This window comes from Helianthus annuus, chromosome 9, assembly GCF_002127325.2.
Source record: "Helianthus annuus cultivar XRQ/B chromosome 9, HanXRQr2.0-SUNRISE, whole genome shotgun sequence".
Taxonomy (NCBI): domain Eukaryota; kingdom Viridiplantae; phylum Streptophyta; class Magnoliopsida; order Asterales; family Asteraceae; genus Helianthus; species Helianthus annuus.
This window is the reverse complement of record NC_035441.2, coordinates 137356964-137501142: the sequence shown is the minus strand read 5'-3', so window position 1 is coordinate 137501142 and position 144179 is coordinate 137356964. Positions and strand designations below refer to the sequence as shown.

The 144179-nt window shown below is 39.1% G+C and overlaps 7 protein-coding genes, 3 long non-coding RNA genes and 1 other non-coding gene across 13 annotated transcripts; 3 read left to right on the top strand and 8 right to left on the bottom strand.

The window, feature by feature from the left end:
* Positions 1-22784: 22784 nt before the first annotated feature.
* On the bottom strand, positions 22785-38682 carry LOC110878855 (salicylate carboxymethyltransferase). Its single transcript, XM_022127235.2, has 5 exons — positions 38586-38682; positions 24716-24736; positions 24047-24460; positions 23715-23969; positions 22785-23252 (listed from the first exon to the last, which is right to left on the bottom strand). Exons 1-5 carry the CDS (start codon positions 38637-38639, stop codon positions 22893-22895), a joined length of 1104 nt encoding a protein of 367 aa, XP_021982927.2. The 5' UTR covers positions 38640-38682; the 3' UTR covers positions 22785-22892.
* A 1815-nt stretch (positions 38683-40497) lies between these two features.
* On the bottom strand, positions 40498-40944 carry LOC110874721. Its single transcript, XR_002556165.1, has 2 exons — positions 40769-40944; positions 40498-40657 (listed from the first exon to the last, which is right to left on the bottom strand). It is a non-coding gene; the product is annotated as an uncharacterized LOC110874721 (long non-coding RNA).
* Positions 40945-41065: 121 nt separating this feature from the next.
* LOC110876444 (ATP-dependent DNA helicase PIF1-like) lies at positions 41066-42045 on the bottom strand. The gene is made up of 2 exons (XM_022124619.1): positions 41174-42045; positions 41066-41123 (listed from the first exon to the last, which is right to left on the bottom strand). The coding sequence occupies exons 1-2, from the start codon at positions 42043-42045 to the stop codon at positions 41066-41068; spliced, it is 930 nt and encodes a 309-aa protein (XP_021980311.1).
* Positions 42046-63479: 21434 nt separating this feature from the next.
* LOC110874722 lies at positions 63480-64479 on the bottom strand. The gene is made up of 4 exons (XR_002556166.2): positions 64364-64479; positions 64042-64262; positions 63827-63919; positions 63480-63538 (listed from the first exon to the last, which is right to left on the bottom strand). It is a non-coding gene; the product is annotated as an uncharacterized LOC110874722 (long non-coding RNA).
* Positions 64480-66890: 2411 nt separating this feature from the next.
* LOC110878856 (salicylate carboxymethyltransferase) lies at positions 66891-68924 on the bottom strand. Its single transcript, XM_022127236.2, has 4 exons — positions 68776-68924; positions 68120-68533; positions 67788-68042; positions 66891-67367 (listed from the first exon to the last, which is right to left on the bottom strand). Exons 1-4 carry the CDS (start codon positions 68848-68850, stop codon positions 67008-67010), a joined length of 1104 nt encoding a protein of 367 aa, XP_021982928.1. The 5' UTR covers positions 68851-68924; the 3' UTR covers positions 66891-67007.
* Positions 68925-70310: 1386 nt separating this feature from the next.
* LOC110876445 lies at positions 70311-70921 on the bottom strand. The gene is made up of 2 exons (XM_022124620.1): positions 70444-70921; positions 70311-70369 (listed from the first exon to the last, which is right to left on the bottom strand). Exons 1-2 carry the CDS (start codon positions 70919-70921, stop codon positions 70311-70313), a joined length of 537 nt encoding a protein of 178 aa, XP_021980312.1.
* Positions 70922-84611: 13690 nt separating this feature from the next.
* LOC110874723 lies at positions 84612-86741 on the bottom strand. Its single transcript, XR_002556167.2, has 3 exons — positions 86594-86741; positions 86021-86088; positions 84612-84901 (listed from the first exon to the last, which is right to left on the bottom strand). It is a non-coding gene; the product is annotated as an uncharacterized LOC110874723 (long non-coding RNA).
* A 20599-nt stretch (positions 86742-107340) lies between these two features.
* LOC110878857 (toMV susceptible protein tm-1(GCR26)) lies at positions 107341-111615 on the top strand. The gene is made up of 7 exons (XM_022127237.2): positions 107341-107699; positions 108519-109178; positions 109270-109692; positions 109771-109966; positions 110056-110303; positions 110378-110556; positions 111074-111615. The coding sequence occupies exons 1-7, from the start codon at positions 107565-107567 to the stop codon at positions 111477-111479; spliced, it is 2247 nt and encodes a 748-aa protein (XP_021982929.1). The 5' UTR covers positions 107341-107564; the 3' UTR covers positions 111480-111615.
* A 16515-nt stretch (positions 111616-128130) lies between these two features.
* On the top strand, positions 128131-130164 carry LOC110878859 (thioredoxin domain-containing protein PLP3A). Of its 3 annotated transcripts, none has more exons than XM_022127239.2 (9): positions 128131-128268; positions 128417-128515; positions 128764-128838; positions 128920-128967; positions 129094-129236; positions 129377-129449; positions 129533-129594; positions 129671-129768; positions 129846-130164. In XM_022127239.2, the coding sequence occupies exons 2-9, from the start codon at positions 128432-128434 to the stop codon at positions 129950-129952; spliced, it is 690 nt and encodes a 229-aa protein (XP_021982931.1). In that variant the 5' UTR covers positions 128131-128268; positions 128417-128431; the 3' UTR covers positions 129953-130164. The 3 variants fall into 3 exon arrangements, with proteins under 3 accessions (XP_021982931.1, XP_021982930.1, XP_035833508.1); XM_022127238.2 differs by having other exon boundaries at positions 128157-128268; positions 128406-128515; XM_035977615.1 differs by lacking the exon at positions 128131-128268 and adding an exon at positions 128284-128302.
* Positions 130165-130549: 385 nt separating this feature from the next.
* TRNAH-GUG lies at positions 130550-130621 on the top strand. Its single transcript has one exon. It is a non-coding gene; the product is annotated as a tRNA-His (tRNA).
* Positions 130622-130686: 65 nt separating this feature from the next.
* Positions 130687-132083, bottom strand: LOC110878860 (peroxidase 72). The gene is made up of 3 exons (XM_022127240.2): positions 131808-132083; positions 131516-131713; positions 130687-131415 (listed from the first exon to the last, which is right to left on the bottom strand). The coding sequence occupies exons 1-3, from the start codon at positions 132033-132035 to the stop codon at positions 130849-130851; spliced, it is 993 nt and encodes a 330-aa protein (XP_021982932.1). The 5' UTR covers positions 132036-132083; the 3' UTR covers positions 130687-130848.
* Positions 132084-144179: the final 12096 nt, after the last annotated feature.

The following is a 144179-nucleotide window of genomic DNA, read 5'->3' as shown; positions in this document are numbered from 1 at the left end:
TGGATGGAAATCCTAAATGAGTACAACTGTGATATCCAGTATCACGAAGAAAAGCAAATGTAGTTGCAGATGCCTTAAGTCATAAGTATCATGAAAAGCAAGAGTGAGTCCATACTCTTAGATTAAGATCTACGGTTAGATTTAATGAAGCAACTAAAGAAAGTTCAAGAAACAGCAATCGAAGACGATGATGAAAGAATGAAAGGACAAGCCAAAGAATTAAAACAAAGAAGTGACAGAATTTGAAGATTCCCTAAGAAAACAATTGGATACCTAAGCAGGGTAAATTAAGAAATAAGATTCTAGATAGATCTAGGTATACCATGTACCCAGGTAACAATCAGATATACCAAGATTTAAGAAATAACTTTTGGTAGATAGGAATAAAAATGGACATAGCCAGTCATATATCTAAGTGTCTCACCTGTTCATAAGTTAAGGCAGAGCACTAGAAACCTTTAGGATTACTCCAACAATTAGAAATGCCTATATGGAAATAGAAACTCTTAACAATAGATTTTGTTACTAAGTTACCCAAAATCGGAAAAGGTAATAAAACGATTTGAGTAATCATGGATCGATTTACCCAAATCAGCTCATCTTCTAAACTATGAAAGAAACCTTTAGCATAGAAAGGTTAACCCAGTTGTACATAGATAAAACAGTATCCTTACATAGAGTTCCACTCTCCGTTGTATCGGACAGAGATAGTCGTTTCACTTTTCATTTCTGGAACAAGTTTCCAAATAGCAATGAAAACATGACTAAATTTAAGTACAGCTTATCATCCCCCAAACAGACGGACAAAGTAAAAGAACCATTCAAAACCTTGGAAGACATGCTGCGAGCATGTGTGATAACCATTCAAGTAGGATAACCACTTACCCTTAATTAAATTCTCCTATAGCAATAATTATCATTCAAGTATCGAAACTGTCCCATTCGAAGCACTGTACAGATGCAAGTGCAAAACCCCAGTTTGTTAAGCAGAAATAGGAGAAAATTAATTATCAGATCCTAAAATTTTACAAGAAACCCCTGACAAAATAACTCAAATCAAAGAAAGACTGAAAACAGCTCGAGATCGTCAGAAGAACTATGCAGATAATCGTCGTAAACCTTTAGAATTTCATGTAGGAGATAAGGTACTTTTAAAAGTTTCTCCTTGGAAAGGTATAGTACGATTCGGTAAGAAAGGAAAGCTAAGTCCGAGATACGTTGGACCATTCCCTGTGATTCAACGAATAGGACCAGTAGCTTACCAGTTACAACTACCAGAAGAATTGGCTGGAGTACATGATATATTTCATGTATCCAATCTCAAGAAATGTCTATCAGACAAATCCCTGGTAGTACCTCTTCAAGATATAGCGGTAAATAAAAAAATTAAAATTCATAGAGAAACCATTGGCTATCGAAGATCAAAAAGTCAAATTCCTCAAACACAAACGACTGGGTTGGTCAAAGTCAAGTGGAATTCAAAGAGAGAGCCAGAATACACTTGGGAGCTGGAGTCCGAAATAAAGCGAAAATATCTACATCCCTTCCAGTAAATCTCGAGGACGAGATTTTTCTTAAGGTGGGGAGGATGTAACAACTGCCACTAAAATCCATAATTAGGATGGTAATTAGCTATTAAGAAAACCCTAATTGAGAAACCCAAATAATTCTGCACTAACCCTAAAATTTCCAGAACAATCAGAATCAGGATCAGGGCCCCTAAAACTCAGGGGGGGGGGGGGGCAAAACCCTAGTTACGATTATCTAAATAACTTGATTATCAACTCAGCTAAGTTACTTAGACACGAAGCTACCTATAGAAAATAGGTGACCACTCGCGTAGCGCGACACCTATAGGGGTTACCCCTCGCGCTACGCTACAGGGACAAATTTCGCATAACATAGGTTACCACTCGCGTAGCGCCACGCCTATAGTGATACCCCTCGCGCTACGCGACGGTGTCAAATTTCAGGTATAAATAGAGGAGTCTGGGACTTGATTTCTAGCACAAAAACGACGAAGAAATTCGTTGTACACGCTAAGTTATAGCCAAAATACTACACAAACACACACTAATCTCGAAACGCTGCCGCAATCAGGGTAATAACTCGATCGCTATTACGATTCAACGTCCGATCGATTATAACTATCCAACGATAGTCCAGGTGCTGCTCAATTGAGCTTGTACTTTGATTATTCGTCGTGATTTCAACTTGAATATTAGAGTGCTGTTCGAATTCGGACTATGCTCTGTTATTCGTTGTGAATCCGATTGAATTATCGAATATTGCACTGATTAATCGTTGTGAAGGTTTAATCTCGTGAATTGACGTAACTGCTGTATTAAGTTACCTACCTAGTTGTGTGCACTAGATTACAAAGCTAACTCAATAGGCTAAGCTCTACCTGTATAAATCTGCAATATATCAAGGCTTATCTGTAGACTAAACTTTGGTCGTATGAATCTGCATGATTATAATGTGAGTCATTCCTCTTTTATAAACTCTTTTCTCACAGTTTGTGAGTCATTCTCCTTTTTAAATTGTTTTCTCATAGTTTGTGAGTAAGTATTACAATACCTCAAATTATTTTCAAGGTTATAACTACAGGGATTAAGTCTTTGTAATCACCAAATTACAGCTGGTATGTGGGGTATTGTGCACATTACTGTTATTATCACTCTATGTGAGTGAATATTACTCTATGTGAGTTATTATTACTCTGTGTGAGTACACCGTCACTATTTGGGCAACGGGACCCAATAGTGGTATGACCACAGTCACAGAAATGAATCGAGTGACAAATACCCATTCTTGATAATTGGTTGATAGAAACATTGTAATCGCTCTTAATACTGTAAATTATAACTAACGGGTCGTTTTAGAAAACAGAATGATTCACTCAGTATTTCCCGCTGACAAAACCTTTTTAAAACACTTTTCAGGTAATTACAGTAGATTGGAACAAATGATGAATCCGGCACAGAAAGGCATCAAGAAGTGGCTTATTTCATTAATTAAACCAAATTAAGAAATATCATTTTTATGTTAAAAGCTACCTTTGTAAAACATGGGTTTATCCCATCTATTTAATAAATAAAATCCGGTGTTTTTAAACTCTGATATTTTTCCTAACTCACGGTCCTGATGAAATTTCCGCTGCAATGTTTTTCAAAATAAAAATAACCACCGGTACCCCGGGACTGCTCACGGCACCCGATTCCGTCCAGGGTGGGTCGGGGGTCGTGACAATAGTGGAGCGAAAGGGGGTTCAAACACCCATCTATTACATCAGCAAGATGCTAAACGACCCAGAGACGAGATACTCAATAATGGAGAAATTAGTGCTAGCATTAGTGCACGCTTCAAGACGGTTGCGACGCTACTTCGTAAACCACGTCATCACAGTGCTAACCAATTACAGGATCGGCCCGATCCTATCCAAACCCGACATCTCTGGGAGATTAGCGAAATGGGCAATCGAGCTGGGCGCGCACACGATACACTATAAACCGCGCCCCGCGATTAAAGGCCAGATCTTAGCTGATTTCGCCGCCGAAGTACCGGTGAATCGCATCCAAGAATGCGAAGAAGCACAAACTCCTGCACCAACGCCACCCTCCTCAGAAACATGGGCGCTATTTACCGATGGTGCCTCCAACGAGGAAGGTGCAGGTGCAGGTCTGCGACTCGTCAGCCCTGACGGCCAAGAGCTTACATATGCAATCCGCCTCGACTTCAAAAGCACAAACAACGAGGCAGAATATGAGGCCCTGTTAGCAGGGCTACGTTTAGCAGTTAAAATCGGCGTGCAACATCTGGAAGCACACGTCGACTCTTTGTTAGTTGCAAGCCAAGTACGCGGCGACTATGCCGCAAAAGGAGATATCATGATCCTCTACCTCGAACAAGCCTTGCAACTAAAATCCAAATTCGCTTCGTTTAATATTCGCCATATTAATCGAAGCGAAAACAAGTCCGCAGATGCACTATCGAAACTTGCATCTACCAGCTTCCAACACTTGGCAAAGGAGATACGCATCGAAATCCTGCAAAATCCTTCGGTACCCCTGCGCCAAGTCAACGTCATTCAATACGGTTCAACATCATGGATGACACCTATTATCGCATATCTACAATCCGGTGTGACTCCCGAAAGCAAATCAGAGGCACGCAAGCTCCAATACAAAGCGTGCCATTATCAAATGGGAGACGGTATCTTGTACCGCAAATCATACCTCGGGCCATTACTACGATGCGTCAACCCCCAAGATGCCACATACCTCATTCGAGAGATACACGAGGGCATATGTGGCATACATGCTGGACCACGCATGGTAGTGGCCAAAATCATGAATGCCGGGTATTACTGGCCCGGCATGCACCTGGACGCCGTCAAAGAGTTGCGCAAGTGCATTGACTGCCAACGTCATGCTCCAAAAACCTTGCGGCCAAAGAACAACTTAGTCCCCGTCACAACTGCATGGCCCTTTCAGAAATGGGCAATTGACGTTGTGGGACCTTTCCCTGACGCTCCAGGTGCGGTTAAATTTATCATAGTGGCGGTTGATTACTTCACCAAATGGGTGGAAGCAAAACCGCTCGCCTCAACCACTGCTATGATAACAAGAAAGTTCATTTGGGAACACAGCATCTGCCGTTTCGGATTACCAATGTGCATTGTCACCGATAACGGCACCAACTTCGCTGCCGACGAATTTCAAAAATGGCTAAAAGAACTACATATTGAGCACATATTCTCATCAGTCGCACACCCGCAAGGGAACGGCCAAGTTGAGAGTATCAATAAAAGCCTAGTCGAAGGGATCAAGGCGCGGCTGGGAACGGCCAGGCGTGGCTGGGTCGATGAACTCCCAAGTATCTTATGGGCTCACCGTACAAGCCCAAAAACAAGCAACGGGGAAACACCCTTCAGCCTAGTCTACGGTTCAGAAGCGGTGATCCCCGCAGAAGTAGGTCTCCCCTCTCCTAGAATGTTGGCTATTGAAAAACTAGACAACAATATGGAACGCATGATCGATTTGGACCTCTTGGAAGAAAGGCGCGAAAACGCTGCCATCAACGAGGCCAAATATAAATCCAAACTTGAAAAGTACTACAACGCGCGCGTCCGCGTTTGTACTTTCAACCCAGGAGACTACGTCCTACGCGACAATGAGGCATCTAATGCCGAGCGCCCAGGCAAACTCGCCCCCAAGTGGGAAGGACCCTACCTCATCAAAGAGGTCTTAGGGAAAGGCGCGTACAAATTGCAAACACTAGAAGGCGAACCTATCGCACGCACATGGAATGCACAACAGCTTCGACGCTGTTATATGTAAGCCATGTTCTTACATTTCTCTATGTAACCTATCGGGCCGCAGGCCATTTGCAAATAAATAAATAAGCAATTTTATACATTATTGTTTGTTATTACTATTACAAATGCGTGTTCCACTTTACGGTATCCCAAAAACAGATTGGCAAAATCTTCATTCGCGATACCCATACAAAGTGGTAACCACACACAAATATTGTAATAGGCCAACAAAGGGCAAAAAGACTTGCATATTTATCCGGCCGGATAAACAAGTTTTTGTTAAACACTTAGCACAATTCCTGAGCCCAAAAAGGCAAACAACGGAATTGACGCGGACTCATACGACAAAGGTATGGAGTACACTTGACCCCGTTCACAAATGGGTAGAGTTCCGGATATATAAGCTTTTACAAAGCTTACACAATTCTAAAAACCCTAACGCGGTAAATACCAGAATTGACGCGTACTCGTACAACAAAAGCATGGACTGTACTTGACCCCGTTCATAAATGGGTAAAGTTACGCATACATACGTTCAGACATGCAAGAATTAAAAACACTTGTACAAACTGAACAAAGAAACTTTATATTCAAAAAATTCAAGTATCCACATGATGCTTAATGCATTTACATAAAGTTCCTATTCTATACAAGAGGAATACAAAAAGGAGGCACACTCGCCAACCTAAACCCTATTTTGTACCGCTGGTTCCCGCATCTCCTCCGGCACCACCAGCGGGTTCTTCCTCTTCCGTATCCGGATAAAGCATCCGCAAGCGGTCAACATAGTCCGCAGCCTCCAAACAATCGTCCAGTTCCCCTACACAGGCAAGGGACGTATCATAAAAGGAGGCTACGGCCGCGTTCAGGCGACCTTCGGTATCCACATCACGGAACCCGGATCCCTTATCAGTATAACCGCCTGCGGATAATACATTGATATGCCCAATGCAGCGGTTATAACCAGGTTTAAAGCCAGCATCGCGCGCACGTTCCTTAACCAGGTCCAAACCAGATGCGGTCTCAGGGGCATTCATGATAGCCTCAACAATCTGCAATAAAAAGATCATAAGTCTCGGATAATGATGAAACAATGGTTAACCGGGCAGGGTTAACACACTGGTCTCGTCAAGAAGGGTTAATCCCTTCCTCTCGAGGATCGCTGGCTGGATCACCGGTGGTTGATCTCCTGCACAAGGAAACAAGCCGTGACTCGTAACAAGGAGGATGGGGTGGGGGTGCATTTAATGCCTCGGGCAGTGCAAACGTCCTTTCATTTCAGCACATGCCAGGAAGATCTCACCAACTTCCACCAACTCACACGTGAGATCAGCCACGTATGCAACAAAAAGCGACTACATTATCCAATTATAAGCGGCATGCGGTTTCTCTGGTATACCGCACCATAACCCATACCGCATGTCGTTTTTTAACATACCCCTAAAAATAGGTAAAAATATATATCTCTACACTATAAGGGGGTATAATACCTATCCGCACTACCCACGAGCACACGTGGAATATGCGGACATGACACACATGAGCCCGTTCAGGTGTGTCAGATGCTCAGAACCAGCGTTGTCCGTTGGACTGAACCGCATCTCAGACACAGGGGAACCGCATTGCCTTCATTCTCTTCAAGCTTCAAATCCCTCCTGTCCGGTTCACAACCGCAGAGGGTACATGAACACCTTCTTTAACAAAAGGAAGGAAGGGAATGCACGCGAACGCACATCAGCAACCCTGTCTCCTGAACCTTCAAGAGCTACATCCGAGCCACACCCGCTTCGAGCAAATGTGGTAATGCAAAACCACAGACACTCACGAGGAGCTACGGACATAACCATAGCTTCCGCAGAGTGGTTGCTACGGAAGAGCCAAGCTCACTCCACATCACCGAGCAATGCTACTGCAAGGCAAACTCGGTATTGGAGCGGGAAGGTAAGTGGCTCCAAAACGAACACAGATAAGCGCTCTAAACGAGCCCTCGTCGAACAACAAGCGTCCGAACAGCGGTAACAAGTCTGCTTATGACTTTGTTTGCCCGCCTATGGGCCGCATAGAATAAACAATGGTGGGCATACCCTTGCCTATGACCATGTTTATTTACCCATAGTACGAATATACATTGTTCGACCAAACATGGCCAACAATGACGCAACGAGGTAACCGCAAAGAACGTGCGGTTACTAGAGAGCTATGACGACAAACACGAAAACCCAACAAAAAAGGGATCGTCGTCTCATAACTAGATGCTGAACATAGAGCTTGAGCAAAGCACTTACAAGCATCAACAACTTTTGATCCCAGTCTCAAAGATTGGTCCAAAAGTCTCTTTTCTTCTTCATGCACCAATTCAACAATTGGTATGAAGAAAAGACCACCTTTAAAGGATGGGAAACCTCTACATACCTTCAAACCACCATCTCAGAGGTTGGTTCGAAGTTTGTGCAGCATTACTAACAAGGTCTCCAAGAGACCTTCGGCACAACAACAGGTGGCAAGCCACCTGGTGACATAAATCGGCTGAGAATCTCGCATCAGACGAAGATTCCTTCACCGATACGGAAGAGGCGTCAGATGACCCTTCCAGACCTCCAGCTTGATTTACATACAGAAAAGACCACACATGGTCTAGGATCTTCTCCAGACTCCAAACTACCTTCCAAACACCATAGTCCAGTACTCCTCCCACATACAACTTGTATGTGGCAGCAACACTAGACTGGGGGACTTGAAGGGGTATGGTCCCAGATCTCGCGTCAGCATTGACCGTGAGTGACCATTACCCTTATCAAAACCCCCACTAGCCAATAACCTACTTGTGCCCATGCGGGAACGCGTCGGCACAAGGGTTGAATCCAATCTATCTGGTAACGAAGGAGGACTTACATGGAACATGAGAACGGTAGAGTGATGCGACATAGCATCACATCTGGTGTATGAAAACGGAAGTATTCACAGCGAGGCGGCATCGCACCGCATCCAGTGAACACTTCTATCAATACAAGAAAGCCTTACCTTAGGCACAGAAGAAGATGAACGTAACGGTGCGGCTGACACCGCACCATACGGGCGTTTTCGTCACGACAAGGGATGCAGGTAAGACGACGATGCGGCTAGCACCGCATCTCGCGTATTCCTTGATCACAAGTAGGAGACGCGGTAACTTCAGATGTTACCGCACGTAGCGATGCGGCTTGCACCGCATCCTATGCATTCAACAAGTGGGACTGACACCACAGTGCAAGTAGCACCAATGGCAGTTTCCTGTCAGAGCTACGTAAGCAATGGACTGACGTGGCGTAACTTCCATAACCGACAAGCCTGACACACCTGCAAAGGTGCAGCACGTCGTCAGTCCATCCATCATCATCCTCCTTCACTCCTCGGCTATAAATACCAACCCCAAACCAGGTTTGAGGTATCTCTTCACAACTCTCTCACTACTACTACTATCTTACTTTGCTTCCCAAGCAAACTACTGATTCTCACGCCGGAGAGTGGTAACAAGGAGCACCCCCCACCCCATCCTCCTTGTTACGAGTCACGGCTTGTTTCCTTGTGCAGGAGATCAACCACCGGTGATCCAGCCAGCGATCCTCGAGAGGAAGGGATTAACCCTTCTTGACGAGACCAGTGTGTTAACCCTGCCCGGTTAACCATTGTTTCATCATTATCCGAGACTTATGATCCTTTTATTGCAGATTGTTGAGGCTATCATGAATGCCCCTGAGACCGCATCTGGTTTGGACCTGGTTAAGGAACGTGCGCGCGATGCTGGCTTTAAAGCTGGTTATAACCGCTGCATTGGGCATATCAATGTATTATCCGCAGGCGGTTATACTGATAAGGGATCCGGGTTCCGTGATGTGGATACCGAAGGTCGCCTGAACGCGGCCGTAGCCTCCTTTTATGATACGCCCCTTGCCTGTGTAGGGGAACTGGACGATTGTTTGGAGGCTGCGGACTATGTTGACCGCTTGCGGATGCTTTATCCGGATACGGAAGAGGAAGAACCCGCTGGTGGTGCCGGAGGAGATACGGGAACCAGCGGTACAAATTAGGGTTTAGGTTGGAGAGTGTGCCTCCTTTTTGTATTCCTCTTGTATAGAATAGGAACTTTATGTAAATGCATTAAGCATCATGTGGATACTTGAATTTTTTGAATATAAAGTTTCTTTGTTCAGTTTGTACAAGTGTTTTTAATTCTTGCATGTCTGAACGTATGTATGCGTAACTTTACCCATTTATGAACGGGGTCAAGTACACTCCATGCTTTTGTTGTACGAGTACGCGTCAATTCTGGTATTTACCGCGTTAGGGTTTTTAGAATTGTGTAAGCTTTGTAAAAGCTTATATATCCGGAACTCTACCCATTTGTGAACGGGGTCAAGTGTACTCCATACCTTTGTCGTATGAGTCCGCGTCAATTCCGTTGTTTGCCTTTTTGGGCTCAGGAATTGTGCTAAGTGTTTAACAAAAACTTGTTTATCCGGCCGGATAAATATGCAAGTCTTTTTGCCCTTTGCTGGCCTATTACAATATTTGTGTGTGGTTACCACTTTGTATGGGTATCGCGAATGAAGATTTTGCCAATCTGTTTTTGGGATACCGCAAAGTGGAACACGCATTTGTAATAGTAATAACAAACAATAATGTATAAAATTGCTTATTTATTTATTTGCAAATGGCCTGCGGCCCGATAGGTTACATAGAGAAATGTAAGAACATGGCTTACATATAACAGCGTCGAAGCTGTTGTGCATTCCATGTGCGTGCGATAGGTTCGCCTTCTAGTGTTTGCAATTTGTACGCGCCTTTCCCTAAGACCTCTTTGATGAGGTAGGGTCCTTCCCACTTGGGGGCGAGTTTGCCTGGGCGCTCGGCATTAGATGCCTCATTGTCGCGTAGGACGTAGTCTCCTGGGTTGAAAGTACAAACGCGGGCGCGCGCATTTTGTAGTACTTTTCAAGTTTGGATTTATATTTGGCCTCGTTGATGGCAGCGTTTTCGCGCCTTTCTTCCAAGAGGTCCAAATCGATCCTGCGTTCCATATTGTTGTCTAGTTTTTCAATAGCCAACATTCTAGGAGAGGGGAGACCTACTTCTGCGGGGATCACCGCTTCTGAACCGTAGACTAGGCTGAAGGGTGTTTCCCCGTTGCTTGTTTTTGGGCTTGTACGGTGAGCCCATAAGATACTTGGGAGTTCATCGACCCAGCCACGCCTGGCCGTTCCCAGCCGCGCCTTGATCCCTTCGACTAGGCTTTTATTGATACTCTCAACTTGGCCGTTCCCTTGCGGGTGTGCGACTGATGAGAATATGTGCTCAATATGTAGTTCTTTTAGCCATTTTTGAAATTCGTCGGCAGCGAAGTTGGTGCCGTTATCGGTGACAATGCACATTGGTAATCCGAAACGGCAGATGCTGTGTTCCCAAATGAACTTTCTTGTTATCATAGCAGTAGTTGAGGCGAGCGGTTTTGCTTCCACCCATTTGGTGAAGTAATCAACCGCCACTATGATAAATTTAACCGCACCTGGAGCGTCAGGGAAAGGTCCCACAACGTCAATTGCCCATTTCTGAAAGGGCCATGCAGTTGTGACGGGGACTAAGTTGTTCTTTGGCCGCAAGGTTTTTGGAGCATGACGTTGGCAGTCAATGCACTTGCGCAACTCTTTGACGGCGTCCAGGTGCATGCCGGGCCAGTAATACCCGGCATTCATGATTTTGGCCACTACCATGCGTGGTCCAGCATGTATGCCACATATGCCCTCGTGTATCTCTCGAATGAGGTATGTGGCATCCTGGGGGTTGACGCATCGTAGTAGTGGCCCGAGGTATGATTTGCGGTACAAGATACCGTCTCCCATTTGATAATGGCACGCTTTGTATTGGAGCTTGCGTGCCTCTGATTTGCTTTCGGGAGTCACACCGTATTGTAGATATGCGATAATAGGTGTCATCCATGATGTTGAACCGTATTGAATGACGTTGACTTGGCGCAGGGGTACCGAAGGATTTTGCAGGATTTCGATGCGTATCTCCTTTGCCAAGTGTTGGAAGCTGGTAGATGCAAGTTTCGATAGTGCATCTGCGGACTTGTTTTCGCTTCGATTAATATGGCGAATATTAAACGAGGCGAATTTGGATTTTAGTTGCAAGGCTTGTTCGAGGTAGAGGATCATGATATCTCCTTTTGCGGCATAGTCGCCGCGTACTTGGCCTGCAACTAACAAAGAGTCGACGTGTGCTTCCAGATGTTGCACGCCGATTTTAACTGCTAAACGTAGCCCTGCTAACAGGGCCTCATATTCTGCCTCGTTGTTTGTGCTTTTGAAGTCGAGGCGGATTGCATATGTAAGCTCTTGGCCGTCAGGGCTGACGAGTCGCAGACATGCACCTGCACCTTCCTCGTTGGAGGCAACATTGGTAAATAGCGCCCATGTTTCTGAGGAGGGTGGCGTTGGTGCAGGAGTTTGTGCTTCCTCGCATTCTTGGATGCGATTCACCGGTACTTCGGCGGCGAAATCAGCTAAGATCTGGCCTTTAATCGCGGGGCGCGGTTTATAGTGTATCGTGTGCGCGCCCAGCTCGATTGCCCATTTCGCTAATCTCCCAGAGATGTCGGGTTTGGATAGGATCGGGCCGATCCTGTAATTGGTTAGCACTGTGATGACGTGGTTTACGAAGTAGCGTCGCAACCGTCTTGAAGCGTGCACTAATGCTAGCACTAATTTCTCCATTATTGAGTATCTCGTCTCTGGGTCGTTTAGCATCTTGCTGATGTAATAGATGGGTGTTTGAACCCCCTTTCGCTCCACTATTAATACCGCACCCACCGCGTTATCCGCGGCGGATAGGTATAATATGAGTGGCTCATCTTTGCGTGGTGCGGTTAGAGTTGGGAGTTGTATCAAACACTCCTTCATTTCCCGGAAGGCCTGTTCCGCCTCTGCGGTCCACTGGAATTGTTCTTTCTTTGAACAGCTCCGCAGGGTCTTGATGAATGGATAAGACTTAGCTGCATGGTTGGCTAAGAATCTGTTGAGTGCCGCTAGCCTGCCGGCTAGCCGTTGCATATCCTTCATCGATGAAGGCGATGGCATGCGCTCGATCGCCTGGACTTTCTCCGGGTTTACCTTGAATCCATCTTTAGTCACGATGAACCCAAGGAATTTGCCTTCTTCCATTCCAAACGAGCATTTCCCTGGATTGAGCTTTATGTTAACGCTGCGCAGAGTTTGGAATGTTCTTTCAATATCTGTGAGCATGGTATCCTCTTCCATGCTCATGACGACCAGGTCGTCCATGTAGATTTCGACACTTTTGCTTATTTGGCCGCGGAAAGTGTCGTTCATCAACTTTTGGTAGGTTGAGCCCGCGTTGCGCAACCCAAACGGCATTTTTGTGTAGCAGTAATTTCCGGTGGGAGTCCGGAATGCCATTTTGTCTTCATCCTCGATTGCCATTTGTACTTGATGGTACCCTTTGTAGCAATCGAGGAAACACTTCCACCTGAATGGTGCGAGATTATCGACTTTTTCGTCGATTTCTGGAAGCGCGTAACAATCCTTGGGGCAGGCTTTGTTAAGGTCTTTGTAATCGACGCACATGCGCCAGCCCCCGGACGGTTTTTCTACCATGACTGGGTTGGATAACCACGTCTGGTATTTGACTTCCCGCAGGATGCCTGCGGAGAGCAGTTCTTCGATCTGCTCTTGCATCGCCTGATTTTTAGCTGACCCAAGGTGGCGTTGGCCTTGGATCACTGGCTTAATACCTGGCAAGGTATTTAAGTGATGTTGCGCAATATCCCGTGGGACCCCGGTCATGTATGCGGGTGTCTACGCGAAGATGTCCTGGTTACTGAAGAGAAGCTGCTTCAGTTGCGCTTTTGTGGTCGGGGATAAAGCGTGACCCAACGTGACCTTTTGTTCTGGGTATCTCGCGTTGAGAACCCACTTTTCTGGTTGGTCGTTGGGAGTGGGCCTTGCGACCTTGGTCGGACGTACTTCGTCCGACATCATGACGTCCCTGCAGGCATAGATTATCGCGACCCCCGATTCGGTTGGGAAACCAACCGCAGAGTGGGGGACGGACGTAATCATATTGAAATCTCCTTGGGATTCTCTCCCGAGGAGTACGTCATATCTGGAGGTGTGAGGTAAAACCATGAAGTTTACCTCTTCTGTCCTTGTGCGGTTTCCGCTGGAAAGACGCACAGGGAAAGTAATCTGGCCTAGGGGAAAGACAGTTTCCCCTGCGAACCCGGTTAACGGGTAATCTACTGCTTGCAACCGATCTTTGTCCTCCTGGTCGAACTGGTTGAAGCATTGTTCGTAGATTATATCAGATGTACTGCCCGGGTCGATGAATAGACGCTCGGTGTAGTAGTGTGCCAGTTGGCCTGAAATGACGACGGCGCGCCTATCGCGCGGTCCGCCTCGGACTTTTGGAAAGACGACTTGCTCGTCCTTCCAGTCACATTCCGGCCTTCTTGCCGCTTTTCGCGGCCTGCCCTTGCCTCCGTGGATCATGTGGGTGGAAGCCACGTGCATGGTTCTCTTCCCGGAGGAGGTACCTTCGCCATGAGGGGTAATGCGCTTGGTGGGTTTTTGCCCACCTGGTAAAAGATGTTGCAGTTTCCCCTCCTTTAAGGCGCGCTCAATCTCCAGTCGGAGACTGATGTAGTTGTTGGTGGTGTGGCCCGAGTCCTTGTGGTACTCACAGTAGAGTGTGAGGTCCTGATTTTTCTTGGACTTCATTGGTTGGGCCGGTCGCAAGAACTGTGGGTCCGCAAGGAGGACCTCACTTGGCGACATGGTGATCTCGGTCCAGTTGCGGTCCCGAGATTCTTTTTTTGACGCCCGACTGTCTCGGGCGGGGTTGTAGTTCTTTGGGTCGAACGTGTTGGTTCGCGGGAAGTATGGTTTGGAAATATCGCGATTTCCAACGTCCCGGTTGCGTTTATTGTTACGCTTGGACCCTTGGTGGGATGTTTCGGCTTGGGGCTTTGCCTTTGTCACATGCGGTTCAAGTGACCGCTGTGTCTGGGCGTATGTCTTGACCGCGGTCATGACATCTTCCCATTTTTTGGGCAAGCCCTCCTTGCCAGAGATGGTCATGATCATCTCTCTGTCTTTGACGGCCCGGATGAAGTGGTTTCGTGCCATCTGGTCTGCCACGTCACTTATCTCCAGGCACTCTTTATTATATCGGACGACGAATGCTTCGAGCGATTCGTCGTCCCTTCGCCAGATGTTCATGACGTCCAACGAATCTCGTTCGTGGCGTCGCTGCTGGCAAAAATGGGCGAGAAACTTGGTACGCAAGTCCTCGAATGAATCCAGTGATCCCACTGGCAAAGAATCGAACCATGCCCTGGCCAGGCCCGTAAGGGTCTGGGGGAAAAAATTACACCAAGTGGGTTCATCCCACTGGCCGTTGATGCCCGCGCCCATGAAGATGTTCATGTGGTCGTCCGGGTCGGTCGAACCACTGTATTTCCCAACGTTGAATGGGAACTTTGTCGTGGTAACATGGGCGTTGGCAATCCGCGTGCCGAACTTGGAATTTTCGGCCGCTGCCTTTGGCCTGTATGGCTCATTCGCAGGGCGCTTTGCCGCCCTAAGGTATGTGTTGCGGGGGTGACTGGGAGGAACATAGTTGCGTCCTCACGGTCTGCTACTGGTGTCATGCGAATCACCGCGGTAGCTATGGTCGTCAGGGTCGGTATGACCGTACCCTTCGGTGTATAGTTGTGGGCCTAATCGGCTCTGAATGCCTGGGCCGCGTCTGGAGGTTGATCGCCTCCTGTCCTCGCCATGGGGGCCAAGGCGGGTATGTACCGGTCCTCTGGTGTGGGACCCGTATGAGGAATCGTCCTCGTTGAGGGTGTGGACCGAACAGTAAGACGATCCCCGTTCTTCACGTCGGCTTCTTGAAGCCGGGCGTGAATGTATCCTGCCGTCGTATTGTAAAATACGCTCAACAGGGGTGTGCGGTGCTGGGGGAAGCCCAGCTCGTATATTCGCTTCAGTACAAGCGCGGTTGTATGCTGCGGTCAGCGTGGCTGCTTGCTGCTCGTACCAGGCATGAATGGTCATGCCTGGTGGGATCACAGATGGGAACTGTGATAAGTCATGTCCAAACATAAAGGAGGGACTCCTTTGTGTGGACGTGCCTATGTGTCCGGGTTGGGAGGTCGAGGCATTGACCCCTACCGGAGATGGGATTGGAGGATTTTGGTTATCCGCAATGTTGTTTTGGTGATCAGTCATGATCGTGAGAGAGGGAAAGGATGGTTTAGAAAATGCTAAGAGCCCCACGGTGGGCGCCAATGATGAAACAATGGTTAACCGGGCAGGGTTAACACACTGGTCTCGTCAAGAAGGGTTAATCCCTTCCTCTCGAGGATCGCTGGCTGGATCACCGGTGGTTGATCTCCTGCACAAGGAAACAAGCCGTGACTCGTAACAAGGAGGATGGGGTGGGGGGTGCTCCTTGTTACCACTCTCCGGTGTGAGAATCAGTAGTTTGCTTGGGAAGCAAAGTAAGATAGTAGTAGTAGTGAGAGAGTTGTGAAGAGATACCTCAAACCTGGTTTGGGGTTGGTATTTATAGCCGAGGAGTGAAGGAGGATGATGATGGATGGACTGACGACGTGCTGCACCTTTGCAGGTGTGTCAGGCTTGTCGGTTATGGAAGTTACGCCACGTCAGTCCATTGCTTACGTAGCTCTGACAGGAAACTGCCATTGGTGCTACTTGCACTGTGGTGTCAGTCCCATTTGTTGAATGCATAGGATGCGGTGCAAGCCGCATCGCTACGTGCGGTAACATCTGAAGTTACCGCGTCTCCTACTTGTGATCAAGGAATACGCGAGATGCGGTGCTAGCCGCATCGTCGTCTTACCTGCATCCCTTGTCGTGACGAAAACGCCCGTATGGTGCGGTGTCAGCCGCACCGTTACGTTCATCTTCTTATGTGCCTAAGGTAAGGCTTTCTTGTATTGATAGAAGTGTTCACTGGATGCGGTGCGATGCCGCCTCGCTGTGAATACTTCCGTTTTCATACACCAGATGTGATGCTATGTCGCATCACTCTACCGTTCTCATGTTCCATGTAAGTCCTCCTTCGTTACCAGATAGATTGGATTCAACCCTTGTGCCGACGCGTTCCCGCATGGGCACAAGTAGGTTATTGGCTAGTGGGGGTTTTGATAAGGGTAATGGTCACTCGCGGTCAATGCTGACGCGAGATCTGGGACCATACCCCTTCAGGTATGAACATCAAAAGTTTTTAGAGTTTTTTCATCAAAATCTACAGTAAAACAAGGAGATTCAAACAGGGTCGTGTTGTTCTTGGCTGGTATGACGAACTGGTGGTATGTTCGATGCCCTTTTCATCACTGCCGACTTTAGTTATTCGGTTGCCCCTCATCCCTCCCGGGTCAATTGAGCACAGATTCGTGTAAAAATCCTTTGTATGCTGTAATTGAAGGGCGAAATTGAAGCGTAACCGGTGATGAGTTTCGGGGTTTAAGTTCTTATGAACCGGGAAAAGCTTTATATTCTGCAAAATAGTTACTGTTCTCGTGAATTAGAGAAAAGAGGCGAAGAACTTTACTTCACGTATCAAGCAATTTGTTTTCAATTTGGAACATTAAGCCATTAAGGTATAATTCTATTTAAATTTTATGATTCTTTTTCATTATTGATTTTAGTGTTGTTTCTTAATGGCAAATTGACTGGATGGAATGGCTTTCGGTGTACCAACCGTGGATGTCTCATTTGTGGACTTAACCATGAGAATTGAGAAGGTGGCTACTTATGAGCAGGTCAAGGCTGCCATCATATATTAATTTGCTGTATATTATTAATTTTTTTCTACCAACTCTGCCAATGTTCTAATTAAATTAACTTTGGAGTGCATTTTTGTTGTAATTTAGGGAGTAATGAGAAGGCAAACTGAAGGTATTTTGGGATATGTGTGGTGGATGGTATGCGTGTGGGTGAAGATCCCGGTCCCGGATGCATTTACTTTGGTCGACCAGATGGTTAAGGGCATGTTTGGCTTAACTTATTGCTGACTTTTCCAAAAGTCCTTTTGACAAAAATAAGTCAGGAAATCCTGACTTTTGCCTTCAAAAAAGGACTTTTGCTCTTAAAATGGAAAGCCAAACACTTCTAAAAAGGACTTTTACCCCTTCAAAAGTCCTTTTTTCTTCAAAATAAGGAACCCCAAACACCCATTAAGTATAGTCGTTTGAGTCTGGATATGGCAGGGAAATGAAGGTGGGTCATACACGCAGTCTTCCTTCTAATCCGATGGAGGATTTAGAACAGCCGCAATGAGAGGGTGTTCAACCGGAATTATAAAATGACCTCTGCAGTGGTGGATGAGATAAAAGAGTCCTGGTGGGCGACTAAAATGCTCAGAATTAGAAGTATCAGGTCGACTAACTGGGCAGCTTCTGTTGTATTGTTTTTTCTGTTTGCTTTGTCTCTTCAACTGTCATGAGTTCAAACTCGATAAGTGACAAATTGTTGTCTTCCTTAATAGAATTTTTTCTTAAAGAGTGTGCAGTCGAGTAATCAACGTTTTTTAAACATAAGAGAGGCATCTCTAGACATGGTGAAATGAGAATACCAAAACTTTATTTATTTATGAGTATAAAACACTTGCTTTTTCTTTTTTATTTAGACAAACGATTTTCGTTTTCATCCCAAAACAATTAATGTAATTTTACGATGACATGAATTAGGGGTATTTACATATTTTTAACTTTTTTTCATCATGATCACTTGATCCAAATATGTTTAGAATAAAAAAAACTTTTGTCATTATGATATCAAAATAAAATCCTGTCCATCGGACGGGTATAGAACTAATTAACAGATGTTGGGACTAAACAACCTCTAAGTTTAAATCATTAATTAGTGTCAATGTGAGTGTTAGCCTATTTGGTAGAGTCATTTGTCTCTTAGAAGGGAGGTTTCAGGTTCAAACCATAGAAAGAAGAGTATTTTGTATTATTTAATGTAAAATAAAAATAAAATTTGCCGTTAAAAAATTAGTCAATTACTATATAATATGTAATTATTATTTTATTATTACAATAATAAGTGAACACCCAAACAAACAAAGGATTTTTAAAAGAGTGTCTAATAATAAATATATACTTAAAAGTATACATAATCATTTTTTTCTTTTAAAATAATCTAGTCAACTGAAATTCAAACTTATGAATAATATTCCTTGTATGATAATGTTTTGGTTCGTAAAAGAAGACTTTGGCTAGGATCAAATTATATGCACATGGATTCTTATAATAAGTTGTGATGGTGACTGGATGGTAGTTAAGGATTCGTGTAACACGACGACCGGAGACCAACGTAAGACAATCAAACCACTTAACTCTTGATTTACTTGTTAAAAGTATAAGTGACAGTATTTAATTTTTATTTTATTTTGAGTTCAGACGTAAACTTGTATACCTGAAATATATAATAAAATTAAATATTGCATGTGTATGTTTTTTCAATTGTTTGTTTAGGACAACCAAAAACATAGTATATGCATGTGGACCACCCACGTCACTTATTGTGTGATCACATAATATCTTTATGGATATCTATATTTAAAGAGAAAAATGTCCGGATAGTCCCTGTGGTTTCGCCTTTTTTCACCTATAGTCCCCAACTTTCTAAAACTACCTGAATAGTCCCCAAGTTTTCATTTTTTGTTCCCGGATAGTCCCTGGGTCTAACTTCAGTTACTTTTCTCTGTTAAAATGATGTGAAATGACAAAAATACCCTTTCCTTAAAAGGCCAAACCACAGGGACTATCCGGACATCTTCTTCATTTTTATTTATAAAACCCCACCACCACACTTCATCTTCAACCTCCACCCTCCTCCACCATGTGAATCATAAACCACCCTGTGAATCATAACCCGCACACCCTGTGAATCATAATCCGGACGGTATTTTTGAAGCTTATCAGTTCGATTCCATTGCTCATCCTGCGGAGAGTCTCCATTCGGAAGTTCTGTTCATCCAGGGTTTGTCGTTGTTCATTCGTTAAAAGTGGTTCAGTCTTACGGATCAGCATAAAACAAATCTGTGTGCAAGGGTCGATATCAGTATTGTTTAAAAACAGTTTCACAGGTGTTGTTGATAGCGAACAGGAATATTTTTTTAACAGATCTGTTAGAACAAATCAGTTCAGTTTGAATCAACTTCTGAACGTTGCTGGTTATACAGATCTGCATAATAATTGCGAATACATCCACAGAATTTAGATGTTTGAAACAGTGTTCATTCGTTGAAACATGGTTCATTCGTCCTATCTGCTGATAATCTGAAAGTCCGAGTCTTGTGTGTTAATCACTGATCTGGATATTCACGGATAAACACTCTATTGATCTGTATGAATCAGTTGTCTGTTTATATTCAAGTAAATCTGAAACAAGAATAATATTCACGAATCAAGATTGATTCGCCCGGATCTGAAACAGATCAGATTGTTGATCAGTTAGCGTGAATCGACGTTGTGATTAGTATTGTTGCAGTGGATCTGTTCTGCACATATTCAATCACTTGTTGTTTACGCATCCGCGTAAATCTGTGAATTTGCAGAGTCAAGAGTTCAGTCTATTTGCAGATTAATATACAGTCTTTTCGGTCGAACAGAAACAATAAATCTGCTGTTCATTGTCTGAAATCAGTAAATCAAATCCGAAACAGTTCGAGAACGCCGCAGAATTAATTACAGTCGCTAAAGTTTGCACATTCATTGAGTTAGTTTTGTTTGATTCAGTTTGGTGATAATTCAAACGAATCCGGTGGAAGGAGAGGGCACAGGGGTTTTGTCTGGTGTGCTGGTTATGATTCACAGGGTGGTGGTGGAGGGTGGAGGAGGGTGATGGTGGGTGGAGGTTGAAGATGAAGTGCGGTGGTGGGGTTTTATAAATAAAAATGAAGAAGATGCCCGGATAGTCCCTGTGGTTTGGCCTTTTAAGGAAATGGTATTTTTGTCATTTCACATCATTTTAACAGAGAAAAGTAACTGAAGTTAGACCCAGGGACTATCCGGGAACAAAAAATAAAAACTTGGGGACTATTCAGGTAGTTTTAGAAAGTTGGGGACTATAGATGAAAAAAGATGAAACCACAGGGACTATCCGGGCATTTTTCTCATATTTAAATTGGAAAATTCAAAAATTAATTAAAAAAGACTAAAACAACACACCAATTTTTTTACAATAATTTTATTAAAAATTGCTAGTTTTTGTATATAAAAAAACTTTTTTTAAAAAAAAAAATATTTGTAGTGCACATGTGTAATAATACACATCTGTACTATTACACATGTGCACCACAATTTTTTTTTTTTTTGAAAAAAAGATTTTTTATATACATAAAATAGCAAAAATTGGTAAAAAAAATGGTATGTTTTTTAGCCTTTTTTAGTTATTTTTTGAGTTTTCACGTTAACTAGTGGTTTTCATTTGAACATTACACTCTATATCTATCTGTACTATAAAATAAAATAAATTAATGTGTAATATTTGTTATTTACTTGAGACATCTAATTTTTTATTTTTCCGTCTTTCTTTAATACTTATCTTATATTAAATAAATAAATAATAATCTAATATTAAATCTTATCTTACTTTAAATTTCGAATTAGATCCTCCTATCTTACTAAAGAAATATTATCTTAAATTATTAGTTTAAGATATTTTTAAATAAAACTAATTATTTATCACAAACACCAAACTTTGTATTAATATATTATTTATTTATATTTTTATTATTAAAAAGCTTATTATATCGATTTTATTACATAATTTATAAATCGAATTATCAAAATTGTTACTACAGAAAATTACATTTATTCGACACATATAATATACGGAGTTTTTAAAAATATAATTTTTTTATTATTTGGTATATAAAAATAGATTTATTAAACCTGTACAAAAGACAGGGTTTCTTTTAAATATATAACCTTTTTTTTATTATTTACTATACTAAATTACATTTATTCAACCCGTGTAATACATAAAGTTTTTAAAAATACAAATTTTTTATTATTTGGTAAATAAAATTACATTTATTCAACCCCTAAAAATTTTTTTATAAGTTTGATGGGTGCTAAATGATGGAAAATGAGTATACACGAAGAAATTTGGAGTACGCAGGTAGAATGAGTGACCGAAAACAATGTTTTGAAAAGGAGCCTCAACCGCGCCACGTGGGGGAGCACATGAGAGTTGTCGCATGTCACGATGGCGAGCTAAAGTCAAAAATTCAAAGTGATTCGCGTTGCGCCACGCGACGGGTGAAGAGGACCCCTCCGCGTATCGCAGGGAGGTTCGACGCGGAAGTTTGTGTTTTTGTACCTAATTAAGTGTGTCGATTAAGGGATTCAACTGTTATCCTGTGTTTATGAATCCAGCTATGAAAAGGCGACTTTCGGGTATTTTTCACCAAAATCGTCCGATTCCTTCTGGTTTTCTCGTGCCGATATAGGATCTGAAGCTGTGATGACTACCATGCGCGGCTAAAATCCTTGTGACTTCCCTCAGATGAACGATTGTCAAGGTTTGCACAATTACTATGTTTTTCTAATTATTGTAACTGATACATCTTGACCACCCGTATTGGATTTGATAAACGTTATTTACATTTGAATATTTGTCTTTTATCAAACGTATTGGTGGTTTTCTTACATCGTTAGTAGGTTGGTAATTCGGCGAATAGGTGGTATATCTTAATGGATCATTAGGTTGTATTGTTATTATTAAAAATTGTCCTTAATTATTATTGAAATTCATTAATTCCGATGCCATATATATGTGGTGTTTAGATCGGTGAAACTAAATTTTGTGTTAAACTTACAATCGGGATTATGAGTGGGGGTTACTTTTCTATTAATATGATACATTTTCTAAATCAACTTTCAAACTCTTTCAATCAAACAAACCCCCAACTTAGGCGAATAGTTAATTAATAAGTTGAATTGTTGAACACTGCCCACAAATTCTCTGTAGATACGACTTTACTTTCCTATACTATCTGAAGTACAAATTACTTGTTTTTTATTAGCCCACCATAACTACATAAAAAGGTCACATTTTAGATAGTTTACTATGAAAACACACATATTGTAGTTACCTTTGGTTGGTAAGTTTTAATCCATTGTGCCACCAATTAACATTTTTTGATAGTTTACTATGCAATTAAAGACAGTATAGTTTGATGGGTGCTAAATGATGGAAAATGAGTATACACGAAGAAATTTGGAGTGCGCAGGTAGAATGAGCGACCGAAAACAATGTTTTGAAAAGGAGCCTCACCCGCGCCACGTGGGGGAGCACATGAGAGTTGTCGCATGTCACGATGGCGAGCTAAAGTCAAAAATTCAAAGTGATTCGGATAGCCAGAAGATCGATAAAACAGTTTATTTGAAACTTACGGAAAGGCATTACATTTTTCATAACAAAGCAATCCAAATAACACTTTCTTAATCCTAGATGCTGAAATCATAAAAAGATCATCCTTTTCGGGTCATGGACACAGTGACATTAACGAGCTTGGTCTTCTCACCGGACATGCTAATCTTGATATTATCTGTGTACCTCTTAAACACCTCCTCAATTATCGAATCGCCAAAGTGACTCAGGACCAAAGGCTCCGCAACAGCTCTCATACATTTTCCCATATTGTATCCTTGCACATCCTCTTTGGATAAATTGAGATTGTTGTCTGTGCAAGCATCCCAATTTACTTCAGAAACCTCAAGGCAATCAATCACAAACGACCCTTCTTTCTCGACTTCATTACTCACTTCTTTAGGATTCGGTGTGTATTGTGGAATGTTAAATGAATCTAGTTTCTCTTCTTCTATAAGTCCCTGCTTTCAAGAGCTTTAGAGTTTAGATAAACTTCAAATGTATTTAATTAAGATTATCAGTTAACTCCTACATACACAGTCTTTGATTACATATGTTAGTTTGTTAATATTTCAGGGCTTTACTATATAAATGAAAAGTTAGGGCATTATTTGGAAATAAATTGAAGTTGGAAGGTTGTAATATGTAAGGAGTTGAAAAAAAGGCCTAAATATGGATTTTTAGAGTATGTACTTGGAGGATATGAGATTTGAGGAAGATAGTTTTTCAGAAATCTCAGACTATATACAACTCTCCTCTTGTTCATTCTCCCTGGAGTATTATTAATTATAATCATCCGTGTAATGTTGGGATGAATTCTTCCATCATTATAAAATGTCTTGATAACATAGCGAGACAAATTGTTACAGTAGTAATGAATTTAAAATAGAATTATTTATTTTCTAAAGGATGAAAGAATGTACCTCAGCAACCATATCCTTTAGGGATGTGGCTAATAGGTCCCATACGTAACAACATTCTTTGCTACAAGGATCGTCGCTTTGCCTCCCTAGTATTGTCAAAACCATACGCCCTCCACTCACCATCTCCTCAGCACGATACTTGAGAAATGTCAAAAAATCGCTTTGAAATTGCTCACGGTATGCTTTTATTACGCATGGGGGGCTTGTTGTTGACAAGTATATGTTATTTTTGTTTGTATTGATCATTTTAGGAACCTGTTCAATTAAAATTTTATTGAAACATAAGTTAACACACACATTATATATAGAGAGAGTGAGAGCGAAAAAATTACCCGGGAGAGCCACATGAGACTATAGGAAGAGTAGACAAAATGAATGCTTTTGCTGAGAAAAAGCCTAGTATAGAATGATCCAGGAACACCGGAAATGTAACACGGTGAAGAAGAGTTGGACACCATTTGGTTTGTAAGGTTCTTTTGAAATTTTGACACGGAGAGAAAAATGGTGTTGAAATCATTATGTGGAAGGTCGTTCAAATATATCTGTATTTCGGGTGATTCATCGTTACCAAATTTCTGTCGGATCTTGTCAACTGACTTGACGAGCTCCGATGCCACTAGTAATGTGTTCGGTCCAGATGAACATCCAAGATCGGCCATGATAAGGGTTTTGGGGAAGTTCATAGCAGAATAGAGTTTGGCCAAAGCTTCATCAATTATAGGTTTTGTCATTGATATAACCTTTCTCTGCCGAAATATAAGCAAAAAAAAAATTAAATCAGTTTCTTTATAAACCAATAATACATGTATATGCATATGCATATTTATATGTGGTTTGTACATTTAGTGTGTTTACAATAGCTAGCTGCCTTTCAAGAACATGCATGGCCTTCCATTGACATATAGATCGCTCATATAAATTATGTAGTGAAACCAATATAAAATAATACATATATGTTTCTTCATATATATGAGTGTATATATCTATAAGATGCAAGGTACCTGTAGAAGAGAATTGTTTGAATAGCTATAGTCTCCATCACCACCATTCATGTGAAGCAGCTGAGCGACGTCCATATCTCTCGATCTCTCTCACAGTCTCACACACTATGACACACTTCGAATATGCTTGTTGAGTTTGAGAGGCCTCTATTTATAGACATATTGATGACGAGCTCCATATTATAATTTTTTATATATTCTTCAATCTATCTTGTATTATAAGAATTTCATAATCATAATTAATTTGCAAGATTCTTTTCATATTCATGATAGTTGTTGAGAGTACTGTTTTTTTGTTTACTATATTTTCGTTACATGTTTAATGTGTGGTGTCAAATGATTCAGAATTCAATTATTTTTCTCATATATAGTAATTACTCTTATGCTATAGGGTGTGGTCATGACTATCATGACCTTTTATGTCAGTGTCATGTCACTCACCTCTAATCTATAATCCAAAACCACTATTCTAAGGGTATGATCATGACCCAAACCACTATCCATTTATTTATTTTAATTTATCTTTATCTAAAGAAAAAAAGGAAATTATTACTTGAAAAATGGAAAGGAGGACCATATTTGTCATGGTTTAATTCATGCAAACCATGGTGGATTAGAGAAGAGGATGCTATAGCCTTCCATTCATGTTCCTACGTGTCGAATCATGTCCCAACCATTACCCCACAAATGTGTGTGTCAAATGATTCATAATTCAATTATTTTTTCCATATATAGTACTTACTCTTAGGCTATAGGGTGTGGTCATGACCCTTATGACCACCATGACCCTTCACGTCAAGGTCATGTCACCTACCTCTAATTCACAATCCAAAACCACTACCCTAAGGGTGTGGTCATGACCCAAACCACTATCCAGTTATTTATTCTAATTTATCTTTGTCTAAAGATAAAGAAAATGATTACTTGAAAATAGAAATGAGGACCATGATTGTTATGGTTTAATCCATGCAAACTATGGTGAATTATGGAAGGAGGTGATACAGCCTTTCATTCATGTTCCTTCATGACGAATCATGTCCCAACTATGATCCCACATACCTTAGCCTTAATGTGCGGTGTCAAATGATTCAGAATTCAATTATTTTTTCCACATATAGTACTCTATATCCACATGTTTTACGTTGATCACGTACCATCACTCCAACAAACTAGTAAAACAAAATATCAAAGTTATTTTGGTCACCTTTGTTCGCTTAAAATGAATATAATTATAAAAACAGAAGCTATGAATTTAAATAAAAAAAGTACCATGGCGATAAATTACGCGTTTAAATTTTGATGTTAAAAACAGTCGAAGATACAAGGAAGTCACGAATGTCTTCATCTAATCTAAATTCTAATAAAGAATTACAATTAATGCCACATGGCAATACCTCCTCATCCCTCAAACAATTTTTATTTAAATTATATAATGACAAGTTCTATAAAACTATTATCCAATAAAGTGTGAGGGAATTATAAGTGTTTTTTTGTCTATTGTAATATTTTTTTTAAAAGATAACCACAATTATCCGATAATAGTAGTATTTCTACTTATTTATTTACTATCATCCATTATGGCAATAAATCTAACACTTGAATTTATATAAATTGATAATATTTTAAAATCATTAATTGCTTTGAGTAATATAAAACATTTCTGATTAATAAAATATATGATGACAAATCAAGTTAACTAAACCACTGTCACATTACCGCCACGTAGGCATCTAAGCAATAACTAAAGACGACAAAATTAGGTGTAGCCGTTTAACTAAATATAGAATAAATAAATAAAAAGATATTATTGGTCAAAAGGGGTGGACCGCATCTCACAAGGGTTTGGCGTCTCTTAATGCAATGGTGGAATAGGGCTTTGGTGCCCTCAATAACTAGAGAGGTTGGTGTTTAGCGCCCCTATGCTGATTTGGCATGGACTGCTGCTAATTGACTAAACATAGTCTGATAATAATATTTTTGAATTAAACCTTAACGAAACATATTTTCTGAATTCTTTTAATATTAGATTTATAATAATAATGATGATATTATTGAATTATGTTACCAAAAAACGCTATTATTTCTAATATAATCTAATTTCAAGTCTTTAATTACGGAAATTTATTTAAATTCAAACCATGATTTTCCTATATTAATATCATATACACCTGATTGGTTTTTTAAAAACGAGTGTTGTTAAGCACTTTAGAAGCGAGTTAGATATTGATTAATATGAGCAAGAAATTGCAAGCTTGTTTGATGATTATCAAGTATGCCTACTTGTCTTATTATGATTACGATAAGCAAACAAAAAGTTTTCATTATCTATTTTGTGTATACATGGGACTATAACCTAAGTTAATTATAAAAAAAAAAAACTAATAGAAAAATTACTTTCGAATGAAACTTTTAACCATATACAATTCTATCTATGATCACTATAATTTAAACTTTTATCCATATACAATTCTATCTATGATCACTATAATGGATCACAAAGCTCTTCATTTTAGGCTAACACCCCATGCCACCTCAGCATATGCAGGCGCTAAGCATCACCGTTTGACCCTTAAACACCAAGTCCAAAGGGAGGCGCTACCCCCTTAAGACCGGTGTGTATGCGGCGTGGGTTGTGGCGTTGAAATGGGTTTAACGCCGGCTACACCACCCCGGCTCGGCCTTGGGCTTGGCGTTGCCCATTTGGCGTGGATATTCTGCTTGGCGGGAGGCTGGGTGACGTGGCAAGCTATTGTTGGCTGGTTCAAAGTAAAGAGTTTAAACAAAAAATAATTCACATGACCATGCCCAGCTAAGCGACGTTCCACCATACCCCTAGTTTTTAAGTATTAGCTTGTGGATCCCACTCTTGTCACATGTCGAACAATGCCCCCAACCCAAGCCCCTCCACACCCCATAGTCTGACGGGCATGAGAGGATAAGGGTGTGGGGTCTAACCCCAATCAACCAATCACACTTTTTTTATTTTGTTTTTTTAATAATTAGTTAAAACACAACGTGATAGTTGATTGGTGGGTTAGTTTACGCACAATCCCTACGTAACATTGACATATCACAACATTATGCACTTTTTAATTAAACCACAATATATAGTCTAAATAAATATAAAAAGGGTGTTAATATTCACACACATCTCCCCTCTATCTATCTCTATATATACATAGATAGGGTGAGGTCTACAAAGTTTGCTTTTTTTTCTACAAAGTGTAGGAAGTATTTTGTGCCATTGGATGTGTTTGATCAATGGTTGAGATTAGTTGGGTGACATTTTTGTAATATTTGTGTTTTAATTATTGATTCATTTAATAGGCGAAGGGCATTGTAGTCATTAATCGTGTTTTAAATAAAGAAACTACCATCAGTTCCTTTATTATAGTCATTTCTTCATTAATTAACCACCAATCTCTAAAATCATGGATCTAGACATCAACATGATTCAAGAACATTCAAACAATGAAGAACAATAACACTATAATTTATTCCAAAAAAATGTTCATACGTTTCTTTTCGCAATTTAATATGTTTATACTAGTGTGTTATACGGAATGCAAGCTTTTATAATGGTGTGTTATGCATAATCTAAGTTGTTTATATTGGTGTGGTATACTGGAGACCGAAGCTGTTTATACTAGTGTGTTATACGGAATCTAAGTTGTTTATACTAGTGTGTTATACTGGCGATCAAAGCTGTTTATACTGCTGTGTTATACGGAATCTAAGTTGTTTATACTAGTGTGTTATACTGGCAATCGAAGTTGTTTATACTGGTGTGTTATACGGAATCTAAGATGTTTATACTCGTGTGTTATATGGAATGTAAGCTGTTTATACTGGTGTGTTATACGGAATCTAAGATGTTTATAATCGTGTGTTATATAGAATGTAAGTTGTTTATACTGGTGGGTTATACGGAAATGTAAGTTGTTTACACCTGTAACTGATAAAACACAACGTGAATAAACTAATAACTGCTAAAACACAACTTCAAGAATTTCTTCATGACTGATCGCATGTCATGTTAATTTGTTATGTATACGTTCTTTGTATTATAAGTAACTGACAATTTTGAATTCTTAACAGATATGTTGTTTCCTTAAAAATCTACTTATTTGTTTAAGAAATAAATTTTCCATAAATAAGTTAATTCTTCAATTACCTTTATGCCCTTTAATATAAAATCTCTAAATGTCACATGTCATTCTTAGAACACTTCCTACACTTTGTATTTAAAATAGACTTTGTAGTCAACTCACACCCTACATAAATAAATATAGATAGTGTTAGAGTGAAAATATGTAAAAACAATAAGATTTGGGGGTATGAGAATAAGATGAGTCATACACAAATTATAAAAAAGAAAATATTCTAGTAATAATCGGTAAACATCGTGATCGAGACCTACCCTATCACCGAAAAATATTATAGTTTCCTAAAACTTAGTTCTTTCACAAAAAAAAAAAAAAAAAAAAAAAAAAAAAAAAAAAAAAATTATAGTTTTCTAAAACTGGATAAACATTCTAGTAATAATAGGTAAACACCGTGATCGAGACCTACCCTATCACCGAAAAATATGGTAGTTGTGATCGAGACCTACCCTATGACTGAAAAATATTGTAGTTTTCTAAAACTCGGTTCAATCACAAAAAAAAAAAGAATTATAGTTTTCTAAAACTCAGACAATAGATAAATAATACCAAATTGTTTATAAACCTATGTTTAAATCACTATAATTTTTAATGACAATAATAAGTACACACGTATGACGTATGATTTCAAATGTGTCTTAAAAAATATACTTAGAAACATAATCTCCTTTTCTATATAAACTAATCTAATAGTTTTTTTTTTCTGGAAAAGGTTAAACCTATGAATAGTATTTCCATTGTGATCAAGTTTTGGGTCATAGATAAGTCTTTGACCATGACTAAAACACACAGGAGGAATTACATAATTATATTCACGTGGATTATTAAAAATAATCATGTGATGGTTGTTAAGGATTCGTGTAAAACGACGACATGACACCAACGTATGACAATCGAAATGCTAATCTATCGATTTGGTAGTTATTAAAAACAAAGGTAACTTTTTTGTTTAAAGGTTTACAAAGGTAAATGTACTATGTTTTAAATATGAGTTCTGAGGTAAGCACCGAAGTGCCGATGATGTGGACTGCCACGTTGCGCAAGTCATAAAAAAATATAAAAAAAACATGTAAATGGAAATAAAAAAAAAACCTTAACTTTGCAAAACTGATTTGTTCAACACATAAAACGTGTAAATTGAAAATTGTGAGAGAATCCATCAAGTTGAAGTCAAACTAGATGACACGGAATATTAGAATAGTTGAGTGGCAGAAGAAAAATCAATCCAACAACAACAACAACAGAACACACCTTAAATTTAATCATATTCCAACAAACAATTTATATTTCTATAAAATCAAAGCAAACTAGTCATATTCTAAGGGGGAGCGGGGCACCCTCGGTGACCCCGTACGGGGACCAATTTCACCGATCGGGGAGGTGCCGCCGGTCCAGCGGGGAGCCAAAATCGGGGAGGATGATCGGTGAGGAGGCACTGAAGAGAAGGGAGGAGAGAGAAGGTGGGCCCCATTCAATCAACCAATGAAAACTTTTTTTTTTTTAATAAAAAACCAAGTCACCTAAGAGGGGAGTGTCGCCATCAATTTAGGGTATGAGGTGAGTTTAAGAGGGGAGTTGACGTGGCACACGAGGATTGGTTATGCGTAAGAGAGGGGACTCCCCTCTTAGGGGAGTGCCCCTTACACCCTAACAAACAACTAAAATTTAATCATATTCTAACAAACAATTTATATTTCTATAAAATCAAAGCAAACTAATCATATTCTAACAAGCAACTAAAATCTAATCATATTCTAACAAACAATTTATTTCTAAAATATGACTTAGTATATTAAAATAGAAATAAGCCAAAGCTTAAATTTAATAATTATTAATCATATTCTAACTTACAATTTATTTCTAAAATATGACTTATAATATATTAAAATAGAAATAAGCCGAACCTTAAATTTAATAATTAACACAAACTTAAAATATTCATCGTCATGCCTTTATTCCTTCTCTTCATCCAACTCTCCTAAGCTAAGAAGATTGGTTTTCGAATTAGACAAGTAGAAATCATCACAAAACGTCTTCTTTTCGACATTCCTACCATGGTTACACTCTCTTTACCTTTGATTTTTATAACGGGTCGATCACCAAACTTTACTTCACCAGAAACTCGTTCATTCAAATTAGTGAAAATTCTTTCTTTCCTGAGATGTGATAACTTCCACTGTTGTCTAAGTACCAACTTCCTTCTTCTTTTCCATCCTTTTTCAAAACATTCCTGGGATAACTCGTTCTTCATATAAACTTACTTTCTAAAGTGAACAGGATGCCATAAACATGGAGGGATCGCAATCACCTTCGTATTCTGTTTTTTTTTTTTTTTCATATTCACTTCTTTCCCTTTGCTTGGTGCTTTGCACTCACTCGAGTGGTGCCCAATATTATCAAAATTGTAGCACCCAAAGTCTTCCTTCTATCCTACAAATCACTCGGCTTCTTTATCCCTTGGTCTTGACCATGTTCGCCTTGGTCACTCACGTTCATTATTGCATGTTGGATTTCCTCTTCCATTAAATCTTCCATGTCCTCTACCACATCCTCGGTATTTTTCAACTTTCCTTTAACAATCTTTTTAGAGCTTTCATTCACAATCTTGAACATATTTCTTTCTTATATGCCTTCAATCTTCCGACCATATCTTCATGTGTCATGTTCTAGATCTCTTTCCTCAAATGAGGAAACTATAGGAAAGTATTTATCAGGCGGTAAAAGTTAAGGATTTCCTTACCACAACTTCTTCTTCAAGTGTTGTTCTGAAGCTCGTGTACTTTAAATGTACTCCACCTAACTATGATGCAAATTCATCAGTACTTTTCGTATCTCCCGTCTTTAATCCGTTTAACTCACTTTTTAGCAACTTATGATACCTAAAGAACTCTTACTGCTTCCCATACGTCTTTCGGGGTGTTCTACTCAGCTATCTAAAGCATAACATCTTCTGGTAGGGTTTGGGAGATGATACCATGAACTTCTTTCTTCGATATTAGTCCCCTTTTCTTGATCAATCGCATATTGCAAGCCTTTCACACCAAACATGATCTTCACCATAACCTAGAACGATGTGTAGTTGGTCGAGGTCAACTTTGGTACCTACAAAAACGAACCACTCGTCGATTCTTTTCCTGGACTCCCGTCTTTGTCACCGGCCATCAGTCTTCGGTTTCTTTTTATGTATACCAATAAACCCGAACCAGATCTAAACAAACATTTTATCAAGTCAAAAAATCGACCACACAGGGACAAGCGTTACCGTATTCTAACCAAGAACTAGAAAAAAAACGACAACAATACGGGTTGTCATGCGTCAGCGGAAGGAAGCTCCTTGAAATTTTTGAGCCACGTGTGCGGCTGTGGTGGCTTACTCGCACTATGGTGGTGTTGTGGTGAAAGAAGACTCCAAAAAAAAGATTTCAGTTTTGGCTGGTGATTCGTTCTTAACCGTTTCTTGATCTTCACCCTTCGGTATGAGCCCTTAGCTCTCTAATACCAATTATCGGTCTAGATGGTTAAACAATCAGGTCAAACAATCGAATAAACACAGAGATATGGGGACAACCCACGACTATTTTCTTATATTCAAATTAAGAGTACATTTAAAATCAAAGCAAACAAATCCTATTTATAAGACCACATAAACGTGTTCTTAAAACAAAAAATTTTAAAAAGATGAAAAATATGGGGGTTCACAAAAGGGGTTAACTTGCAAAAGTTGAAAAAGTTTGGGTAAAGGTAAAAAATCAAAATCAAAGAGGTTAAAAAAAAAATAAAAAAAAAAAAAAAACCTTTAAATTAGAAATGAAAAAGCCAACATTTTTTTTAAACCTTCCTATACTTAGAGTATAACTTTATGAAACACCAACATGTTATTAATTTATGGGGAAGGTTCAAATGAAAACCACTAGTTAACGCGAAAACTCGAAAACTAACTAAAAAAGCCAAAAAAACATACCAAAAATTTTTTTATTTTATTTTTTTTTTGCATACCAATTTTCGCCACTTTTAGTATATAAAAAAATTTGTAGTACACACATACACATATGTAATACAGAAAAAAAAATTTTGAAAAAATTTTTTATATAAAAAAACCTGCGATTTTTTATAAAAAAATTGAAAAAAAAAATTATTGGTGTATTTTTTAGACTATTTTTTAGTTAGTTTTCGAGTTTTCACGATAAAAGTGGTTTTAATTTGAACCATCCCTATTAATTTATAGTATTAAAATTTAGTATATTTTATGCATGCTCAATAACTTATAGATTTTACGATGAAATCTTCTTAGTTTTATATCATAATCTTTTATTTCTTTATTAATATACAACATTTTTACTAGGGTATAGTTAAGATTATACATGAGTTGTGACGACTATAAGCTATGGTCAATAAGAAACGTAATACAAATGAGAGATACGAGTTAACAAATTAATATTTGACCATTGTTTGAATTAAACAAATGCAAATGAGGTAGAAATTTCGAACTTTAAAGGTTGTGTGTTTATATGCGTTTTGAGCTACAAAGCCTATAAGTATTAAAGAAAATGATATAAAAGATTCAATTAAGCATCAAACACCATAGATGATTTTCGTGGAGCCTAATAAGCTTCATTATCTGAATCTCAAATTTCGAACCACAATATTTTCAGCAAATTTACCAACTTTTAATTATTACATTTAATTGTAAAAACGTTTAAATCATTTATCGTATTATTTTGTGTGTTTATTTTCATTCAATAACTAGATGTCAATAGTAAGTTTCAAAATTTGTTATTCCTAATAAATTTATAAATTCCCTAAAGGAGAATATGATGTTTTCATTTTATCTTAGGGTTCAATAATAATACATATCAATTTTCTCTTGAACAAAGTCATGTGCGTTCCATAATACATATCAATTTTCTCTTGAACAAAGTCATGTTTTGTATTCAAGGAGACAAAAAAAACTAGGAATTATTGTTAAAAAAAATCATTTCTTATTTGTAAAAAGCAAAAAATCAATTTTTTCAACATGTTTCATCCAATGACCAAGATACCACATGCTCTTTGTGCATAGTGTTGTCCATGTAATTGCACGTGTCCCAAACTTTCGCAAGTATTTTGTCCTGTTGGTGGTCCTTGGAAATTTGGAATCAAGGTCGTTCTTGTAAGGTTTTGTATTTTGTACAAAGTTATATGACATACTAAAACCGAAACCCCTTATAACTACATAAAAGATGTCACTAAAAATAAACAAATAAAGTTACTAACATAAAAAGTGTAAGAATTCTACATCAATTAAGCTTCTTTTATAAATTAAATTCTCAAAATGAGAATAATATTATGTGTAACTATAAGATTTAAATTTAAACCTTTTAGTTTTTTAATGCATAACAGTGTGTTTAATGTACGAATAGGTTAGATTGAGTCTATAGTGCATATGTGTGTAGGCAGTGGCGGATCTTGCCTGTTGAACGTCCCAGGGCCGAAAGACACGTGCACTAAATAATGCCTGGACCGAACATAGTATATATAAAAAAATTCGATCGAAATGCGGAAAATTAGCACTACGGCCGAAAAACTTGCCAGGCCTTCTAAGAACCGCCCATGTGTGTAGGGCTGTAAATGAACCGAACGTTCAGTGAACAGTTCGTGAACCGTTCGGCGGAAAGTTCATTTATGTTCATTCGTTTAATAAACGAACGAACATGAACAAGAAATTTCGTTCGATTAGTTAAAATGAACGAACATGAACAGAGGTCTCGTTCGTTCAATTGTGTTCGTGAACGTTCGGGTAATGTGTTCGTGAACATTTGTTCATTTGCGTTCGTTTGTTTGTGTTTTAATTATAGATTTTTGTACTTTCATATATTTTATTTATACTTTTTATATTATTAAATTTTTATTTATTTTATCACCCTAACAATTAAACTAGGAAACCATATTTCACCTTATTTATGTATCATTCCCCCTTTCATTTCTATCCCTATGGATAGAGGCAAGGTCTGTCTACATCCCATCCTCCCCAGACCCTATAAGTAGCTTTGCTATTTGTGTGATTTACTGGGTATGGTTGTTGTTGTTGTTGTTCCCGTTTCATTTCTCATTATTTACATTGACGAATACAAACAACCTTCGTTCCACAATAAGGATTCAAGTTCCAGTGCTAGTCACTGGGCCATCCACCGTTATCCTTCATCGCGTTCGCCAAATTTATTTGTGTTCGTAAACCATTCGTGAACACGCTCATTTCCTTAATGAACGAACACAAACATAAAATCTCGTTCGATAAGTGTTCATGAACCGTTCGTGAACACAACCACCCGAATTTTTCGTTCAGTCGTGGAGAGTATGTAGTTTTCGTATAGAAATTTTTGGGTATATACGTTTTTGACCCCCTGGTTTTATAGAAATATTTTGGTATATACGTTTTCGACCCGCCGGTTGGAAATCTCAAACTTCGCCACTGCATATGACTCATGTGTGGGCAGTTTATAAACAAATGTGTTATACGTGTGTTTATATGTGTTATAAGTGTGTTTATAGTGACGCATGCGACATGCCTATAAAAGGATGTCAAGCGTGATAGTTTGTCATCGATCACAGTGTAGCTATCCAGAGCATATGTCTCTATATTAGTCTGTTCTAAGAGAAACTATGTTCGACTATTGACTTGAATTGTAATCAAACGTTTGTTTAGTTGTTAGTGAATAATCACACACTAATTAATGGATTCCGCATGTTGAATTAGGGTAGAATAGAAGTTCTGTGTTCTTTAAGTATCACGATGTTGAACAAGATCATTTATGGTTTTTCAAGTGTTATCGGAATTATAGGCTCATTCTACTTGTCATTTTGCAACAAATTCAATCGATAATTGGATGTATAATGGATTGTTTGAAAAGCAGAGGATGTTTCGGACTGTTTTTCTGATTTTTGGATAACTAAACTTGTTAATTTGGTCTAACTAGGAAATTGAAACTGTTATAACATTCTAAAAACACTCAGTAACAAAACTCGATCATGTATTGTCATAAAAATGGCCTAATTGACTAGTTGGAAAATTTCGTTTGCAAACAACGGATATGTCACGCATGTCAGTTTTCGTTTTTACGCATGTCTCATTTAGTGCATTTTAACGCATTTCTTTGTGGATGAAAAAGAATCTCAGATGCCATGTCAGTTGGTCCCAATTATTTTCTTTAGAGGTTGAAATTAGTTTCTAATAACATTCTTATTTACTCTTTTCAGAGTCTAAAAATCAGTCTCAAAAAATAGTCTCTAAGATCATTTACATCCCTTACATCAAATTATCTGAGGGTCGTTTTTATATTTGAAAAAGTGATTGTAAATGGTTGTGAGTCAAGGGCGGACCCAAGCTTTGGCTTGGGTAGGCGGGGGCCCCCCTTGAAAAAAAAAAATTAGTGTATTTTCGAGGTAAAAATCCCGACTGCACCCCTTGAAAATTTGGTTGAACTCTTCATTCGCACCCCCAGAAAATAATTTCTGGGTCCGCCACTGAGGAAGAGTAGACAAAATGAATGCTTTTGCTGAGAAAAAGCCTTGTATAGAATGATCCAGGAACACCAGAAACATAACATGGTGAAGAAGAGTTGGGCACCATTTGATTTGTAAGATTCTTTTGAAATTTTGAAACCGAGAGAAAAATGGTGTTGAAATCATTATGTGGAAGGTCGTTCAAGTAGATCTGTATTTCGGGTGATTCATCGTTACCAAATTTCTGTCGGATCTTGTCAACTGACTTGACGAGCTCAGATGCCACCAGTAATGTGTTTGGTCCAGATGAACATCCATGATCCGCCATGATTAGGGTTTTGGGGAAGTTCATAGCAGAATAGAGATCAGCCAAAGCATCATCAATTATAGGTTTTGTCATTGATATAACCTTTCTCTGCCATACATCTATTGTAACAAAAATTATGAATCTATTTCTGCAAGTATACACAATAATACAAACATACATATATACATATGTTGTATATTATGTATAGGATGCTAAATATATACGCTAGTTTTAAAGGATCAGATAGGCCTTTCAAGAACATGCATGACAAATCACGAGTTTAATGAGCTACGGCACATCACTAAAATAAATTATATAAAGGTAAATCAATAAAAAAAATACATATGTTTCTACACTTGTATATTTTACGAGGTTATATATATGTGTAAAAGATGCAAAGTACTTGTAGAAGAGAATTGTTGGAATAGCTTGTTAGAAAGGAGGATATCTTGGAGAGCAAATTATGGGTCAACAAGAATCCTCCCTATTCTTGGCATCCGTAAATCAGGCAACCAATAATTGTGAATCATCTTTATTGTATTTCCTTTATTATCTAAGGCGAATGTCTATTTATATGCTATCTATGTATCTTTGAAAATATGAAAGAAATAAACCAATAAATCAGTTCCCTTTGATTATCTTTGTCTCTGATTATCATTTACAACATGGTATCAGAGCAAAGTTATGATCCGTGAAAACTCTGTTCTTCAATCTCAAACCAAAACCAAAATCGTTCAACCAAAATCAACTTCAAATCTGACCTGATTCCACTGTTCCGACAAATCAGTTCACCGTCTTCGTTCATCAGTTCTGTCGTCAAACCGGTTCGCCCAAAACCCCCCATCGAACCATTTCAGTCCGACGAACAGTCCCCACGAAGACCCTGTATTCTTTGTCAACTCCGAACCAGAAAAAAACCAAAATCAAATCAAAACCTAAACCCCGAAATCGAACCTGAAACCCCGCTGAACTTCGCCGCCGCTGAAAACCCTTGTTGTTGCCGCCGCTGCGTTCATTTATGCCAGCGAACCCTAAAACCCAACCAGATTAAATCCTTAACTGCGCATAAACCCTAGAAATCAAATCAATGGCGGCAACTGATGGAGGAAGTGGAGTAGCTACAGAAGATGAGAAGAAGCCTCATATGGATCAATCGGCACTTGAGATTTTGACAGGATGCTATAGGTTCCTATAAAGGCAAAGGGTTCCTTTTTTAAATAAAAGGAAATATTAAAAAAAAGAAATAAAGCATCAAAGCTTCCGCTCAAAAAATCAAAGTTAAAAAAATCAAGGCTCAAAAATTCAAAGCTCAAAAAAAATCAAAACCAAAAAAAAATAAAAAATAAAATAAAATAAATCAAAACCAAACCAAAACAAAATCAAAACCCAAACAATGCCAAAACCCAAATGGCCAAGTTGATTTTTCAACTTGAGGGGAAACCAAAACCCAAAATAGGCTGCCATGTCGAAAGGCGGTAGCTCAAATCAAACCAAAGTTACCATGTCGAAAGACGGTAACTCAAATCAAGCCAAAACTTACCATGTCTAAAGGCGGTAACTCAAATCAAGCCAAACTACCATGTCAAGGAGACGGTAGCCAAACCAAAAACCAAACATAATCAAAACCCAAAATCAAAACCAATCCAAGTTGAATCGTGGCAATCCCACAATTCAACTTGAGGGGGAGTGTTAGGAAGGAGGATATCTTGGAGAGCAAATTATGGGTCAACAAGAATCCTCCCTATTCTTGGCATCCGTAAATCAGGCAATCAATAATTGTGAATCATCTTTATTGTATTTCCTTTATTATCTAAGGCGAATGTCTATTTATATGCTATCTATGTATCTTTGAAAATATGAAAAAATAAACCAATAAATCAGTTCCCTTGGATTATCTTTGTCTCTGATTATCATTTACAACATAGCTATAATCTCCATCACCACCATTCATATGAAGCACCTGAGCGACGTCCATACCTTTCTCACACTGTCACACACACCACCAAACTACACAGTACTACTTTCTCACTCAGGCTACACCTTCGAATATGCCTCTTGAGTGTTGGCTACCTCTATTTATAGACGTTGATGGTGAGACCCATATTTTCTACGTATTTTGCATTACGATATTTCTTTATAATTATAATAAAAAAACGGTATATTCTTTTCATACTTCATAATGGTTGTTGAGAGCATTAACTGTTTATTTACTGTATTTTCGTTTAACATTTAATATATAGGTAATATTGAGGTGTCAGATGACTCAAAATTTAACTATGTGTTCATATTACTCTGTCATCTCTATCATATATGCCAAATTTAGAAAAATATGTCCACTTGCTTTGCTCCCTCAAAGTTTTGGATCATAGTTTGCACGATTAAAATATATGTTATAAAAAAAACATGCTTTGAATTTCAGACAAACACGTGCCATATGTGGTGATAAATTATATTATATGTTTTAAGAACAGTCAAGCATTATTTATTTATTTAATTAATTAGTTCCGTGAAATTCATGATTGTGTTATTCATGATATATCTACAAAACAATTTGGTATTGAATAAATTATGGAGCTTGTTTTGGTTTGAGAGTTTTTTTTTAATGGAAGTGAAATTTGAATGAAATCCTTCTAGGTGTTTGGTTTGTAAATATGTTTAAAAAATAAAAAAAAATTATAAAAGCAAAAATGACAAAATTACCGTTGTTGAAACCCCTTCCCAAGTCATTCACTTTCTCGTTGCTTAACCATCTCCATCCCTTCAAGTTTTGATTGATGCTAAAAGGAAAGATAAGAAGAAAAATATGTATTGAATCTTGAATCTCTATCTCTAATTTCTATCTTAGCATCTCCATTTTCTTTGGCCAACAAATAATTGTTGAAACCATATCATAAAAGCAGTGAGTGCTTGAAAAAATTCAAATTCTAATTTTATGCCGACGTACAAACATGTTTTTAACGGAATTAATTCCAAAATTAACAGATGTTGTGACTAAACAACCTCTAAGTTTAAATCATTAATTAGTGTCAATGTGGCGTTAGCCTATTTGATAGAGGCGCTTGTCTCTTAAAGGAGAGATTTCAGGTTCAAACCATAAAAAGAAGAGTATTTTGTATCATTTAATGTAAAATAAAAGTAATATTTGCAATAAAAAAGTTAATCAATTACTATATAATAAAAGTATCATTTAAGTGAACACCCAAGCACACAAAGGATTTTTAAAAGAGTGTCTAATAATAAATATAGTTAAAAGTATACATAATCATTTTTTCTTTTAAAATAATCTAGTCAATTGAAATTCAAACTTATGAATAATATTCCTTGTATAATAATGTTTTGGTTTGTAAAAGAAGACTTTGGCTAGGATCAAATTATATGCACCTGGGTCATGTGATGGTGACTGGAGGGTAGTTAAGGATTCGTGTAACACGACGATCGGAGACCAACGTAAGACAATCAAACCACTTAACTCTTGATTTACTTGTAAAAAGTATAAGCGACAGTATTTAATTTTTATTTTATTTTGAGTTCAGACGTAAACTTGTATACCTGAAATATATATTAAATTAAATATTGCATGTGTATGTTTTTTTCAATTGTTTGTTTAGGACAAGCAGAAACATACTATATGCATGTGGACCACCCACGTCAATAATATCTTTATCAATATCCATATCTATCTATACTATATAACTAGTCACTTATCCGTGCGATGCGGCGGGAGTGGCGATCTACAATAGGATACTCGTTTACCGTTAGTTTATCCGTCATCTCGTGATATATCGTATAGTACTTAAGTTAGTTTTCTTATTCGTGATCTTCTACAAGAATAATACAAAACAAGGAAGTAGATGTAATTAAAAACAAGAAGAGTTCAAAACAGTCAAGTAGCTGGACAAAACAATAAAAACAAAATGCGGGGAGTCTCTTGTATCTCTTCCTGTTTTACCAATACATCCGTTCGCTTATGACTTTCTTGTATCTTCTCCTCTCCTGTACCAGATTTCGACACATAAAAAAATGTTACAAGCTTACAAGTGCTTTAAAATAGTAATTAAAAAGTAATTTCTGGAAGCAAATAAGGCACAAAATCTACTAACTTACCTTCGTTTTGATACGGATGCGATTAATTAATCACGCAACACTTCCTGGTAGACAACATTTGATGTGTAAACTCCGCGTTGTTTGAATTCTTTGTTGAGATGTACCAACACCTTCGTACTTTGTCTTGAAATCCCTCTTGATAACGCGACATAAAGTTGTCCATGTGAAAATACAGAATCAGGTAGATAAATACCAACGTTCGGAATTGTTTGACCTTGAGCTTTATTAATCGTCATGGAAAAACTAAGTCGAATTGGAAATTGTTTTCTTTTCAGCTTGAATGGGAACATGTCATCTTCAGAAAGGGTTAGAGGGATTCTTGGCAAAAAAACTCTTTTTCCGGCATGTTGACCGACTGCAATTTCCGCATCAATAACATTTCGCATGAAACCCTTACATATCAACCGCGTGCCATTACACAGGCCATGAGATGGATCGATATTACGTAACAATATTATTGGGCATCCAATTTTTAAACGAAGCTTATGAGGCGGCATTTCAATCATTTGATTATTAATCTCGTCAACACTATCATTTTTAGTGGACAATATTGCTCTAGAGATTATATAATCTGAAGAATATACATTATCTTCAATTGATGGAAAGATGGCATGGATCAATTCTTTTATAGCGTTTTCTCTGTTGTTGCACTGAATTGTCATGTCATCGGGTATGCGGATATAGTTTCCTTCGATTGGTTCTTCAGTTCCATCGCCGACTCTTAAAAGAAATTTAGAAAACCATGGATCTTTCAGCGCTCTCATATTTATGGTTAACCGCATCTTCTTCGTCAAAGACCAAAGAGGTGACATTCGTACGCTGGAGTCTACAATCTGTGCTCGAGTGCCACGTTTAATAACCGTCAACACCTGTCTGAAGTCACCTCCCATAACCATTATCTTTCCACCAAATGGGAGACTAACACCTATAATGTCTTGGAATGTACGATCGACTGCCTCTATCGCTTGTCGTTTAGCCATCGACGCTTCATCCCATATGATTATTTTGGCAGACCGAATCAGTTTAGCGGCCCCACTCTGTTTTTTGATATTGCACATTGAATTATTTTCAAGATTAAGAGGAATCTTGAATCTCGAGTGAGCCGTTCTACCTCCTGGCATATTATTAGCCGCTGCACCTGACGAAGCTGTTGCGAGAGCAATAAGACCACGTGACCGAATTTCAGCAAGCAAGGCAATGTACAAAAATGTTTTTCCAGTTCCACCTGGACCATCAATAAAGAACACGCCTGGAAGATCATTATCAACATGCATCATGATCTCATCAAACACGTTTTTTTTTGTCCGGATTAAGTGAATATTTGGCACTCAAGTGTTCAGGTTCCAAAACAATCCATACTCTTCTTGTAACTCACGATAACCTGCATCTTGTAAGTTAACATCGTCTGTTATCTTAGGAAGGTCGAATTCATTGAAATTTTAACCCATGGATTGTACCAAGACACTTATTTCGGTAAGAACCATATTTTGAACTCGTTCTATACTTTGACAGTGTAACCGATGATCTTCAGACAGTGAATCAAAGTGGTCATTAAACGGCTGCAAATGGATGCGTTTTTACACCCGTTTGCAGCCGTAAAGGCGCCGTTAAACGGCTGCAAATGGATGCGTTTTTACACCCGTTTGCTGCTGCGTTTGCAGCCTTAAACGCGTTGTTAAACGGCTGCAAACGCGGCAGCAAATGGGTGCAAAAATGCAGCCATTTAACGGTGCGTTTATGGGTGCAAACGCAGTAGCAAACTGGTGTAAAAACGCAGCCGTTTGCTGCTGCGTTTGCAGCCGTAAACGCACCGTTAAGCGGCTGCGGAAAAACATAACCAGAATGGATCCATTTATTCATCAACGGGTCAAAATTTCTTGCTTTAGCTCATATGATAAACTTACAAGAAAGCAGCTAGTTCACAAAAGCCACCACATCTTCTGTTTCCGGATAAATCGCATTGTTGGCCTCTCGTATTAACGAATTCACCTTGAGTCTCAACATCCTCCTTTATCTAAAAATTACATAAAATATCAAATATTCAGACATCTTCTATTTTGATCGTTTAACATTTTCATTATGTAGATCCTGGTTCGGACTGATTCGATAGACTTTCGAATTGTTTCGGTGTGTCATTTGAGAATTTCGGACAGTTTCAGTTTATTTGAATGTGTTTTTTGATGTGTTCGAACATGTGTTAATGAATTTTGGTTAGTTTCGGATCACGTTTTAATAACTTCGAAAAGATTTATCATTAGAAACAGTTTGTTTTATCATCGTTTTAAATTTCGAAACATCATCTCGTCTTAGATCTGAGTTACAAGTGTTTGGATCTATGTTTGATGTGTTCGAACAGTAAAAAATATAAGAAAAAAAGGTTTTCTGGCTATGTTCAAAAATCTATCCGAAACAAACCGAAAATGATCCAATTACACCGAAACTCGTCATTACGGCTACAAACACAGCAGCAAACGGCTGCGTTTTTACACCCGTTTGCTTCTGTGTTCACAGCCGTAAACGCGCCGTTAAACGGCTACAAACGGCTGCGTTTTTACACCCGTTTGCTGTTGCGTTTGTCGCCGATTAAATCATTATCGGCCAAATTGTCCATCACCTTCGGACCCGATGCAAAGAACCCGCTACCCAATGGAGCAAAAGGCACGATTCCAATTCCTACTTCTCTGCAAACGATAAACAGACATCATACCTTAAATCAGCGACAGGGGATAATGAATTACGACATCATATTACTCATGCACAACTTTAGCAATCCTTTTGCAAGTTGAGGAGTTTCATCCATAACTTGAATGCAAAAGGTCAGCCAAATAAATATTACTCATGCACAACTCCATGCCTCTAAGTCTAAAGCCAAATAAATAATTAAACACTGAGTAGTTAATGTTTGATCATATGAACTACAAAAGAATGAAAAAGATTCCTTAGTAAATTTCATATTCACCCTAAACAGCAAGTGACTCGATATTATACCTTCTCCTTTAGACACAAATGGAACAATACATTTTTACTTTTAGACACAAATGTTGGGAATCTGCTGCTAAAATGTGTAGCAATTATGTAAAACCCGTGAGGATCTCAATGATATCAATCTAAACCTTGTGAGAGCGCGGAAATCAAACACAAGGTGATTCAAGAACTAATATTAAGATCAAATAACAAACAATAAATAAGAATCAAACCGAAACTTGCATTCACGATGAACGATGACTGATACAAATCTCGGATGGAACTCGGTTCCAAAACCTTGTGTCGCCTGCCTTCTACTCGCTAACAACAACCCCTAATCAAGTGATTAGGGGTGTTTATATACAAAACACATTAGGACCGAAAACACCCTTAGGCCCATGCGACACCTATTCTAGCCCAACCCACAATGTTTAACCCAAAACATAGATAACTAATTACATAATCAATCCCTAATATTGTTAACCTACATGAATAAACCTTCAGGTTCCAACAATCTCCCCCTAGGTTTATGCATGCAGGTTCTTCTGACTTCAGCTGCTTTGATGACCACCACTCATATTGTCTTTGTATCCACCAAAACCCTTCTTGTGAATATGCATGACAGAAGCTACTGCAGATGTCCAACCCTTAGCAATTTCCTCATATTTTTCAGTAGCTCTGATTTGGTTGCTTGCCAAGACTTCAAGATCTTCAACTGCAAGATTCAACAAATCGATCTGATCTATCAAACAGTAACTTGCATCACCATCACAAACAATCACTGCTTGACCAAGACGTTCATTATACGCCCAAAAGTGCATTGTCTTCAGTGCCCCTTTTGGAATCTTTCTCACCAACGGAATCGTCTTCTCTTTATCAGTAGCTGGCCAGTGGACAATCTTCATTCGCTTGTTTGTATACGGATCCCTAATCCCTTTTGCAGGTTTAACAATAGAATCCGCTGTACGCATCGAGGGAAAACCTTTTGCAACTTCCCTTTTCAATCTCTCGAAGAATGCATAACCAGGACCATTAGGCTTATCATCCACATAAGGTTTATTTGTCAAATCTGTCAAATCTACCTTAGTGAAGGACTGAAATTGCCCTGAATGTTTGTACCATTCAACCGGTCCAACTTTCCTCTTGATCCACCATCTGTTACGATCATGATCATAACCCCAGCTGACTACACCAGATCGATTTCCTTTCTTATCGTAGAGAGTTTCACCAACATCCATTAAATGATGTGTAGCACGTGCATCTTCATCATCTGGATTAGCATTCTTGTTCTTCAGAATCACAAACTCTCTTTTCTTCTTCAACCTCTCTGCTTTAGCTTTCTCTGCTTCTGGATCAGTAATTCTTTCAAAGTACTTTTCCATAGCAGCACTCCTTTCAGCATTATCTTTCTCAAAAGCTTTCTTTCTGTTTTCGACATCCGTTGGATCAGAAAACTCTTGTCCGAATTTCTTTTCAAGCTTACCTCGCAGATCATAAACAATATTGAACAATAAGCTAACGTCTCCTTGCAGTTGCTCAATTTGTTGAACAATAAGCTAACGTCTCCTTGCAGATCATAAACAATATTGAACAATAAGCTAACGTCTCCTTGCAGTTGCTCAATTTGTTGATCTTTCTTCACAATGGTATCTTCAAGCTGTATGATCTTTGCATCTTTATGAATTGAATCTTGTTCGAGCACAACCAAACGTTTCTTCATTTCCCTCATGCTTATAAACTCATCATCATCACTAGAATCATTGTCAAAAGGCATTCTAAGTGGTTCTACAGGTCGTTTACCACTTGAACTGCTCGGTTCTTCATGAATAGTACCAGAAGGACCAGCACTAACAATTCCAGAGGGCCCAGCTTCTACATGAGCTTCAACATTAGGCACAGTTTCATTTTGAACTTCAACATTCGTCATAACTGTATCATCACCTTGAGTATGAACACCAGACTCAAAGATATTCTCTGTAGTAGTGGTGGTAGCAACGTCAACATACTTTTCAAAATCGAAGTCATATAAACCTTCAGCATCATCAGCAACAGTTACAGATTGATCTTTGCTTTGTTCGATAAACATTCCGGGTCTAGGATCCCTTCTTTTCCTTTTTAGCGGAATAGAATCAGAATCCCTTGGGCTTTCTTCTGGCTCTTCAGTAGATACTGACAGATTGGGAGGAGGATTTCCCATCGTGTCAGTCACTTTCTTTAACAGCATCGCCAAATTCTCAGCAGAAATCACTGGATTAACTGTAGAAACAGCATCAGCATTAACTTCAGGAGGAAGTTCTATGTTATCATCATCTGAATCACACGTAATCTCAACACCTTCATCGTCAGAGTTAATAGTGATACGCTCTGGCTCAGGCTCATTTTCATCTCTCCTTTGAATGTCATGTTCTTCAGCAACAATGGCACGTGCAGGTACGGCTTGTGCCCTGACTGGATTCTCAACAATGTCTTCGGTCTCTGCAAACTGACCAAACTTCTCCAACTCAATCAAACCTTCAAACTTTTTCTCTGTTCCCTTCTTCGTAGTAAGAGCACCAAAACACGAAGGGCCCATAGGCTTTAACTCCAGAGTATCACCAGATCTCCTCAATTCAGGATAACGTTCATTGAGAATCATCTGCACAAATCTAGGATACATAAGAAACTTATCCTTTCGTAGCCCAATAGCATTTCTCTTCATCGCTTCCAGAACATATCTTGAATAGTTGAACGGCTCATTAGTAATCACGCAAATCAATGCAGCCGTCTGTGTTGTGTTTAATTGATCAATTCCCCCGCGGTTTTCTGTCATGCACAACAGGAACATGTGCAATAATAAACGCCAGTACGGATGAACAAACTTCTTAACCAGAGGAGGAAATTTTCCTTCATAGCTCAGTCGTGGCAAAATTGCTTCAATCACTCCAGCAGCAAGCTCGATTGGATCCGTTTCCTGATCATTGAACTTCAACACATCCCTGATAGTCTGCTCCGTCACAATAATCTTCGTCCCGTCGATCTCAGCAGCTATAGCTCCTTTTCCTTCAATGATTTCCACCTTTGCAGTCTTCCAAAATTCCCGAATGAGGCTTTCATACACAACCGGATTTTCACGAAGAGCGTGAGCAATACGGCATGTACTTAGACCTTTGATCAATGACGTGAACAACTGCTTATGCTTCACAGGTGGAGGTGCCAAATATGCTACTTGATTGTGAGACGCGATAAACTTTAAGTCCATTTTTCTGCACACCACACAAAACATATAAGTTTCCAATAACACAGTGATAAAAATTAAAAATAAAACAAACACTGTTACTGTTCACTCGTAACCATGAGTCGCAACCCAAGGTTTCGAGTCGTAACCACGAGTCGCAACCAGGAAAACTGAGTCGCAACCGGAAGATTGCGAGTCGCAATCATGAGTCGCAACAAGCCAGAATGAGTCGCAATCATGAGTCGCAATCTTGAGGTTGCGAGTCGTAATCAGTGGTTTCGAGTCCTGTTGTTCTTGATTGCGACTGGAAACTTCATCGGAAACTTCAAAAACTCATCGGAGACTTCATCGGAAACTTCATATCTTCATCGGAATCTTCATATATTCGCCGGAATCTTCAAACAAAATTCAAAAATCCTGCAAAATCTTGAACAATGACGTCATATTACCTGTTGATGATCTGATCGGATTGCGAGTCGCAACCGGAATTGAGTCGGAATCGAGATTACGGCCGGAATGTTGAGAGAGTTTTGAGAGAAGATTGCGAGTGAATAATGAAAGTGACTCGTAATCACCCTTTTATACTCAACAGTTTTTCATGGGCCCAAATCTGTTGGGCTTGGGCCTTATGGACTTGGGTTCAAACATGATTTTCAAAAGATAATTTTTTTAAACAAAACCCAATTAAAAATCTGATTTACCAAAAATACCCATTAAACCTTTTTGAGCATTTGTTTGCAAAATAAAACCTGAAACAAAATTAAATAATAAAAATTATTTACAAAAATAAAATCAGGAAATTTGCATAGATATTCAGGGATCAAATCACAAGGTTTCGGGCATGACTTCACTTATCAACACTGATCTACTAGAGGATGATCTAGACGATTGCCAGTATATTTATCCTCTTAAACTCATCTCCCTAGATCTTTTCCATATAACTGCCTGTATCTCTTTTTATCATGTTTTGATATTTTTAATAATGAGCACCCAAACAAATACTAATCAAATCCCGGAATTATGCACAGCTCACTCTATCATGCAAGCAGTTTCCCTACCACATATTTCACAAGCCCAATCCAAATTTCTGAAATCTTAACTGGGAATAGGTTGAGAAAAGAACAGAATAGATCTTAGAATGAGATGATATAATATACAGATCAAATGAGTTTTCTCAATTTGATATAGGTTTATTGGGTTTCTTTTGGGCACTAGAGGGCCTCTTTCGGGTGTTAATTGATCTACAGATCGAGAACGTACAGCTAGGTCAGCATGTATCTGGATGCAGCAGAAGCTGACGTTGCCTAGCACCTCCAGGTCAGCATGTATCTGGATGCAGCAGAGGAGGTACACGACTTTTTCAGATAAGATTTCAGAATCAGATCAAAATTGTGTGTATCGGGAAAAGCATACAAACATTCAAATAGACATGAGCTAATTCCAAGTGATTTTCTTTTCTGAGGTCATGTACTGGTTTAGTTCTGAACAGAAACAGCTATTATTTCCAATCTTAAGGATAGAGCCTACCAACACATCATACTAGAGTCAAACAATTTCGATACTGGTCTTACATGAGTCAGCCCTTGACCATAATGTGAAAATTCATTTCATTTCCCAGTCCAGCCACACTTCCTTTTGAAACTCTTTTTGTATTTTTTCAATTTTTCAATGTTTTTGTATTTTTCAATTTTTCAATGTTTTTGTATTTTTCGATTTTTCTCCCCCTAAATTTGTGCATAAATAAAAACTACCTAAGAATAGAAAACTTTATGAACAAATTTACCTATGAAAAACAAAACAAAACAAAAATATGCTCAATCAGTAAAACGGATCATTTTTAGAAAATCCACAAGCACTCTGAATTTCGAGCTGCTGACAGGTTTAGTGAACAAATCGGCTGCATTTGCATCTGTGTCGATTTGTTCAAGTGTAATCAGACCTCTGTCAAAACAGTCCCGAATGAAATGAACTTTAATATCAATGTGCTTGGTTTTGGAGTGAAAAACAGGATTTCGAACAATTTGTATTGCAGCATCATTATCGCAGTAAATAGTAGTGTTAAGATAAGTCAAACCATAATCCTGCAATTGATGTTGCATCCACACCACTTGAGAGCAAGAAGCAGAAGCAGCAACATACTCAGCTTCAGCTGTGGATATCGCCACCGTTTGTTGTTTCTTGCACTGCCAAGAAATGAGCCGATCACCCAAAAATTGACATCCCGCAGAAGTGGATTTCCTGTCACTGTCAGTACCTCCAAAATTGCTGTCAGAGAAAGCAAACAAGTCAAAATTGGAATCTCTCGGATACCACAGGCCAAACCGAGGTCGGCCTTTAAGATACCGAAAGATCCGTTTAACAGCAATAAGATGAGAAGTTTTAGGATTAGCCTGATAGCGTGCACAGTTGCAAACAGCGAACATGATGTCCGGACGGCTAGCTGTGAGATACATCAATGACCCAATCATTGACCTATATTGACGTTGATTTACAGACTCTCCTTCTTCATCTTCAGTCAATAATGGTCTCTCAGCCATAGGTGTTTCAGCAGGCTTTGCGTCCGTGAATTTGAACTTTGTCAGGACATCATCCACATACTTCCCTTGATGAATCAGAATTCCTTGTGAACTCTGCTTGACTTGTAGACCCAAAAACAGTGTCATCTCCCCCAGAGCACTCATTTCAAACTTTTTCTTCATAACTCTCTCGAACTCCTTGCACATATCCTCGCTTGTAGATCCGAAAATGATGTCATCAACGTAGATTTGAACCAAAATTTGATCACGTCCTACCCTCTTGATAAACAGAGTCTGGTCTATGGGGCCACGCGTATATCCATGAGCCAACAGATGCTCTGTTAGGGTGGCATACCAAGCTCGAGGAGCCTGATGTAACCCGTACAACGCCTTGTCTAACTTGTAGGCGTACTCAGGATGATCTGGATGCACAAACCCTGGCGGTTGCTCGACAAAAATTTCCTCTTTCACATCTCCATAGAGAAACGCGGTCTTGACATCCATCTGATAAACAGTGAATCCCATGTACGACGCGTAAGCCAAAAAGATCCGGATGGCTTCAAGTCGCGCAACCGGAGCATATACTTCATCATAATCTAGACCTTCGATTTGTCTAAATCCCTGAACCACCAGCCTTGCTTTGTTTCGAACAATGACACCCGCAGAATCCTGCTTGTTTCGAAAAACCCATCTAGTTCCAAGCTTACGCTTTCCTGCTGGCAACTTGACAAGCTTCCATACTCCAAGTTTTTCAAACTGGTTCAGCTCTTCGTGCATAGCATCTGCCCAGCCAGGTTCCTGCAAAGCTATATCAATGGTTTTAGGTTCGATTTGAGAAAGATAACTAGAATATAAGCAAGTGTTAATGGTTCCTGATTGACTCCTGGTCAAAATTCCTGCATTTACAGGACCAATCACATTTTCGATTGGGTGATTGCGTTGAACGCTCGTCGGTATGGCCAAATCTGGTACAGTCTCCTCTGCAGTGGTGGTGTTGCTACACTCCCCCTCATCAGGTGCACTTGTAGTGTGAACTACAGGAGAAGTGACGGTACAATCCTCAGGAATTGGATCAGGAAACATTGCAGAGTCACTGGTTGATGCACCTTCAGGGGATTGATTGACCATCGGTGTCGGTGTAGGATGTTGCGTGAACACCATTCCCGGTGGATCAACAGTATGATGCTTCACATTTTCTTGCATCTGTGCTTCGTCCTCAGTATCTTCAAATGACAATGGTTGTTGGGGAACTGACTCACCTGCAACTGAAACATCACTTGACAAAATGTTAAATGATTTAAACAGAGCAGAATAATCATATAACCAATCTGGACCGACTCTAGCGTCCGTAGCATTCTCTTCAAGCCATTCGATGTTGCACGACTCAACAACTTTTCTAGTTACTTTATTGTATACTCTATAAGCAGAGCCTTTAGCATATCCAACAAAGTAACATTCGTCACCTTTGACTTCAAACTTTCCATTTGAGTCCATTAGTAATAATACACATGGACAACCAAAAATACGAAAGTGTGAAACCGAAGGTTTACGTCCTTCCAGAATCTCATAAGGGGTTTTCATGTGACGTTTATTTACTAAAGCATGATTCTGGATATAACAAGCCGTGCTAACAGCTTCGGCCCAAAAGAAGCTAGGAAGCTTTGAATCAGCCAGCATGGTACGTGCTGCCTCAATTAGAGTACGATTCCTTCTTTCAGCCACTCCATTCTGTTGTGGAGTGCGGGGCGCACTGAACTGTCGATCAATTCCCTTTTCAATGCAGAACGTATCCAAAGCAACATTCTTGAATTCTGTCCCATTGTCTGATCGAATAACCTTCACCTTAGTACTCGCTTGATTTTCAGCCAATGTAATGAATTGTTTCACCAGTCCAGCAGTTTCGTTTTTGTGACTGAGAAAATACACCCAAGTGTAGCGAGAGTAATCATCGACGATTACCAGACAATAAGCTTTCTTCCCGATACTCAGCACATTCACTGGACCAAAAAGGTCCATGTGAAGTAGTTCGAGTACAGCTTTTGTCGAGGGTACTGGTTTAGTCTTGTGAGGTTTTCGATGAGCCTTTCCTTTCGCACAAGCAACACACTTTTCCACCAACATGAAATCCTTAATCGGAAGATCTCGTACTAATTGACCTTTAGCTAGACGATTCAGATTTTTCATATTCACGTGCCCAAGTCGATGGTGCCACAAAAGACCATCATGCTCTGAAATCTTCGAAAATAAACAAGTGATCTCTTCACACGGTTTCTTGTTCATATCAATGACGTAAGCATTTCCTTTTCTTTCAGCTGTCATCAAGAACCAGTCTTCTGGAATAACAATCCCAGGCTTAAGAACATGACACCCTTTCTTCGTAAAATGAACTGAATTCCCTCTATCACAAATCTGCGAAATACTTAACAGATTGTGCTTCAGTTCTGGAACATAATTGACATTTTCAAAGCTGAGAACACCGTTTTGAACAGTTCCTTTCAAAGTGATTCTGCCAGATTCACCTCCCGCAAATGAGACATATCCACCATTAAATTCTTTGACATTCACAAGTTGGGATAAGTCTCCTGTCATGTGCCTGGAACAGCCACTATCCATGTACCAGAGGCGCACGGTAGCCCTCCACAGCTGTTCCTGCACGAGTAGCGGGATTAGTTAGATTTAGGAACCCAGCCCATAGTGGATCTAGGTTTTCTTTAGCATCGAAATACGTTACCCTCTGCCAAACTAAATTGTCTTTATTTAAAAATTTTGATGAATTCGCATTGACAAAATTTTTATGAAGTGTATGAGGCAAGTTGGAATGCACGGCTTTAGGTTTAGGTTTCCAATATTGTTTAGACTAGTTGTTAGCATAATTACCAAACGCCTTAAATCTGTTTTCTGAAAAATGATTTTGCCGGTTTTTATGTCTACGTTTGGCTGCATTCCAATCTTGATCAGAAGGCCTGACCCTACGATGGTCGTTCTTCATTGTCTTAGACCTATCAGTCTTCATTGACTTAGAAGGACCAAATCGATTTGGTTTGACTTTCTGATGTTGTGCGTGTTGAGTTTTAGACTGCACAGAGGAAGACAAAGAAACACAGTTTCTGGCAATGTGCCCGGCTATCCCACAATTGAAACAAATCTGTCGTTTCACTGTGGAAGATTTTTGATGATTCACAGTGGCTGCGGGTCTTTTGGGTCTTGAAGATGGAGCTTGCTTGTTCTGTTTTGATTGACTTGCTTGTGCCTTCCCTGAGCTTGTATATACCTGAGAGTCAGAACTAGCACTGGCACAAGCATGAGAATCTGAAAAAGTAGAGTTTTCATTTTTTACTGTTTCATGAAAATCATTTTGATTAGGTGTTTCAGATGTTGACTTATGATTTTCTTCACAAGTATTTTCTTTCAAACTCTCATTTAAGAAAACTTCTTTCTCGTTTTGCAAATCATTTTGAGTTTCAGTCTCGATCGAGGCTGAGACGTCATCAACAAATAATGACTCCTTTCTATCGTTGCCATCCAAAGAAGTTCCATCAGATTCATCAGTAGAAATGTCCACTGAATTTGATTCACACGAAAAATCAGTGTGTGATTGGTTTTCTTGTGAAGCATTTTCAGTGGTTTCACTGAAAGTGTCCTGAGGAACATCGTTGGTCACACTATTTTCACCTTGAGAATCAGAAACATTAGAATCACAATTTTCAGCAGTTGCAAAACATTCATCATCACACGCATTTTTAAAAGGTTCATCACAAGCATTCACTGTTTTGCCCAAAACATCAGGCCCAAAAGAAGACGAAACATAACTATGAAAAGAGTTCAAAAACGCTTGTCCAGACACACAACCAGAATTAGTATTATCAAAAGAAGTTTTAGAAGAATCAGATTCTAAAACTTGTTCTCTTCCAAACACATCTCCCCATATCACTTCAGGTACTTTATCTGCACATGACGAAGAACTGTTAGGATCAAAAGTACCCTTTGACACAAAACACGTTTCTGGTTTTACCTGTTCTTCAGCAGGTTTACCATTAATTGAGGACTTACTATTTTTGGAACCTTCAACATTCACTGAGGGCTTATTATTTTTGGGTCCGTATGTCATTTTGCTTTCATTCAGCATCTCCTCCTCGGTCATAGGTAAATATGTGTAATTGTTATTGTACGGAGGAGGAGTCTGATTATAACCCAATCCCGACCCTTTCTTCTTAGAGTAAGCCAATTGTTGGTCACAGAGATTTTTAACTAATTTACTGGAGGAATCGAATTTTTTAATGTTTAACTGATTAATTTGATATTTATCCCTAACATTCTCCAGTTCCTTAGTTACCTCACACAGTTTTTCTTTAACTATGATGAGTTGGGCCGTGGCTACACTAACATCGTCTTTGAGTTGGACGATATCCTTACGCTGAGCTTCGATTTTTTCTTTGAAAAGTTTTTCATTTTTCGTTAAAGTGAAATTTTTGCGTTTAATTTCATTATAGTCTTCGATTAGCTCAGCGTTATGGATTCTATAGGCCTCAACTCGTTCCCTACATTCAGAAGTGCAGAAAACAGAAATTACCTCTTCTTTAGTGAGACCTTTGACAGGTGCTGACAGGATTTGAGTCATGAAGGCGAAGTTTTCAGCTGACGACTCCTCCTCCTGTGCTACCTTCACATCATCATTCACCGAATCGTTGCTGGCCATGAAAGCGATATTGCTTGAGTTGGCTTGATTTTCAGGAGCTGAGATGTTTAATCTTTCTATCTCTGAACTCCAGTCAAAAGGCGAATCAGGCTGAACCACCAAAGCTTGGGCCAATCCCATAGGTTGTGGACTTCCACTGTTGACATTATCAGCAGGCACACCAGTTGTAGTCACAAGAGCTCTTTCTCGATTGGGCGTAACAGGAGCAGCAGGCTGAGCTGGAGTTTGTTCACCATTCACCTTGGGTTTCGTGCAATTTCTAGCTAAATGACCCTGTTCATGACAATTATAGCAACGAAACTCAAATGGCATCTTTGCGGGGCCCGAGAACGTAAGATTCTGCCATTTGTTTTTCCCTGTTTTCCTCACAAAGTTTTTAGCTCTAAAAGCCGCCATAGCCATCTGCCACGTGATATCCATTTCTTCCACATCTTCTGGAAGAATTTGATCCAAATCATCCATGGAAAACTTAGGAGGACCAAGGTTTCCCGAAGTAAAGGCATTCAAGCAATTTATGACTGAGGCTGCAATTTCAAGATTTTCTTTTGACTGTTTCGAGAAGAAGGCAACCATTTCATTGCTCGCCACAGAGGCAGAAGGTGCAGCAGATGCCTTTCCAGCACTTGTAGGGGAAGCTTGAGTAGAGGACCCTGAGTTGTAGACGTTTGCTGAAGTGGGAGCAGGTTTAGCAGCTGTAGCATTGCGAAACATTTGGAATCCTCCTTGAGACAGAAGAGCTGTGTTACTGTCACTGGATGTGGTTGGAGCTATTGAGAAACCGGCAGCCAGCATGCTGTTCTTGTAGTTAGTCTCTCTCTGCTTGTCATCCAATTCACAAGCTTTGATATGCGAGATCATCTCAGACAGGGTGCATCTTGCAAGATCTTTGGTCTTCTTGATCATAGCAACATGATGATCCCAACTCTTGGGCAAAGCATTGAGAAGTTGTCTGTTGGTGGAGGCGTTTGTGGTATGAATTTCTTCCATTTGCATTTGAGTCACCAGCTTGACAAACCTTTGGATCTGATTATCTACTGTTTCACCATAAATATGGTTGAAATTGTTGAAATTTTGTTGCAGCAAGTTCCTTCGACTTTCTTTCATATCTTCGTTACCTTCATACACTTCTACCAGAGAATCCCACAGTTCCTTGGCAGATTTGCAGGTGCGAAAGCCCATAGCGATATTAGGACCCAAACCCATGGTCAGATAGGAAAGAGCTCTATCATCTTCTTCAACAATGAGCAAATCATCTTCAGTGTATTGATCTCGAGGCTTCTTGATTTTAACATCAGGTTCTGTAGGGCTTTCCATCATAATCTCCCTAGGTCCTCTCAAGATGCTGCGCCATAGCTTGTAATCTTTAACTTTCAGATGCTGTTCAAAGCGCCATTTCCACTCGGGAAAGTCATTGGCATCAGTTAATCTCGGAATACGTGTTGTGGTTCCTAACTTTGAATCCAGTTCTTGTTGTTGAGTTAGGGCAGACAATTCACTGTTGTTGGTTGACATGGTTAATTAATCAATTAATTAATTAATTTTATTAAGTCCAAAATCAACAGTCCAAATTTCCGTCACACAATGTCGTTGCGAGTCGAAACGGGGTTGCGAGTCAATCTTTCTGATGGTTGCTAGTCGAAACTGACAAGGTTGCGAGTCGAAACTTCAGTGATTGCGAGTCGTAACAACGTAAGTTGCGAGTCAAGATTTCTGTGGTTGCGAGTCGTAACTGAATGGTTGCGAGTCGTAACAAAACCGAATGAGCCGAAACCACGGTTGCGAGTGAAGACCAATCCTTTGGTTGCGAGTCGTAACCGAGGCAGTATGAACCGAAACCAGCAGAGGTTGCGAGTCGTAACTGAAACGTGATGAGCCGCAACTGGGTGATTGCGAGTCGTAACCTGCAAAACAATAAGTGATAAGAACTGTTTACTCGCAATCCCGACTTTTCAGCAATTTCCAAAATTCAAAGATATTGTAATCTTTGAATCTGTTGCACCGAATTCCCGAAAAATCAGCAAACACCAATACTGAAATCAACAAACCAAAATCAGTGATTTTTCCAATGAATTTGTCAAGAACAGTCAACAAAAAATCTGCAAACACACTCAACAAACCGGATCAGTAATATATGCAATTTCTTGAATCCGATTGATATCAAAACCGAGCCCTTGAATGGCTTCAATGGCTCTGATACCAATTGTAAAACCCGTGAGGATCTCAATGATATCAATCTAAACCTTGTGAGAGCGCGGAAATCAAACACAAGGTGATTCAAGAACTAATATTAAGATCAAATAACAAACAATAAATAAGAATCAAACCGAAACTTGCATTCACGATGAACGATGACTGATACAAATCTCGGATGGAACTCGGTTCCAAAACCTTGTGTCGCCTGCCTTCTACTCGCTAACAACAACCCCTAATCAAGTGATTAGGGGTGTTTATATACAAAACACATTAGGACCGAAAACACCCTTAGGCCCATGCGACACCTATTCTAGCCCAACCCACAATGTTTAACCCAAAACATAGATAACTAATTACATAATCAATCCCTAATATTGTTAACCTACATGAATAAACCTTCAGGTTCCAACAAATTAACTATAATTTTTTTACTTTAAAAAATTTAATTGAGCTTCATATACATCAATTGCATCACGAAAGCAATGCCAAGAGAAATCCGGTCTAGGTCGTCCAGTTACAGCTTTTATAGCATGTCCATAACGCCAGTTATATGTAGATAAAATAAAAGACCTGCAAAACCTTAAGAAAGTACAAATCATAGAGAAGTCGAATAAAGCCATGTATGTGTTAAAGTCAAAATTAAAATATAAACCCATTTCACTTTTAGTAACTTTAAACCCATATCACTTGTTTGATTCATAGATATAAAACAACCCAACATAAATCCTGTAATTTACGTGTCCATATAGATTCAGCCCATTTAGGCCATATCACTTCTGGCCGAACAAGACATTGAATGCCCCTACTAATGAATCATGGGCATGGATTTTTAGGTACCTCGCTACTAAAGTATATCAAAGCCCTTCTCTTGAATGAACCAGATACCTTTTCATAACAATATGAAGGGCAAAAGGCTTAAGTTACTTCAGCTTGTGAATCATATATAATTGTAACCTCAAGAAAGGTACATTAACTTAAGTTAAGATTACATCCTTAATAAGATTAAGGATGATGATAGGGCACCAATAGGAAATCAAAGAGCAAGTGTGATTAGTTTGGCTAGTTACCTGTAAGCATTTTATCAAAAGTTGTAGGATCGTTTGCTGACCCGAACGAGTCGTTCAGAGGCTTTCTCCTTGGTTTCAGGTGCGGAATAATAAGAAACTAAGGTAGAAATAGCACGCAGATCACTTTAACTACTTGTTTTATTGATTTTACACTGATTACACTTCAAATCTCGCACCGGCAGCACTTCGACACGATTTCTCCAACTGTTACAACTGAGATCGCTCCTAGGGTATTTATAGAGTTCTGGAACCGCTTATTGGACAAGCCCAATAAGCGATCCATACACATGACACATAAGCGGTCCAGTATAATTGTCACTCGAGCGGTCCATAGCTATTGACACATGAGCGGTCCAACATTATGTTGCTCGAGCGGTTCAGTCTACTTGCCGTTCGAGCGGTCCAGCATATGACCGTTCGAGCGGTCCAAACCCTAATGGTCCATATGAGCGATCCAACCATCTAAACCTATACAATTCTCACAATTTCTCATATTTCGTACATTTTACAATCAATCCTATACTAAGACTCGAACGAAGATGTAGTCGACAGACAACTGCACCAACAGACTCCCCCTTGAATGTTGACGAAATCTTCAGTGAGAGTCTTCAACATGACATTCTCGGATATTGTTCGGTCTTCTTCAAGAAATCTGCATGGATCTTTCTTTCTTTGGCTATAACTTTCGTCAGACTCCCCCTATCATCCTGCTAGGATAGTCGTCTGGGATTTGTTACCACCATAGAAATCATCTCCTGGCTTTTCTTTGTTCATCTCATCATCTGCATACATCTTAAACACTCTATTACAAACAAATAAAAATGTGATTCAACTTAATGAATCAACTAACATTTGAGAACATTTACAATTATACACTTATCACAAATTTGAAACATTCCAATTTCTGATTCAACCTAATGAATCATTTTAAACATTTCAAACCACTTAACCAACCTGTCTGTCCATCATGTTTAGACTTTGAGATTTTGAAAATCAGCTCTTCACCATCAGTTGTCGAAAATCTTTTTAGATTTTTCAAAATATGAAACGTAAATGCAAAGACAGAAATTTAAATGCAGAACAAACATATTTTTGTGAGTTTGTGCAAGAGAATCATATCAGTTTTTGAGACGCATCACAAGCACCGTTAAGCTTCTAATCGTTTTAAGTTCTAAACGATTCACGTAGATTGACGATATAATTGTCCTCTTAAATTTTCATACAATTTTCAATCTATTCAGGATACTATTTAGGTGTTTTATGAACTTAGTTCGATTCATGTGTCCCACCTCTTGAATATACTCCCGTATACAGAATCCCAATATTCAGTCTTACAGGTATGAACACTACAATGATGTCTGTACATAAATTAAGGGAAAGATGCGAGAACTGAGGGATCTCAGGTCAGAACTTCCGTTCAGCAGAGAGATATCAGCTTCGACTTAGCAGTGTGTCCCCTTTAGAGGATCTTTTCAGCTACAACAGATGATTATCAATTTTATTGTCTAATCAGCTGAGGGCTTTATGCTATGTTTCAAGCATTTTGCGGAAAGTATTAGCCAAGGACTAGGTCAGAACTACCGTTCAGGAGAAGTCCCGGAATAATACCCCAGACATCATAGAGTATAAACACCTAGTATATCAGAATACGAGATCTTTCAAACGAGATTTCAGGGGTTACCTATATATCCAAGTAGTGTTCCCCACGAATTTCACAAGTTTGAAATTTTAGGTTTATATCCCGAATAAATCTACTAAATGTACAAAAACCTATCGTCACATCATCAGTGAGACCGTTTATCACATTTGACATTACATTTCTTTAGCGTGCTGTGATAGTCCACTGATTTACAATCATTTCCTCTTTTTCACAACAAAACTCATTTTTAAATTTTTAATGTTTTTGACATTTTCAAATTTTCTGATTTTTTTTTAAATTTTTCTCCCCCTAAAATCAAAATATGTTTCAATTTTGATTTTCTGGGAAAATTTGAAACAAACTGTACAAATATGACAACATGATGAGAATCACCTCAATTCTCCATCCACTTGGCATAAACAATCAGAACTCCCCCTCACAACAAACTATTTTCCCATTGTGATCTCAAAACACTTAAGTTTGTTTTAATCAAAATGGTTTTTTCCGGAAAACTTAGTTTGTTTACCAAACAGTTTAGGTACGGGGTTACTTCATCATCTTGTTTTCTACACAAAAGTAGGAAAATCCAAGTACAAGTTAATGTCCTTGATTTACCATTTGCAGTCCAGAATCCTCTGTACCACTTGCGAAACATAAATTCGTCTAATACCTCTTGTAAGAAAAACACAAACAAACCTTTTTACCGTTTGTTTGATTGACGTTACCGATTAGAATTTTAGACAGATGCCGATTCATGATCCACGATACCATCTTGGGATCTCCGGCAATTCCTGCAAAACCTTCAAACACAGATTTAAAAAGATTCCGATTCATGCTCCACGCTTACAAACCTGGGAGCTCCGGCAATTCCTGCAAAACCTTCAAACACAGATTTAAAAAGATGCCGATTCATGCTCCACGCTTACAAACCTGGGAGCTCCGGCAAGTCAGGTTTTTCATTTAAAAAGATCCACCCAAGCCCGACCAGCCTTGGGTTTTTTCGACAATTTTACCTCAACCAATGGCTCCTCTGGCTTTGACGAACCAGAATCATTGCCTGAATGTGGCTTGTCTGACTTTAATGAGTCAGATTCATCGCCGACATGTGGCTCCTTTGTTTCCGAAGAAACAGATTCATCGCCACAGAATGTTACCTTCTTCTTCTTTTCCTCTTTAGTCCTCATATTTGTATCTGATGAATCTGTCTTACCTGACTTTGCAATTGAGGGAGTCGATTCATCAGAACTTTTATTCTTTCTGTCCGGTGAACCCGAGGACAAAATCTTCTCGAGATATTCTCTCGCTTTCTTTCTCTTTTCCTCAGTCTGTCTTTTTGCCCCTGTGAAAGCTTCACTTTCTTTTCCTGAATTGACTGTTCTTGAACTTTAGGTTTCAGAACCTTCTGTTCCTGGGGCTTGACTTTGACTGGAATCTTTGCCACTTTCTGAGAATTATCCCTCAATCTTTCATGCGATCTCCTTGGGCAATCTCGGGCAATGTGACCTTTGATGTTGCAGTTAAAGCACCTCCTGTTCTCATACCTCTAATACTGGCAGTTAACAGCAATGTGTCCGTGATATCCACAGCTGTAACACACTCTGTTATCGTACCATATACCACCTTCACACCAAACGCTCAGATCATAGCATTGTCTGGCTTGGTGATATTCCTTCCTCAAGTTTGCTGGACATGGCTTTTGAGCACTGTGGTTCGGCCTGCACCACTTATTACCAACAATTTTTGAGTTTTCATTTTTCAATTTTTGTAATTTTTCATTTTGATTGGATGATTGATCTGATGAGCGTTTATTATCTTTTTGAACAAATTTCTCATTTTTAATTTTTTGTTTCTGTTCCGCTTTCTTCTTCAAAGGTTTTTGCTTCGAGCATTCACCCTTTTCAGTTGATTGCAGAACAGTTTTCTGAAACTTTTCCTTTTTATCATCAGATTTTTCACCACAATCTTTAACTTTGACTTTGTCAAAGTTTGTGACATCGTCACTTATTGGAACAGAATTGATTGGTTTTGGACAGGGAAAATTCAAACTGTCTGATTTAGTCACAAAACCTATCAATTTCTTCTCAAGTTCATCAATTTTGTTCCTCGAATTCTCAGCTTCACTTTCAAGCTGAGATATTCTCCCAAAATGAGACTTGATTGTTTTTTCATTATCATTCTTCAAATTTTCAAGAGCAGATTTTTCATTCATCAAAACTTTTATCTGTTCCTGAAATTTTGATTCATTCGCTTTCAGATTCTTGTTTTCAAGCTTAATCCAGAAATCTAAATCTTCTGAAGATTTCTGTTTGCTTTCAAAGTCTTTTTCTTTCTCTTTCAAAACCTTGTTTTCTGATGTCAAACTGTTCAAATTACCCAACAGTTTTTCATTTTCAACTTTCAGTTTCTCACAAATTTCCTGAATCATAAGAATCTGTTTATCATCAGCTTGCTTCTCATCTTTCAACTTCTTGACTTCCAATGTCAAACTTTCCACATCCTTCAAGAGTTTGTCATTGTCAGTCTTAAAGTTGTCACATTTGGTACAAACTGATTCAGAACTTGAAGATTCATTCTTCACAAATTCTTCATTCTTTGGAACTTGCTCTTCCTCTGTTTTGTATGTACCTGCACAAAAGATTTTAACGAAATCAAGAGGACTTCCGTCATTATCAATATAACAACCTCGTTTGAAATCGTATTTCAGCACATATTTTGCCCTGACACATTTAGCAACCCTTTTGTGCATCTCTTCAATCACATCTGAACTCAGATCTAGCACATTATTCTCCAAGACCTTGATCATTTCTTTCTTTTTCTTTCTGGTTTCAAGTTCATGAGCTTTAAGTTTGCTGATGAATTGATTTAGAGGTAGTTTTGAAAAATTTGAGTCCTCTCTTAAATTTTTCAAACATTCACCCCATTCAATCGGTAATGCATCTGCAAATTTCTCCAATTTCTCAACATTTGACGGGTATATCTCATGATCTTTCAAATAATTCAGTAAAACACTATATCGATCTTTAAGATCATCCAACGTTTCATCTTTCAGACACACAAAATATTTAAACCTTTTTGCCCATCCATCTTTGCTCACTTTTCTATAACCCTCATCTAGAAATCCGTGATGCCAGTCATTAAATCTTTCGAAATAATAGTTCTCCTGTTCATCAAATACCATTGCCATTTTTCACTAAAACCCGACACGTGTTTATTGACTGATAAGCGATCCAGATGCCAGAAAAACGGACCAATCAGCAATTGTACATAAAAGCGGACCAGAAAGATTCAAATAAGCGGTTCAGATAAGTGTTCGAATAAGCGGTCCAGAACTGGTTCAAATAAGCGATCCACAATCAGTCGTATAAGCGGTCCAAAGCAGTTCGAATAAGCGGTCCAGACTAGTCGTTCGAGCGGACCAAGAGTTGTCCGTTCGAGCGATTCAAAAGCTGTCCGAATGAGCGGTTTAAACGCTGTTCGATCGAGCGGTCCACATTCAATTTCAATTTTGACTCACTTAAACTTAGAATTTTGATCTGAAACTTTATAGGGTTTATCTCTGTGTAGTTGCGCACAATCCCTGAGATTTTGAGACAATTCCGACCGTTAAATCTTTCTGAACGAAGAAAAGAAGGTGTAGAAGTAAGAAAAAGTGACGAAATCCGGCTAATTTCTGCAGAGAACCTCCTCCTGAGCTCTGATACCACTTGTAGGATCGTTTGCTGACCCGAACGAGTCGTTCAGAGGCTTTCTCCTTGGTTTCAGGTGAGGAATAATAAGAAACTAAGGTAGAAATAGCACGCAGATCACTTTAACTACTTGTTTTATTGATTTTACACTGATTACACTTCAAATCTCGCACAGGCAGCACTTCGGCACGATTTCTCCAACTGTTACAACTGAGATCGCTCCTAGGGTATTTATAGAGTTCTGGAACCGCTTATTGGACAGGCCCAATAAGCGATCCATACACATGACACATAAGCGGTCCAGTATAATTGTCACTCGAGTGGTCCATAGCTATTGACACATGAGCGGTCCAACATTATGTTGCTCGAGCGGTTCAGTCTACTTGCCGTTCGAGAGGTCCAGCATATGACCGTTTGAGCGGTCCAAACCCTAATGGTCCATATGAGCGATCCAACCATCTAAACCTATACAATTCTCATAATTTCTCATATTTCGTACATTTTACAATCAATCCTATACTAAGACTCGAACGAAGATGTAGTCGACAGACAACTGCACCAACAAAAGTCAACGCATATTTGGTGGTGTCCTCTTTCTGTATGTCACGCATAATGCTAATAAATACCCACACATAAGACGGACCACCCTGTGACACTCGAGTTTCAGTCTGACCTTGTTGACCAGCTTTGACTGACTTGACTCGGTTGACCCTTATTTGACCCGCCGCGCTCTTCATGTTGACCAAGCTTTCACCAAGACCCGAACAAGCCAACACAGTCCTAAATCCTCTCCACCTGCGTATTTTAGTTATCATATCTATCCATATGAGCAAGAAATATTATAATTTTGTTGTTATACTATTCATGTGTACAGAAACACAAAACTTTTTTTCAAAAAAATATGAGCGATGTCGCTCGAGCTCGAACAACTTGTTAAGAGCTTTCAAGCCGAGGCAAGCCGACCAGTTTAACTTCGAGCCAGGAGCGAAGGATAGTTGGTGCCCGGGGGTGCAAGCTTGCCTCTACATGTTATAAGGCAATTGGTGATGAGAATGAGCAAACAAATACAACCAACTAACTTACAGGTTGCTAAAAGCATGCCAACATGCACACAAATTCGACCAGCCCTTAGTTTAAAGCTCTTTACTCTACCAGTCTGGTCCGATAACATCCAACCTGAAATAACCATTTATACTTGATGGGTTAAATATTCCACCTTTAAACTTTAACTGATATTGAAGTGAAAAAAATTAGGCCAAGTTAATTCACAATTTATCGACATAGACCAAATAACTAACCAGCTTTATTAAGAATCTTCGCTGACATAGCAGGTTCATTTCTAGATGACATAGCAGGTTCATTTCTAGATGACATAGCCAGCAATAGTAGAACCCTGTTGGCCACACGACAGATATGAATACAAAAAATACATATTCGGTGGATGAACTCGTCTCTGTTGTGATACAACTTTGACCAACAGCAAGTGACTCGATATTATACCCTCTCCTTGCAAAGACTCCTGCAAGGACAATGTAATTAATAGTAATTCAAGTTGTGCAAAGGACAACGTAATTAATATGGAAGCAAAACGTCGTCTTAAAGAGCGATTTGTGTGTTTACCTTCATCTGAAACATGATTCCAGAGAGATTCATGGACAGACAGTCACCTGATTCCGGCCATTCTCCAGCAAATCTGTGGATCCCTTGTTCAAATCTGTGGATCCCTTGGTGCCTTCGACATCTGAAAAACATATAGAAACTACCGTCAAACATCATAATCATAACTTGCCATATTAGAGCCAGATATATTCATTAAATCAGAAGAAAGAAATGATTCTACAGGTATCAGTTCTTACCAAAACCCTAGCTTGTTTAAGCCCTACATCGCCAGAATCTCCACTTACAAAACCCTAGATTGCCTGAAATCAGCAAAGCCCTAAAAACAAAATCAAGATCAAAGCTTTCGATTCTTAGAGAATGACGATTCCTGAATAAAAGACAAACCTGGAATGAAGGAGAAGCCGCGATTGAACCAGCGTAACAAGGCGGAGGGGAATAGGCGGTGGAATCCTCAAAGATCTGCTCATGAAACGGATCTGGTGATAGATCTGGCATGGGTTTCTTGAGTCGCCGAGAGAGAGAGAGAGAGAGGAGAGAGAGAAGATCTGATGGTTTTGTGAGATGTGTGAGGAATGAGAGAGAAAGGAATTGTTGATCCGTGTGAGGTGTAGTGGACGGCTGAGATCGCGATCCGTGTGAAAATTGAGAGAAATGGACGGCTGAAGATGAACCAGTAGAAGGGTAATTTATTTGTGTTTCTTGGTGCCTTAAGACTTGTACATTGTGCATTGAGGGTGTTTTCAACACATTGCTGAATTACCATTCTGTCCTTCCTATATCCTTATTAAAGTAGTATAGATAAAATAAATTAATGCATGACATTTGTTATTTACTTGAGACATCTATTTTTTTTTATTTTCTGTCTTTCTTTAATATTTATCTTATATTAAATAAATAAATAATAATCTAATATTAAATCTTATCTTACTTTAAATTTCGAATTAGATCTTCCTATCTTTCTAATAAAATATTATCTTAAATTATTAATTTAAGATAATTTTAAATAAAACTAATTATTTATCACGAAAACCAAACTTTGTATTAATATATTATTTATTTTTATTATTATTATTATTAAAAAGCTTATTATATCGATTTTATTACATAATCTATAAATCGAATTATCAAAATTGTTACTACAGAAAATTACATTTATTCGAGACATACAATATACGGAGTTATTAAAAATATATTTTTTTATTATTTGGTATATAAAATTAGATTTACTCAACCTGTACAATAGACGAGGTTTTTTAAATATATATCTTTTTTTTATTATTTAGTATACCAAATTACATTTATTCAACCCGTGTAATACATAAAGTTTTTAAAGATACAATTTTTTTATTATTTGATAAATAAAATTATATTTATTCAACGATACATATTTTTTATAGGCTTGATGGGTGCTAAATGATTGAAAATGAGTATACACGAAGAAATTTGGAGTGCGTAGGTAGAATGAGCAACCGAAAACATAGTTTTGAAAAGGAGCCTCACCCGCGCCACGCGGGGGAGCACATGAGAGCTGTCGCGTGTCGCAATGGCGACCTAAAGTCAAAAATTCAAAGTGATTCGCGTTGCGCCACGCGACGGGTGAAGAGGACCTCCCCGCATATCGCGGGGAGGTCCGACGCGGAAGTTTGTGATTTTTACCTAATTAAGTGTGTCGACTAAGGGATTCAACTGTTATCCTGTGCTTACGAATCCAACTATGAAAAGGTAACTTTCGGGTATTTTTCACCAAAATCGTCCGATTCCTTCTTGTTTTCTCGTGCCGATATACGATATGAAGCTGTGATGACTACCATGCGCGGCTAAAATCCTTGTGACTTCCCTCGGATGAACGATTGTCAGGGTTTGCACAATTACTATGTTTTTGTAATTATTGTAACTGATACATCTTGACCACTCGTGTTGGATTTGATAAACGTTATTTACATTTGAATTATATGTCTTTTATCAAACGTATTGATGGTTTTCTTGCATCGTTAGTAGGTTGTAATTCGGCGGATAGTTGGTATATCTTAATGGATCATTAGGTTGTATTGTTGTTATTAAAAATTGTCCTTAATTATTATTGAAGTTCATTAATTCCGTTGCCATATATACGTGGTGTTTAGATCGGTGAAACTAAATTTTGCGTTAAACTTACAATCGGGATTCCGAGTGCGGGTCACTTTTCTATTAATATGGTACATTTTCTAAATCAACTTTCAAACTCTTTCAATCAATCAAACAAACCCCCAACTTAGTCGAATAGTTAATTAATATGTTGAATTGTTGAACACTGACCACAAATTCTCTGTAGATACAACCCTACTTATCTATACTATCTGAGGTATTGAAGTACGAGTTACTTGTTTTTATTAGCCCACCATAACTACGTAAAAAAGTCACATTTTAGATAGTTTACTATGAAAACACACATATTGTAGTTACCTTTGGTTGGTAAGTTTTAATCCATTGTGCCACCAATTAACATTTTTGGATAGTTTACTATGCAATTAAAGACAGTATAGAGTAGCCAGAAGATCGATAAAACAATTTATTTGAAACTTACGGAAATTAAGCATTACATTTTTCATAACAAAGCAATCCAAATAACACTTTCTTAATCCTAGATGCTGAAATCATAAAAAGATCATCCTATTCGGGTCATGGACACAGTGACATTAACGAGCTTGGTCTTCTCACCGGACATGCTAATCTTGATATTATCTGTGTACCTCTTAAACACCTCCTCAATTATCGAATCGCCAAAGTGACTCAAGACCAAAGGCTCTGCAACAGCTCTCATACATTTTCCCATATTGTATCCTTGCACGTCCTCTTTGGATAAATTTAGATTGTTGTCTGTGCAAGCATCCCAATTTACTTCAGAAACCTCAAGGCAATCAATCACAAACGACCCTTCTTTCTCGACTTCATTACTCACTTCTTTAGGATTCGGTGTGTATTGTGGAATGTTAAATGAATCTAGTTTCTCTTCTTCTATAAGTCCCTGCTTTCAAGAGCTTTAGAGTTTAGATAAACTTCAAATGTATTTAATTAAGATTATTGGTTAACTCCTACACAATCTTTGATTACATATGTTAGTTTGTTGATATTTCAGGGCTTTACTATATAAATGAAAAGCTAGGGCATTATTTTGAAATAAATTGTAGTTGGATGGCTGTAATATCTAGAGTATGTACTTAGAGGATATGAGATATGAGGAAGATAGTTTTTCAGAAATCTCAGATTATATACAACTCTCCTCTTGTTCATTCTCCTTGGAGTATTATTAATAATCATCCCTGCAATGTTGGGATGAATTCTTCCATCATTATTTAATGTCTTGATAACATAGCGATACAAATTGTTACTGTAGTAATGAATTTAAAATAGAATTATTTATTTTCCAAAGGATGAAAGAATGTACCTCGGCAACCATATCCTTTAGGGATGTGGCTAATAGGTCCCATACGTAACAACATTCTTTGCTACAAGGATCATCGCTTTGCCTCCCTAGTATTGTCAAAACCATACGCCCTCCACTAACCATCTCCTCTGCACGATACTTGAGAAATGTCAAAAAATCGCTTTGAAATTGCTCACGGTATGCTTTTATTACGCATGGGGGGCTTGTTGTTGACAAGTATATGTTATTTTTGTTTGTATTGATCATTTTAGGAACCTGTTCAATTAAAATTTTATTGAAACATAAGTTAACACACACATTATATATAGAGAGAGTGAGAGCGAAAAATTTACCCGGGAGAGCCACATGAGACTATAGGAAGAGTAGACAAAATGAATGCTTTTGCTGAGAAAAAGCCTAGTATAGAATGATCCAGGAACACCGGAAATGTAACACGGTGAAGAAGAGTTGGACACCATTTGGTTTGTAAGGTTCTTTTGAAATTTTGACATGGAGAGAAAAATGGTGTTGAAATCATTATGTGGAAGGTCGTTCAAATATATCTGTATTTCGGGTGATTCATCGTTACCAAATTTCTGTCGGATCTTGTCAACTGACTTGACGAGCTCCGATGCCACTAGTAATGTGTTCGGTCCAGATGAACATCCAAGATCGGCCATGATAAGGGTTTTGGGGAAGTTCATAGCAGAATAGAGATTGGCCAAAGCTTCATCGATTATAGGTTTTGTCATTGATATAACCTTTCTCTGCCGAAATATAAACAAAAAAAATTGAATCAGATTCTTTATAAACCAATAATACATGTATATGCATATGCTTATTTATATGTGGTTATGTACATTTAGTGTGTTTTTTAATAGCCGCCTTTCAAGAACATGCAAGACGAATCATGAGTTTAATAAGCACTGAATAATATACATATATGTTTCTACATATATATGAGTGTATATATCTATATGAGGTTATATGCGTATAAGATGCAAGGTACCTGTAGAAGAGAATTATTTGAATAGCTATAGTCTCCATCACCACCATTCATATGAAGCACCTGAGCGACGTCCATATCTCTCTCTCACACACTACACTATGACACACTTCGAATACGCTTGTTGAGTTTGAGAGCCTTCTATTTATAGACACATATTGATGATGAGCTCCATATTATAATTTTTTATATTTTCTTCAATCTATCTTGTATTATAAGAATTTCATAATCATAATCAATTTGCAAGATTCTTTTCATATTCATGATAGTTGTTGAGAGTGTTGTTTTTTTTTTACTACTTGCAAGATTCTTTTCATATTTATGATAGTTGTTGAGAGTATTGTTTTTTTTTTTTGTTTACTATATTTTCGTTACATGTTTAATGTGTGGTGTCAAATGATTCAAAATTCAATTATTTTTCCCATATATAGTACTTATATTCTTAGTCCATAGGTGTGGTCATAACCTTTTATGTCAATGTGTAGTGGTTTGAGCAATAATGCTCTCATTTTTGGGCGTTTTGCGCCACGTGGCAGTCCAGTCAGCATGGGGGTATTATTGGGGGTTATTGCAAAAGTGGCGTAGTGGGAATAATGCCCAATAACGCCCCTTCCAATCATTAAACAATTATTTTTTTAATTAAAAACTTAAAATACTTCATTAAATTAAAAAAAATACAATACTAGAAATAAAAATAAATAAAATCCGACTAAACTAAAAAAAATACATTAGTTTTCGTCTTCGCTTTCTTCACCCTCGCCAACTTCGTCTTCCTCGTCCTCTGTTTCTTCTTCACCCTCAGGTGGTACATACCGAACCGACCATGCGTGTTGTACCAAATCAACCGTTAACGCGGAATGGTACGGTTCGTAACGCAACTCTCGCGCATTATTCACTCTTTCGTGCATTGACGCCTGTGGATGCTCCTCTTGAACGGCTTCTGGCACATAATTCTGGCATATCGCCTTTTCTTCGTCTTCCAAAATCATGTTGTGCATGATTATACAAGCGTACATAGCATCTCTCATTTTTTGCTTGGTCCATGCACGACAAGGATTTCTCAAATATTGCCAGCGTTGTTTAAGAACCCAAAGCATCTCTCAATGTCTTTTCGTGAAGACTCTTGAACCTTTTTAAAGTATGCTCTTTTTTCATCAATAGGATCACTAAACGTCTTCACAAAAATCGAATACCTAGGATAAATTCCGTCGCACAAATTATATCCATGAGGGTAGTAGTTTCCATTTGCGTAAAACGACGCTTTTGGAGCTTTGCCAGAAATCCACTCCTTTAACAACGGAGATTGTTCAAAAACATTTATATCATTGCATGACCCGACCACGCCAAAGTAAGCCGACCAAACTCAAAGGTCCTGTGAAGCAACCGCCTGAAGAATAACAGTGGGTCCTTTTTGGTCACCCCGTGTGTGTTGGCCTCGCCATGCGGTCGAGCAGTTATCCCAACGCCAATGCATGCAATCCAAGCTCCCGATCATACCAGGCAAACCATGCTCCGCCGAACGTACCTCGTAGATCTTTTCAAAGGTCGTCCCATGTGGGCGTTCTAAGATAACGCGCACCATACAAATCAATAATACCTTTATAAAAAACATACACAAACATAAGCTTCAAAAAAAATTGTAAACATTATAGTAAAGTATAGGAATTGTACCGCGACAAAAATGCTCCAAGGTGTGTCGCGTTGTTTTCTCGCCCATTTTTAGATACTCGTCGTTGATGTTGGTTGTGTTTCCATAAGCAAGGATTCGTAGCGCCGACGTACACTTTTGGATACCGGTAAATCCAAGTGCCCCTCTCGCATCCGCTTTTTGCTTAAAATAATCGTAGTTGGCTTCCAAGTCGTCGACTATGCGTAGAAACAACAGCTTACTCATTCGGAAACGACGCCTAAACATCTGGTTCGAAAATGTCGGCGCCTCATCAAAATAATCTTTCATCAAACGATCGTGTGCCGCTCGTCGGTCTCGTTCAATATAACCTCTTTTATTTTTTTCTGGTTCGGGGTGGTGACAATGCTTCACATATCTCACCGCTAGTTGACAAGCACCCGTAACCGCCTCTTGCTCGACCTCCTCATCGGTGGAATCATCGCCATCCGCAAAAAACTCTTTGTAGTAAAAATTTACCATGGATGAAGAACTAGGGGAATCCATCAATTTTTATAAAATGGTTGTGTTTTTGAGAGAGTTTTTGAGAGAGTTTTGGTTAAATTTGAAGTAGTTTATATATAGGTAAAAGGTTTAAAAAAAATAAAAAAATAAAGTAGCCGTTAAATAACTAGCCGTTGCTAGTTTGTGATTGGTTGGTCAAAATCCTCGCAGCGTGTTTCAAAGAACGCCAATCGAATTTTTTTCAAAAAAAAAAAAAGCCCGAAAACGCCGGCATGTAATGGGATCGGGGCGTGTTTCAGCTTTTTTTTTTTTTTGAATTTTTTTTTTTTTTACAAAACACCCCACTACAGACGGTGTTAATGTGTGGTGTCAAATGATTCAGAATTCTATTATTTTTTCCATATATAGTACTCTATATCCATATGTTTTATGTTGATCACGTACCATCACTCCAACAAACTAGTAAAATAAAATATCTAAGTTATTTTGGTCACCTTTGTACGCTTAAAATGAATATAATTATAAAAACAGATGCTATGAATTTAAATAAAAAAAAAGTACCATGACGATAAATTACACATTTAAATTTTGATGTTAAAAACAGTCGAACAGATCCAAGGAAGTCACGAATGTCTTCATTAATTATCAAAAAAACTAATAGAAAAATTACTTTAGAATGAAACTTTTATCGATAGACGATTCTATCTATGATCACTATAATGGATCACAAAGCTCTTCATTGTGGGCTAACGCCCCATGTCACCTCAGCATTTGCAGGCGCTAAACATCACCGTGTGACCGTTAAACACCAAGTCCAAAGGGGGAGGCGCTACCCCCTTAAGACTGGTGTGTATGGGACGTAGGTTGTGGCGTTGAAGGGGATTTAACGCCGGCTACACAATCTCGGCTCGGCGTTGGGCTTGGCGTTGCCCACTTGGCATGGATATTCTGCCTGACGGGGGTTGGGTGACGTGGCAGGCTCGGCGTTGGGCTTGGCATTGCCCACTTGGCATGGATATTCTGCCTGACGGGGGTTGGGTGACGTGGCAGGCTGTGGTTGGCTGGTTCAAAGTAAAGAGTTTAAACAAAAAATATTCACATGGCTGGCCATGCCCAACTAAGCGACGCCCCACCACACCCCTAGTTTTTTGGTATTAGCTTGTGGATCTCACTCTCGTCACGTGTTGAGCAATGCTCCCAATCCAAGCCCCTCCACACCCCATAGTTTGACGGGCATGAGTGGATAAGGGTGTGGGGTCCAACCCCCATCAACCAATCACACTTTTTTTTTTTATTTTGTTTATATGGTTAGTTAAAACATGATAGTTTCCCTGAGCACCTTGCTTGGGTCCTTTTATATATAAATCGCCTTTTTGTTTCAAAAAAAAATTTAATTGGTCGGTTAGTTAACACACACTCCCTACGTAACGATGAAATGAGACGACATTATACACTTTTTAGTTAAACCACAACATATAGCCTAAATAAATATAAAAAAGGGTGTTCATATTCACACACCCCTCCTCTCTATCTCTCTCTATATATACATAAATAAATATAGATAGTGAGTAAAAAAGAGGTGAAAACAAGTTTTAAAGGTGTGAAAATAAGATGAGCCATAAAAATATTATAAAGGAAAATATTCCAGTAATAATCGGTAAATACCGTGATCGAGACCTACCCTTTCACCGAAAAATATTGTATTTTTCTAAAACTCAGTCCTATCACAAAAAAAAAAAAAAAAAAAAAAAAAAAAAACAGTTTATAGTTTTCTAAAACTCAGACCATAGATAAATAATACCAAATTATTTATAAACCTGCGTTTAAATCACTATAATTTTTAATTACAATAATAAGTACACACGTATTACGTGTGATTTCAAATGTGTCTTAACAAGTATACTTAGAAACATAATCTCCTTTTCTATTTAAACTAATCTAATAGTTTTGTTTTTTTGTGGAAAAGGTTAAACTTATGAATAATATTTCCATTGTGATCAAGTTTTGGGTCATAGATAAGTCTTTGACCAGGACTAAAACACACAGGAAGGAATTATATAATTATATTCACGTGGATTATTAAAAATAATCATGTGATGGTTGTTAAGGATTCGTGTAAAACGACGACATGACACCAACGTATGACAATCGAACTGCTGATCTGTCGATTTGGTAGTTATTAAAAACACAGGTAACTGTACTATGTTTTAAATATGAGTTCTGAGGTAAGCACTAGTGCCGATGATGTGGACTGCCACGTTGCGCAAGCCGCAAGGCATAAAAAAAAACATGTAAATGGAAATAAAAAACCTCAACTTTGCAAAACTGAGGGGCTGTTTGGTAGCCTCTGAATGATCATTAAGAGGCTACCTCTTAATGGAACCATTAAGAATTTTACCAATGAGAAGGTAGAAAAATGTGACATGTGATGATTTATCATTCAGAGGTTACCTCTTAACCATTCAGACTTGAGGCTACCTCTTATTCATTCAGAGGTTTTAAACCATTAAGAGGTAGCATCTGAATGGCCATTAAGAGGCTACCAAACAGCCCCTGACTTGTTCAACACATAAAATAAAACGTGTAAATTGAAAACTGTGAGAGAATCCATCGAGTTGAAGTCAAACTAGATGACACGGAATAGAATAGTTGAGTGGCAGAAGAAACATCAATCTAACAACAGAACACACTGTGTAAACTTTATCCTACCAATCGAATAATGGCAAAACTTCTAAAAAATCAACATCAGTAATCTCGTTTCTCAAGTGGAATGTCTATCTAGCTAATTTCAGTTATTTGAAATATGAAACATAGTTTACATACATACTATTTCAAATCGGCGATCTCCATGAGATAATTAAAATGAGGAAAGTTTTATAACCCAAATTTGAAGAATCGTATGAAGACGAGTGCATCAAAGCCGCAACTACGAAATTTGAAGAATCGTATTAAGAAGAGTGCATCAAGGCCGCAACTATGGGGAGGAAAACTAGCGACTTTTTGTTTGTATTCAAGTAGATCAACCATACAGACAAACACTTACGATGAGGAAAACCGGCGACTCTTTATTTATATTCAAATTAAACGAGAGGACAACTAAAATCAAAACAAACTAATCATACTCTAACAAACAATTTATTTGTAAAATATGACTTAATATATTAAAATAGAAATAAGCCAAACCTTAATTTTAATAATTAACACAAACTCTTTTCGACATTCTTACCATGGTTACACTCCTTTACCTTTGATTTTAATAACGGGTCGATCATCAAACTTTACTTGTCCAGAAACTCGTTCATTTAAAGTAGTTTTTTTTCCTGAGATGTGATAATTTCTATTGTTGTCTAAGTATCACATTCCTTCTTCTTTTCCATCTTTTTCGATGTTGTCTAAGTATCACATTCCTTCTTCTTTTCCATCTTTTTCAAAACATTCCTGGGATAACTCGTTCTTCATATAAACTTACTTTCTAAACTGAACAGGATGCCATAAACATGGAGGGATCGCAATCACCTTCGTATTCTGTCTTTTTTCATATTCACTTCTTTCCCTTTGCGTGTGCTTTGCACTCACTCGAGTGGTGCCCAATATTATCAAATTGTAGCACCCAAAATCTTCCTTCTATACTACAAATCAGTTGTAACATCCACCAAAAATGGATCTTACTCGCTTTGAAAACCGGATCCGAACCATAATAAATATAAATGCGAAATATTAATTTTGCCGTGACGTAATTTAATTAACACAATGATATTCGCGTTTAAAGATATTAACTTTATAAATAATGTTAGTTAGTTTCGCTAGTTAATATATAGGGAATGATATAACTAAGTTTGGTTATAGTGTTAAACAACATTAGTTCTAGACAACATTACACCCAGGGGCGGACTTAGCTCTATACGAGCCGTAGCACGGGCTACGGCTCAACTTCGTATTGGTAGTGTATTTTTTTTTTTTTTTGGTTTTGTACAAAGGATACCCCTAAACAACTACGAGGATACCCCTGAAAAAAATAAGTTCGTAAACCCAAAACCTGTTTAGCATTTATATCTAGCCCAATGAAAAATACAAAAGTCGAAATCAGTTTATAGTTGATAGGCAACCCAATTCTTATTTAAAATTGTAAGCCCAAAACAGTTTAATTGATAAGGCGGCCAAATTCTATTTATTAATAGCTAGCCCAATAGTCCAATACGCAATAAACTAATAAACCCTTTGAATATGAAGTTTGTTTGTGGATATTCTTTATTTCTTTTCTTCTTGTGGGTTTGATCCGATGTTGGAAAAAGTGACTCTTTTTTTGTAAAAAAAAAAAATACAACATTACAATGCTAGACATGACGGAAAGTTATGGTAATTCAAGAAACCGAAAGAATGTCATTACAGATCGACATCATTTTGAAGTTGACATTTTAATAAGGTTTTGGACATGCAAATTCAAGATTATGAAATCGATTTAGTGAGCTAACAACTAGTTTGATAAAAATATGTCGGGTTTAAATCCTTGTAACGGGTTTACTAAGTTTGACCCATCGAAGATAGTGGCGTTTGCTGAGATGTACCCGGATGATTTTACTACACAAGAAATAGGGACTTTGTTGGGTGATATTGAGTCATTTCGTCACACTATAAGCAATGATACTTTTGCAAATTTGAATGGAATTAGTGATCTTACGCGTGTTATGGTTGAAACGGGAATAAATAGTTCTTGTCCTTTAGTTTATTGGGTAGTGAAGCTAGCTTTGCTTTTACCGGTTGCAACCGCAAACCGTTGAAAGATGTTTTTCGAAATTGAAGCTTGTCAAGACGGATTTACGCAATCGAATTGGCCCGGAATTTTTTAACAATGCTATGGTTTGTGCGGTCGAAAATGATTTTTAACATGAAGTAAAAGACCACGATGTGATGGAACAATTTCAAGTTATGAAAAAAAGAAGAGGACAAATTTATTAGGTATTTGTTTTTTTTTATTTATTTATTTGTTGTCATTTTTAATATTTTATGATTGCACGGTGAAATTTTTTTTAGGATACCCCTGAGTTAATGTTCTAGTTTCACCACTGATTACACCAAACGACAGCACACCACTTAAACGACATCCCCACCACTACCTAAACGACATCACTCGCCACCTGTGACATCCGTCAATCATCTGTATTCGTGACCCAACATGTTTTATTCCATAAATAATTACTACATAACTTTGTTATTTTATAGTAAATAGATAAATATTAATTTAAATAATAAGGATTATTAAATATCACTTTGACTATCAACTTTATATACCTGCATGCTAAACGGATATGGGTTTTAAATTGATAGAATTAGGTAAGACAAATTAGAATAAGTTATATTAATGTTATGATTGTATTGCTTGAAGATGGTACATCACTTTTACTCTTGTTATTTTTCCCATCTCTCCGGTTGCGCTTCAGCTCCAAAATTTGGCCAGTAGTGTTAAGGTATCGCTACACAAACATTAGAGTTAATTACTATTTTCGTCCCTGAGGTTTGTCAAAAATAACAGTTTCAGTCCATTAGTTTAAAAATTGCGAATTCAGTCCATTAGTTTCATTTTCGTAACCATTTCAGTCCACTAACTTAACTCCATCCATTTATTTTGTTAACTTTGAGTTAACTAACTAATTCAGGGACGGTTTGCGTCAGTTTTAGAAACACTAGGACTTAAGTGTAAACTCTAAAATATTAAAACAAAAAAAATAGTAAATTCCAAAAAATCAAAAAAATTCCAAAAAACCAAACAAATTCCAAAAAATTCTAAAAAATAATAAAAATTCTAAAAAATCATAAAAATTCTAAAAAAATCTAAAAAAATCTAAAAAACCAAAAAATCCGTTTCGGCGCAAACTGTTTCGAACCCGAACCGTTTCGAGCTGAACCGTCTGTACCGTTTCGACCCGAACCGTTTCGAGCCGAACCGTTTCGACGCGAACCGTTTCGACCCGTACCGTTTCGAGCCGAACCGTTTCGACCCGTACCGTTTCGAACCGAACCGTTTCGACCCGTACCGTTTCGAAGCCGAACCGTTTCAAGCCGTACCGTTTCGAACCGAACCGTGCCGTTTCGAACCGAACCGTTTCGAGCTGAACCATTTCGAACCGAACCGTGTCGTATCGAACCGAACCGTTTCGAGCTGAACCGTATCGAACCGAACCGTTTCGAAGCCGTACCGTTTCGAAGCCGAACCGTTTCGGTTCGATACGGCACGGTTCGCGTCGAAACGGTACAGCTTGAAACGGTTCGGTTCGATACGGCACGGTTCGGTTCGAAACGGTTCAGCTCGAAACGGTTCGGTTCGAAACGGCACGGTTCGTTTCGAAACGGAACAACTTGAAACGGTTCGGCTTCGAAACGGTTTGGTCCGAAACGGTTCAGCTCGAAACGGTTCGGCTTCGAAAGGGTACGGGTCGAAACGGTTCGGCTCGAAACGGTACGGTTGAAACGGTTCGCGTCGAAACGGTACGGACGGTTCAGCTAGAAACGGTTTGGGTTGAAACGGTTCGCGTCGAAATGGTTAAGCTCGAAACAGTTCGGGTTCGAAACAGTTCGCGCCGAAACGGATTTTTTGGATTTTTTAGAATTTTTTAGAATTTTTATGATTTTTTAGAATTTTTATTATTTTTTAGATTTTTTTGGAATTTGTTTGGTTTTTTTGGAATTTTTTTGATTTTTTGGAATTTACTATTTTTTTTGTTTTAATGTTTTAGAGTTTACACTTAAGTCCCTGTGTTTCTAAAACTGACGCAAACCGTCCCTGAATTAGTTAGTTAACTCAAAGTTAACAAAATAAATGGATGGAGTTAAGTTAGTGGACTGAAATGGTTACGAAAATGAAACTAATGGACTGAAATCGCAATTTTTAAACTAATGGACTGAAACCGTTATTTTTGACAAACCTCAGGGACGAAAACAGTAATTAACTCCAAACATTAATAATTGATATTCCATCATCGAACCATAATTAGAAAAAAAAAATAGAATCATTTGGCGTGATGGTTATTTTCAAGTCTCACATGTTACCCTCTCAAGTCACATAAAAATTATTTCTTTTTAAAGAAGGGTTATTGGATTTTATCACTCACAACTATTGGCTATTGGCCGCTGTCACCCCCAACTATCACTTTGACGCCCGTCACCCCTAACTTAACACTTAGTGTGTTCCGTCACCACGTCGTTAATTAATTGTTGATGCAGATTTTGTGTCCGATGCTTGTCGAATAGATTAGTTTTATTTTATGCTGAATTTGTAATAGTTAGTGAAACGGTCAAACGAACGTGTATAGACCCGCTCGTTTGAAGTGGTCAAACGAGAGGGTTATTCGTTTGACCGTGTGTGTGTTGTTAGACAAAGTATGGTTGTGCTATGATGGGTGTCGAAGGATAAGGCATCGAAGGATTATGAATATCCTTCGATGAGCTCGAAAGATACCCATCGAAGGATGGACCTCGAAGGATATCATTCGAGGTATGTGTGTATCTTTCGAAGACTGTCTGATCGATAGATGATGTTTCGACCAGTCAGTCTGATCCTTCGACCTGCAGCCTGTGTTTTGGTATAAATACCAACACTTTGTCATTTGCAACACAAGAGTGAGAGCACAAGTGTGTGCAAGAGAGTGTGAGGAGGTCTGGGACCTCACCGGGAGAAATCACCACTTGGTTTCTCCCCGGATGTATACTTCTTTGGTATTAGTTCGGTTGTCATGTAACCGGGCCGACTTGTAATGTTTACTACCGGATTAATACAAAGTTTGTTTGTTATCATCTCTCTTATCTCTTCCATCTTTGAACATAAACATAAAATCACGGTTTCGGTCCCGAAACCTGGACCTACAATTGGTATCAGAGCCATGGTGCCCGATTTAGTAAAACTAACCGTTTACTAAGTCACATGTGCTCTAGATCTGTGATTTTTGTGGGTTTTTGTTCAAGATGTAAAAAGGTGAACATGAGAAAAACCCAGATCTGGACCCGGATATCCAGATCTGTGCTAAACCGGGTTTGGTTTTATGTTTTTCTCTAAAACATTCAAGTTATCATCATCAGAAACTGATTTTCGTGAAGTGTTTTCGTCAGATCTGCAGATGAACAGTCCTCCGTGTTCTTGATGTTCTTGACAGCTTCAAATTTCGAAAGATGCTGTTTGTCCATCGAAAGATTGAACAGTTTTCGAAGGATCAAACAGAATTCAAATTTCGAAATTTTCATGCTTCGAAGGATTCCTTTTTGGGTATTATTTTGAAAGTCAAATCTGCTTGGGAAAAGTTGTTGTCAGATCATACTCTTTTGCCGAAAGTTGGTCACCTACCACATCAACTTTTCACCAACCTGTCGTACTTTCTGTCCTTGTGTCAGAACCATCGAAAGATAACTTTCGATCTCGAAAGATCATCCTTCGATCAAGGAGATTCGAAAGATGAACAGGAGTGCTCGAAAGATCATCAGTTCTTCGAAGGATCAAAAAGACTTCGAAGGATCAACTCTGAAGTGTACGAAGGATCAGCCATGTCCAACTTCGAAAGGTGTTCGAAAGATCTGTGACATGTGCTCGAAAGGTGTTCGAAAGATCGGTGACATGTGCTCGAAAGATGCTTGAAAGATATGTGACATGCGCTCGAAAGACTTACGAAAGATCATCTTTCGAAGCTGTCTTGGTGTTTATCTTTCGTTTGATGCAGATGTTTCGAAGGATCCAGATGTTGTGGAATTTTATGAGCTCAGACAGTTTGTTGGGGTTAATCATTTAATTCACTTGGAGTCGGGTCGGGTGTTCGCAAGGATTATTCAAACCGGGCTTCAAAATGTCAACATCAAAATTCGTACGGGCTTTGGGAACACGCGGGGTGATGCAGCATGATGAACACAAGAGATGATGAAAACTTGATGTTTGAAAAATTATGGGGTAGTCACGGTTACTGATGCAATGGCAAAAATGGTAACGTGACTATTATGGGCCAAACACAACAGTTCCGCTTAGTGGAGGGAATTGGTGAATATTTGACGACAGTTTCTTTGAAGTGGAAAGAATCTGTTAAGGTTTAGAGATTTTACCAAAGAAATGGGGGGATAAAAATTTTCAAATGTTGAATTTCTTCGGTAAATTTCTAAACGCAATCATAGGTATGCTTAAAGATCAAGACTTGATGCAGTTGTTATAGAATGGAACCCTTATCAAATGCCGGTTGGAGTATTGGAAGATCAGCGGAAGATCGGTCAATTGAGTCCTTTGAGGAAATTGCACAACACTCAAACACGGATGCGCGTACTCTGAGGGGGAAGCTTTATACAATGAGCATCAAGATACTACTTACCTGGATCATCGGTCAAGGGGGAATTTGTTTACACAGAGAAGATGATTACTTGACTGAAGATCGATGATTGCAGTTGCATTTTCAGCATTCGACAGCAACGGACAAGGGGGAATTTGTTGATGCAGATTTTGTGTCCGATGCTTGTCGAATAGATTAGTTTTATTTTATGCTGAATTTGTAATAGTTAGTGAAACGGTCAAACGAACGTGTATAGACCCGCTCGTTTGAAGTGGTCAAACGAGAGGGTTATTCGTTTGACCGTGTGTGTGTTGTTAGACAAAGTATGGTTGTGCTATGATGGGTGTCGAAGGATAAGGCATCGAAGGATTATGAATATCCTTCGATGAGCTCGAAAGATACCCATCGAAGGATGGACCTCGAAGGATATCATTCGAGGTATGTGTGTATCTTTCGAAGACTGTCTGATCGATAGATGATGTTTCGACCAGTCAGTCTGATCCTTCGACCTGCAGCCTGTGTTTTGGTATAAATACCAACACTTTGTCATTTGCAACACAAGAGTGAGAGCACAAGTGTGTGCAAGAGAGTGTGAGGAGGTCTGGGACCTCACCGGGAGAAATCACCACTTGGTTTCTCCCCGGATGTATACTTCTTTGGTATTAGTTCGGTTGTCATGTAACCGGGCCGACTTGTAATGTTTACTACCGGATTAATACAAAGTTTGTTTGTTATCATCTCTCTTATCTCTTCCATCTTTGAACATAAACATAAAATCACGGTTTCGGTCCCGAAACCTGGACCTACATTAATCACTAACTTTTGATCATGTTAGTATACTTTTGGGGGTGTCATAGGGATCTTAGGAAGGTTTTAGGGATCTTAGGACACCCCCAAAAGTATAGTAACATGATCAAAAGTTAGTGATTAGTTAACGACATGGTGACAGAACATACTAAGTGTTAAGTTAGAGGTGGCGGGCGTCAAAGTGATAGTTGGGGGTGGCAGCAGCCAATAGCCGATAGTTAGGGGTGATAAAATCCAATAACCCTTTAAAGAACTATACATCTCTATCTCTCAAGAATTGTTATGAAACCGTCTCCATGATTAGCCGGTAATCCGGTATCTGATCGACCATATCATCGGGGCTATTATTTTGCCTTATGTACCCCTCTCTCGCCCCTAGACTAGCTTTTCAAGACCATCGACGGCAACAACCACCATCATCTTTACCTAGATGTCAACTTGCTACTTTTTAAGTGTGTCAGAGCCTTATCTTTAAGACAACTTGGCTCATCAGAAATTCTGATGGCCATCAGAAATTCTGATGGCCATCAGAAATTCTGATGGCCTTCTTTTCTGACGTCTTCTTTTATTTTGATGACTTCTTGATCTTTGTTGAAGATATTTCTTTCTTTCTTCTCTTGTCATGTTATCTTCTAGACACCTTTTTATTGATCTTTTTGACTTTATCTTGAGCATATGATCATATTGGTCATCTTTTTCTTCAATACTTATAAAAGTTTCCTAACAAGGTGTTTTTCGAAGCTCGAAACGAACACACTAGCACTTCTCGCCCGCGACACGCTTCCGATCTATTTGTAGCAAACGGGTCAACTTTTGTTGTTATAAAAAATAAAGTGTGGTTGTTAGAATAATTAGCTAAAGACGTATGTTTTACATCTTTTGTAAATATTGAATATTATATAACTAGCTTAAAATGGTTAACTCTTTAACAATGACCAATGTTTTTCTTAAGAATATGTAAAGTTCAAATTTGGTCGTACTTTTTGCTTCCCTTTGATCTCCGTATTGACCATTCAAAAGAATTGGGCGTTACATAAGGGACAGAAAACACCACTTCGAACTTCTTTTACAGCCGGCTTTGGAACATTTTAAACTAGGGGTGTAAAAGATGGGATCGAAACTTGCACGGGAAGGCCGAATTCTCACAACTCGTAGGAGTTATCCCTTAATCTTGATCATTTAAATATATATATATATATATACATATATATATATATACTATATATATATATATAGGGGAAGGTTCATTTGAGAAGAAAATTAAATTAAGAAGAAAAAGAACAACGGGTACAAATGTAAAACATTAAATAGTTTTTCTCTCAACTCATTTATTATTATCGTTGACTATTAGTCATAAACACTATCATCCTCCACACTTAAATTTTTGTTTACACACATCAAAATTTATCCTACACGTTTTGAAATTTATTTTACACATATTGAAATTTATCCTGCACAGCTCATAATTCATCCTACACACCTCGTAATTTATACTACACTTTAAATTATATATTTATTTCTTTTTTTGAAAAATATGTTTTTTTGAAAATAAGTTACAAAATTAATGTAGTTAGCTATTAAAAAGGAAGACTACCAGTTAATGTTTTATCTAAGTTCACCAATATACCCTTACATTAATATTAATTACAAAAATTAAATGAAGTAAAATAAAACATTCTTATTGGTTGAAAGTTCTTCTTTTTTATTCTTATAAAAAATATTCTTCTCATTTGAACTCTCCACTATATATATACACATATATATAGGTCAATTATAGGAAGAAATCTCATATTAGTTAAGAAAACTAAGAAATCCAAATGAATTGACCTTCTTTTGCCACGTGTTACACCTTTTTGCAGACGTGTTACGCGTAACAACCAGAGGCTGCCACGTGTTACATAACATCTTTTACTTTTTCAGAAAAAGTTGAAAGTCTGGAAAAGTTGTTACACGTAACACATGGCAACCTCTGGTTGTTACACGTAACATAGTTTGCATAAAGGTGTAACACGTGGTAAAAGAAGGTTCATTCATTTAGGTTTCTTAGTTTTCTTAACTAACATGTATTCTCTTTTTATCCCACACACACACACACACACACACACACACACACACATATATATATGCTAGGAGTTGGCTACAAAGTCCAAATTTCCTAAAAAGTGTAAAAAGTCATAAAACACTATAATGTCAACCATAAAACATACCATTGTTCACAAATCACATAATGAAGATTATTAAAACATTGGGTTAAGTTATTCTACAAATGTTTCTAAAAATAAGAAGTGTACAAAGGCACAATGGATCGCACAAAATGACACAATGTCGAGCAAAATATAACACAATGCCGAAAAATATAACACAATGTTGAAGAAAAAAGACACAACGAGTCACAAAAAAGACACAATGACTCAAATATAGAAAATGCACAATAATAAATAAAAGACGCAATGATAATAAACAAAACTTCTAAAATCTACAACCTATAAATTCAAAAGTGAAAACCTAAAATCTCACATCGTAGAGTTCGATGAGACAGTTCTAATGCCGCTTGAATAAGGTCAATCGAAGTCCGCTTGATAGCCTTTGTGCGGCTTCTTATTTTTAGAACCCTTTGTATTTGATCCTAAACCCTAAAACATTATATATGTAGGTTTTGTTTTGTGTTTTAAATGACAAAGCTCTGATTATGAAATTACAAATATTATTGTGTTTTATATTGATTAGCATGTTGTTTTTATATTTATAATTCTACGATGGTGTGTTTGAAGTTTTTGTGGATTGTTAGGGTTCGAATATTGTGTTTTAGTAATCTTCACTCTATTATATGTAGGTTTTAGGTGTGTTTTATGGCTGAAACTATATTGTTTTATTACTTTTTACACTTTTTAGTAAATTTGGACTTTGTAGAGGATGATAATGATGATGTTTGACAAATTTGTTGTGATGTATAGATACTTGGATAGATTAAACTTTTCGTCCTTTATGTTTGTAACGGGTTGCAATGGATAATCTTTAAGTTCAATAATTACAATCATAGTCCTTTTTTTTGTAAACTCGTTACATCCTAGATCCTTTAGCACTAACCAAGTTAATTTTAAACGTTAAAAAATGTCATATGGACCCCACGTGAGGGCATTTATGTCTTTTCACACCTTTATTTAAAACGAAAAGGATTTTCTAAACTTATAAAGAAAATAAACCTCATCTCTCAACTCTCTTCTCTTTCTCTCTCTCAATTTACCTTTTCTCCACCATCGTCATCAGCCAACCACCACTGCCATCACCATTACAACTCTACATCTCAAATTCATACAACTCTACATACATGTGGTAAATTAGATCGAAAATCTAAAGATTTCTGGGGTCTATGAAGTTATAGATCAATAAACTGAAAGGGTTTCATCTCTTTCACGCGTTTTCTATTTATAAAAACCCTAGAATCCGCTTCTTTCCTTCTCCTCCGATCATTCAGAATCCGCCCTATCAATCGAGGAATTTTTCCATCTCATTCTTCATTTGCATATAATTTTTAGCTCTAATGTAGTAGATATACTCGTATCGTTGATTGTTGATTCTGTATCAGTATGTAAAAGACCTTTTCAATCTTTTAATACCTTATATATATATCACATTCAACTGTCGTTTGTCTTAAACATTAACACAACGACATTTACATAAGTTCCATAACCTAAAACCAAGTTTACAAAATTTTAGAACATTCTACGTCACTAATGCATACTTAACTTGCGAAGTATAAGTTCTATATTTACATGTTTAGACAAAACAAACTCAAAGAGTTTAGTACAAAAGTTGATTTAGTGGCGGAAGCTTTAATTATGTGTGTATTCGGTTCGTTCGTTAGCTTGATTGTCATCCGTCTATTACCTAAAGTTACCTACAATCAAAAACACCAAAATGGTTAGTTTATGATAGATAAAACTGGATTAAATGAGTTCCTGATGTTAAAACACATAACAGCAACAAAATTCTAGCATTTTTGCTCGCTCGCGGGGCGCGACACAGACCGGCTGAAGCCGTCGCGGGCCGCGACAGCCCTCGCGTGACGCGACGGTTTATTAGGTCTCTGTCGCGTAGCGCGACACCTTACTTTTTCCAGCGAGTTCAGGTTTAAAACCTGCATATTCCCAGCAAGAATGATTTTTACGAAATTGGACATAACTTGTTCGTTATTGACCCGAATTAGATCCCGTTTCTTCTTACGTGATCGTAATTCAATATTCTATATAATAGAATTAAAACCCAACATTTACATGAACAATTTTCTTAATTTTAAGCTCTCGGCTTATTATAAATTCCAAGTTATTTTGACCCATTTGTGTTTTATGTACAATAACTTGGTTCTCAACCTCCAAACTTCTATGAGATTTACTCCCACATACACATTAAAATGACGGGACGTTATACATATAATTTATACACTCTTATTTATATATGTATGTTTATTCGACCCGTTCAATCTTATTTACTTAAATGAATTTAACACGAATCCTTTAATTTGAATTCGCAATCTTTTAGTCATACTCAATCCTAAGTTTATGACTTATATTCATCGTTAACCATTTCTAGGCTATCGACTATAATGCGTGTTATTCAAGAATCCGTGCATTATTTGAAGTCTTTTTATCGTGCGACCTTCCCGGATCGCATCAAAGCAACAATTAACCCGTTTAACTTTCCTAGCGACATCCATCGCCTTATTTCACCAAAGCTTTACTACTTTGGTTATTTTGACCCGTTTAGTTTGTTAGCAAAAACCATCGCTTATATGAAACCAAACATGTATAACTAGAGTACTTTTGACCCGTTTGAACATCATAGTGGAATCCACCACTTCTACGTTTTTACTTATCGATATACTCTTGTTATTCCGATCGGTTAACACATACGGAATCCTCCGTTTTAGTATTAACCAAACTTCATAGCGATTCATTTATCATTCAAGTAATTAAACATAAGATACTAGCGAAATTTTACGAAGCGTAGAGCCGCGTACCTTTTAAAGCTTTCCTTTCAAACGGTTGTCCGATCCTCCTTGATTACTAGACGACCCACCTAAATTGCCTATAAAAGTTAATTTGGACATATCGCTTAGAAATCACAATTCTATATTCAACATTCAATGTTTTCAATTAGTCAAATAAGTGATTCTTTCATATAAATCAATATTTCTAGATTCACTTAGACATTTTGTTGAACACCTTAAAGGCGATATCATTACTATAACATTACCATGTTCTTAAGTAACTAATTAACCATATCAAAGCACCTTTTTCATACTCATATGACAAGAATAACATGAACAACACTTGAACTTGCATTATAACAATCAATTAACATCAGTTATTCTTAGGATTCAAGTGTTTATCACAAAACCCATATAACACCTACATGACCAACATTGAAATCGATAGGTTATGATATAAATTTATCAATTTCTTGTCCAAGACTTATTCTTAGACTTGTAATCACTCTAATTTAACCATAACATCAAATTTTCATTCAAGATGTTAGATTATAGAAGTTCATAAGAAATCAAAACATCACTAAATATAAAAATTGAACATACCTTGTGATCTACAAAGTATGAAGATCACGAATTTAGCTTAGAATCAATTGAATTTCGGTTTCTCTCTTTGATTTTGAGATGATTGTAGTGAATTTGGGTTTTAAAGAGCCAGAGCAGAGCTCTGTTTTGACTCTGTGTTAGTCGACCAGAGGATACACACACAAGTATGTGTTTGGAAATTATAATTTGTTTTAAAAACAAGTTTCTAGTTTATCTCAATTTAGTCCCTCTAGTTGTAAGGTTTATAAATAGGGTTAAAATCCCTTATTTCTTTATCATTTAACATAGATATTTAACTAAATTAAATATCCTAGTTTTTATTTTTCACTATTTTTATTATCAATATTATAACTTATACATGTAGACACACATATATAGTTTAATATTTTAGGGGTGTTACACAGTAACTTGCTATATTTGAATCTGTGTGTGTGTTTCGATTCTGTTAATCGCTTAATCAAGTTTATATTTGAATCTGTTAGTTTCTGATCGATGTAAATTGATTTGAGCAATGATTTCGGTACCGGAAATTGTTTCGATCTATAAATCTCGTGTTTCAGGATCTGTAAGAGAAAAATAAAAATGGTGATGGTGATGATGTCGGTGGTCGACGATGTTTGTGGGCGATGGTGTAGGTGGTGGTGGCCTAATAATTTGTAGAAGTGGTATGTAGAGAAAGAAAGAGTACAGGGGAGAGAGAGAGTACAGGGGAGATGATGATGACGGTTTAGGTTTATAATTTTTATATAAGTTTTTAAATTTTGACATTCTTTTTTTTTTTGTATTAACCGATTGTTTTTCCCTCACATGGGTTGCACATGACCTCACTTAACTGAAAGTTTTAACCAAGTTAGGGTCAAAGGATCTAAGGTGTAACAGGTTTGCAAATAAAGGACTGTGATTATAATTATTAAAGTTAATCCTTTACAACCCACTGTGAAAAGTATATTTAGATTTTGAGATGATGTTTGACAATTGTTGTGATGCATAGATTAGATTTTGACGTAGATATGTATGTCAATAATAGACTATTATCATACCCGACTCATCGTGTTTCATGCTACTGTGATGTGATGTGAGGCTGTAGATCATCCATGTCATATATTCAGGACAAAATTTGCATTATTAAAAAAAATCAGAAGAAAATAAAAAGATCAAAAAAATTTAAAAAATACTTTTTTTTTAAATCTATTTGTAGTTCTTTTCCTATTAAGAGTTTCATTATGAAATTTTTAGTTTTTATGTAGTTTTTTTATTAATTTTTACTTCAGTTTATTTATTTTATTTGTAAAATAAATATGTGGCCGTAGTTTTCAAATTTTCTATGCTAGTGTTATATCTTCCCGTTTTCGTGCAACTATTCATCATTAACATATAAAAATGTTCATCAGTAACGAAACTTGAAATTTCTTACCGGCAGGTCGAAAACGTATATACCTAAAAAATTTTATAAAACCGGGGGTCGAAAACGTATATACCCAAAAATTTCTATACGAAAACTACATACTCTCCACTACTGAGCGATAAGTTCGGGGAGACGGTCACCCCCTCTCGCCCCTGATGTTCATGCCTTGTTTCTAGCGACAAGCGAAGTACTATTGTGCGTTAGACAACCTCTGTCAAATCCAAGCATAAGTGATAGACACCAACATTCAGTGCACCTCTATATGCATCTACATGACATGATTGAGCCAAATTATAGAAAAGTTAACCTATGAAACTACCATATGAGATCAAAGATCAACCAAACACTAGTCAGTAGACAAAGGAGAACAAACATCTTATTACTTATATCTTAAATTGAAATGTCGGTCATATTTACAATTTTGCTACTTATGTTTTCTTTTTTAGCCCTTTAAGTTTCAATCTTTGTTTACTTCGGTCCCTATGCATTGTTGATGTACTTGATTTATTTTCTAATTGCTCTCTCACACGAAGACAAAAATAGAATGGGGAAGCACAATAACTTTTTTCATCTTTTGTTACCCTCTACTTTGGCAATTAGCACTTTTAGCCCATACTCTATTTTAAATGTTATACAAATTAACCTCTTTTTTTTTCAACGCTCCAACTTTACCATATACCATATGTAATATACGTTTTAACCTATTAAGTTTTTTACTAATTTAATTTTCGTCCGATAACTTTCATTTTTTAAAAAAGCAATTTTGCGTCGTCTTTAAAAACTTTGTAAAATATCATTTTGACCCCTTCGAGTTTCTAAAGTTTTGAGTTTACACCTATCATTCTTTTACTTTAAAAAAACTGTTTTTTACATGCATATCTTTATGTACGTATTGATGTAAATTCAAGTTGGTCTACATTCCGACGTATACTTTTTCTAGAAACGAGTGAGATCAAATATAGTGCGTTTTCGTTTAAAAAACATTTTTAAGTGCATTTTTTATGTACGAGTACCTATAGCGTTTTCGTTAAAAAAACATTTTTAAGTGCATCTTTTTTATGTATGAGTACCTATATATTTGAGTTGGTTTACGTTTCGACGTAATTGTTTTTAGGAAATGAATCAGGTAAAATATAATAAGTATTCATGGTTATTTTATATATGTTTCATAAATATTGTTTCGAACCGAGTGGAGTGGAGTCAGATTGTGTTTTTTTAAAGACCTCTAATTAGTCCATTTTCATTACATGTGTCATTTTTTTCTTTATATTTGTTATGTTTTCTATATATGAGTTGGGTCATATATAATACGTTATGATTGTACAATATAATTTTGATTTTCTTTACGTTTTGATCCAATCATAATGCTTATATAGGTTACATTGACTTCAAACAGATACGTCTAAACACACATTTTCATATGTTTAACGAGTGATTTGACTAATCCATTCGATGTTTACGATGTACATGCGCCGCAACGCGCGCAAGTCTTATTACTAGTATATACTTAAAGCTGATGTATAAGATAATGTCTATATCATATAGGAAAATAGATTAAAACCGACCCGATAAACCCGAACCATATAACCCGAATCTAGAATGGGTCGGTTATCAGGTTATATCCCCACTACCGAAAACTTGAAAAACCCGACCCGAAAATTTACGACCATCATGCAATTCACGAGTATGTAAAACGTAACTTCTAACAAAACTTACGCCAATCATACAGTCCATCAATTAGGCATAATTAATTTCCCTAGCACCAACAAAAAGTAACGTAGATAATAAGGAAATCAAATTTTAAATAACTGGAGGTTGTGAATTATGAATACAAGAAACAAAAATAAGGGTGGGCGGGGCGTAATTCGGTGAAGCATGCGGGGAGGCCACTCACCGATTAGGGGGGTACCGCCAACCTCACGGTGAGGTAGAGAGAGGGTGTGAATCCGGTGGGGAGGTGCCGAAGAGAGGGGGAGGAGAGAGAGAGGAGAGAGGGAGAGGGGACCAATCAAAAGCCTTCCTTTTTTTTTTTTTTTTAAAAAAAAAACCAACTCCCCTAATAGGGGAGTGCCGCCATCAAAAAGGGGTATTAGGGGAGTGTTAGAGGGGAGTTGACGTGGCATTTTATGGTTGGTTATGTGTAAGAGGGGGGACTCACCTAAGAGGTGAGCACCCCTTACACCCTAACTAGATGTACTTTTTTTCTGGAACGGCTAAACTTCTAAAAAAATAAGAAACCAGGCCAGTAAGAACACAACGTATTTAACAAGACACCTCTATTGTTCAGACCCATTTTTTAAGGAATTCGACTCAATGCCGCCCTCCAGCAAAAAAATATTATTTTTTGGGCTTGTCTCTAATATTTGCCACTGTAAGAGCATTCACATCCTAACCATCAAATTATGTGAGGAGGGGTTTTTATATTATAAAGGGTATAAAAAGTTGTTGTGAGCAGAGGAGAGAGAAAATGTTACTGTTCATCTGTATATTTGGGGGGACACTGTTCACCCGTTATAATTTTTTAATATATTTTGAAAGTGGTTGTGAGTGGAAGTGAGAGAAAAAGGTAATGATAATATTATTTAATTGAAAGGAGAGAGAAAAAATATTTGTTTTTAGTGAAAATATATTGATATAGGAGTTGTTTTTTAGTGGAATGTATGTATAATTTGATGGATTGGATGTGAATGCTCTAAGAGCTTCAGGCCTGTCTTCACCGCAGGCCCATTGGTCCGATTCGTCCCCCCTGCAGCGACATTTGAAGGTCACAAAATTGTTGGGCTTCAGGCCCATTAGTAGGCAGATTATCCCAGCCCCAGACCCATGTGCAAGAGCTCCCTTCTTCTACACCTTAGCTTATTTATTAGACGCCAATGATCCTTGAACGTTCATCCAGATAACCAATTTTTAGTCCAAAATTAATGCTTTTGCCCTGCCCAACTATGCCTCTAAGATTAGACTTTAAGGATAAGTTGAGACTAGCAAAATCCTTTTCGTTCATGCCAATATCCTCCCATATAACCGCGAAACGATTATTAAAAGGAAATGAATGATACCCGTTTCTCTTAAACTGAATGGCGTGAATCACTTTGGACCCAAGAGCCGCTTCATTGGACTTCAATTTCGACCACCATTTAGCGAGAAGTGCTAGACTTAAACTCCGGATGTCCCCAACTCCTAAGCCACCATTCCGTTGATGAAGAAACACTGAACTAATTATGGGGACTAATCAGTTTGGTTTATGTTTCTACCATAATGGTTAATCTTCTTATAAATACTTGAGCTCCGACTTGAGGTTCAATCCTGCAAAACAAAACACCGTTACTCGTTAAGAGGGGAATGTGGGGGTTTCCCTCTTAACCAGGCTCCGGCGTGAGAATAAGCAACTGCTTTGGGAGGATAATCAAGTGTTAAGAGTGCGAGTAGAGGGAACAGAATGTTTAACCTGTGGAATGAGGTCTCTATTTATAGCCGGAGAGGTGTAAGAGGATATGGGCTGATGGGCCTTGGGCCGGAAATGGACAACATAAAGGATGTGCTCTTTGTCTCACTAGTGTCGATCGTTTAGTGGCTTCTAGAAGTTCTTCGGTGCTGGCGCACCTTGATTGGAGCCACGTGTCGTTGTTGTCGGCCCTGCTGCTCTTCTGCCATCAGCAGACAAGTGGAGATCGTGGGACAGATGTCTCCGTCCCCTGATTGGTGCCACGTAGGCGTCCTTACGTACTTCTCGTCAGACGATCGTGGCGCACGATTGACCAGAGCCTGCTGGACGCTCATTGGCTCTTTTCACTGCCACTTGTACCTTGTGTACCACTGGAGGTAGCCTTGCGCTGCCTTCCTATGCGGTTCCTGTTGAGCATCTAACTAACCCGTGCGGGTTAGTATGCCCATGTGCCCTTTTAGTATGCTAAGTGTTGATATCAGAACTTCTTGTGGGCGAGACCTCGCGCGACGTAGAGCAGAAAGTGGTGTATCTCGCGCGAGACTCTTGGTAGGAAGTTCATTAAAATAAGGAGTATGGTCCCACGTGCAACCTTGATGGAGGTTTGCGCGGCTTTTTGGGACCATACCCCTTCAAGTCCCCCCAGTCCAGTGCTGCACCATGCGCGACGCAAGTGGTTGGAGCTCTGGACTTAGAAAAAATAAAAGTTGAAGGGAATGTGTCTTGCTTTTGGTTGGTGTGGCGCGACGCGAAGTGTTGTTAAGGTGATGTTAACTTGCGCGCCCTTGATAACTTTTGCATGAAGCTAATTGTAATTTTATGGTGGGAAAAACTTCGAAATTTGAACTCTGGCAAGTTGGTGAGATAAGTCGCTGATTGCAACGTCTGAGTTGACCCCTGGCACGGATGTCATCATGCCGACTGCGACGGTTGCACTTCGTGTCAGGAGAGTGAGGCCCACACGCGCGTGGTAACCGTCAACCCTGCTTTTCCGTGTGATGTGGCAGCCTCTCGTTGGTTAGCCTAGCGGCTAAAGCGGCACGTTTACCCATCGCATTAAATGCGATGGGTATATATATCCGAAGAGATGTGAGAGGTTCTCACTTCTCTTCTTTTCTTTCCAACTCTCTCTCGTTTCTCCTCTTTGAATCTTCAAATATGCTAGCAGATCTTCAAGATTTCTTCACGTCTTCAAGTGTTTTCCAGAAACTTGCACCTCTCTTTACAATGACTGAAGAACATCAGGAGGGTGTTTCCATGGAAGAGGGTCCCGTTCCCGGTCTCCGGTGGGACCTTGGGTTATTTGAACAGATTGTTAGGAGCTTCCGGTTTCCACCGGAGTGGGATGCACGTTACCCGGCTCAAAACCAGACGGCGGCCGACGCCCCGCCGGGTTATATTACGTTATTTGAGGACTTTTTTCTTCAAGGTAACTTCAAATTACCGGCAACGAACTTCATGGGGCACATATTGCACCACTACAACTTCCATCTTTCTCAGATGAGCCCTCCCGGAATGGTTAGGGTTCTTCATTTTGAGTTCTTGTGCCGAGCCCATGGCATCGAGCCAACCGTCGAGAAGTTCCGGGCTTTCTACCAACTTCAACGGACGATGAGCTTCTTCTCATTTGCCAGCCGTGGTGCTGGAAAGAAGATTTTGTTAAACCCACCCAAGAGTTTCCATGATTGGAAACCCAAATTCTTTTTTATTCGGGAAGAGGTACTTCCGATTGCCATGCCTTTCAGAGATTGGAGTGAGGCAGTGCTGAAGGAGGACCTTCCGATCCCGAAGAGTGCACGTTGGTATCAACAGTTAACCCCTACCCCGAATCGGGTATTTGGGGAAAATGTTCTGGTAGCGGCGCGCATGAGTGACCAGTGGTCACCAGACAGCAAGGAGGTGCCGGTTCTGAAGATTGGTGATCAAGGTCAGTGATTTTCCTACTTTCCCTTGTTTCATTTTCTATGCTTTATTTTACTTATGCATCTTGACGTGTAGAAGCACAATTGTATCAAGCTGCGTTCGCCACTTTTGGTGGATCTATGGGCGTGTGCCCACTGCTCGAGGATGAGGAAAGCTGGTACGAGCAGATTAGAGGCAATTAAATGTATCCGGTTGCTGATGCCTTCGCCTCGCCGCCTACCACGACTGAAGGTGCGCAATTCCCTAAACCTCGTCCTTTGCGCTCTGTGACTTCTGCTGGGAAAGATGTTGTCTATCTTTCCAGCGAGGAGTCTGTAGGGTCTTCAAACGGCGAGCTAAGTCTGTGGTCTAACATCTTTGCAGGTGTGTTGCGCGACCTAGGGGTTGACCCAGAAGAGAAGAAAAAGAAACCCTTGAAGAAGAAGAAAAAAACCAACTTGGATACCGAGGTGACCAGTAAGGGGGCTGGTAGTAGTCGCGCAACCGCTGCTTCTGGTAAAGGTACTCTTCGCCTTCGACAAAGTGACTTAGACGATTATGTGATAATTAGTGATTCACTTAAAGGCTTATCGCGCACAGCTGAGACATAGACTGGAGTGGGTAGCTCATGGAGCTCTGGAAGCGCGGGTTCTCGTAACCCTGATGCTGGCGCGACCCCTTCCGTGCATGAAGAAGAGGAAGCTGAAGAAGAAGAGGAGGCTGCTGTACAGTTGGTCAGCAGAAAAAGAGTTAGAAGCGAGACCACAGCTGGTGTGGCTGCTGCGCCGCTAATTGGTGTGATTCCCTTGGTTGGGAAAACGAGCAACCTGCGCTCTCTATATAAATTTTCTCCTGGTAAGCTCTTGATTTCTCTCCCTTTAATTATTTTCCTTTCTTAATTGCTTGTTTTCTGCAGAGATCAAGAAGAAAACCCCTGAAAAGGGGGTTAAGTTTACTGAGCCAGAGCCGAAGAGGCCAAAAATCACCATCAAATCCTCTCAGACTGCTAGGGATGAGTCTGCCAAGGAGAAAAACATTTCTGAGAAGGATGCGGCGAAGGCTGCTGAGGTGCAGAGAAAGGCTGAGGAGCATAGGAAGAAAATGGAAGAAGAGAAAAAAAGGAAAACTGAGGAAGATAAGAAGTCAGAGGAAGCGAAGAAGAAGAAGGCTGAGGAGGGAAGAGAGCCGAAGAGGCGAAGAAGAAGAGGGCCTCCGAGTTGGAGAAGGAGAGGGAACAGAAGAAGGCTATGGAAAAGCCTGTCGATGTTCCGGGGTTTGAAATCCTTAAGGGTCTTGAGAGGAGGCAAGAGCCTGAAGTCGCCAAACCTACCCACCCCGCGCATGCTGAGGCCCATGATCGTTCAAAGATAGTCACTTCCAAGGGGTCGGGTCGGTATGTTTCCAGTGGTGCGAGCTCTGGTGGGGCTGGGGGCTACAACCCGAATATCATTGGGGCGAAGGACACCGTCGGTGATATTTATTATAAGAGTTATACCGAGGAAGAACGTGGTAATGCTCCTCACCAAGCTCCCTGGGGTTTGAAGCAAAGGGACACTTTTCAGGAATTCGGGCCCTGTCACGATTGGTTTTTAAACTCTTTTACTCCCGGCGAGGTTAACCGGCAGAGGGCGAAGACCCATGAAATGTTGTACCGAACTTATGTGATCGGGGAGGCCAATGCACGCGCCGCTAATCATCAGATAGTTCGTGAGTGGCGAACGATGGTTAGGGAGCGGGCAGATTGGGAGGGTTATCGCGAGCGGATGCTGAAGCGTATCACCGATTTTGAGAAGTCCAAAGCTGCCTTTGATGAGGAGAAGGCTAAGTTTGATGCGGACAAGAAGGCAGAGGAATGGGGGCGTGAGGGCCTGAAAAATAAACTCCAAGCTGCTGAACAGCAACTGGCCAAGGAGAAGGCCGAGTTTAAGCGCATATGCGAGAAAGATAATGAGCGCGCGTTCACAGCTCGGAACAAAATTGTTGACCTTGAAGCTAAGATTGTGGAGCTTACTTCGAGGGTTGAGGATGCACAGGCTGAAAAGGCTGCCAAGCAGCAGATTGAGGTTAGCTTACCACTTTCTTTCTTTCTTGCTATGCTGTTTACGAAATAGCCTAAGTCTTTTCTCTTTTCAAGTTGAATTGGCTGACGTGAAGGCGCAATTGTCTAGCAAAGATAAGGATCTGCATGCCAAGGATGTCGAGATTGCTGAGCTTAAACGTCGCCTGAATGATCAGATTGATAAATGCGAGTCCTTGGAGATCGACCTCGGAGCGGAGAAAGTTAAGGCTGCCACTGCAGAAGAGGCACGCACTGTCAGTGCCGCCGCCCTTAATGTAGCGCAGACTAACTACTCTGAGGCGCAAGGTATCGTTGATAAACTTGTCTCTGAGGCCGAGTGGATGCGCAATCGTGGAGTAGTGCTGGTAAGTTTGCACTTATAAGCTTAATCTGCTAAGGGTTGCCTTTAATACGCAGTTTTCGTTATAGGTTGCCAACTCTATCCTCAATGCTGGCGAGCTAGACCGCGCTCTTGCTGCTCTGACCGATGCTGCGCGCGCAGTAGGTCATCGAGGAGGGTATCTGGAATGTGCCCAACACGTTGAGGAGATGTTTGGACAAGAGTTTGATGTGAGTCATTGCTCGGTGACTAACCAAGCTCCTATCGAGTTGACGCGTGCTGAGAGTGCTTATGATAACCTTTCCTTGCCTGTAATAGACTTGGTAGTGGAGGCTTTAAAGAAGGATGACTGGTGCCAGCGCCTCAAGGCATTCTTGATCCACCGGTGACTGTTGAGTTATCAGATGAAGAGGAACCAGCTGGTGATGATGGTGGAAATGATGACGATGATGATGATGGTGGGAACGATGATGAAGGCGATGATGATGGTGATCAACATGCACTCGAATAGGCTTTGTCGATTAGGCTTTGTGCCTTGTAATTTTTTGCTTTCTTTGAATGTACAACGTTGCGCTGCTGCGCTTGTTTTATATTGAATGAATTTTGCTTCTTCTTTCCCGTTACAATTATTGCACTGTTGTTAAAAACTTAGGTTAAATTAGCTCGAATAAATGGAAGTCTCTTCGAGTAAGTGGAACTGCCCGGTCTCGCGCTTTGTTCGCGGAGGACCTTGGAGGCGTTCTTGCTTGAGAGCTTGTAAGTTGCTGGAGTGTTTTCGTGCTAATCAGAAGTTTAACATGCATTTGTAACGAAAGAAATAGAAAACATGTCGTATGCTTTCATTGACTTGGAAACGGGCACTTAGGCCAACGTACATTAATTGTAAAGGGCGTATAGCCAACATAGGAAAGTAAAAAGGCACGTGGCCAATAGTAGTGGTTAAAGGCTCAATGCCGATTTGAGTTACATATAGCATTTGCGCAGTTGTTGCGCATTCCACGTTCGCGGTAAGATGTGGCCATCTAGGGTGTGTAACTTGTAAGCCCCTTTGCCTAGCACCTCGTGGATCAAGTATGGGCCTTCCCATTTGGGTGCTAGTTTCCCTGGGCGTTCCGCATTTGACGCTTCATTATCTCGGAAGACGTACTCTCCTGGCGTGAAGGTGCAGATGCGTACTCTTGTGTTGTAGTACCTCTCCAGTTGCGTTTTGTACTTGGCTTCTTTGATGCGTGCGATTTCGCGCCTTTCTTCCAACAAATCCAAGTCAAGACGTCTTTCTGCCTCATTGTCGACTGCGTTGACTGCTGTCAAGCGCGGGGAGGGTAGGCCAACTTCAGCCGGGATAACCGCTTCTGAGCCATAGACTAGGCTAAAAGGGGTCTCGCCGGTACTAGTTTTTGGCATGGTTCGGTGAGCCCACAAGATGCTCGGGAGCTCATCTACCCAGCCTCTTCGCCTTGTGCCCAGTCGGGCCTTTATCCCCTCGACGATACATTTGTTCACGCTTTCTACCTGTCCGTTGCCTTGAGGATACGCAACGGATGTGAAAGTGTGCTCGATTTTCATCTCTTTCATCCAATTCTGGAGGTCTTAAGATGCAAAGTTGGTACCGTTATCGGTTACAATCTTGAGTGGTAGGCCGAACCTGCAGATGATGTGTTCCCAAATGAACTTGCGCACCATCATAGCTGTAGTTGAAGCTAGAGCTTTGGCCTCCACCCACTTTATGAAGTAATCCACGGCTACTATTATAAATTTTATGGCACCAGGAGCCTCTGGGAAGGGTCCCACCATGTCGATTCCCCACTGCTGGAAAGGCCATGCAGTGGGTACAGGGATAAGGTCGTTCTTGGGGCGCAGGGTTTTTGGAGAATGTCGCTGACAGGAGTCGCACTTGCAGATCTCCTTCAGGGCATCGACATGCATCCCTGGCCAGTAATATCCCGCGTTCATGATCTTCACGACAACCATGCGTGGTCCCGAATGGATGCCGCAGATCCCTTCGTGGATCTCCCTGATCAAGTAGTTCGCATCCTGGGGGTCCACGCAGCGCAGTAGTGACCCTAAGAAGGATTTTCGGTACAGAATACTGCCATTCATTTCGTAGTGCAGGGCCTTGTTTTGAATCTTCCTCGCCTCTGCTTTGTTTTCAGGGAGTATCCCTTCTTGCAAATATTGGATTATAGGGGTCATCCAGGATGGTTGCCCCATTTCAATCACGTTCACTTGTCGTAGTAACACTGACGGGTTCTTGAGTACTTCTATTCTTACATCTTTGGCAAGGTGTTGAAAAGAAGTCGAAGCAAGTTTACTCAAGGCATCAGCTGGTTTGTTTTCGGAGCGATTGATGTGGATTACTTTGTGAGACTTGAATTGTTGAAGCAATTCTTTTGCCTGCTCTAAATACAGGGCCATGACTTCGCCCTTTGCATCGTATATACCATTAACCTGGCTGGCTATCAGGAGTGAATCAACATGTGCTCATAGGTTTTTAGCTCCCATTTTGATGGCTAGGCGTAAGCCTGCCAGAAATGCTTCATACTCCGCCTCGTTGTTGGTGTTCTTAAAGTCCAACTTGATGGCGTAAGTAAATTCATGATTCTCAGGGCTCACTAGGCGCAATCCTGCTCCCGCGCCATCTTCGTTTGAGGCCCCATCAGTATAAAGCATCCAAGTCTCATCAGTCACGTCTTTTTCAGGAATCTCCACCAGGCTCCAACTCACATTCTTTGATTTTATCGGCCGGCACCTCTGTGATGAAGTCGGCTAGGACCTGGCCCTTAATGGCTGGGTGCGGCCTGTACAAGATATTATGGCCCCCCAGCTCAATGGCCCATTTTGCTAACCGGCCTGATGTTTCTGGCTTTTGCAATATTGTGCCGATGTGGAAGTTGGTAAGCATGGTTATCACATGGCCTGTAAAATATCTGCGCAGCCTTCGGGATGCGTGTAGCAGCGCGAGAACCAATTTTTCCATCGTGGAATATCTTGTTTCTGGGTCAGTGAGTACCCTGCTGACGTAATAAATTGGAGTTTGGACTCCGTTTCTCTCCACCAATAATACTGACCCTACTGCCTTATCTGAAGAAGATAAGTACAGTACGAGTGGTTCTTTTTCGAACGGTGCAGTCAGGGTAGGGAGTTCAATCAGGCACTCTTTCATTTGCTGAAAAGCTGTCTCTGCCTCGGGGGTCCATTTGAATTCTTGTTTCTTCACGCAGTTGCGCAACGTGCTAATAAAGGGGTACGACTTCACGGCGTGATTGAAGAGAAAACGATTAAGCGCGGCTAGGCGGCCGGCCAACCGTTGCATCTCTTTGATGGTTCACGGCGATGGCATTCTCTCTATGGCCTGGACTTTTTCTGGATTCACTTTAAAACCGCCGTTTGTGACAATGAAGCCTAAAAACTTCCCTTCTTCCATGCCAAAAGAGCATTTGGCTGGATTCAGCTTCATATTTACACTGCGCAATGAATTGAACGTTTTTTTGATGTCTTTCAACATTTGGTCCTCTTCGGGACTTTTAACGACAAGATCATCGATGTAAACTTCAATATGCTTTCCGATGTCCCCTGCGAAGGTCTTGTCCATCAAGCGTTGGTATGTTGCGCCAGCATTTTTCAGGCCAAAAGGTATCTTTGTGTAGCAAAAGATTCCAAGATCAGTTCTAAAGGCTGTCTTGTCTTCATCTTCGAGTTTCATCTGAACTTGATGATAACCCTTGTAGCAATCCAAAAAGCACTTCCATCTATATGGCGCGAGAGAGTCTATCTTTTTGTCGATCTCAGGCAAGGAATAGCAATCTTTTGGGCATGCCTTGTTGAGATCGGTATAGTCTACGCACATTCGCCATCCGCCGTTTGACTTTTCAACCATCACCGGGTTCGCAACCCAACTTTGATATCGTACCTCTCGCAAGATCCCAGCTTTGAGTAGCTCGCATACTTGTTCATTCATTGCTTTCGTTTTGTCTGCTCCTAAGCTGCGCCTTCTTTGGACCTTTGGCTCGACAGAGGGGTAAGTGTTTAAACAATGTTCGGTTATGTTGCGCGGGACGCCGGTCATGTCTGCCGGGGTCCAGGCAAATATATCCATATTTCTGAACAACAATTGCTTTAAACGCGTTCGGATGTCTGACGAAATGGCGTGGCCAATTGTCACTGTTTGCTCTGGGTATTTGCGGTTTAAAACCCATTTTTCGGGCTCGGTTGTGGAAACCTTCGCCGCTTTCGTTGGGCGCATTTCTTCGGTTGACATCACTTCCTTCTTGGCATGGATGATTGCTACTCCTGTTTTGGTTGGGAACCCTATCGCAGAGTGGGGAGTTGAAGTTACCATATTCAGCTCGCCCTGGGTCTCCCTCCCAATTAACACATCATGCCTTGATTTAACGGGCATCACCATGAAATTAACGCTTGTTGTTCTTGAATGTTTCCCGTCAGAAAGTGTGACGGGGAAACTGATCTGACCGAGAGGGAAAACCATCTCATTGAAAAATCCAGACAAGGGATAGTCGACTGGCTCGAGTCTCGCCTTGTCTTCTTCATCCAATTGGTTAAAACACTGTTCATAAATGATGTCAGCTGTACTTCCTGGATCAATGAATATGTACTCCGTTTCATAATGGCCGATGATACCGGTAATGACGACGGGACGTGTGGCGCGAGGACCGCCGCGCACTACCGGGAAAATGACCTGTTGCTCTTGCCAAGAAGGCTCATAGGGGCGCTTGCCTTTTTCTTTCGCGCTATATCTAGGTCCGTTGACCATGTGGGTCTCTAGGCGTCGGACCTTCTTATGATTCCCTTCATCGTGGCGCTGTAGTTGACGAGTTTCTTTGCGCACGTTCTTTACCAAGTGGCTTAGTTTACCACTTTTAAGCGCTCTCTCGATCTCTTGGCGCAAATTGTAACAGTCATCGGTCAAGTGCCCTGAGTCTTTGTGAAAATCACAGTACAAGTTGGGGTCTTGCCCCTTCTTGTTTGTCATAGGCCTGGGAGCCTTGAAATCGTAATTCTCCGTCATCAATACCTCTTTTGGCGTTTTTGTGAGCGGAGTCCAGTGCTTGTCACGATTATCACCTTTGACTGCTTTCTTGTAGCCGATTCGGTCAATTGTTTCACGCGCGTCCTCCCTATAGCGCGACCTTTCATCGTGGCCTTTTGATCTCCCAGACTTCCAATCGTTACTCTTGTATTTGTTGCGCTTGTTGTTGTCGCGTGTGTTTCCTCTGGAGAATCGATCTTCAGAGTAATAACTCATGTTTCCAGCGAGTGATTCTTCAGTTTGCGCGACAATTTTTGCAGCTTCCATGAGCTTATCCCACTCTTTTGGCATTCCATCTTTGCCTGTGATAGTTCTGATGAGACTATCACAGCGAATGGCTTTCTTGAAGTGACAACGCATGAGTTGTTCACTGACGCCGTCTATCTCCAAACATTCCTTGTTAAAACGGGTGATGAAGTCCTCTAGACCTTCACCATCTCTTCGCCAGATATCTTCTACTTCAGCTGTGTCACGCTGGTAGCGTCGTTGTTGGCTGAAGTAGCTCAGAAACTGCGTCTTGAAATCTACCCAAGATTTAATCTTTCCTAGCGGGAGGCTGTCGAACCAGGCGCGAGCAGCCCCAGTAAGAGTTTGAATAAACAAGTGACACCACATAGGCATGTTCCAACCTCCCATGCAGCCTACACTTGTGAATGTTCTGACGTGATCATCGGGATCAGTCAATCCGTTGAACTTTCCGACAGTCGGAGGTAACTTTTCTCGTGAAAGCGGCGCGAGTGCGATTTTCGGGATGAACTTGGAATGTTCCGCAGCTTCCGCTGGTCTGTATGCCAGGCGGAAATCTCTCTCGGCTTCTTCTGTGTACCCGATGTGCTGTCTCGGCTTGAAGTACTCGTGGTTTTTCGGCAAGCGATTAAAGACTGACGAACCCTCGTCATCTACCCAAGTTGGATCGTTCGGGTCTGTCTCTTCCCATTTGTTGTTCATGTTGCGCGGCGTGAGCCGGCTGTGAACAGGGCCTCGTTGAAGGGTTGACGGATAGTCGTAATAACTATCCGTTTCCCCTCTTGTATCGCGCGTGTCGTGTACGCTCAAACATCTGGTAGGGGGAGGCCTGTTTATTCTGCCTTGGAGATTGGGCGGTGGGGGCATCTGGCACGCCCCTTGACTTGGGGGAGTCACCAAGGACGGTTCTGCCGTCAAAACTGCTTGCTGCGCAATCAGCGACTGATACGCTGCATTGATAGTGGCGATGTTCTTGCATACCATGAGGCCGGAGTCTCGCCCTCTGGTAGCCCTAGTAATGCCGAAACATTCTGCGGCGGTGTTGGGTTCGAAGGCCCTTCTCCATTGTTTCCTGGGGTGACCGTCTGGGTGATGTGGGTGATACTCCCGCGCGGGCCCCCAGTATTGGTTACTTCGACTTCACCAATTTCTTCGATTTGGGCTTGGAAGTTTTGGATTCCCTCACCCAACGCCGCGTTAGAGTTGGCTCCGAAGCCGAACTCTGGAATGATTCCTTGACCAGCCATGATCGAAGGAAGAAAAAAGTGTCAAAAGGCTCAAATAAAAGAAGATGAAGGTGGTTATAGAAAAAACCGGTGGGCGCCAATGAAGAAACACTGAACTAATTATGGGGACTAATCAGTTTGGTTTATGTTTCTACCATAATGGTTAATCTTCTTATAAATACTTGAGCTCCGACTTGAGGTTCAATCCTGCAAAACAAAACACCGTTACTCGTTAAGAGGGGAATGTGGGGGTTTCTCTCTTAACCAGGCTCCGGCGTGAGAATAAGCAACTGCTTTGGGAGGATAATCAAGTGTTAAGAGTGCGAGTAGAGGGAATAGAATGTTTAACCTGTGGAATGAGGGCTCTATTTATAGCCGGAGAGGTGTAAGAGGATATGGGCTGATGGGCCTTGGGCCGGAAATGGACAACACAACGGATGTGCTCTTTGTCTCACTAGTGTCGACCATTTAGTGGCTTCTAGAAGTTCTTCGGTGCTGGCGCACCTTGATTGGAGCCACGTGTCGTTGTTGTCGGCCCTGCTGCTCTTCTGCCATCAGCAGACAAGTGGAGATCGTGGGACAGATGTCTCCGTCCCCTGATTGGTGCCACGTAGGCGTCCTTACGTACTTCTCGTCAGACGATCGTGGCGCACGATTGACCAGAGCCTGCTGGACGCTCATTGGCTCTTTTCACTGCCACTTGTACCTTGTGTACCACTGGAGGTAGCCTTGCGCTGCCTTCCTATGCGGTTCCTGTTGAGCATCTAACTAACCCGTGCGGGTTAGTATGCCCATGTGCCCTTTTAGTATGCTAAGTGTTGATATCAGAACTTCTTGTGGGCGAGACCTCGCGCGACGTAGAGCAGAAAGTGGTGTATCTCGCGCGAGACTCTTGCTAGGAAGTTCATTAAGATAAGGAGTATGGTCCCACGTCCAACCTTGATGGAGGTTTGCGCGGCTTTTTGGGACCATACCCCTTCAGTTGAGGAACAATCAACTTATCCCATGCGGCCCATTTAATACATTTGCCTCTGTTTTTATTGCCCCAAATAAAGTTTCTTCTAATTTTCTCCAAAGATTTAAAATGTTTACCGGTGCTTTAAAAAGTGAGAGGTAGTAGTTTGGAAGGGCATCTAGGACCACCTTTGCAAGGGTAACCCTTCCCACCAAAGAAAGATTTCTTGCTTTCCACTCGGACAATTTTGCGTAAAACTTATCTACAATAAGCTTCCAAAATTTTACCCTTTTCATATTGGCTCCCAAAAGGAAGACCAAGATAAGTAAACGGAAACGCCCTCAACCTTACAATGGATTAACTCAGCCATGATGTTCACCTCCTCCTCTTCCACACCCGCCCCAAAAACGCAACTTTTCTGAAGACCGCCTCAACATCCCGAGCAAAGAAAAAAACATCTCAAAATCCTATTAAGATTCAAGATATTTTCTTCCGACCACTCACCGATAAACATAACATCCTCAGCATAACAAATGTGGGTTAAAGTAGCCCCGTTATTAGGAAGGGTAACCCCTTTGAAACACCCCTTAACCACCACTTTTTCATAATGACCTCCAAAGCTTCCAACATGAGAACGAATAAAAAAGGATAGATAGGGTCACCTTGTTTAGACCCCTAAAAAGCTTAAATTTCAAAGTAGGAGAGCCGTTCACAAGGACTGAGGACTTACCCGATTTTAATAAACAATCGATCCATTATCTCCAAAGAGACAGAAAATTCATAGATTTAAGGGTGTCCAAATGAAAACCCCATTTCACCAATTCATAAGCTTTTTGAAAGTCCAATTTGAAGACTAGGATTTTTTTTTCTCTTTAGCACACTAAAATTCACATTAAAGATTGTAAAGCCCATAAACCGGGCACTTCAAAATGGGGTCACAACACAGTGTACTATTTCATAACAACTATTTTCTCTAAAAACAGTACATGATTATCACAGTTGTTGCGTCATTACAAGTTTTATCACTTATGTTTACATCAAATTGCAGGTGATGTTCTTTTGACCAAAAGTTTACAGGCGGTAACGTTAACCTTTCTAAATCTTGCATGTTTTGTCCTTTAAGCCAAACCTGGTTAGAAATCTCAGTTAAAAATTGTCATGTGCAATGCACATGAGGATAAAATGGTAATTTCCAAAAAATAAATAAACACCATATCCAATTATATCTACCCTGGATCTCTCTCTTTGAACTTGTCTCTCTAAACTTTCCAAAACCTGTGCGCACCACCACCAACGCCCACCAAATCAGACCACTAAAAACTTCAATCGATTTGTTATGACTATTACAAACCAGTTCAAACAATGCATACCTCAATCGATTTGTTCTGACGGTTTTAACCGGACGGTCAGTGTTGCACATTTTCCGATGAGGCGACAACAATGGTGGCCGAAGATAGGTTTGTTTTAACCGGACAGTGGTATTTCTAGCTAAACAGTCGCCGATTATGGCAACGGTTAGCCGTCAGGCCGAAGATAGGCTTGTTTGAAGTAGAAATAATTAAGATTGTTAGTTTGGGGCAGGGTATAAAGCTGGGGTTTGGGGTTTTTAAAGTGACAGTCACAGTGACGTGGGTGATTTATGGTAGTGATGGGTGTTGTTCATTCTAGATTAAGTTAGGGCATAAGATTAGCAGATGTGTTCACACACACAGAGAGAGAGAGAGAGAGAGATGGGAGATGGAATGGATCAACGGTTTGGGTGTTCTTCAGTGGTGGTGTTTGTTTAGTTCCGGCTAAAAATTAGGGTTCCGGCCAGTGCTCCGACTAACCCTTTTCTGGATGTTTGTAGCTGTTAGATAAAGAGGGGAGTTGAGTTTAGAGGGACTAAGGTGATTGTATTTTTGTAAATAGTTTTTAATTGTTTGGTAGTGGTGGTTGTCATGGTGGTGATCTGGTGGTGGTAGCGGCTAGCACACTGGTGGTGGGGGTGGGGTTGATTGAAGAGTGAGAGAGAGATAACTGAGACTGAGAGATTGGGTTTGTTTATTTGTTTAAAACTTGAGAGGAAAATTACTTGCATTGCATTGCACATGACAATTTTTAACTGAGATTTCTAACCAGGTTTGGCGTAAAGGACAAAACATGCAAGATTTTGAAAGGTTGAGATTGGGTTTGTTTATTTGTTTAAAACTTGAGAGGAAAATTACTTGCATTGCATTGCATTGCACATGACAATTTTTAACTGAGATTTCTAACCAGGTTTGGCGTAAAGGACAAAACATGCAAGATTTTGAAAGGTTAAGGACGCCGCCTGTAAACTTTTGGCCAAAAGTACAGCGCCTGTTAATTGATGTAAACATAAAAGATAAAACTTGTAATTTACTCCCGAATTTCGGATAGTGGATTTCATTATCTGAATACGTATCCGAAAATTCGGATATCCATATCCGAATCCGTATCAGAAATTCGGAACGGATTTGGATAATGAAACGGATATCCAAAATTCTAAAAAATAAGTTTCACGAGTTTCTTTTTATCTACGTATAAGTATAAATGTATTTTTATTGAGATCGTGTTTTAAGTAGTATGTATAGGTAACTGAAACACAGGCATACATGTTACCAAACTGAGAAATATTCGGCTTATCACTCCCGCAACGCGGGTAGGGCATAAAACCACTATAATACAAAGTAAATTGAAGGGAATAGTGTCAAACAACTGTCTGGCACTTCTCCATTGATCCAGTCAAATTACCCCATTGATCCAGCCAAATTACGATTTTACCCCGTTTAAGTTTACACTTGTGCCATTTGTTTTGTTTTTTTCCTTCAAGCGATTTTGCCTTGAGGTCAAATTTATAGTTTTGCCATCTTTCTTGTTTTTTTTTTCCTAGTAAAATTACAAATTCGCTCCAGGTTTAAAATTACCAGTCATTACATTGTTTTAGTTTTTTTTTTTACAAAACTATGGTAATGTTTTATTTTAATTGGTTGAATCGGTGTATTTTTTATTCATGCCAGACAGCTGCCTGACACACGTTAATTTTTCCTGAAAAGTTATAATTTTGCCCCCAGTTTAAAATTATAGTCTTTCCATCGTTTTAGTTTTTTTTAGCAAAAGTATGGTAGTGTTTTGTTTTAACTGGTTGACTTGATGTATTTTTTTATATTGTGTTAGGAGAAGTATGTACAAGTAACCGAAACGGTAACGTAAATGTTACGAGAGAGATATATTTGACTTAGTGCCCCGTCCAGCCAATTACGAATTTACCTCGTTTAAATTTACAGTTTTGTCATTGTTTTTTTTTTCTTCTCCTGGCTAATTTACAATTTTGCCTCTAGCTCAAATTTATATTTTTTGCCTTTGTTTTTGTTTTTTTTTCTGTCAAATTACGATTTGTCCCCAGTGTAAAATTATAGACATGTCATCGTTTTAGTGCTTTTTTTACAAAACTATAGTGTTTTGTTTTAGTTGGTTGGCTCGGTGTAATTTTTATTTGTGGCAAGCGACTGTCTGGCACACGTTTATTTGTCCTGAAAAATTACAATTTTGCCTCCATTTTAAAATTATAGTTTTCTCATCGTTTTTATTTTTTTAGCAAAAGTATGGTATTTTTTTGTTTTAATTGATTGACTCGTCTTTTTTTAAATCGTGTTATGAGTAGTATATACAAATAACTGAAACACAGACGTACATGTTATGAGTGAGAAATATTCGACTTAGTGCCTGTAACGCAAAAACTAGTTCGCTAACAAATAAGAAATTTATTTTATTGATATTAAAAATAATAGTTTGTACTTTGTGGAACACTCGAGTATCGATTATAGCGTCATGCCAATCGATTATAGCGTCATGCCAATGACGTAGTGGTGGAATAGTTGGGAAAAACTTGGTTTTCTTTGTGAGTTGTGACCCAGGTTCAACTCCCACTCTCTCCATTATTTTCTGCGGTATCCAGACGAGGTTTTACCGATTATTCCATCGTCGTGCCTTCGGACTGGTGAAGACCGGGTTTCCATGCATCAGAGAGAACCAAGGTGCTGACAACGATCGAGTAGTCAACCTTAATCACATCGCTTGGTGTCACGATGGTTGACACGTCATTTTTGCCGTTAAAAAAATCGATCATAGGGTCATAGCCTTCCAGATCTTTCCAAATCCAAAGCACTCTCACATGTACAGTAATTGTAACTGTAGTAGGTACAGAGTAAGCTTTCACCGACTGCCGTTGCATCTGCACTGATTCTTGAAATCACACCTACAATTCTGCTTATCCTTCCTATACCCACAACTGCTCTGTGTTGAATTTCATTCACAAACCCTCAATTCCACTATCTCAACTTTACATCATGGGAAATCTCAAAGATTTTCTTCAAGTTTTCTGCATTGCCACTGCAGATACAAAGCATGAAGAGTTGCTATTTCTCTCCGAATCAGTTCGATCCAATCTCACAACCTTTTCCCCTTCTTCTTCCTCCTCAAAGGTACATTCTTTAACTAATTTATTATTATTGGTGTTTGTCATAATCTAATTAGCTTAATGATTTGTTACATATGTGATGTGGGTCTTAGATTTTACTTTAGATTGAACTCATTTGTGTTTTTTTGCTACCAATTTATGATTTTGTGATGTGGGTTTATATCAAAATGTGATCTTTAGTGCTTCTTTGCTACCAATTTTTGATTTTGTGATGTGGGTTTGTATCAAAATGTGATCTTTAGTGCTTCTTTGCTACCAGTTTTTGATTTGTGATGTGGGTTTATATCAAAATGTGATCTTCAGTGCTTCTTTGCTACCAATTTTTGATTTTGTGATGTGGGTTTATATCAAAATGTGATCTTTAGTGCTTCTTTGCTACCAATTTTTGATTTTGTGATGTGGGTTTATATCAAAATGTGATCTTTAGTGCTCCTTCGCTACCAATTTTTTTATTTTGTGATGTGGGTTTATATCAAAATGTGATCTTTAGTGCTTCTTTGCTACCAGTTTTTGATTTTGTGATGTGGGTTTATATAAAAATGTGATCTAGTGCTCCTTCGCTACCAATTTTTTTATTTTGTGATGTGGGTTTATATCAAAATGTGATCTTTAGTGCTTCTTTGCTACCAGTTTTTGATTTTGTGATGTGGGTTTATATAAAAATGTGATCTTCAGTGCTCCTTTGCTACCAATTTTTTATTTTGTGATGTGGGTTTATATCAAAATGTGATCTTTAGTTCTTCTTTGCTACCAAATTTTTGATTTTGTGATGTGGGTTTATATCAAAATGTGATCTTTATTTTGGGTACATTGATTATCACAGGTGCAAGTTGTAGTTGTAGATGTATCAGTTGGATCAAATGAGATAAACAGCTTCAAAGATTTCAAGTTTGTGTCAAGAAAAGAACTTCTGTCTACGTACTCTGAATCTGAAAATAAACCAGAAATTCAAATACCGGAAGCTAGAGGTGAGGCCCTTGGAGTCATGAATAAAGCACTCACTCTTTACATTAAAAAAGCACACGAGCGTGGTGTCATTGCTGGCGTTATCGGGCTAGGTGGCAGTGGAGGGACCTCTATATTATCACCTGCTTTTAAATCTTTGCCCCTTGGTGTACCCAAGATCATCATATCAACTGTAGCCAGTGGTCAAACCGAACCTTATATCGGGACATCTGATTTGGTTTTGTTTCCATCAGTTGTGGATATTTGCGGGATTAATAATGTGAGCAGAGTTATTTTGTCTAATGCCGGTGCGGCCTTTTCTGGGATGGTTTCTGGACGACTCATGAGTTTAAAAGAATCTGTAAATTCCGGTAGTGAAAAATGTACGGTTGGTTTAACCATGTTCGGGGTTACAACGCCTTGTGTAAATGCGGTAAAAGAAAGATTGAATAAAGAAGGTTATGAAACTCTGGTTTTTCATGCGACTGGAGTTGGTGGTAGAGCTATGGAGGATCTTGTTAGAGGAGGGTTTATACAGGTACGTTTTTAATTTGATGATTGAATTCTTTATTGGAAGTTTGAAATTGTGTTGTAGGGAGGTTTATTTTGTAATTGTTTGCTTTCGGAAGGGCGTTTTGGACATTACAACAACCGAGGTAGCTGATCACATAGTTGGAGGTGTTATGGCTTGTGATGAATCGCGCTTTGATGCGATAATAGAAAAGAAGATCCCTTTTGTTCTCAGTGTGGGAGCTTTAGACATGGTGAATTTTGGTGCCAAAAATACAATACCTGCCGAATTTCAGCAGAGAAAAATATTTGAGCACAATGAACAGGTGTCGTTAATGCGAACAACGGTTGAGGAAAACAAGAAATTTGCTGCTTTTATAGCTAAAAAATTAAACAAATCATCATCAAAGATACGCGTTTGCCTACCAGAAATCGGCATTTCCGCTCTAGATGCACCTGGAAAGCCATTTTACGATACAAACGCTACTGGTACTCTTATCGAAGAACTAAAAAGACTCATCGAGACTACAGATGATAGGAAGGTTAGTTTTGTTATCAATCAAAACTATAGTTACCATTTATGGAGATCTTTGATTAATTTGTAATCTGTAATAAATTAGGTGAAGGTTTATCAATATCACATCAACGACACCGAGTTTGCAAAGGCTTTGGTCGATTCATTCTTGGAAATACATAAAAAACCAAACAGTTCTACACAGAAACCGAGGGTTGTTGAGCCCGATGCTTTAAGTACACCCGCCAAGACTTGTAGAACAATTCCTTATAACCTAACAAACTTCCCCGATGCAAAACCAGGTTAGTGTTAATATTTGATGCATATATGTTATATTAACACAAAGTTACTAATATTGTTTGTTGATTGATTGTTTTGTTATAAACAATAGAGACATTACAACGAACGCAGGGCGTGCTAGAGATGTTGAGAGACCAAATAAGGCAAGGGAAACCGATAATAGGGGCTGGTGCAGGGACCGGGATATCCGCCAAATTTGAGGAAGCAGGCGGTGTTGATCTGATTGTATTGTACAACTCAGGGCGGTTTAGGATGGCGGGGAGAGGTTCGTTAGCGGGGTTGTTACCGTTTGCCGATGCAAATGCTATTGTGGTTGAAATGGCTAATGAAGTACTGCCAGTAAGTATACTTATGATCTTTTTTTTTATTTTTTATTTTTTATTTTCTAGTATTCTGACATGTGGAATGTGTAGGTAGTGAAAGAAGTAGCTGTTCTTGCTGGAGTATGTGGGACCGACCCTTTTCGCCGAATGGATCACTTTTTAAAACAGTTGGAATCGATTGGATTTTGTGGGGTCCAAAACTTCCCAACCGTTGGCTTGTTCGATGGCAATTTCAGGCAAAATCTTGAAGAAACTGGGATGGGATACGGGTAGGTATTTCGCACAATTTTTATATTATTATTATTATTTTTTAGTAAAATGTCATTTTCGTCCCTGAGGTTTGGCTACTTTTGCGCCTTTTGTCCAAAGGTTTGTTTTTCCGCATCTGGATCCAAAAGGTTTGAAATCTTGCCATTTACGTTTGACTCGTTAACTCCATCCATTTTTTAACGTTAAGTTAGGGATATTTTCGTCTTTTTAGACAATTTTTGTGATGATTCAAGGGTTTGGATGGGGAGAAAGTCAACAGAGGTGGATCTTTATTTCTTATAGTGTTTTCTATTCTAATAAAAATGTCTAAAAAGACGGAAAGGCCCCTCGTTTAACAGAGAAAAATGGATGGAGTTAACGAGTCGGATGAAAATGGCAAGATTTTATTCTATTATTTATTATTTTTCTCGGGCTGGTTGTGTAAGAAATCGCATATGACCCGCAAACGCTCTTTTGCCTGTATATTAAAAAAGAAATTGTTATTAGGTGATAAGTTAATTATATTGTTTGATTTAGTTTGGAGGTAGAGATGATAAAGAAAGCTCATAAAATGGGGCTATTAACAACACCATATGCTTTCAATGAAGACGAAGCCGTTGAAATGACAAAAGTGGGTGCGGATATCATTGTAGCGCATATGGGGCTGACTACATCCGGTTCAATTGGAGCAAAGACTGCTGTGACATTAGAACAAAGTGTAAGTCGCGTACAAGCTATTGCGGATGCAGCTCATAAGATCAATCCAGATGCAATTGTGCTTTGCCATGGAGGTCCTATATCTGGTCCAATGGAAGCGGAGTTTGTATTGAAGAACACTAATGGAGTACATGGGTTTTATGGTGCGTCGAGTCTGGAAAGATTACCCGTTGAACAAGCTATCAAAGGGACCGTTCAACAATACAAGGCGATAACTCTACTGTGATGTGTTATTACTTCTGTTTGCTTGTATGTATGTATGTTTACAGGTTTTTGAAACTTGTAATAAGCAAGGGTTTATTTGCCCTCATCAAACTTAAGGGTTTGTTGGTTCAAAAGAGTATGATGATACTTCTGTCAAATTGATAAGTGTTCGCTAGAAAGACCAACGTAGCTGGAGTTGGGACTCTGCAGCGGTGTAAGGAGACCGTTCTTTAATCTCAGTGGTGGTGTTGTGTCGTTCTTGTTCTTTCAAACCGGAATGAAGTATGTTGATAGAACCCGAAAATAAGATGCAAACAAAAGGAAATTTCACTAGTCGGCCCGATTCGAGAAGGGCAATTCTCCGGTACAAACACTACTTAGGTAATTTAGATAAAACAAGAACAAGAAATAAACAGCCTAGAACAGAAAATAAATAGGAAGAACAGGGGCAGTTAAGCTGCAGTTTCTCCCTAAACACCCACTAACCCACTCACCCACTAACCCCACTTGGCTGATTAGTTGGGTTCGTATCAGACCATGCGTAGTGGTTTACCCCAATAATGCCCCCACCATGGGGCGTTTTGCTACACGTGGTTCGTATTAGACCATGCGTAGTGGTTTACCCCAATAATGCCCCCACCATGGGGCGTTTTGCTACACGTGGCAGTCTAGTCAGCATGGGGTATTATTGGGGGTTATTGCAAAAGTGACATAGTAGGAATAATGCCCAATAACGCCCCTTCCAATTAATTAAAAACTTAAATAGTGATTGGTGAGGCCAGAGAGAAAGCTGCTGCTCCTCCAATATTATTTTTAATTTATTGCAAAAGTGGCCTCCATTAATTAAGTTGTCAGACCATGTGGGGGTTAGCTCAAAAGTGATTGGTGGGTCAAACAAGTACAAAGCGTTTTATTTAAAACGCAAAACCATTTTTTTTCAATAAACACGCCATATAACGCCCCATGTAATGGGGGTCCGGCGTTTTGCAGCGTTTTTTTTCAATTTTTTTTAAAAATACCGCCCCACTACGGGTGGTCTCATAACATCCCCCCCTGGAAAAGCGACTTGCCCTCAAGTCGTCTACTGGACCTTGCTGCTGATTTTTTCTCGAATGGCTCGAAGGTTACGTGATGAAATGTTGCTGAATTATGAGTCTCGGGCATCATTCCCTGCAGTTTATAATCCCGGCCTCCTAAAGTAAATTTTAAAAACATTTCTCTCCAGTTGGCTTGCACGGTGTTCAAGGTAGCTAACCACTGTATACCCAGGATCACATCCGCCCCTCTAAACGAGAATGGATAAAAGTTCTGAGTTATTTGGAGGTCGGCTATATGCAGCACAACATCCTTACAAATTTGGCTGCATTGGATGATATCTCCATTGCCAATCTTCACTCCAAACGGAACAACTTCATGGGTTGATAAACCAATCTTAGGGACCAAGGAAGCTGTGATGAAATTGTGGATTGAACCACAGTCAATCATAATTGAAACCTTAAAATTATTGATAGAACCGTGGACTATCAATGTCAGGTGATGTGGCGTGCCTACGAGGGCGTGCAGGCTAATATGGGCTATGTCTTCAGCTTCTTCTTCAGCCTCCAGCAGCTCTTTAACATTTTGATCGCCCGCGTCTAACAATTGCAGCGAGCTAGTTTTGCATCTATGCCCCGACCCATACTTTTCCCCACATCGAAAACACTCACCCTTGATGTACCTCGCCTGTTTTTCTGCCTGTGAAATGCGAACTGGAGAAGTGGTGCTTGCTGGAGAGGTGGTCACAGGGGCTGTTTTGACAACAGTGTGCTTTAAATTTGGCCCTGATCGATTGGAATCCGCCTTTGATTCGAACTCATGAGCAATGCTCATGGCCTTGTACACCGTTCTGGGCTTGTGGATCCGCACATCTGCCCTTAGTTCCTCCTTGAGGCCGTTTAGAAACACCCCAATAGACAGTGCTCTGGCCAATTCGTGACACGAGAAGAACGCTTCGCGAATTCTTGGCGATACTCCTGCATCGTACCAGTTTGTCGGATGCTACACAGGTGTTCGTCTGGATTCTGAAACTCAGCAGGTCCGAAATTCTTTTGTAGAGCACGAACAAGGTCTTCCCAGAATTCGATTTCCTGATCAGTGGATAACCAAGAATAAAGGTCTAACGCGTCCCTTTCCAAATGCATCGAGGCCACGTCAACCTTCTCCTCCTCCGGTATGTGATAGTACCGGAAATACTTCTCAGCCTTAAGTGTCCACCCTCGTGGATCCCCTTCACTGAACTTGGGGAATTCAATTTTGTTGTGGGGACGGCAACGGCGGTTGTTGTCCCAAGATGACTCTTCATTATCAAAATGGTTGAAACCGCCGTGTGATTTCTCTTTCTTTTGATTCTGCGTTTTCAGGGCAGCAACTTCATTCTGCAGGGACTCCATAGAAGATGCTATGGCTGCTAGTTGAGTAGCCACAGTGTCGGAATTTGATGGATTGGGATCTGGGTTACTCCGGGTTTGAGGCGCCATGGTTTCCCGGCAATGGAACCAGTTGATAGAACCCGAAAATAAGATGCAAACAAAAGTAAATTTCACTAGTTGGCCCGATTCGAGAAGGGCAATTCTTCGGTACAAACAGTACTTAGGTAATTTAGATAAAAACAAGAACAAGAAAAAAACAGCCTAGAACAGAAAATAAATAGGAAGAACAGGGGCAGTTAAGCTGCAGTTTCTCCCTAAACACCCACTAACCCCACTTGGCTGATTAGCTGGGTTCGTATCATATGTAAACATCAACAATCTGTTAGATGGTCGGTCTTCAGGCTTAAGTCCCTCGGACACTCTTAACAATCAAGTCAGTACACGTATATGAGTGTGAACGTGTACAATCTATATATGATGTATTGAGTGTGAACGTATATAATCTATATGTGATGTATCCAGGGTGAACGTGTATAACAGAACATAAACATATAGAGTTTGTAAAAGAGAGATTTGTTTGCTAAAGATTTTAACCAAAATCAATGGGTTTACACATTCAGTTTCAAGTTTAAATTTGAAGGGGTATGGTCCCAAGTCTTAAGTGAGGAGTCACAACACATGCACGCAAAGGGCCATACCCAGACTTAGCAGAATATTTCCTAATGGTGACGGACGCGCGAGCCCTTCATGGCACACCCAGCACAGCAACAACTAATACAACTACAAATAGTACAGGTGGCAGGAGCTACAGCCAATCATCTTGCTTCAAACTCTGACCAGACAATTCCCACGATGGCCAATCGTGCAGGAGACAAAAGGTACAATAGGACAATGACGTGGAACCAATCAGGTTACGCCATTCACTACTCCATGATCTCCACTCACAGCTGGTGACAGACTCGACATCAAGGAGAATTTTCAGGCCACGTGGCTCCAATCACCGTGCACCAACGTCTCTGTTGGACCGTTCTTTGACCCGAAAAGTCAGTCAGAGTAGCTCATCCTCACATATAAAGGCGAAATCAGAATATGCAAGGTTACAACAGCTTGTCCTATTAATTTCCTTTGCTTTTATTGCTTTTCTACTGAAAATTTGACAGAGTTTCGCTCCAGCATACAAACATATGTATTAGGTCCGCTCAGAAGACACCACTATTTATAGACTTCCAGGTTCGCTTATGTGACAGGTCAAATAAGCGGACCTGTTACAAAGTGACGTAAAAGAGGACCAGCTAAAACCCTATGAGCGGACCACTATGCAACATGTACATAAAAGCGAACCATACTCTATTTTACATAATATTTACAGTTTGACCCCCTGTTGACCAATCTTGACTTCAGACTTCTTGTAGACGCAGTCAACAGACATTCCGTGCATCCACAAACTCCCCCTTGGATGTTGACGTAGTCTTTATAAGTCTTCAGTTCCATAGTCTTCAGTCTTAGTCTTTTCCTCAACTCTGTCTATTCTCACAAGCATTCTTCACAAGTTTCAGGATTAACACCTGGCTCTAATCTTCAACTTCCCAATAGCTGTTGATCCAGACTCCCCCTTTCACAGACTCCCCCTCTCAGTATGCTGGGATCTGAGGTATCTGGCTCAAACTTTGACAGTTTGCCTCCGTGGGAATAATGAAATCTCCAAACCTGTTACTCAACCAATAATCATTACAATCTATCTTTTCTAAACTATAAAAACAAATTCAATCAACACTAAGAAAAATCCACTCAAGTTTTCAAGTTCAAGTTAATGACCCTGAACACCTGATTAATCTACCAAGTTCAATTTAATGACCCTGGTTGATCTTTTTGACGAATCAAACTGATTTAGTAAAATCATTTTCAACTTTTTCTGAAAATAACAAGTATCAACTTAATGAACTTGTTTGTGACTTTGAAAACAATCAAACTTCCAACAATGTAAGCTCTCCTCATTCTTCAGCTCAGAATCTCCTGCATCTGCTTCATCTTTCTAGAATCCGACAATCAACTTTCCACTCTGGTTTGTCTAAAATAAAACAGAAACAAAATCTTTTTGGATTTTATAATGTGATCTAAACTAAAAAAATGAAATACAGAAAACTTAAATTGCAGAAAGTAAACTATTTACACGTTTATTTTTGGCGAGCGTGTCAAGGAATCATATCAGCTTTTCAGACAGATTACAAGTACCGTTAAGCTACATTTCATACTCAGACTTAAACAATTCACCTCGATTGTCGATATACTGATCCATCTTAAATTCTCATACAAACTTCAATCTATTCAGGATACCGTTTAAGTGTCTTAAGAACTTAGATCAATTCATGTGTCCCACCTCTTGAATATATTCCCGTATCCAGAATCCCAATATTCAGTCTTACAGGCAAGAATACTACAATGATGTTTGTACATAAATTAGGGGTTAAATGCGAGAACTGAGGGATCTCAGGTCAGAACTTCCGTTCAGAAGAGAGATATCAGCTTCGACTTTACAGTGTGTCCCCTTTAGAGGATCTTTTCAGCTACAACAACTGATTATCAATTTTATTGTCTAATCAGCTGAGGGCTTCATGCTATATTTCAAGCATTTTGGATAAAGTATTAGCCAAGGACTAGGTCAGAACTACCGTTCAACAGAAGTCCCGGAATAATACCCCAGACATCATAGAGTACAAACACCTAGTATATCAGAATACGAGACCTTTCAAATGAGATTTCAGGGGTTACCTGTAGTGTTCCCCACGAATTTCACCAGTTTGAAATTTTAGGTTTATATCCCGAATAAATCTACTAAATGTACGAAAACCTATCGACACATCGTTAGTGAGATTGTTTAACTCATTCTTGTCTTTCCAAATCTTTAGCATACTGTAATTTTCTAGCCGATGTACAATCATTTTCCCTATATACACAAGCTCTTTTTCAATTTTATCATGTTTTTGGATTTTTGCATTTTTTACTGTTTTTGTATTTTTCTGAAAATAAACTATGTACAACTATCTATCTCCCCCTAAATACCAAAACACGTAAAAAACCGACAAACCATCGCAAATTGTTTCTCATCTTCATCCGCAACAGTACTTTCATCAACGCTCACAACCCCATCCGACACCGAAAGCAATTTCATACCATTAAGTTTTAACAAATATTGAAACCGATTTTTATCAAAAGCTTTGGTATGCAAATCAGCTTTTTGTTCGTCAGTGTGGATTTTCTCAATTCGTATCAACTTTTTCTCGAAGCAATCGCGAATAAAGTGATGACGAATTTCGATATGTTTAGTTTTAGCGTGATGTACTGGATTTTTAGTTATATTAATTGCGGCCTCATTATCAACAAACAGAGGTGTGTTAAGAAACTGCAAGCCGTAGTCGCGCATCTGTTGCTGTATCCACAGGATCTGAGAGCAGCAACTGCTAGCAGAAACATACTCCGCTTCACATGTATATAGCGCCACAGATGTTTGTTTCTTACACTTCCAGGTAACCAATCTCGGACCAAAGAACTGGCATCCTGCAGTTGTTGATTTCGCGTTGACTTTGCAGCATCCGAAATCTGAATCGGAATACCCTTCGAGCGTAAAATCGCCTTTTCTAGGATACCATAACCCCAATGACGGAGTACCTTTCAGGTAACGTAATATCCTCTTGACAATAATCATGTGTGATGCTCTCGGGTTAGACTGAAATCTTGCTGCGAGGCACGTTGGGTACATGATGTCAGGACGTGAAGCAGTCAGATACATCAAAGAACCTATCATGGAACGATAAAACGTTTCATCAGCCCTGTCTCCGGTGAGATCTGGGTGAATCCCATGATTAGTCGCAAGTGGGGTAGCAGCTGGAGTAGAACTGGACATCCCAAATTTCTCTAGAATATCATGCACGTACTTCGTTTGATGAATGAAAATTCCCTCATGAAGTTGTTCAACTTGTAGACCCAGAAAGAATTTCATCTCCCCCATTGATGACATTTCGAATTTCTGCTTCATCACCTGTTCAAAATCTTTGCACAATTTCTCATTCGTTGACCCAAAAATTATATCGTCCACATAAATTTGTACTATCAGAAGATGACCATCAACGACTTTAGTGAAGAGAGTGGCATCCACTTTTCCACGTATAAACTGGTTAGCGAGTAGGTGTTGAGACAAAGTCTCGTACCAGGCTCTCGGTGCCTGATGTAGACCATACAACGCTTTGTCCAACAGATAAACTTTGTTCTTGTGGATTGGGTCAGTAAAGCCCGGCGGCTGACCAACATAAACCTCCTCTTTGACCTTCCCATAAAGAAACGCTGATTTAACATCTAACTGATATACTTTGAAATTCTTCCAAGACGCAAATGCTAGGAAAATTCTGATAGCCTCTAGTCGTGCGACAGGAGCATAGACTTCGGTAGAATCAATCCCCTCCTGTTGACTAAAGCCCTGAACAACGAGTCGAGCTTTGTTCCTTACAACCACTCCTCTATCGTCCCTCTTACATTTGAAAACCCATTTTGTATTAATTTTCCTTTGACCATCCGGCAAATCAACTAACTTCCACACCCCCAACTTTTCAAACTGACTTAACTCTTCTTGCATCGCTATGACCCAAGAGTCTTCAGTAAGCGCCTCTTTGTAAGTTCTCGGTTCGACCTGCGAGATAAAACAACTTAATGAAAATTCAGTTTGTAAAGGTGCTACTGTAGAATAAAAAGCCCTGGTCAATTTGACGTCTCGTGCGAACGCCCGATTGCAATTCTCCTATTATCAACTCCTCTGGATGATAAGAAAGAGTTCGCGGCATCACTTCGCTTGGAACTTCTACATTTCCCTCCAGATTAGTAACATTCTGTTCTGCATCTTGTTCACCAACTTGGTTTGTTTGACTTGACAACTGGATCTGCTCCCCCTCAAGATCTGAATCACCATGGTCAAAAACTGGCATATTTTCAGCTTCTTGATCATCATTCACCTCCGACTGATTACCAGGAGCAACTTCATCATCATTTTCACCAGCATTACTAGGACCTGCTTCATCGTCATTTGAAGTTTCCCGAGGTCTTCTAGAATACTCCGCTGGAAACCTGAGCTGCGACACATACTCTCGCAAAATATCCAGCTCATCAAAGAAATCTTCTTCTTCCTCTGATTCTTCTCTCATGTCAAACGAATCCCAAAGTTTGTCATAATGATAACGCCATGAATCACCAGGATTCTGTGGCGGCATAGTGTATCCCTGACATTCAACATTTGCTGCCTCAATAATCTGCTTCTCGCTTGGAATGAAAACGCGTCGCAAAGGACTTGAATAACCCACAAAGATTCCCTCAACGCTCTTCGGACCAAACTTTCCTTTAGGCTCTATCACCGTACAGGGTGACCCAAACGGTTCTAGATACTTCAAATTCGGCTTGCGTTTATTGAGTAGCTCAAAACACGTCTTGTTGAACTTCTTTACAGTAAGAACTCTGTTGAGAGTATAGCATGTAGCAGAAACAGCTTCAGCCCAGAAATTAATTGGTAACTTAGAGTGTGCAAGCATCGTTCTGGCTGTCTCGATTAGCGTCCGATTTTTGCGTTCTGCAACTCCATTCTGCTGAGGAATGTACGGAGCACTAAACTCATGCAGTATACCTCTTTCGTCACAAAATTCTTCCATCTTACTGTTTTTGAATTCAGTACCATTATCACTGCGAATTCTACAGATCGGCCTCTGGTACAGATTCTCAATTCTTTTAAACAATGCCATCAAACTATCAAACGTCTCATCTTTTGATTTCAAAAACATCACCCAAGAAAATCTGGAATAATCAGCAGTCACGACCAAACAGTAGGAATCTCCTGTTATACTCTTGACATTCACTGGACCAAACAAATCCATGTGAAGTCGTTCCAATAGTCTTGAAACTGAATTGACTTGCTTTGAGGGATGTGACTTTTTCTTCTGTTTGCCTTTGATACAACTTATACACTCCCCTTCCAGATGAAAACCTTTAACATGCACTCCTGTGACCAAGTCGTTATGCACTAAGTGATTCATTTTCCTTAGGTGAATATGCCCCATCTTTCGGTGCCATAACCTTGACTCTTTCTCCGTTGCTCTGGACACAAAACAATGAGCCTGACCCATGGTTGTAGTAGCAACGCTCATGTCCAACACGTACAGATCGTTGACTCTTGGTGCCCTCATGATGATCCACTCTTTAGGTATCACAAATCCCGGTTTCAAGATCAAACATTCTTTGTCGGTGAAATGAGTAGTATACATCCTGTCACAGATCTGGGAGATACTTAGCAGGTTGTTCTCCAGCTCAGCAATGCAGTTAACTCTCTCAAACGTTATGACGCCATTCGATAACGTTCCTTCACCTATGATCCTTCCTCCTTGATTACCGCAAAACCCACATAACCACAGTTAATGTTATTCACATCATACAGCAATGCGGTCTTCCCTGTCATATGCCTTGACGCTCCACTATCCATTATCCACCTGGATACAAGTTTTGGAAGATCCTGCACATAACAAATCATCATTTAAACAACTTCAAGAAAGATGCCGATTCATGCTTCGCAATCCAGGAAGCTCCGGCAATTCAAACTGTTTAGTCAAACATTGAGTCCACCTAGGCCTCATCAGCCTTAGGTGCAACCTTGACTCTCACAAATTGAATTTTGAAATTTTCAGCCTTGAGAGGCGGAAAATTTGCATCATAATCAACAATAATTGGCTCTTCAGCCTTTTTCTCTTCAGAATTTGAAACTTTCTTCTCAACTTTTGATTCAATTTTTGGTTTCCACACCTGTTGAGTTTCTGCAACCCTTTTATAAATTTATCATTTTGAGTTATCAACTTCTTTACAGATTCAGTTTTTGCTTTTACATTGTTGATTTTAACGTTTTTCTTCTCAACCACTTTCTTCTCAACATACATCGGTGCTTTACCCTTCACATCAACCTTCTTTTGTTGAACCTTCACAGCTTCAGTCCTAGGCTTCACATATGTACACTTTCGTGCAATATGACCAACCTGTTCACATCTAAAACAAGTACGAGTATCAGCTACCCGACTCGTGCCTTCAGACTGAGCCTGCGAAGCTCTCTTCTCAAAAAATTCTTTGTTCGATTTTGAAAAAATTTCTTTTTCTTCATCAGCAAGTGAACTTGAACTGTTCACAAACTTTTTATTTTCAACAAACCTCTTGTGTGAAACATTCTTTTTCTGAAACGGTTTACCCCCCTGATAACCACCCGACCAGTTGTTTCTGTTATTATTATAAAAACGCGGTGGATAACCAGTTATCTTGTTGTAAACCCTGTCTTTCTTTCGACTCAGAGTATTCACTGCTGACAACTCGACTTCAACAAGTTTGAAAACATTTGTCAATTTGTTCATGTTAACATTCTCGATCGGAAACTCTGAATCCGAAAACAACTTATCCGAACCCATCATCTTGTACATGACAAGGTTTGATTCTTCATCTAAGTTGTTCTTGGACTTTTGTTTCGGAATGTATTTATCCAAGAAACACCCATCCTCCTCAGAAGTGTCACAATCCGGTTTAAGCACTTTGTCTACCACACTTTTCACCACATCACTTTGGACGCCCTCGTCATTGGAAGACGTGACATCAATGTTCTCAGGAAGTTTAACATCACTTTCTTCCTCAACTTCCACCAAACTAGACTGCTTTTTCGTGTAGTTGTCTAAGATTGGCGGTGGAACTTTGTGAAACCCTACACCCGTTCCATCAGAAAACACATCCGCGCCAGCTTTGTTTTCCCTATAGGTTTGGGAACAATATGCTGCAAAACAAAGCTTGCTGAGCTATAGCTGTTTAATTTCAACTGAATTCTTTCATTTTCAATTTCTGCTTCTTGAACTTTAAGTTTCAATTTAGCAATTTCATCCAGTTGATTGTTAATTAATTCTTCTTTTATTCTCACCACAGCTCTCAGATGTTCGTTTTCTTTATACGTTTTACCATTACGATCATCACTATCTTTGACAATGTTTTTCAATTTTTCAAACTTTTCAGAAATTTGACGGTTTTCAAGAATTAACTTTTCATTTTCACATTTAATTTTCTCTCGTTCAATTTTATCATTTTCAATTTGAACTGTTAATTCCTTGATCCGTTCAGTTGAAGCTTTTACTGTTTTGTCACGACCTAGAATCTGATCCTCAACATTTCTAACCTTCGTTGTCAGATTTTTGATTTTCTCACTGTTTAGGTACGTGACAGTGCTACAAAAATTGCATTGTTTAGTGCAATTTTTGCAGTCAGCATTTCCATCGACTTTGTTACCTGACACATTCGTTGACGCATTTTGACTGACCTGATCCTTTGACTCAGTAACAGAGATAGGATCTACCTCGAGTGCTTTTGCAGCCAGCACTTTGTCAGCCATCTTTCCCAGGTTCTCAGCTGTCAACTCCTGTGTAGTATCGATCAAACCTATATCAACCTGCTTCACTTTCTCTATCTCTTCTTTTTCTTTCCTCTCTTTCTCTTCTTTCTCCTTTCCCTCTTTCTTTTTTTCTTCTTCAATCATCTTTGACGTTGGTGTTCCCCACCATTTATGCTGCCAGTATTCATCATCCTCTTTTATCTCCTTGATAATGGCTTCCATATCAAGTGTGATGTCATCAATCGCAATGTTTCCATATCGATCAAGATAACATTCCCTATCTGGATCCCATCTATTTGCTCATCTTGCTTCCAGATAAACGCGAGAGATCCTCAAAATTCTGTTCTCGGCAATCATCTTTCGATAACAATACCTTTGCTCTTCCGTCCGATCATCCTTCCATGGAATTGGTTCATCGTCCTCTTTTTACTAAATCAGTTTGATTCGTCAAAAAGATCAACCAGGGTCATTAAATTGAACTTGGTAGATTAATCAGGTGTTCAGGGTCATTAACTTGAACTTGAAAACTTGAGTAGATTTTTCTTAGTGCTGATTGAATTTGTTTTTATAGTTTAGAAAAGATAGATTGTAATGATTATTGGTTGAGTAACAGGTTTGGAGATTTCATTATTCCCACGGAGGCAAACTGTCAAAGTTTGAGCCAGATACCTCAGATCCCAGCATACTGAGAGGGGGAGTATGTGAAAGGGGGAGTCTGGATCAACAGCTATTGGGAAGTTGAAGATTAGAGCCAGGTGTTAATCCTGAAACTTGTGAAGAATGCTTGTGAGAATAGACAGAGTTGAGGAAAAGACTAAGACTGAAGACTATGGAACTGAAGACTGATAAAGACTACGTCAACATCCAAGGGGGAGTCTGTTGATGCACGGAATGTCTGTTGACTGCGTCTACAAGAAGTCTGAAGTCAAGATTGGTCAACAGGGGGTCAAACTGTAAATATTATGTAAAATAGAGTATGGTTCATCATCGTTTTCCATGAATGCGTAACCCACCGCATCTTCTTCCGGCAACACATCCTTACTCCAATCATACCCCTCGTCATCGTAAATCACTGCCAAAGCCCTTGATTTGTCTCTGTTATCTTCAGACTGCTTCAATCTGGGCGGCTCAGATTTATTCTGATGGTAGATTGCCTTTTTGTAGTAGTCATCTCGAAACGGATTCTCAGATTCATCAGCATATGCATTCCTGCATTCCCTCTTGAAGTGACCCTTCTGCTTACACTTAAAGCATGTCACCTTGGATTTGTCGAACCCCAACTTTGTAGATGGACCACCGATCGTTTTTCTTCCTGTTATCTCCATGAAGCGTTGTGCACGTCTAACTGCACTAGCCATTGCCCAACGAATGTCGATCAGTTCCATTTCTTCGGGGTCTATCTGATCGTAATCTTCTTTTGTCAGATTTGTATTCCCGATCTTACCAGCCACCAATCCTTCATAAGATTCCAACACAGATGCCAAGAAAACCATTTGTTGCTTGGCCGACTCTTCATCAAAGTTCTGTGCGTTCTTCAGATCTATTGCGATGTTGCATGAAAACTTTGCATCAGAACGATTTGCAGAAGACGTAGATCCACTGTGATAACCACTGTGGCTTCCGCTGCTTGGACTGCTTTGACTTTCTTTGCTTGCTTGAGAAACATTCTCAGCAGAAAATGCAGTTTTCGGAGAAGTAGCTTTCGGCATCAAGCTTTTGGGATAATACAGATCCAGATTCTGCTGATAAGATGAGTGATTGACTTTGTACGTCTTTTTCAGCTCTAGCTCATGACTCTCAAGTCTTTCAATCACCACGTCTGGAGTCAGATTTTACGGAGCAATAGTGTTCTTCAACATCAGTGCATAGTACCTCCAATCCATATCATCAGGTAATGAATCAAATAACTTGTCAACAAGTTCTTCATCTGAATAAGTGATTTTATGTCGTGCAAGCTCCAGCTTTAGATGACCGAACCTTTCAATCATTTTGCACACTGATTCATTTTTAAGACACCCAAACATGTCAAACTCTTTTCGAAGAAGTTTCTTTTTATTCTTTACTATTTTCGTACTTCCAAGACACTTCTTTTCAAGTTTTTCCCATAAATCTTTTGAGTTGGAATAGTCTATCAATGAAATGATGTCTTCCCGCACTGACTGAAACAATAATGCCACACACTTCTGCTCTGCAACAAAACCTTCAACTTCTTCAGCTGATCTCAATGCTTCGCCATTCTTCTTTCCATTTGCATATCCATTTTTCATACTCTTCCAACTTGGAACGGCGAACGCCATCAACCAGTCTTCAAACTTTGTTGCCCACCTGCTGTAATCTTCTATAGCCATCAGCTTAGGAGGCTTGTTAAATGTTCCAAATGCGCTTTCGGACTCCCAAGCTTCCTTCTTTCTTTCTTTTGGTGGACTTTTGTCTACATTGCTTGAAGAAGTATCGTTGTTTCCCGAACTACCCGTGAACGCATACATGTCGCTGAAAGGATTCAAGAAAATATCATCCATTTTGATCGTACCTGCAAAATCAACCAACACTTAGAAAAATTTTCGAGATTTTTGAAAAACAGAACCACAAAAGCGGACCAATTTGTACAGGTGACAGATAAGCGGACCAAACAGGTTCAGATAAGCGAACCAGCAATGTCCGTTCAAGCGGACCAGACAAATATCAGTTCAAGCGAACCAGAAACTGTACTAAAAAGCGAACCCAACTATGTCCGTTCGAGCGGACCAGTCAATGTCAGTATGAGCGAACCAGAATTGTACGTTCGAGTGGACCAGAAAGTGTCCGTTCGAGCGAACCTGTATGTAAAAGTGTCTGAAAAAGCGAACCAAACAGGCACTACGAGCGAACCTGTTACTGATTTGGAGCGAACCTAACCCCTAATGTACGAAAAAGCGGACCTGTTTGTTCGAAAACGCGAACCACTGTTTTTAGCCGGTTTTAACCATTTTTAGTCCGAATTTCACTCTAAAACTTTCTAGGGTTTGTTATTAGTGTGTTTTACACGTTATACCCAAATTTCAGACAATTTCAACCGTAGGAACCACTGAAAACCGAAAAAGTATGAGAGAAAGTGAGTAGAAAAGAGAGATTTCTGCAGATATAAGCTGTAGTAGTATGAACTCCTCGTCCTGAGCTCTGATACCACTTGTTGGACTGTTCTTTGACCCGAAAAGTCAGTCAGACTAGCTCATCCTCACATATAAAGGCGGAATCAGAATATGCAAGGTTACAACAGCTTGTCCTATTAATTTCCTTTGCTTTTATTGCTTTTCTACTGAAAATTTGACAGAGTTTCGCTCCAGCATACAAACATATGTATTAGGTCCGCTCAGAAGACACCACTATTTATAGACTTCCAGGTTCGCTTATGTGACAGGTCAAATAAGCGGACCTGTTACAAAGTGACGTAAAAGAGGACCAGCTAAAACCCTATGAGCGGACCACTATGCAACATGTACATAAAAGCGAACCATACTCTATTTTACATAATATTTACAGTTTGACCCCCTGTTGACCAATCTTGACTTCAGACTTCTTGTAGACGCAGTCAACAGACATTCCGTGCATCAACAAACTCCCCCTTGGATGTTGACGTAGTCTTTATAAGTCTTCAGTTCCATAGTCTTCAGTCTTAGTCTTTTCCTCAACTCTGTCTATTCTCACAAGCATTCTTCACAAGTTTCAGGATTAACACCTGGCTCTAATCTTCAACTTCCCAATAGCTGTTGATCCAGACTCCCCCTTTCACAGACTCCCCCTCTCAGTATGCTGGGATCTGAGGTATCTGGCTCAAACTTTGACAGTTTGCCTCCGTGGGAATAATGAAATCTCCAAACCTGTTACTCAACCAATAATCATTACAATCTATCTTTTCTAAACTATAAAAACAAATTCAATCAACACTAAGAAAAATCCACTCAAGTTTTCAAGTTCAAGTTAATGACCCTGAACACCTGATTAATCTACCAAGTTCAATTTAATGACCCTGGTTGATCTTTTTGACGAATCAAACTGATTTAGTAAAATCATTTTCAACTTTTTCTGAAAATAACAAGTATCAACTTAATGAACTTGTTTGTGACTTTGAAAACAATCAAACTTCCAACAATGTAAGCTCTCCTCATTCTTCAGCTCAGAATCTCCTGCATCTGCTTCATCTTTCTAGAATCCGACAATCAACTTTCCACTCTGGTTTGTCTAAAATAAAACAGAAACAAAATCTTTTTGGATTTTATAATGTGATCTAAACTAAAAAAATGAAATACAGAAAACTTAAATTGCAGAAAGTAAACTATTTACACGTTTATTTTTGGCGAGCGTGTCAAGGAATCATATCAGCTTTTCAGACAGATTACAAGTACCGTTAAGCTACATTTCATACTCAGACTTAAACAATTCACCTCGATTGTCGATATACTGATCCATCTTAAATTCTCATACAAACTTCAATCTATTCAGGATACCGTTTAAGTGTCTTAAGAACTTAGATCAATTCATGTGTCCCACCTCTTGAATATATTCCCGTATCCAGAATCCCAATATTCAGTCTTACAGGCAAGAATACTACAATGATGTCTGTACATAAATTAGGCGTTAAATGCGAGAACTGAGGGATAGACTTCCAGGTTCGCTTATGTGACAGGTCAAATAAGCGGACCTGTTACAAAGTGACGTAAAAGCGGACCAGCTAAAACCCTATGAGCGGACCACTATGCAACATGTACATAAAAGCGAACCATACTCTATTTTACATAATATTTACAGTTTGACCCCCTGTTGACCAATCTTGACTTCAGACTTCTTGTAGACGCAGTCAACAGACATTCCGTGCATCAACAGTCTCCATACTCTGCAAACACTAACGGTCTTGTCAAAAGAGACAAAGAAGATATTCGTTGCTGGAGACGTCCGGTCCAAGGCCCATCAGCACGTCTCCTTCTCCACACTCTTCGCCTATAAATACCAGACTTCAACCATAGGTTTAAGGACGGCTCTCTCATTCTCACACTCTTAACACACACTCGTTTTATCTTCTTTAACGATACTTATTCTCACGCCGGATCTTAAACGATTTTATTTTCATGCCGGAGAGTGGTTACAAGAAGAACCCCCAACCTCTCCTCCTTGTAACGAGTCTCATAGTGTTCAGTTTTACAGATTACTATCGGTTCACTATCGAGAAAAGATTAAGGATTAACCATTATATGACGAGACAATTCCCTCAAGGATAAATCACGTGGATTTTGACTTGGTGTTTCTTCAAAATTGTTGGGTTAACTTTAAAAATAATTAAAATCGTCAAAGCTGAATCGCAAAACAAACTATCAAATGACCAAAACAACTAAATGAACAGATTCATATTCATTTAAACAACTTCAAAATATAAACACCCCTGCATCATAATCCAGTTAGCAAAATCCGAAATTTGTTACACAGCGAAATGCCAAAATGGTCCCTGAGTTAGGCTACTTTTGTCATTTCAGTCCAAAAAATAAACCTTTTGTATCTGGGTCCCTGAGGTTTCATTTTTGTTGTCATTTTCATCTAATTGGCAAACTGGGTTAGAATTTTCTGTTAACCTCTTCTCTTTTTGTCCTTTTCCTCATTTAAATGAAGTGTAAAATCTTCATTTTATGCCATAATATTTCTTAATTAAATGAGGAAAACGACAAAAAAGTTAGAAGTTAACAGAAAATTCCAACCCAGTTTGCCAATTAGATGAAAATGACAACAAAAATGAAACCATAGGAACCCAAATACAAAATGTTTTATTTTTGGACTGGTCTAAACTTAGGGACCATTTTGCCATTTTACTCTTTGTTATATTCAAATGTTTGGATACGACATGCCATATTCAAATAGTACAGGGGCTTAGAGAAAAGAAGAACCAAATTCACAGGATTGTTTTCATTCGATTTTCAGTCACTCCAAATCTGAGATCCCCGGTAAGATTATACTTAAAATTCATTTCATTATTCTGTAATTTTATCATCTCTTTCTTGTCACAATAATACCTGCATAATCTTTTTATTTTCTTTTGGAGATCGTTAACATTATTATTGAAATTAAAATTAAAATTTAGGGTTTCTACAGATAGAAGAAGTAAACATGAATCCGGATTCAGTGAAATCGACTCTGCAAACTTTAGCATATGGAAATGTTATGGCTGCAGCTGCTCGTGATTATCAGAAGGTATCTATCTTTAATTTCTTAACTTATTGGATTAGGGTTTGTAATCAATTTTTGATTTTGGTTTTATTTTTAGAATTAATTGTAATATCTGTTAGGGTTTTGCTCAGTTTATGATTTTGATCAATGTTAGAACAGATTAAGGATGAATTATTTAGAACTTATTTTTATTTTTTTGATAATTATCAATTTAATAGTTTGTATTTTTATCTTTGTTAAGAATATTTTAATTATCTATGTTATTGTTATAGGAATTATTAGCTCAAGAAAAAGCACAAGCATCGTCCTCGATTAATGAGGAAGTTGATCTAGATGAGTTGATGGATGTAAGTGTTACATTAATTATTCGTTGTACTTTGTATGTTTCTTCATCATAAATTTCATTTTTATCTACTTAAATGACGCAGGACCCCGAGCTGGAAAAGTTACACGCGGATAGGATTGCAGCTCTTAAGGTTGTAATTTGACTCTTTTTTTAAATCATGACAACCCGTTAGGGAAAACTCACGGGCCCACCAGTTGCGAACATCGATTGAAATTAAAAATAATGTTGTTTATGTTTTGATCTTTGATTGCAAAAGAGAGAAGCTGAGAAGAGACAATCTTTGACTAAAAAAGGACACGGGGAGTACAGAGAGATAACCGAAGGAGACTTTTTGGGTGAAGTCACCAATAGCGAAAAGGTGATTTGTCACTTCTATCATCGCGAGTTCTATCGCTGCAAGTAAGTATATTTTACTGTTTTATACAATTACCAAAATAATCATATTCAATCTTGGATATGTCCCTAGAAGTTGTCACACAATAAAAATTTATACTTTATGATTTTTTTTTTCATGACAATAATGTTTATATATCTTGTAGGATAATGGACAAGCATTTAAAGGCTCTTGCACCAAACCATCTAGATGCCAAGTTTATAAAAATAGACGCAGAGGTCTATTTCTGCATTAAAGTTTTATTTTGCGTATACGTAACTTAACTTGCAGTATGGTTTTACGGTTTTCAACTGTCGTGCAGAATTCCCCATTCTTTGTCACCAAACTAGGAATCAAAACACTGCCATGTGTCATATTATTCAGGTCAGAATTACAATGATACTATTAGTTTTGAGTATTGATTTTCCAATGTGGTCTAAAGGTCAATTATTGTTTTCAGAAAAGGAATTGCAGGAGATAGGCTCGTCGGGTTTCAAGATCTTGGAGGAAAAGACGATTTTTCCACCGGGAGGCTAGAAGCTTTGTTGATAAAGAAAGGTTAACATATTTTTCTCCAAGTTTACTTTTGACTGGTTTTGGTGTTTTGTTGATTATCTATCTTATTTGTTGTGCAGGTATAATTGATGAGAAGAAAAAGGAAGATGATGAAGAAGCTGAATATGATGAAAGTAGACGCAGGACGGTTCGGTTTTCTGCAAGTCAGGATTCAGACTCTGAATGAAAAAGACTGCCTTTATGTGTCTTGAGTTGATGATTATATTGTGTAATTTGTCAAGATTTTTTTGTTTCCTGGATTTATGGTTGTAAGCGTCGTTTGTACTTTGTTTTAATTAGTTATAAGTTTAGATTTTGGAATCAAATATAAACTCATTCTACAGAGCTGAACAAACATGATATGTATTTCATCAGTGATCTTGATATAGGTTCTTGTTCTACTGCCATGTATAATTTCGACCCGTGACCTTGTTAATGATCTTATTCGATCAATCTTGTTAATGAACTTATTCGATCATTCTCAAGCGCTAACTACGCTTAATGGAAATGACATAACGACGTATTTCCATAATTAAATAAATAAAATAAAAGTTAAACGGATGGTTCAGTTTACATAACTGCTTTCGAGTTTCAAACCGTTGGTTGGATCGATAAACTGTCAAAACCGGACCGTTGTAAATCTCAAACTGGCAGACTTATTTCGGTTTCATCGATTTGGTTGGTTTCAAAAGTTAAATATACATGACAGGCAGCTGTTTAATAATCTTAATCCCAACTTTATGTTTTACAAATTATTACTTTGTGGCAAAAACATAACACCAATGTGGCTGTAGTTTAGTGGTAAGAATTCCACGTTGTGGCCGTGGAGACCTGGGCTCGAATCCCAGCAGCCACATTTCATTTTTGCTTTTTTGTCCTTTTTATTAACATCATGGTAGTATGTCTTACAGACAAATCAAATAAAAATAACCAACAAAAACTTTATATAGCAATGATGAAGATATTACATGATATTCGTTTCTATGTAACGTAACTTCAGTATTTTATTGATCCATAATAGGATCCAACTATATAAACAGAATATAAAAAGTTCCCTCCATTTAAACAAGTAAAACACGAATTTTAACCGTCGACATTCCTACAACTTCTTCTGATCTGTCCTCTGAATCCTGTCAATGGACTAATATTCCCCATCTTAACCATTGATTTCGCAAACTGTTGAAAAAACATGTCTTGATTTGCAGCATATTCTTTCACAAGCTCCATAGATTCCTGGTTTTCCTTAAACAAGATTTGATCCGAACTCAAAACCCCCTTTGACTCCATCAAGTTCTTGTAGTACCCGTTATCAAACTTCATAGGGGTCACATTGTCCAGAAAAAACAGGTTCTGGTCACCACCTGATTGCGGGCAGTTCATGCGCAACTGTGCTGCAAACAGTTTATCGGTATGCTCATTGCCGGTTTTTTCATATAGCCTTTGCTTGAAGCTGGTGCACCTAGCATTTCCAATAGTGTGACTTCCTGAAAGCGCTACAAGATCGACGATATCAAGACCTTGGATCTTGAACTTGGTGAGGATGGTTTGGAAAGTGTTGTTTGGAGCGGGAATGTTGTGGTTAGATCCATGCAAGCTTGCACCTAGTGAGTCTCTTCTTCCAACCGGGACTTCCCAACTCGGTCCGCCACTCTGTGTATACAAGATAAACCTTTAGTCAACTTTTTTGGTTGATAAAGTATAGTGTGTGTATGATATATTAATATTTTTTAAGATTGCTAGGTTACGGTACCAAAACTGTAGAGTCTCTAGCTGCTAGAGCCAGGATATCTGCACAGGAGACGGTCTGTGGACAGGCCGTCTCCAGTGCAGCTTTGATCTCATCAATGACTTCAAATCCACGAGCCGAGTTGCTATTGGGAATGGAACCTTTCTCGCTAATTACATTCCTGGCGCCGCCACTGTCTAACAATATTGATGCATCACATCCCTAGATAAATAACATATGATCATTTCAAATAACATGAATATATAAGCTCAAAATGATTAAAAAATGAAGTTTGAAGAGATTGTAGTTCACGAACCTTAACGAAGCAATCATGGAAATGGAGTCTAAGCAATGACGCAGCCATGCGTGGGTCTTGTGCAACGGCTTTTGCAACAATGGAGCGAACTATGTTGGTGACTTGTGGGCAAGACCGATCATAGAATTGCGGATAGAGGTAACCTCCATTGGTGATCTTAGCGAAGCAAAGGGTGGTTTGAGCCAGGAGAGCTATGAACATCATGGTCATGTTTGGTGAGTGAGCCATTTTTGTGATTTGGTTATATGGTTCGAGCCCAAGACTAGTGTAGTCTTGTAGAAGTTTGGCTAATACTTATACACAATGGAGGGGTTGTGTTATGACTTCTAATTATTATGAATAAACATGATTATTTAAAGTTTAATGACCCTTTATTATAGGATAACATCCTATAAATAAAAATGTATAGGGTGTGTTTGGTCTTTTCAGTTGAATATGGAGTGGCTGAAACAGGTCAGGCTTGTATTATTCTGGAATTAGGTCAACTATTACACAAATGTTTCTTCAATCATTAGGTATTTCCTTCTCAAATTAAGAACAACAAAGTTGTTGTCATATGTACATCATGCAGTGGTACATGTACATTATTCACCTAATCCTAAAACTTTTAGTTGAAAAAAATATCCATTGAACCAACTATACTATTGGTTTACCAATCATACTCATTGAACCGGATCATATCATAATTAATTTTAGCAAACTATATATAGTATATTGTTATGTTTTTATATGAGTTAATTACTGTTTTCGTCCCTGTGCTTTGTCAAAAATCACTATTTCAGTCCATTAGTTTAAAAATTGCGATTTCAGTCCCTATGGTTTCACTTTCGTAACCATTTCAGTCCCTGTGGTTTCACTTTGGTAACCATTTCAATCCATTTATTCCTAACGGCATTATAGCCGTTGGAATCGATTCCGACAGGTGTTTTGCAGCTTTTCTGTAAGTTAACTGAAGGAACCGGCCGAGGAACCGGTTACACTCTACCCAAAATCGGTTAGAATCGGTTCCGGTATTTTTGGTTTAAAACCGGGTAGGAACTGGAACCGGTTCCTACAAGAATCGGTTCCATTCAAACTCAGTCAAGAACCGGGTACGGTTAGGAACCGGTTCCGGGTATAAAAAAACCCGATTTGCCCATCGCTAGTTAGAGTCGGTGCGACAAAGTTGTGAAAAAAGAAGCATAGATTGGTGTGTGCTCATTTGACCTTATCCTTTTTGTATTACATTCCACCATGTGATCATGGCATGGCACCTTCTAATTGCTTGTTTATGAGTTGGTGCATCATAAGAATGAAGAGTTTGTGCTGTACTTTCTTAGGGGGTAGGGTGGGATAACTCACACCCAATTCCATCACTCACAACATCCAATCAGGTTCTGCTATGTCATCAACCATTATTTCCATCACTCACAACCTTTTTTAGTGGAAATGGTCATCACTCACAACCTTTCACAACCTTTTTATTTTTATTACATCAATGTACAACTCCTTAGCACTAGAGTACAACTCCTCAATACACAAAGTTCCAAAAAATGGTCAAAAAGGGTGGGCAACAGTTGGACTTTTGAAGTTTACAACGCGTTATGTAGTTCACGCGTTATAAAATTTTGTGGGTGAAACTTTGGGTGGCGACGGTGTTCCACAAAGTTTCACTCGTGAAACTATGCCATCACGCTACCACCCCGGGTCCTCTTATAATAAAACTTTTGTAATTAGAAACTAAAAAAGTTAATATGTGGTATAGTTCTAGTTCCCATGATGTTAGATGTTTTTTTCCCTCTCTCTTTTGTTACTGCCCATGCATGTTACCTTGTCGTTGAAATAAAATAAAATGAAAACAAACGAGGAGATGATAATGAGGTTAGGTGACGATGATCGGTGAACATATGATAAAAGCAATTTGGAAATCTAAAATATATATATATATATATATATATATATATATATATATATATATATATATATATTATCTTAAAACATCCATAATAACTTATTTAAAAATAATATATATACTAGGTTAGCATCCCCTGTATTACATGGGTAGCATATATACAGGGTCTGCTCTGACAATTCAGGTGTCTTGTTCAAGCTCGGAAAAACGTGCCTCTAAGGCCTTAATGAAATAGATAATGTGAAGTATTTTCTTTAAACAACGATTAAAGTTATATCGATAAAATTTGCAATTACCAAAATGATAAAAATCATAGTATTCGAATAAGTGAATAATATGTTATAATAGACTAATAGCTAACCGATAGAAGCTCTCTTTAAAAAATTAATTTACTTCACATAAACTAGTGATCTCGAACACAAGCAGTACTCATTTTTGTAGTTACATAATAAAATGATAAAAATATTTTTTTTTTTTTTGCCTTTTCTGTGCTAAAAAGTCTTGTCATGGAAGATGGAGTATTTTGGTTTATTTTTAAAAGTTAGCAAAGATCGATCGAATTCCTTTTATAAAAGAAGCATATATGGTAAGTCAGAAAGAAAAAAATCTCATTTTTGTAGTTACATAATAAAATGATAAAAATATTTTTTTTGCCTTTTCTGTGCTAAAAAGTCTTGCCATGGAAGATGGAGTATTTTGGTTTATTTTTAAAAGTTAGCAAAGATCGATCGAATTCCTTTTATAAAAGAAGCATATATGGTAAGTCAGAAAGAAAAAAATCTCATTTTTGTAGTTACATAATAAAATGATAAAAATATTTTTTTTGCCTTTTCTGTGCTAAAAAGTCTTGCCATGGAAGATGGAGTATTTTGGTTTATTTTTAAAAGTTAGCAAAGATCGATCGAATTCCTTTTATAAAAGAAGCATATATGGTAAGTCAGAAAGAAAAAAAGCAGAGCAATGGGGTCGAACCTGTGCTCCACCCATATGCAGTAAACGCTCAAAACCAGTTGAGCCATATCCTTATTTTGATATACTTTGGGTTTGATGATATTTTATATACATATATAAGTAGGATTTTTTTTAAACGTGCCCTCGGATTAAACGGGCCCTGGCCGGTGGTCCTCCCCGCCCACCTTCAGGGCCGGCCCTGCATATATAATGTGAAAATTAAAACTGTTCATACTTCATAATCACGCAACTTCTAATGAATGATAATTAATCAACCTATACCGATAATTACGCAACTTATGCTATAATTATATACATACCTAATTAAGTAACTTATACATATTATTACGAAACTTATATGATAATTAAACATATACATAATTACGTATATTATACGCATCACATGACTTATTTTGTTGTTTTTTAAGGTATAGCAAAACTATACTCAAATTGAAGAGAATAAAATGTTAGATTTAATGGTGGTTTTTTAAATAATGTCAAACATGTTACTAATAATTCTAACAAAAATTTTAAAGATGCTATAAATATCGATACATTAGTTTGCTATTGAGAACTATATAAAAAATTGATTTCTAGCTTTTTACCATAAATTATAAAAAAGTGAGAATAATGTGGAGTTGACAAGTGTCAAAATCCTAGATAGATGCTCTAGAAATCAACCATGTGTACGTCTATTTTTATTTATTAGTATAGAGATATGATCGTATGTATAAGTGGCTATTTACTAATAATGATCTAGACATATCATAAGTTTTTAGATCACAAGATGAATTGATCATCAACCACTTGTGGCCTAGTGGTAGGAGACTTGGGTTTTTCAATAGAGACTCAAGTTCAATTCTTACTTGTGTCATATTGGGGTGAATATTAGGAAATGACGGTGCAAACCCATCAAGGGGGGTTCGATCCTAAGCCGCACCCAGGTTTTCATCCGGTTGTTACTTCAGCGAGACATCTCGTGTGGAGGCAGTACGGTTTCCAGGGGAACGCCGTAACCAAATCTGACCAACCCAGCGTGGGCCCGGTTAAGACAACGTAGTCTGGGCAGATCTTGGCTAGGCCGCCGTTAAGGCGGTGTGACATTGGGTCACTCAAAAAGAAAGTCACCGTTCAAAAAAAAAAGATCAATTGATGGTTGTCATCGGTGTAACACCCCAAAAACGGGTTTGTAATTAAACCATGTTAATATCAAAAAGCGAGTAAAATACCGTTAGTGATAAAAACTAACCCGGTAAACATTAAGATATAATTAAATAAACCTAATGCTAAATAAATGACAAGGAAGGCCATGCAGACGCATATAGTGCGTATGGTGTGCGAAGGCGTCATAGGACGGCATGCCCCCTTGACCCATATCCCACCTCACTACCGAGGGAGTGATGTAACAACCTTTAAAAAGTGAATTATATTTGGGTCATGCTAATTACACACGGCTAAAATAATTTTCACACCCCTAAGCGCCTCGCTATGGCCAAAGCGGGGCGCTTAGGGCGACAAAAGTTGATACGAGGTTTCGAATGACTGACTGACTGACAGACATAAAGGTGATACGAGGTTTCAGTCACCCCGTGAACCCTAAGCGCCGCGCTTTGGCCATAGCGCGGCGCTTCGACCCCAAATGCTGCCTTTAAATCCCTGGCCAGACTCGACATTCATAATTCGGATTGTTTTTTGTCGATCTTCTTTGCTCTATTAGTTACATTTTTTGAAAAAACGATGTCGTGGTTAAGTAACTATCTTTTCGGTCAATATTCTGACGAGTCAGTTGTTCCTGATTCTTACGAGGGGACCGCTATTTCTGACTCGTTTGAGAAACCGGTGTCGTCCAACTTGAGGGAAACAGAGGTTGTATCTGGCATTCGTTATCGTGATAACACGGTGCAGCTGGATTTGAATACCCCTGTGGAGGACCCTTACGCACAACAAGGTAATTCGAATTTCGGTTACGGTGGCGACTTTAGCTTTGTACAGCAGGAGTGTTATCCAAACGATAGTTACGGTTGTCAACAGAGCTTACAAGGTTATTCGAATTTCGGTTACGGTGGCGAGCAAAGCTTTGTACAGCAGGAGTGTTATCCAAAGCAGAGTTACGGTTGTGAACAGAGCTTTGAACATCAAGTGTATTCGAACCTCGGTGACGATGGTGAGCTGGAGGATGTGTCTGTTGACGAGGAAGGTTGTTACCCGGTTAGATTTTCGTTTGATACAACGCAGACCTTTTCGTCACGTAAAGAGTTGGTGCGTTGGGTACAAGACACGGCAAAAGACAATGGTTACCTCATTGTGACTAAGAGGTCGAATAAAAAAGGAGAGAATTACAAGATTTGGTTTCAATGTACTTTTGGTGGGGAGCATAAGAGTATAGCTACACAGAGGAAAACGGGTAGCAAGAAAATAGGTTGCCCGTTCGAGATGATCGGGTTTTCGGAATCATCCGGAAGTGTTTGGAGGATCGAGGTGACGAAGGCGAAGCATAACCACACTCCTATTGAAAACTTCGAGGGTCACGCGTATGCGAGAAGGCTTTCTTCGGAGGACAAAAAACTGGTTAAGGAGTTGGCAGAGCAAGATATTCCCAACCAAAGTATCTGGCGAACGCTGACAAAAAACAATCCGGCTAGAAAGCTTATTCCGAAAGATATACACAACGTTGTTCAGAAGATCAACGCCGAAAAAAATGTCGGTAAGTCTCCGATGCAAAAACTTGAAAACATTCTTATCGAAAAAAATTACACTTATTACATGCGCACGAATGAGATATCGAACGAAGTTGAAGACGTCTTCTTTGTTCACGAAAAATCATTCACTATGTGGTGTGCCTTCCCGCATGTGCTATTGATTGACGCCACATACAAAACGAACATGTACAACCTGCCATTTGTTCAGGTCGTAGGCATGACGTCGACAAACAAATCGTTTACGGCTGCTTGTGCGGTAATTTCCGCTGAGAAGTCAGAGAACTACCTATGGGTGTTGCAGAGGATCAAGTCTATGCCGGCAGGATGTATGGAACCGCGCGTGATTTTAACAGACAGGGATTTTGCGCTAATGAACGCGTGTGAACAAGTTTTTCCAAAAGCGCATAAGTATCTTTGTCGGTTCCATATTCAACAAAATATTAATAAGAACAACAAGAAGAAATTCTCTGACAAGGAGTGGAAAGAATTCGTACGTACATTTTGGACATTGTGCGAGTCTACGAGCGAGGAAATATACAGGTATAACTTGGAAAACCTTGAAGCACAGTTGAAAGAAGCTGACCGTGAAGTCGTGAACGTGAGTATTTCTTACATAATTATGTTCAAATTTTATATAATAACAAAAACTGACTATTTATGTTTTTTAATTGTAGAGGTTTTTGATTATTTGAAGAAATCCTGGTTGGATCCGTTCCGTGAAAAGTTTGTATCTTGCTGGATTAATCAAACTATCAACTTTCACCAAACTACGACCAACAGGGTTGAGGGCATGCATGCAACATTAAAAAGTCACTTTCCAAGTCATCGCAACACACTGGATAAACTTGTACTGTATGTTGATCATGTTGTTGATAGACAATACGCCGAGATTAGAAGTAGCTTTGAAACAAGCCTCCGAAAAGTGATGACGCACCACAAGAAGCAGCCCATGCTTGCATATATTCTCAGAAAGGTTTCAATATATGCGATTGAGCTTTTGAGTATGGAACTAAAACGTAAGGAAGACGGGTTGAGAGCCTACGGTGCAAGCTGTGGTTACCAACTTTTTACCAGCTGTGGTTTGCCATGTGCCTGTCGTTTGGAAAAGTTGGAAAATAAAGGTAATTAATATTTTTGACCTTTCTCGTTATGATTTTGCCACCTAATTTGTTTTCATCCACAGGTCAGCAAATCCGGATCACACACATAGACGTGTTTTGGAAGAAGCTTGACTTCAAGCCTGCAAGGAATAACATAGAGGATATCGATGTAGACGCGGAATTTGAAAAATTGAAAAAACAGATCGATCCAACACCCCCTCAAGTGAAAAGGAGCTTCTTTGAAAAGTTTCAGCAAATCCTCAATCCAGGGAACAATAACAAAAAACCTCCTGCTGTTCTGAAGAAAACTCGTGGTCGCCCGACATTGAAAACGCAGGAAGAAAGAAAGGTTGAAACCGCTAGACAAAGCTCTTACATTCCGTCAGAAGAAACTTGGGTCGATGCCTCAGACGATCTTCCCCGTCACAGCTCGTACATATCAGCCGAAGATTCTAGAAGAGAAAAGAATACCAAACCGCTCAACCTACACCCTGATTTCCCGAATATCAAGCTCGGTCCTAAGACGGATATAGCGATCCGCAACTACGCATCTCAGATTCCCAAAGTGATCCATCCATACATCGTTAGAATAAAGGACGTGAAACCAGATGGTCATTGTGGATTTCGATCGGTGGCTGTTGGGTTAGGAGTGAAACAAAATTCATATTTGAAGATCCGGGAACAACTTCTAAAGGAGTTACGTATGAACGAATCGCTTTGGAGGCAGGTTTTCGATCCGGAAAACATAGGACAGTATGATGCGCTGGTTAAACGGATCGATTTCAAGGGGGTGGGACGAGCAGGTATCGAAAATTACATGTCGATGCCTGAGACGGGGTTTCTTATTGCCCAACGATACGGTGTGATTGTTCACACCTTCGACATTCGTGGGAGCGATACAATTTTCCCTCTGCTGGGCGGGCCAAACGAAGCTGAGGAACCTCACCTGGTAGTTGCGGTTGTGTTCGTCGACAATGGGCATTTCATACATGTAGAGCTTGGAGGTTGTTATCCAATGCCTCCCCCAAACCTACTCTGGACAGCGAACAGAACAGAGCGCGCAGCAGCCTGGCATACATTATACAGGGATCAGATCAACACGTACGAAATGCTTACGTATCGTGCCCCTGACCTTAATGTAACCCCATATGTTCACGATGTATCTTAAATGTGTTTAATAATAATCACGTTTGTGTTTGTTCAATATACGCGTTACATCACGTTAAAAACCGAATGTCACCGACACGACCCAATCAGATTCAATACGCACTTGTACGACCCGAAATGACAATATACATCATAATACTACAATTAATGAAAAAATACGTCATGTTCATGTACGGTAGGCGGCTGATACACTTCTCACAGGAGTACTTGTGCTTTCAAACCTAAATGATACGAGATAACGGAATAAGACATCACACGTAACCGATTTGATCCGGAACTTGCAGTATAGTCCATATATATTAAAAAATGATGTATAATGGAAAAAACGGAAAAATTAGACTATTTATCGACGCGTTTGTGAATTAAAAACAATTTTAAAAAATTTAAAAAATGCCCAAAACGCCCCGCTGTGGCCATAACGCAGCGTTTTGGGTCCAAAGCGCCGCGCTATGGCCATAGCGGGGCGCTTTGGTCCCTCGTTATACACTGAAGCGGGGCGTCTTCTCCCCCACTTCACCCAAACACAAAAAACACACACTAAGGTGCGATCTCACACACTCGAGCCATTTTCGGAGATTTTTCGAGCTTTTCAACCGCTAACAGGTGCGAGGTAAAACCCTTAATCTTTGCTTTCACACATGTTGATTGTTGATTGTTGATTGTTGTTGATTTTGGCCTTAATCTCCTGCTGTTTGGGTTCTGTTCTTCAGAATGAAGAACCAAAGCGCCGCGCCGAGGCCAAAGCCGGGCGCTTTGGTTCATGTTTAATTTTTTTTTGTTATTTGTTTAATTATTATTAATTGTTTATTAATATTTGTTTAATAATTATTATTTGTTTAATATTAATTGTTTATTAATATTTGTTTAATAATTATTATTTGTTTAATATTAATTGTTTATTAATATTTGTTTAATTATTATTATTTATTTAATTATTATTAATTGTTTATTAATATTTGTTTAATATTATTATTTGTTTATTAATATTTGTTTAATATTATTATTTATTTAATATTATTATTTATTTAATATTATTTATTTAATATTATTATTTGTTTAATATTATTATTTATTTAATATTATTTGTTTAATATTATTATTTATTTAATATTATTTGTTTAATATTATTTATTTAATATTAATATTTATTTAATATTATTTGTTTAATATTATTATTTATTTAATATTATTATTTATTTAATATTATTATTTGTTTATTTATATTTGTTTAATATTATTATTTATCTAATATTATTTGTTTAATATTATTATTTATTTAATATTATTATTTATTTTATATTATTATTTATTTAATATTATTATTTATTTAATATTATTATTTATTTAATATTATTTGTTTAATTAATATTATTATTTGATCAACGTGCAGGGATGGATTTATCCGATGAGGAGATTGAGCATATGGAGGCTGAGGGAGAGGTGGGGGACGAGGAGGAGCCGGCATGTCCGAATCTTCAGTTTCCGATGGGGTCACGGGCGAGGGGGAGATGCGCTAGGTTGCGCACCATAGAGATTGGGGAGCATGTAGGGATAGATTGGGAGCTGCTGAGTACCGTGGGGGAGGTCGAGCGGGCGCGTGATATAGTTGGGCTAGATACTCCTTGGTCGCGCCTATTTGAGTTAGCGATGGAGGACTCGTACCCTGAGCTTACGGTCGAGTTTCTTTCCACGTTTACATACGCGCCGCATCCGGCGGATTACGTGGAGGACCCTGCTTTTCCAGTCCACGAGGTTACATTCCGTCTCGCCGGTCAGGAGTTTGAGATGAGTGTGCGGGAGTTTGCTGTCCATACAGGTTTGTACACTGAGCCTGAGCTTGATACTGATTTATATACGCAGGCGGTTACGATGATGGACAGGCAGACGCTTATCCGTTTCTAGAGGGCCATTTCCAGGGCTCCCTTTGGGAAATCCTAGCAAAAGGCCACCACCATTAGAGACCCCTTGTACCGATACCTGCACCATGTTATCGCGTCGACTATCGTGCCGCGGGGTTCCAGCAAGGAGAAGGTCAACCTCAGTGACCTTTTCTTTCTATACTGCCTACTACGCCGCCAGCCCTGCGATCTAGCTGCCAGCCTGGCAGATTACTTTTCTATTGCATACCACCGGCAGCTCCGCGGGTTTCTTCACACTGGCTCATTTATCACCGCCATTGCACGCTCAATAGGGATCGTGCCCGAGCATGATCCGCTGCTGTCCGATCCGGTCCCGTCATCCAGGTTGGGCCGCGCGTCAGTATCCGCTATGCAGATCACCCGTACCTTTGATGTCGGTCTGAGGTTCAGGGGTGCTGACGGGCTGATTTGGCAGCCGGAGGTGTTGCCGGAGGTCATCCCGGTTGTTATTGAGGTGAGACCTGGATTGTTAGCCCCTCCTGATGTTCAGCAGGCCGCTCGGCAGGCTCAGCTACAGGCTCTGGGCATCGAGCAGCCTGAGGATCAGGCTCAGGCTCAGGCTCAGGCTCAGCCTATATTCGAGGATCCGGCGCAGGAGGAGCACGTCGAGCAGATCCCGGTACCACCTGTTCAGCCAGCTCCTGAGCCGCCACAGTACCCACAGCACGTTTACGTTGACCTGCCTCCGGCAGCGCGTGAGGTGGCTCGGGACTTCGACCGGCGCCTCAGACATCAGGGCGCACGCATTGACTGGATCGTCCAGACGCTCGTCGATCTACGAGAGCTCGCTGGGTTGCCTCCACTACCCCTCCCACCGTCCCCACCGCACGAGGATTAGTACATTACTTTGTTTGTTTAGTGTTTTATTATGTATTATGTACTCAGTTGTACCTTTTTGTTGTGTATTGTATGTACAAACTGATATATATATATATATATATATATATATATATATATATATATATATATATATATATATATATATATATATATATATATATATATTGCAGTTAATCTTCTATTTACATCACGTTGGTTCTAGATTGTTTACGTTTAATTCTTATGGCTTTCTGTACATTTTATTTAACGTGTTCGTTTAATTTAACAAAATAAACAACGTTAAGAACTTATATTATACACGTTCTATAAAAATAATGACGTAATGACGTAATTATAAAACAACTATGAATTATATGTAATAAAACTAAAATAAAATTTTTTCCTCCAAAAATCTCTATCAAACTAATTCAACCAAAAATCCCTACCAAACTAACCCACAACAACCCCAAATCAACCCCAACCAATCTGTTTAAAAATGCACATCCAAAGCGCCTCGCTATGGCCAAAGCGCCCCGCTTTGGCCATAGCGAGGCGCTTTGGATGTGTAAAAAGACAACCGGCGTGTGCGAATAGACCAAGCCTTATATTTTGACAGTTTAATGTATTGTTCCCAACATCTTGCTAGGATATGTTGGTTTTGAATGGATTTGTCTTGGTTTTTTCAAAGGAAGATAATAATAAAAAAAATAAAAATTTATAAAATTTTAAATATATTTTGATTATTACCCTAAATTTAAATTTATTTTTTAGTTTGTAATTAAAAATAATCAGATACCCACGTTTAAAAAATTAATTAAAATTTTAACCAAATAAAAAAATAGTTTGCCATAAAAATAATTAGATACAACCTTAGGCTGAAGGGGGTGCACCCTTTATGAGATGGGGGAAAATTTTCACCCACCCAATCATGATGTGTCATGTCAATTCTCATCTCATACACCAATCTTGCTCAAAAAAGATAAGGGGTGGTTTCATAGAAACCATTTAAAAAAACAAAAGAGTAAACTTTCGTTTTGCTCCTTGTGGTTTGGTCACTTTAACGGTTTTGCCCCAAACCTTTCAAAATAGTCATTTTACTCCCTGCTCTGCTCTATGAAGCTTATCTCTATTTCACTCCCCGCCCCTAACGCCATCCAATTCGACTGTTAAATCCTGGTCACATGCCCCTCACATGAGGGGCATTTTAGTCTTTTCCCATTCAAACTTATTAATTTCCCTATTTCATTTTCACTCACCTTCTCTCTCTCTACTACACTCCCCTGCATATAACTTCAATTTAGGGTTTCTTCACATACTGCAATTCATCTGATTCAAACAATACCGGAAAACAAATCATTCCACTTCTGTTCCTCCACCGTCAAAATCCCCCAATTCCTCCTTATACACCACCACTCCATCTCTTCAGCAATCAACAATTCCAAACACTCACTCACTCAATTCAGATCCTCCATCAACACTCATCCACTTATCAACAAACTAATTACACCTAAATTATCACACACTTTTCACACTCTTCACTCCAGAAAACAACTGCCGCTGCTATGCTCAGCTTCATTGGCGTTGATGAAGGCTGACGAGGAGGGCGGCGAGTTGACTCAGTCGAGTAAGAGTCACTCAGTGAGTCGGAATGATGATGAGCGTGTGCTGATTAGTGAGGTGTTGGTGAGGAATAAGGACAGTGAGGAGCTTGAACGGAAGGATCTGGAAGAAGAAGCGATTGCGGCATTGAAACGGTGTCGTCCGAATTCGGCTTTGACTATGCGTGAAGTGCAGGAAGATCCGAAGATGTGCATCGGATTATTGGA

Bases quoted from the DNA above. Each gene is read 5' to 3' on its own strand.
- LOC110878855 (XM_022127235.2), bottom strand. From the start codon at position 38,639: ATGGACGTCGCTCAGGTGCTTCATATGAATGGTGGTGATGGAGATTAT. The intron at 24,737-38,585 runs GTTGTAAATGAT...GACTATAGCTAT, and splicing joins GTGATGGAGATTATAGCTAT to TCAAACAATTCTCTTCTACA. The intron at 23,253-23,714 runs GTACATTCTTTC...TCTTGAAAGCAG, and splicing joins TAAAGGATATGGTTGCTGAG to GGACTTATAGAAGAAGAGAA.
- LOC110876444 (XM_022124619.1), bottom strand. From the start codon at position 42,045: ATGATGCATGTTGATAATGATCTTCCAGGCGTGTTCTTTATTGATGGT. The intron at 41,124-41,173 runs GTTGATATGTAA...CGGAAATTGCAG, and splicing joins GGCCTGTGTAATGGCACGCG to TCGGTCAACATGCCGGAAAA.
- LOC110878856 (XM_022127236.2), bottom strand. From the start codon at position 68,850: ATGGACGTCGCTCAGGTGCTTCATATGAATGGTGGTGATGGAGACTAT. The intron at 68,534-68,775 runs GTACCTTGCATC...ATATTTCGGCAG, and splicing joins CAAATAATTCTCTTCTACAG to AGAAAGGTTATATCAATGAC. The intron at 67,368-67,787 runs GTACATTCTTTC...TCTTGAAAGCAG, and splicing joins TAAAGGATATGGTTGCCGAG to GGACTTATAGAAGAAGAGAA.
- LOC110876445 (XM_022124620.1), bottom strand. From the start codon at position 70,921: ATGGTAAATTTTTACTACAAAGAGTTTTTTGCGGATGGCGATGATTCC. The intron at 70,370-70,443 runs GTACAATTCCTA...TTTTTTATAAAG, and splicing joins CTTGGAGCATTTTTGTCGCG to GTATTATTGATTTGTATGGT.
- LOC110878857 (XM_022127237.2), top strand. From the start codon at position 107,565: ATGGGAAATCTCAAAGATTTTCTTCAAGTTTTCTGCATTGCCACTGCA. The intron at 109,967-110,055 runs GTTAGTGTTAAT...TATAAACAATAG, and splicing joins CTTCCCCGATGCAAAACCAG to AGACATTACAACGAACGCAG. The intron at 110,557-111,073 runs GTAGGTATTTCG...TGTTTGATTTAG, and splicing joins GAAACTGGGATGGGATACGG to TTTGGAGGTAGAGATGATAA.
- LOC110878859 (XM_022127239.2), top strand. From the start codon at position 128,432: ATGAATCCGGATTCAGTGAAATCGACTCTGCAAACTTTAGCATATGGA. The intron at 128,839-128,919 runs GTAAGTGTTACA...TAAATGACGCAG, and splicing joins ATCTAGATGAGTTGATGGAT to GACCCCGAGCTGGAAAAGTT. The intron at 129,450-129,532 runs GTCTATTTCTGC...ACTGTCGTGCAG, and splicing joins TTATAAAAATAGACGCAGAG to AATTCCCCATTCTTTGTCAC.
- LOC110878860 (XM_022127240.2), bottom strand. From the start codon at position 132,035: ATGGCTCACTCACCAAACATGACCATGATGTTCATAGCTCTCCTGGCT. The intron at 131,714-131,807 runs GTTCGTGAACTA...TTATTTATCTAG, and splicing joins TCCATGATTGCTTCGTTAAG to GGATGTGATGCATCAATATT. The intron at 131,416-131,515 runs GTACCGTAACCT...TTGTATACACAG, and splicing joins CTAGAGACTCTACAGTTTTG to AGTGGCGGACCGAGTTGGGA.